Source organism: Papaver somniferum, chromosome 9 (genome assembly GCF_003573695.1).
Source record: "Papaver somniferum cultivar HN1 chromosome 9, ASM357369v1, whole genome shotgun sequence".
NCBI classification, from domain to species: Eukaryota; Viridiplantae; Streptophyta; class Magnoliopsida; order Ranunculales; family Papaveraceae; genus Papaver; species Papaver somniferum.
Window position 1 is genome coordinate 6,204,074 of NC_039366.1, and position 138,485 is coordinate 6,342,558.

General features: G+C 38.3%; 7 protein-coding genes and 1 long non-coding RNA gene across 8 annotated transcripts; 4 read left to right on the forward strand and 4 right to left on the reverse strand.

Moving 5' to 3' along the window:
- Window positions 1-5,231: 5,231 nt before the first annotated feature.
- Window positions 5,232-6,614, forward strand: LOC113311236 (F-box protein At3g07870-like). Its single transcript, XM_026560080.1, has one exon. It carries the CDS (start codon window positions 5,232-5,234, stop codon window positions 6,612-6,614), a length of 1,383 nt encoding a protein of 460 aa, XP_026415865.1.
- A 3,188-nt stretch (window positions 6,615-9,802) lies between these two features.
- On the forward strand, window positions 9,803-11,799 carry LOC113309084. Its single transcript, XM_026557512.1, has 5 exons — window positions 9,803-9,830; window positions 9,965-10,018; window positions 10,090-10,455; window positions 10,540-10,684; window positions 11,374-11,799. The coding sequence occupies exons 1-4, from the start codon at window positions 9,807-9,809 to the stop codon at window positions 10,663-10,665; spliced, it is 570 nt and encodes a 189-aa protein (XP_026413297.1). The 5' UTR covers window positions 9,803-9,806; the 3' UTR covers window positions 10,666-10,684; window positions 11,374-11,799.
- A 15,742-nt stretch (window positions 11,800-27,541) lies between these two features.
- Window positions 27,542-28,924, forward strand: LOC113311237 (F-box protein At3g07870-like). The gene has a single exon (XM_026560081.1). The coding sequence runs from the start codon at window positions 27,542-27,544 to the stop codon at window positions 28,922-28,924; it is 1,383 nt and encodes a 460-aa protein (XP_026415866.1).
- A 3,505-nt stretch (window positions 28,925-32,429) lies between these two features.
- Window positions 32,430-33,362, forward strand: LOC113309332. The gene is made up of 2 exons (XR_003340526.1): window positions 32,430-32,660; window positions 33,020-33,362. It is a non-coding gene; the product is annotated as an uncharacterized LOC113309332 (long non-coding RNA).
- A 21,869-nt stretch (window positions 33,363-55,231) lies between these two features.
- LOC113308495 (L-type lectin-domain containing receptor kinase IV.2-like) lies at window positions 55,232-57,528 on the reverse strand. The gene has a single exon (XM_026556955.1). It carries the CDS (start codon window positions 57,456-57,458, stop codon window positions 55,443-55,445), a length of 2,016 nt encoding a protein of 671 aa, XP_026412740.1. The 5' UTR covers window positions 57,459-57,528; the 3' UTR covers window positions 55,232-55,442.
- Window positions 57,529-58,470: 942 nt separating this feature from the next.
- Window positions 58,471-60,852, reverse strand: LOC113314283 (L-type lectin-domain containing receptor kinase IV.1-like). Its single transcript, XM_026563071.1, has one exon. The coding sequence runs from the start codon at window positions 60,748-60,750 to the stop codon at window positions 58,654-58,656; it is 2,097 nt and encodes a 698-aa protein (XP_026418856.1). The 5' UTR covers window positions 60,751-60,852; the 3' UTR covers window positions 58,471-58,653.
- Window positions 60,853-86,353: 25,501 nt separating this feature from the next.
- Window positions 86,354-89,234, reverse strand: LOC113311239 (high mobility group B protein 6-like). Its single transcript, XM_026560082.1, has 6 exons — window positions 89,112-89,234; window positions 88,702-88,806; window positions 88,523-88,605; window positions 87,359-87,433; window positions 87,194-87,249; window positions 86,354-86,478 (listed from the first exon to the last, which is right to left on the reverse strand). The coding sequence occupies exons 1-6, from the start codon at window positions 89,232-89,234 to the stop codon at window positions 86,354-86,356; spliced, it is 567 nt and encodes a 188-aa protein (XP_026415867.1).
- Window positions 89,235-99,992: 10,758 nt separating this feature from the next.
- On the reverse strand, window positions 99,993-102,292 carry LOC113311241 (L-type lectin-domain containing receptor kinase IV.1-like). Its single transcript, XM_026560083.1, has one exon. It carries the CDS (start codon window positions 102,290-102,292, stop codon window positions 100,151-100,153), a length of 2,142 nt encoding a protein of 713 aa, XP_026415868.1. The 3' UTR covers window positions 99,993-100,150.
- Window positions 102,293-138,485: the final 36,193 nt, after the last annotated feature.

Below are 138,485 nucleotides of genomic sequence, written 5' to 3' on the forward strand. Positions count from 1 at the left end.
TGTATACATGGATTTTGGGTAGGAATATTAGAAATAGTGATTTAGTGTAAAATGTGTTAGGGATGTATAACCAATGATCTCACACTTTCAATAATTATTTAGTTTTTATGAATTAATTCCAAATTATGGTAACTAATTCTTAATTTGCTAACCCTTTATATGAGTTACTAGATTTATAATGGATCATTTGAGTTACCAAATAAAATTTAGTTAGGAATCCTATTGTTACAAAAACCCAAATTTGGTGTAGTGTTTGCTGGTCCCACAAAACATAAAACCAAAAAAACACACATACCAAACCCTAAGAAAAAATAAAAGACATAACTCTTCGTTTCCTCAACTCTGTATTTTGATTTCGAAAAAATTCTTCGTCTCCTTAAATGAATCTTTAACCTTGGGTAAATCTTTTGATTTCAACAACCTTGCGTCAATCTCAAGTATTTGTTTCGAGGAGGATTGGGTTCTATTTCGAATCAACAAGTAAATTGAATTCAGCCCTGATCTCTTTCAATCTCAACAGGTACACAAACGATAACTCTTAACCAGGTATGAATTTGATTTTTTCCTATCCTCTTTGCTTTGATCTAGATACTGTAGCTCAAGATTTTGATGATTTTATTAGGGTTTAATCTCAGGATTTCTATTCTAATCTAGGGTTTGGTTTTGGGAAGAGCAACTGAGAATGAGTCTAAATCGGTAAGAATGAGAGTGGGTTAATCGGAGATGGGGGTTTGAGAGTTCTTGGATGATGATAAGAGTTTGGTTGAGATCGATTTCCAATAAGATGAAGAAATCAATCGAGAAAAAATATTCCAGGTTCAAATATTTCTCTATTTTTTTCCCTATCAATTTCAATTGAATTTCGATTTCAGAATTACTTATACATTCAATGGGGCAATCGGTAGTTCTAGAGCTGTTGTTGGTGTTGCTACCAGAGAAGCTACAGCAATGGGGAAATGGATTCTGGTGTGTGCCATAGGCCCCGTCTCTGTCCAGATACTATGATCCAATACTTTGAAACTCACTTTTTATTGATTCAATACGTTAAAAATCACTTGCAGGGGTTGTTGTTGGTGCTGGATGGAAAAGTGTCCTAGCTTATGTGAACCTAGCCTATTATTACTTGGTCAGAATTCCTGTTATAATGATCCTCGGTTACCTTACCAACAAAAGCTAAATCCAAAGATCGTCCAGACTTCAAACAACTAATGATATGCTTCCAATCCAGAGAACAATCCTACAATCCAGAAACCATAAACTTTCCAGAAGCTTAAGGCTTTCCATTATGTACCTCCCCCTATTCTACTTCTCTATGTTTAATTCATCGTCCTTATCCTTTATTTTTTAAATTTTTTTTGATTGTTGGTAGTGGGTTCTTTTACATATTTTGAAACAGTAATTACGTAAACCCTAATTTATGTTCTACAATCACAACAACCCTTTACGTAAACCCTAATTTATGTTCCATGTGCTGTTGAGATGAACAAAACTGGATCAAGTAGAAATTAGTTAGACTTGATCAAGGTTGAAGGATGAACTTTGTGGCGCTACTTGAAGTCTAGATGCATTCTTAGGGATTACAGGTATTCAAGGTAAGATGATGGATGAAGAAGATTTAGTCATTTGTTATTTGTTTTGTTATAGTTGTTTTTATTTCGTTTTATTTTTGGATTTTTCTGTTTGCGAACCGAACCCTAACCCTTTTGTTTGTGTCTCTTTGATTCTCTGAGTCTATAAACAGTACAAAGAAGTGAGGCGCATAGATTAAGCAACTTTTTTTTCATCAGATACGATTTTTCGTCACACCAAAATGGTGCTTGGCTTATTACAGGGAGAATTTCGCTTATGAGCACTGGGATGATATCCTCGACATCCGTAATCAATATTGAGGTGGATTTATCAATAGGTGATGGACTGAGGCCTGGATCAATTTATGATGCTAATGACACCGCTCAAGTTGTTGAGCTTTTGACACAAGAAGAGATAACACGTCGAGCGTGGGAGAAGGACGTACAAGTAATCTACATTCTGATTTTGCAAGTCAAGTGATCATATGCTTCACGGTTTCTTCCTATTTTCCTTTTTGTTTATTACTTTTTTTTTTCTGTCAAAAGCACCCTTATGTACCATAGCATGTCTATGGAAAATGTTTGGTTAAACCAAGTATTATTGTTTATGTGCTAATAGGTGATGAACGAAGGACTTGGGAATATTCCACTACACAATATCCCTGAAAACATGGACAACAAGTCTACAAGGCAGAAAATATAGGTTTTGTGCTTATATACTGTCTAAAGCATCTCTTCAATAGTTTTTCTTCTTTACTCTATCTTATTTGCTTAGGCTACATTCAATTTGTACATAATGAATTTGTTTGAATAGTCTTTCTCTTGTTTGCAACTTTTAATAGAACCCTAAACAGTGAATGTAGCATTCTTTATTGCAAGGTTCTGGAAATCCTAAAAAGGAATTCCCGCGGGGATAAAAGAAAAAACAAAAGCTTGATGCAAAAGGATAATTTCCTTAGGAGTGGTACATTCTACAAAAACTACTTGTGCCTCCCAATTTTCTCTCTGTACCAGATATTGTAGATGAACTACTATCAAATCTTTATAGTAAGTTGTTTCCAATTTTCTTCTTCATTGATTGTGTGTATGTTTACCTTCTGTCGTTCAGCTAATACACTTGGCAGTATATTAAATCAGAAAATTTATTTAAGGATATTTTTGTGTAAATGCTTAAGAAAGTTCTCAAGCTAGCTGAAATCAACAAAAGCCCAAGATCAGGCCCTCCAAATTTTAAGTCTCATGATGTGGAAGCCAAAGAATTGCGCAATACCTTCAAGTTAAGGGTAGAACTAAGGTATGCGTATTTTACATTGGTTAGGTTGATGATGTCTTGTTACTTATGCAAACTGTGAATCACTATTAACTGTTTTATAGGACAGAAAAAAGAATAGTTATTGAACTCTTTTCATGCTATAAATGGAGAAATTGCTGCTCATATATGAACTTGGTTAGCATTTGTACGTCTACGGTTCCTTGCACAAATCCTTATATCCAGTTAGACGTGTTAATTCTAACCCAATTCTAGCTGGGAAAACTAATGCCTTTCCAGTTCATATTGTTGCTCGGCTAGCTTCCAAAAGTAATTTATGTGGCAGTCATTCGTTTCATTGTCCATATATATTTGGTGAACTGGAAAGTTGTAGGTATATTCAATTTTTCAGGACGCCTATCGACAGCAGTAAAGGGAGATATAAAGGAACAATGAGGTCTATAATAAAGCTTAAGCATTATGCAACATCAAGAATGGGAACTATGAGAAACTATGTATAAATCAGCACCAACATATGGCGCTAGCCTTCTCGATGTAGTTGTTACATGGTCATGACCCAACAATCATGAATCCTAAAAAACATTATTGTTGAAAGAGGTTAACACAAGCGGAGAATCGATTTTATCTAACTCAAATATATATCTATTGGTTTTATTTTTTTGTATACACATTATGTTTTAGTTCATGCTCTAAATGTGAGCTTATTTTTCTTATTTTTCGGTTATATGACATTTAGTTATATCTATTTTTTTGTATACAGAGTTTGTGACAAATCACACCTTCTTGGTTTTGTCGTACAATTTCCTTCATATTTGTTGAGGTGCATGTTATGTATCATACATAGGTACTGAATGTATCTGTTCAACTTAGAAAGCACATTGTAGTTTCCAAGTATACTAGATTGTGGTGCCCTTTTGTTCCTAATGAGAAGCAGAGTCGGACCTTCATAATCTTATATCATGTAGTTACCACAACATATTTGCTTTTACAATTCTTTTCTATCAATTTTCAGTATACACAAGTGGGGGATTCAGGTGGAAGTACCAGTTGCCAAAGCATTAGATTTTTCAATGGCACTATCATTTAAAGAACTTTTCAGTGTAAAACCACTCAATCAAGCTACCGGATAATTTCACGTTCTCTATTGAACCACTACCTTTCTCAGTTGAAGAGACAGAGTATAAGTGCATTATGATGGTGCTTTTCATCGTCTCAATGTTTTCTTAAATGTCATTTTATATGCTTCTTCATATTATAATTGTTTATATTTTTAACGGCAGTTCAACAAAATGATGAGTAGGATATCTCAGACGTAGTTTAGCGAGGCCAGTGTTCATTTTGTTGTCAAATGGGAAAGTGCATATGAAGAATAGTTGACTCGTAACTAATCAAAACACATAATTTCTTAAGAATGATTATACTCTCATCAAGACACAACGTGAATTTCAGAGTTCTAGCAACTTTAATAATATTACAAGAAATGGGGACTTGGGTGAAGCCGAGCTTTACCAAATCATATCGGGGCTGGGGCGACGCGAAGCCGAGCTTTACCAAATCATATTGGGACTGGGGCGAGGAGAAGCCGAGCTTTACCAAATCAAATGGGGACTTGGGCGAGGCGAAGCCGAGTTTTACCAAATCATATCGGGGCTGGGGCGAGACGAAGCCGAGCTTTACCAAATCATATCGGGACTAGGGCGAGGCGAAGCCGAGCTTTACCGAATCAAATGCATCGGGATGGGGCGAGGCGAAGCCGAAGCCGAGCCACACCTAATCAAAAATATATCGTGATGGGACGGGACGAAACCCCACGACACCTAATAAAAGATATGGCTAAAAGAACAAAAATTCCCGAGTGTAGCACGGGCACAAAATCTAGTTGTTTTCTTGAACACCGTTAACTATTTTATCAATTGCCAGCTGTCAGAGATTCACGGTTTCACTTCTCCTTTTATTTCGTTTTTATTTTCTGGTGGAAGAAGTTAAATTAGTGCAACGGTTGTCGGTGTGGGACTGTTTCAGAAAAAGTGATATTATTATCTCGTTTCAGAAAAAATAATACTTTCGCACAGATTCAGAATAAATGATATTTTCGCCCGGGTCACCTCGCCTTGGTGCTTTTTAAACGCCAAAGGTGCTCGTCTTTACAACATAGGCTGCGAAGGAGGAAATTCATACAAAAAAAAAGGAATCAAGTTTCTACTCAAACTGTAATTTTTTTTGACTAAACCTTAATTAAAATTCAATACTTAGAATCCAAATTGAATTAAGGAATTCTGTTCCTAATTGAATCAAGTAATTCCATTGCTTCATCTACATGCAAGATGTGCTTATATATAAAAATAGCATAAACCTTCTACCAGAGTTGCTTGTAGTTGGAGGAAGTTGTTTCAATGGAGAACTCGAAACTTTCTCTTGGGGCCGGTCGGCAATGGAGGTACGAAACAATTTTCAATGATTATGTTCCTGGAGATATCATGTTAGATATATTTCCTCGGTTACCTTGTGAATCTGTTTTAGAATGTAGACGTGTGTGTAAAACGTGGAGAAATCTTCTCAGACCAGTAGTAGATTATAATCATAGTAATTACAATTATTTTATTGATCGGCACCTCCATTATTTTCATCGTGAACTACAACTTCTAAAACAACCGCTCGATTATGACAACCATTATGAAGATGACGCGTACGATTGTCTTGCGAATGATACAGGTGAGATTAGTTTAGTTTTCACGGGTAATAGCATTGAGAAAGATAATCGTTCGTCTCTATATTACGTAGAATATGATGACAAATCTTGCAAGAAACTTATAAGGACATTCAATATCAGCCTTCCTTCTGAAACGCCATTGATCACGGTTGGTTCGTGCAATGGTTTGGTTTGTTTAACGACAAAAATAAGTAAAAACATATGTGGACGTGTTTATATTTGTAATCCCATCACCCGAGAATGTGTAGAGCTTCCAAGATTATTTGAGAATAACAATGAGTATTGGGATGCTGGAATCCGTATACTCTTTTATGGATTTGGTTACGTTCCTTCAACTAGCGAGTACAAGGTTGTCAGAATCATCTACAAGTTGAATTCAGATAGAGCTTTGTGTGAAGGACAGGTACAAATATACACACTTGGTGACCACTTAAATAGATGGAGGGATAAAAGAGATATTCCTAGCCCTAGGCGTGTATACAAAAGTCATGGTCTCCATGTTAACGGAGCTCTTCACTGGGATGTGTTTCCAGGGGATCGGATGATGTCCTTTGATTTATTAGACGAGGATTTCCACTTCATTGAATATCCACCTAAGACGTTACCATCAGACTGGGGAAGCTTTGTGCTTGCGAACTTAGGAGGACAATTGTGCGTATTCTGTTCGAGAGAGACATCCATAAGCTGTGCATCTGAGGTGTGGGTACTGAATAAGAAGAATAAACTAACTGATATATCTGAGGCGAAAAAAGTACAAGAGGGTAACTCATCATGGACGAGAAAACTTACTGTATCAATGAATTGGGAGATTATGCATCGACCTTTTGCAATCTTCAAGAATGGACAAATATTGTTGTGGTGCAAAGAGAAAAATGTCGTTGCTCATGACCTGAAAAATTTAACTACAACAGAACTTGGGGATCTTGGAATGGCTCGGCCGGAGGAAGATTCTGCAAAACCATGGGAGTGGAGAAATTATGACAAAGCTGTGGCACACTCCAATAGCTTTGTTTCGTTGAGACGACTAGGAGAAAAAACTAGTACGATATTGGATATGATCACCTAGTGGTGAGTCTGGATAACATAAATACAGACAGTAATACTGAAAAAAAAAAGAAAGAAAAAAGAATGGACTTTGGTCTGTCTTTAGTCAGATTATTTATTTTGTTTCCGGCAACGTAGTTGGTCTCTCTTGAGGCCGACCTATTTTTTTGAAATAGAGGTAGTAATGTTATACATATTGATCTTTTGTTCAATAATTGTACGTGCATCAGCTTTCTTCTCCTTTCCCCTTTCTTCGGTGTCTCCAGCTTCAACATGGTCTACTTGATATATATATATATATAAGACACGTTGCACGGCCAAGAAGAATAAGTCCAAGTCTTGATTTCTGGCCATTTCTTAGTGTTTCAAAAGATCTTAGGACAGGAATCTCAAGCCTGCATTCTTGCACTCGGCGCCTAATTAACTCTAGAACTAACGCGTCTATTGAAATAATGGAAGCTGCGCATGGTGTTTGGAATTGGTTTGTAGGTATTGTATGAACCTGTGGGTTGTTGGTTCCCCTATACCCGAGTCACTATCTCCTCCTATACCCTCAAATAAGAATTTGACATGTGTAGTTTGAAGTTAACGTCGTTGATTCCCATAACAGGAGCCCGTTAATTAATTTAACAAATAAAACTCTCGTGTTGAATGGTATCGCTTTTTATTGGCCGAAATAGGCCTTTTTTGAGTTTTGTGAAACGAGTGTTTTGATGAGGACACTTGGCAACGTATGATTGATTTAAAAAGAATAGGAAAATATTAAAAAAAAAGAAACTAAATGCAATTTAGAATTCGCGATGACACTTGGCAACGTATAAAAAAGGAAACCAAATTAATTTGGAATTTGCGAGGGCACTTGGCAGGACATGATTGGTTTAAAAATTACAAACTCAAAAAAGAACCTAACTTACCGTGTTTGGAATTTTATGTAAGTCCAAATTCAACTTGGAAATCGAGTATCTACCATATAAGACATTTTTTTCCAAATTAATATATATAGGAGAAAAATCCACAAATTAATTTGTAATTTCTGCGAAAATAAAATGAAAAATAAATAAAACATTCACATATTTTCCACCTATTTAATGTGTTTGCCCGTTACATCAAATAAAAAATACACCATCACGGGGCGGGGAAACGCCCCGCACACACCAGGGGCGAAGCCTCGCGCACACAAAACCAAAAATGCATCACTACAGGAGGGGGCGAAGCCTCGCGCACACCAAATAAAAAATACATCCCCACGGGGAAGCGGTGGGAGGAGGCGAAGCCCCGGACACACCAAATAAAAAATGCATCTCCCTCGGGACGAAGCCCCACATACACCAAATCAAAATGCATCCCCACGGGGCGGGACGAAACCCCACACACAGCAAATTAAAAAGAAAATGCTCGTTGCGTAGCACGGGCACAAATCTAGTAAATAATGTAAAAATCAAAATAAATAAAAGGAAATGTGTCTTCATCTTCCATCTTTCCTCAGAGAAGTTTGATACTCTAATGAGCTAGCTGAACCTAAATAATTCAATTCTACCATCCTTTAAATGCTGCTGTTTAACGTACATGTGTAAACAAGCTTGTATAACCTCCCCCAAAAGAAATATTAAGGACGTTGGTTGACAATTGATTTGTGAAATTACAAAGGAAACCCATTGAGTTTAGAACACAGTAAATTGAAACCCATAATAATTTCACACAACTCTGACGATTTCAAGTGGATTCTTTAAAATATGAATAATAGTGCTCGATCTTAGAGAATCTATTTGTTGTAGTCGGAGAAAATCCTACAACCACGTCCATTCAAGATTAAGAAACATCTAGGAAATCATAATGAAAATCATTTGTCTATTCATCAAGATCTTAAGATTGAATACAAGACAATACAAAGACTTTTCTTGCTCTCCAAATAAATTTTCTCTCTCCTAATTTCTTGTCTAACACTCACTCTAGAGATCCCTACTTACACAGTTTATTTCCCTTTATATAGGGTGATACATAGTGGATGACAACTAATAGATCTCCTATTTTCGGTATCGTTGTGTGTTACAATCGCTCATATACATTTGCTCAACTTCGCATACATTACACTTTCGCACAGATCATCACACTTTATTCGTGACTATGCTGACATCATAAAATACGTCATCCTATTTTTACTATGTGTGATGATCTTCGCTTACATTGGATGACCTTTACTTCGCACAAATATGGAATATGCGATATTTCATTCCTACATTTTGCCTCTTATCATGTCGTTCTCTCCATAAAGTGAGCGATATGAGAAATCTCCATCCAATAATATCGCACATGCACAACTTTTCATATTTTGTTTTGCCGACACATTTCCAGAATTTGAGCTTCCCTAACTTACGCGTGTCTTTTTATCCACTAGTTATCTCAAACATCCTTATAACCGTCTATGTATATCCATTCATTCTTCGCTAAACGAGGGTAAATTTTTCTTATATATCTTTTTTTTTTATCTTTTTCTTTCTTCTATTTACCTTCTTTTTTTTTCCTCCGCTTCTGCACTTTAACTGTGATTTCATTGATTTGATTAAGATATATATATATTTTACATATATATCTGTAATTCCCATTCTTAAAATGGCTCCAGCTGGTAAAAAGATGGAAACAGAATTCACCAAATTGATGAAAGAATTTGACGCAAGAGGCTATTCACTTTCTCTTCCTTCCCATTCTGATTATTCATCCAAACTCAATCACGAGTTAATAAATTCCGAACAGTGGTCTAATCAAAATATCATCATTTTATTAGGAAAACTTTTGAATAACCTTCTTATCCCATTGTATAATCCAGAAATTCCTTTATTCTATGAAATTTTATCCGATGATCGATTCGCAAGAGGTGTATTTTAGTTGACCGGAGATGCTATTAGAATAGCTTTGGAATACTCTCGTCGTGCAATAGGATTAGGAACCTCTTATTCCTATGAAGTGCGAAATGTATCCCGTGATAAAGCCATCAACCTTGTAGAGTACACTCTTGATAATTTCTTCAAACACTACTATGTTGCGATCATGAAAAACGAATCGACTAAATAGGCCATTCGCTTAAGAAGGAAAGATGGTATTTCTGAAGACCGGACAATTATGCGAGATGTTGACTGGAACGACAAATCTAATAGTACTGCTCGCAGGTCTAATGATTCATGCTGGCTTAATTGTCCTGTAATTTTAGAAGGTCCTTATGTGTCAGGCAAAGCTGCTGATGGTTCTGATCTTCCCCTTCCTAAGAAACTTTCTGCTTATCAACCTTGGAAATTTGTCCTGTCCGAGAATAAATATTATTAATTTCGCATAATCTTATTTTCTTTAGTTCTTATTTTCCTACTCCTCTGATTTCAGGTTGCTAAGAAGGCCAAGACGCCACATAATGGGTCATCTTCGCAGAATAATGAAGTAAGAAACATTCTTTCTCTTAACTTAAACAATATTGTTTCCTCGGTTTCTTATCTTGATTATTCTCGTAGGTTGAATCTTCGGGTATTAAGAATACTGGGAAAATCAAGAAACATCCCAAGAAACTCGCATCTAAATATGGGTCCAAAATCTCTTCCTCGGATCTTTCTAAGAAGCGCAAAGAATTCTACCCTTCTTCAAGTTCTGAATCTAGTGATGACGATATTTTTGTTTCCGAAGATCCATCAATCTCCTCTTCAATGAAGGAATTATCCAACCTTTTCTCTGATCCAATGTCGGCTCTTAATGATGGTGATCTACAACGCGCTTTTGGAATGGTCTCGAAAGTCTTCGATGCTCCTAGTTTGGATGATCCATCTCTTCGTAGAGCTTCTTTTGTAGTAAATCCAAGTTTCCACTATTCAATTGGCTCTTTGGTAATATTTATATCTTCATGTTCTCTTTTATAATCTTTCCAGCCTTTCTTTCCAACACATAATACTTTTCTTATATTTTCGCAGGTATCTCGATTATCCTATGCAATTTCTTCGGATTATCAAAGGAAACTTCTCAGTTTGGGGAAAGAAAATACCAAACTTAAGGTTGAAAATTCTACCAATATTGAATTACTTCACATGGCTCGATAGAGGAATGATGAACTTATTGGTATGTAATCTTTAGCCTTTTCATTCTCCCTGCTTTATGTGATAATTCACATTTCTCATTTTTCTATACTCGCATATATTTATAATCTTTTTGATGAGGCATCTAACTTTCCTGACGAGGAAACTCTTTTAGAACATCTTAACTCTTCTTTAGACAATTATCCAACCAAAGTATTTGAGAACCTTAACCTGGAGGAATTAAGATTGAAGTATACTGCTCTTAGAATGGATCACAAACCCTTATTGACTACACTTAATAACTTCAGACGTCGTCTTCATGAGAATAAGAAGTTAATTTAGATTTTTCAAGTAAAGAAGAAAAAACTCATTAGTGAAAAAGATGAGATCGCTCTCAAGGGTGCGAAAGCACTAGGAAAATTCCAAGAAACTATCCTTAAAGTTCAAGATAAACGTGATTTAGCTTTGAGCGAAAAGAACGCACTTATTGAGGAAAGAAATTTAATCCGTTCTCGACTTCTCATAGAAAATGAGGCTGAATTTAGTTTGGATGCTATAGTTCTGAATGATGCTAGGGAGAATTTAGCCGTAAATGTGATCCTTCAATCTGAACATTCTGCACTGGTTAAAGACATTATTTCCACTCACGAAGGTCATTTGTTTCTCTTTCACATTGTCATTTCTTGAGGATGATATTTTTTTTAACTCTCACCAGTTTGTTACACTTCGCAGATAAAGAAAAGAACTATCTGGAGACGATTGAAGAGTTAAAGACACAACTTGCTGCTGAAGAGAAGAAACGTCTTGAAGAAGCCGAAAAGTTGTCAATGGAGTTATCTGCTCGCAACTCCAAGTATCAGCAATTAAAAACAAACTACATCCTCACTATTTCAAATAATAGCAAGGATGCCATCCGTGCTCGTGATACAACAGTTAAGAAAGTCTGTGTTGATAATGACATTCCTCTCTCTAAATGTGGCTTTTATTCAGCTGTTACAAAGAGAATACTGTAGCAGTGTTGCGAATTTGAGACGCTGTTCTTCGTTGCAACGCTTGTTCTTCAGCAGCAGCAACAGAGACAGGCTTCCTGTAATCTCCGATTCTCTCCTCCTGAGCTCTCCTTTCGACCGCAAACTCTCAACACCCCTTCTACATGACCCAAACAATCTATTTATACACCACATGACGATTAAATCTCTCCCAAATCGCTTCGAAATCTCTTCTTTCCTTCCTTGGCAGTCACGGCAATAATTCCTTCCAGAAATTGTTTTACGCGTTTCTGAGCTCTTCCACTTATATCAAACTCTTCCTTAGATAGAATATGTACCTTTGGAACGAATTTCTTGCCTTTAATATCTCTGAATATCCAAAAACAAACCCAACAGGACCGTGTTTCCTTATTCACCTTTGTTTCCCTTTTCCGGCCATTCCATCCCAAGTTGATCGGTCCAATTGCTTCTAATGAACTTGTTAAGTCATATCAAGTCCATCCCAATCAATTTCCGGTGTTGAATCTCTTTAAAATTGCCCAAAGCCTCACGTCCAAAATTTGCCAGGCGCTGCACATAGTTTCCCGCCAAAATTTCTAATTTGAAACGTGAAGAAGGTGGGTGTCCCCCTATCCTGTGTTGTTCTCCCTTTAGCAGCTGCCTGGAAATAGGTCACCCCTTAGTAATTAGGTTACCCCTTATCCAAAATCGAGGGTATGTATATCTATTTTTCTGGGACATTTTCCGTACTTTTTCGGGGTTCTTCCGGGGTATTTCTGGGGCGCTTCCGGTACTCTATCAACGGAGGTCCAAACGCCGCATTCTCAGCCAATTTCGCCGCAAAAGCTTATTTCTCCAAAATACCTATAAAGACATAAAATAACCAAAATAAGTACAACATCGAGCACTAAAAATATATACAATTGAGATATTAGACACAAAAATGCGTCTATCAAACCTTATTGTGAACATTCTAGATTGCAATTGTGCGTGTTGTGTACCTTTGATGTGAACCCTTTGGTCAGTTTATCATGTATAGCTTCTTTCCTAATACTTTTCCTTTCCACTTCTCCTGCAAAGGTTTTGTTTTAATTTTTGATTTTCTCATGTTGAATGCCATGTTTGTGTCATGTGAACCTATGATTGATTATATATGCTATCTCCTTTTGCTTTTAAAGTACCCCTTTGCGTTATAGTTTCCGAATATATATTGCGGTAATTAATTAACGGTTGATATAAGTTACGGTTGATTTTTTTAAATTAAGAGCGATTTGATTTTGAAAGTTAGGGTTGATAATGGTAATGCTTTTGTTCTTTGTATTTCAGAGATCTTTAGTTTATTTTGTCAGTTGGTTGTTCAATATTATAAATTTGGCTTAATTATAGTAATTAACTCTAAATCCATGACAATGTATGTGAAACTGGGGTTCCATTATCTGATTTCAGTCTGTCTATTTCATGTACACCAAATGGGTTCAATGTTGAGGGGATGAAGATGGCAATTAACAACCACAAATCTGGGGATGTTCTGGCTGTTCTTGGTTCGTTGTTGTGCTTAAACGTTTGTGAAGATTTGGAGCTTCTGTTGCAACGAAAAGAAGGTAAACACTAAAGCAATTAAACTTTGCAAGATCTTTTTAACTATTTTTTCTTTTAGCATTCCTTGCTGATAATCATATCTAAAAAAACTAATATAACGTGATTCTGAATTTTCAGTACGGTTGCAGGGACATCTAATCGTGGGTACAATACAGGTAATGAGTCTCATGTGCTTTAGGATGCAAAGCGGTGTCTCTTCATCACCATCCGGGTAAGTAATTTTTTTGAATTGTTGTGCTATTTTTGATCGTAAGTATTTTGAATTGTTGTGAGAGATTGAAACTAATGTCGGGTAAGCTTTTATACTTCTTAATTCGAGTTTTTATTCTACTGGAGACTTTATCTTTTGCAGGGTACGAGAATGAAACACAAATAAAAAAAAGCGTATGGGTGGTGAGAATGACCAACAAGGTGATATTTCACTACACCATATCTAGGTTTCCTTATGGAAAAAAAGCATTACTAAAAAATACAAGCTAATTTCGCATTACTAAAAAATACAAGCTAATTTCCTTAACTAAAAAAAATGGTGACCTATAGGCAGTTATATAATGTGTTAGGATTTTTTCTAACTCTTTTATTCCACTAGGGAAGTTAAATAGGCTAACACTTCATTTTCATTACAATATTTATCCTAATTATTGGCATTTTCACTTTATATTTAGTTTGTAATGTGGAGATTGTGTTATAATCTTTGCTAACTCTTTGTATAACAGTTCAAGTGGCTAATAAAGAGATGACATGTGTCTTATTTTTCAAAATAGGCTAACGTATTTTTTCTATTTGGAAATTGTTAGATTTGAATTAAAAAAAACAGTTTCAGGTGATTCCGGCCTGAAATGTCAGGTTCCGGCTGCCTGAAAATTTAAGGTTTAGGTCACCTGAAAATATCGCTGCAGTTCATATCATGCCAGAATCAAATTCTTCTCAAGTGAAAATTTATAACAAGAATGTTGGTGAAACTACAAATTCGTGTTCATATCCAGTATATTTGAGCCCAAAAATATCAATTTACATTGCAATCTTTCAGATTAAAAAGCTGAAACACTTGGGAAAATACAACAAAGAGCCTACTTTTTATAAGCGTTGACCCTGTTCATAACTATTTCCCCAGCTTCAACAGCAACCAAAGAAAACTGGACTGGTACAGGGTAACCCACTCAAAAAGGTTATTGAAATCTGACCTTGGATGTAAGCTTTCGAGAATCAACCTGCAAAGTATGACAGCAAATGTATAAATTAAGATTTGATTGACAACAAATAACCATCAAAATTTACAACATGAATTTATTTGTCTGGTCAGTTAAATGTAGAGACAATTTGTCACTCCAAATCGTTGAAAGAAAGATTTGCGACAAAAAAATATAGTGCTAATGAAATATATTGGTGCCTGCTTCCAGAAAAGGGTCTAATTGATATGATGCTGCATATCACATGGCGTGTTTTGTGAATTGTATTATTTGATCTTAAAACAGCAAGTTGAAGTTACCTTTCAAATGAACTCAAAGTCCCATCCACATGTGAAGAATTGCTGAAGGATCAATGTCATTCAGCTTCAATTCATCCAAAGTGTATAGCTTTGGGAGTATCTGCAGTGCAATTAAACACAAATAAGACAACCATTGCAAATGCTACATCTTACTCTCCAATGGTAAAAATCAAACAAGTGCCCATTGGCAATCAGAATTTAATGGTACATCTTACAGACTTACACAAATAAGACTAACATCAAAAGCATGCAACTACATAAGAACAGCAACAACAAAATTGATCCATCCTCCATCATTCATACTATAGAAGGGCTAATAAGGAACTAACTCAAGAACAATCATCTATGGTTCCAAGAATTGATAGAATGCACCAACTGATAGGAAAAAAAGAAAAAATCAAAATAGTTACCTGCCTTGTTGTGCCAAAGCAACAAAGACCACCGGGTTTCCCAGTAACTCCTTCACGAGACTTAATGCTGCTCTTACATCTCTCTTTTCATTAGATCTTCATCAACTTCCTCCAAGACTTTCCGCTGTAGAACAATAGGTTCAACAGAATTTACCATTTTACTATTAAATCGGTCAATTGTTCATGAATCAACAGACGAAATACGTTCAATGTTATCGAATGCATGGTTGATATACCGACCTATAATTGACATCTTTATCTTAGGTTTCCCATCCAAATACAAACAAAATAATGTCCATTCTTCTGTATAAAACGAGACCACACCATTAAAATAGGCAAAACATTATCAAATCTAGGAAGACAATGATGTTTCACTTTGTTAATTGTGATATTACCTGCTGCTCTTCTTAGTCTTTCTTTTTCTATTTGGCGGCATTGTAGATAGGCAATAGTTTACTAACCTGTTAGTCATTTACACAAAACTAGATCAACAGATATGACAATCATTACACAAATGTCAAGTTTCTTAAAGAAAATATTAAGAAGTATAAGAATATACACCAACATTGGAACACAAACTCGCTAATATGCTTCCATGCATACTCACACGTACCTTCATCTGCTGCCAACAAACGAACTAAAACAGACTTCAGTCATAGAAGAACATATCACTTTATACAAATCATACAGACATTGTAAGCATACTATTTGTGTAATTTTCGCATTAATTTAATGAATCTGTAATCAAAAAACGTTCCTAGTAACTAAAAATAACCACCTTGTCGAGCACCATTTCTGCCCTGCCAAACTTCACTGTTAGGGTTTTCACTTCTATTCATCTGCAACATAACAACAACAACAAATCAGAAGAACAATAAATAACAAACTTCTTCATCACACTAAACTGAACAGTCTAAACACCTTAATGACTGCAATGCTGAAAACCCATGTCAAAACCAAAAAACTTCGAACACAAATAAATCAACCCAATAACAACAAACTCTTCATGTGTTCAAAACAACCAACCATAATAAATTCTATATGTATCATCTTCACTGACAAAGTCAGAAAATCCCCAAATTGAAAAACCCTAGTTTCAGATCGAGTAAAAAAAATAAAAACAAAAATTGAAGTGATATTGCAACAAAAAAGATAGACAACATTAAGGGTTCATGAAAAGACTTCTTCTTTTTCATTAATTCTTCTTTTTCCTAAGAAAGAGTAAAGAAGAAACCATTTCAGATCAAAACCAAACAATATCATCCAAAACAAAACAAAAATAACAACAAATTAAGCTCGGGATTATACCTCAATCGTTGGCTAGTAGATCGAAGAACAATTATTATCACATAACAAGGGTTTTTTAATTTCAGGGAAAATATCAAAAATTTAGGGTTATGAATGTTTCAATTGGAGGCTTTTTTTTCGATTACTGGTTGGTTTTTGATTCCCGGATTAACAAGGATTCAAGGATTTATGTTAGAACTTGATTTGGAAATTCTGTTACGAGAGAGGGTTTTGGTTGCGACGGAGTTAGAGAGGAGAACCCACCGAGAAAGAGAAAGTGAGAGGAGAAATAAAGTTTAGGTTTTTGTATAAAAAACTTTTTACGGTGGGGATTGATTTTCATACGGATTGCGGAGATTTTTGAACGGTGGACATTGGTTATGGATTCTCATACGGATTGAGTAAAGTGTGTTTCTTTTGAACACAAGTGTGTTTCTTTTGAACACAAGTGTGTTTCTTTTGAACATTCGTAAGACCAAAATCCAAAATTTCGTATTTCGAAATACTCTCATTTTTGGTAGGAATGTAGAGATTTATATGAGGAACATGTCATTAAAATCTCATCTTCAAATTTATCTTCGTTTAGATGTTTTATAGAAAAATGTGTCACCATGTAACCATGTCAACGGATCCTACCCCTATACATAAATCAGAATAAATTTGCATATTGTTATCGACCTTCTGACTATATATAAATCCGAAAAATATATAAGAATGAATCAGAAATGAAATCAAGAACTGTTATTCTCTTTCGATTAATTTTTTTTTCAAAACTAGTGAGGATAGATTAGGGGTTTCGTTAAAAATTCAGATTTATAAGTGGAAGAGGTCAATAAAAAAATCTGGCAAACATTGGTAGGTTTCGTGCTCAGGTGTATATTACGATATAGTAGGAGACATTGAGGATAATATGAACAATTTTGGTAGGTTTATGATTCTGATGAAGATTTTGAGTTAGTGGAAGAAGAGATTATTAAGGATAATATAACATATATTAGTAGATTTAGAGCTTCAGTGAAGATTCCGACTTAGTCGAAGAGGTCATTAAGGATAATATGAACAACATCGGTAGATTTAGGATTTCGATGAATATTTTGATTTAGTAGAGGAGATCATTAAAGATAATATGAAAAACACTTGTCAGTTTATAGATCCAATGAAGATTCTATACTTAGTGGAAGAGGTCATTAAGGATAATATGAGAAACATCTGTAGGTTTAGAGCCAGGTGAAGATTTCGACTTGGTGGAAGAGGTTATTAAATGATAATATGAACAATATTCTTGACCTATGTCGAACTAATGATTGCTCTGAAAAATCTAAAGGCCGATTTTCCAAAAAAGAATTCATAATAAACTGGATTCTAAAATTAAATCTAAGATGTTTTCTTACCCACGATGAACTGAAGATTGTCCCGGAAAATCCTCTTCCTCAACTTAGTAAATGTTTGTTCCTTACAAACCAAATTTTTTGTTGCTGATATAATTATCGAAATTTTACTTTGTAGAAATTCCGAAGAACGTGTTCAGGGAGTCGACTTAAATTCTAATTAGAAGTTTAGATTTTGTACTTGTGAAATTTTACGAACAAAAATCGAGTTTCTGAAAATGAATTATAACGAACAAAGACTGAAATTAGATACCTGAATCATTTGTTCGTGAATTGGTCTTTTGTGGTACGCATACCCGGTATGCATACTAAAGTTCCTGAATTCAGAAACCGCCTTGAGGTACACGTGCCCTGTACGCATACCTTGGTGTTTTGAGTTCACGAATTGGGTTGGTACACATACCTGTTATGCACACCATTCCTGTCGAATATTTTCAGATGCACTCAAACTATTTTCTACGATATGTTTGGAATTTAATTAACTCTCTAAAACACTTGTAAGACATCTTACCGTAATGACAACTCAACAGCTTATTGAGTTGGCAAAGTTTTCTATTACGAACAATATCAGTAGGTTTAGGATTCGGATAAAGACTCTAAGTTTCTCAAAATGAATCGATAACAAACAAGACTTTGACATTATATCAAGACTAAACCCTCGTATGAATATTATAATTTTGACTTACAAGATCGATCTAATTCCAAATCGGGAATCCGTTTTTAAAACGAGAATGAAGAAATACAATTAAGTGCACAAAATCGGTACATTTCTAGTCATCAATCAATTTATGAAACACAAATCAGATTGAGCTAGGGATATACACGAAATAATCGGAGATGACACGAGACATACACCAGTTCACATTGCTAGAGATATACCCCAGTGTACATACCGAGTATGCATACCATGAAAATCCAATTCACGAACAAATGATTTTTGTATGCATACCGGGTATGCATACCCAAAATCGTCGAACCATAGAGCTATGGCGGTATGCGTACCACCTATCCAGAACCAATACAGTTGAGTCGGTACGCGTACCTTCCTATTTCCATATTTTCAGTAGTTCTATATCCGAAACCAATAATATCGATAGGTTGAGGATCCCGATGAACTAATCGGGATTATTGGGATTTAAGATGCACATATAGTAAAAGATAATTTGCATTACTGAAACACGTCACCGTTCCATATGAACCTTTACCCCCAATTTCACAATTTAAATAATTTGCGCTACAAAGAGAGAATTGATGAAAAATGCAAATTAGTGAAACTGGCGTGAATCGAACACGCATTTTCTTCCTTGAAGTCAGACGTGCTACCATTGCACCACAAATTCATTGGTATTTACACATGTATAGTTTAAAGAATTTATATGACTATCTTCAGAATTTGTCAACACCAAACACATTTAATCACTCATACATACACAAGCAAGTACAAAAAAGTCAATCGCACCCGCAGTTTCATGAAACCCTTACTAAAAAGTGATTTTCAGTTTAGTCATTCAAGTGAAATAGTGAGTCAAAAGAGGAATTGGGAAAATGGTGTTGGAGAAAAAACTGAAACATAATAGTCAGCGAAGAAAGTTTTAGAATTGTTATCCTTAGTACAGTATTTTCTAGATGAAATGCATCTTTAACTCTGTGGCTTACCAATTCTCACATATCACAAAATCTATAAACAAGGAAATGCGATCAAGATTTCCATCCACACTGAAACATAATACATGTAAGGGTCTGGCTGGCACTAAAAATATTAATCAAACAAGCACCTAAAGCATCATTTCAAATATTATAATAAGGGAAGCATTCACAACAGCAAGTGGTCAAGTGCTTCTTTAAAACAGAGTTGTAAGTATGTAATTAGTTAAGATGACAAACTGCAAGGAACCAAGTCTCATTCGATCACGTTAGGGACTGGAATTCTATTCTTATGAACCTATTAAGAAATGATCAGAAACAATTGAAAGAATCTAAAGAAAAAGGGAAAAAATGATTACCTATGACACCTGAAATTGCAGATGGATTTCCAAAGGCTTCAAAAGGACAACTCTTCTTGCTGACCAATTTCAAGAAGATCCAAGCTTGCTGGAATCCAAAGCCAGCAACACCTCAAGGATCCCATCTTTGTATATACTTTACCAAATCTATCTTTTTCAAACATCCAAGACTTTTCCACTTCTCCAAGCATTCTGAAAAATAAAATTCACCTGTTCCATTTCAAGAAAAGCTCGAATGTCTCAAATGTCACACCATGAGCTTCTTCTGAAATTTCTGCGAGGATATCGAAGGCAGAGGGAAAACACAGTTAAATATAAAAAAGTTGAATGTACATAAAAAAAAAAGTGAAAGAAGGTGCTCAAAATAACGCTGAAGTAATAATGTAAATGTTAGCAAGCCATTACTTAGAGCCACCGTCGCTGGCTGCAAAAGTACAAGTATTCTCATAAATCAAACAAAGCAATTGCATAAGCAAGATATACTTTCTATAACAATGAATCTTGCCTGATTACAACTATGAAGACAAGACTGTGTAAACAGAAAATTAAATCCTAAAAGATGTCCAAACACTCTGAGACTGGAAGGCATACTCTAAAACTGAGTGAAATACGACGTTATGCCATCTTTATCGCAGAAACTGTTACCTATAACCGATAAAGGGGGAAAGGTATCAGAAGTTTACACTTTACACAAACAAGAAAACTTTAAAAAAAAACCATAAAATATAAAAGAAGATCAACCATCATTATTAGAGTTCAACTCGGGGAAACATGACACTCTCTAAACTCCATAACCAATACTAGTTTGTGCAACATTTACAATAAATATGAAGCCCTAACTAAGTTAACAGTCCCAGTACACGACCAAGTGAACATTCTTCACTTCCCAGGAAAATACTTACAGAGACAATAGTGCAAGGCTGATAGGCTTATGGTAACTACTGGTGCTTACAAGAATGTAGAGGAGGAATTACACTGGAACAATTCTCTTTCAATATACTCCCCATAGATAAGGTTCCCCTCAAAATTCTGCAAAAGAATAAGGAGAAATTGTTGAAAGGTGAACCTGATTCAATCTCGATAGACAAATTCAAGTAACTAATATCATCAGATTAAGGCTTTTGAGGTTACCTCCGTACAACTTGGGAAACTGGTTGGAAGGAAAGATTATAAGCTCTGTGTTACCGAACAAAAATTTGAGTGCACCAAATCAATCATGTTATCCACCAGTTCCATGAGATTATTTTCCTCCCCGAACAGTGTAGATATCAACCATGATGTATAAAGAAACAAAAAAATGCTTGTTAAGAATAATAATGCAGTACATAAAGGAAGATGCAGCTTGAATTGAATATCTCAAAAGATGTCTACACTTAGAAAGCAATCAAAATATATATATACCACCCATTTTGCCACTTATGTACAGTCGATCAAGTTGTAAAGTTTGGGGAAAAGGCTAGAGTTTTCCTTTTCTGAGCTAACATTGGTTTCCATTTCAAAGTTAATGAAATCATCGTTTCCTTTTCAGCTGCTATTTTGCCTATAAATCCATATTGTGTTTGCTCCACCAACTGGGATTAGCAGCATATCAATTGGTAATATTATATTAGTCTATACAATGACGATGAGAAGGAAACCCCTAGTTGGTTCTAGTGATAAAAGTGAAACCATGTCCTTAAAGGAAACGGACAAGAGACTGGTACATTATAACTTGCAGCAAAAACACAGTCTCCATCTTAATTGATGTTTTTAAGCAACATCAAAGTACTGACATTCTGAAAATAACTCGGAAACATCATTAAGCCTCAACAAAGTCAATCTGACGGACCCCAATCATAATTGAAATCAAATTAAACAAAATTTTGAAAGTCCCTCATTGTTTAAACCCTAGGTTCATAATTGAAGAACTATAATAAGAGCAATCGAATAAGAATAAGAAGAGAATCATACCAGAAATAATAAATATGAGTTGAAGAAAACAAATTCACCAGAAATCAATCATCTTCATCGTTATAATCAAATCAATGAAATCAAATTCACCAGAAATGAATCATATTCACGGTTATAATTGAAGAAAACAAAGAGAACCATAAGAATGAACACAAGATTTTCTTTGATTGGAGTTTGGCTAGAATTCGATTGAATTTTCTCTTCTGAGGAAGAAGCCAACCATGGTGCATAAGGAGTTTTCTCTTCCGTTCAACTGGTTTTGTTAAGGTATGGATGAAATTCGATTTGATTTGGTTATGTCAAGTAAAATACAGTATGGAACTCAAATTTTGGTTCCCAAAGGCAACAGTATGGATTAGTTCCGGGTTTAGGTTATTCTAGGGTCCTAGCACTATCAGTTGGTTCAAAACAAAAAGATTTATAAAATCCTATAATTTTATTTTACATTTTCTACATTTTAAAATAAATCAATGTGTTAGCTATGTAAAAATGTGTTACTACAGAAAAAGACAAAGAGTTATAAAGATGGGGTGGATTTTTGTATACATGGATTTTGGGTAGGAATATTAGAAATAGTGATTTAGTGTAAAATGTGTTAGGGATGTATAACCAATGATCTCACACTTTCAATAATTATTTAGTTTTTATGAATTAATTCCAAATTATGGTAACTATTTCTTAATTTGCTAACCCTTTATATGAGTTACTAGATTTATAATGGATCATATGAGTTACCAAATAAAATTTAGTTAGGAATCCTATTGTTACAAAAACCCAAATTTGGTGTAGTGTTTGCTGGTCCCACAAAACATAAAACCAAAAAAACACACATACCAAACCCTAAAAAAAAATAAAAGACATAACTCTTCGTTTCCTCAACTCTGTATTTTGATTTCGAAAAAATTCTTCGTCTCCTTAACTGAATCTTTAACCTTGGGTAAATCTTTTGATTTCAACAACCTAGCCCTAATCTCTAACCTTGCGTCAATCTCAAGTATTTGTTTCGAGGAGGATTGGGTTCTATTTCGAATCAACAAGTAAATTGAATTCAGCCCTGATCTCTTTCAATCTCAACAGGTACACAAACGATAACTCTTAACCAGGTATGAATTTGATTTTTTCCTATCCTCTTTGCTTTGATCTAGATACTGTAGCTCAAGATTTTGATGATTTTATTAGGGTTTAATCTCAGGATTTCTATTCTAATCTAGGGTTTGGTTTTGGGAAGAGCAACTGAGAATGAGTCTAAATCGGTAAGAATGAGAGTGGGTTAATCGGAGATGGGGGTTTGAGAGTTCTTGGATGATGATAAGAGTTTGGTTGAGATCGATTTCCAATCATATGAAGAAATCAATCGAGAAAAATATTCCAGGTTCAAATATTTCTCTATTTTTTTCCCTATCAATTTCAATTGAATTTCGATTTCAGAATTACTTATACATTCAATGGGGCAATCGGTAGTTCTAGAGCTGTTGTTGGTGTTGCTACCAGAGAAGCTACAGCAATGGGGAAATGGATTCTGGTGTGTGCCATAGGCCCCGTCTCTGTCCAGATACTATGATCCAATACTTTGAAACTCACTTTTTATTGATTCAATACGTTAAAAATCACTTGCAGGGGTTGTTGTTGGTGCTGGATGGAAAAGTGTCATAGCTTATGTGAACCTAGCCTATTATTACTTGGTCAGAATTCCTGTTATAATGATCCTCGGTTACCTTACCAACAAAAGCTAAATCCAAAGATCGTCCAGACTTCAAACAACTAATGATATGCTTCCAATCCAGAGAACAATCCTACAATCCAGAAACCATAAACTTTCCAGAAGCTTAAGGCTTTCCATTATGTACCTCTCCCTATTCTACTTCTCTATGTTTAATTCATCGTCCTTATCCTTTATTTTTTAAATATTTTTTGATTGTTGGTAGTGGGTTCTTTTACATATTTTGAAACAGTAATTACGTAAACCCTAATTTATGTTCTACAATCACAACAACCCTTTACGTAAACCCTAATTTATGTTCCATGTGCTGTTGAGATGAACAAAACTGGATCAAGTAGAAATTAGTTAGACTTGATCAAGGTTGAAGGATGAACTTTGTGGCGCTACTTGAAGTCTAGATGCATTCTTAGGGATTACAGGTATTCAAGGTAAGATGATGGATGAAGAAGATTTAGTCATTTGTTATTTGTTTTGTTATAGTTGTTTTTATTTCGTTTTATTTTTGGATTTTTCTGTTTGCGAACCGAACCCTAACCCTTTTGTTTGTGTCTCTTTGATTCTCTGAGTCTATAAACAGTACAAAGAAGTGAGGCGCATAGATTAAGCAACTTTTTTTTTTCATCAGATACGATTTTTCGTCACACCAAAATGGTGCTTGGCTTATTACAGGGAGAATTTCGCTTATGAGCACTGGGATGATATCCTCGACATCCGTAATCAATATTGAGGTGGATTTATCAATAGGTGATGGACTGAGGCCTGGATCAATTTATGATGCTAATGACACCGCTCAAGTTGTTGAGCTTTTGACACAAGAAGAGCTAACACGTCGAGCGTGGGAGAAGGACGTACAAGTAAACTACATTATGATTTTGCAAGTCAAGTGATCATATGCTTCACGGTTTCTTCCTATTTTCCTTTTTGTTCATTACTTTTTTTCTGTCAAAAGCACCCTTATGTACCATAGCATGTCTACGGAAAATGTTTGGTTAAACCAAGTATTATTGTTTATATGCTCATAGGTGATGAACGAAGGACTTGGGCATATTCCACTACACAAGATCCATGAAAACATGGACAACAAGTCTACAAGGCAGAAAATATAGGTTTTGTTCTTATATACTGTCTAAAGCATCTCTTCAATAGTTTTTCTTCTTTACTCTATCTTATTTGCTTAGGCTACATTCAATTTGTACATAATGAATTTGTTTGAATAGTCTTTCTCTTGTTTGCAACTTTTAATAGAACCCTAAACAGTGAATGTAGCATTCTTTATTGCAAGGTTCTGGAAATCCTAAAAAGGAATTCCCGCGGGGATAAAAGAAAAAACAAAAGCTTGATGCAAAAGGATAATTTCCTTAGGAGTGGTACATTCTACAAAAACTACTTGTGCCTCCCAATTTTCTCTCTGTACCAGATATTGTAGATGAACTACTATCAAATCTTTATAGTAAGTTGTTTCCAATTTTCTTCTTCATTGATTGTGTGTATGTTTACCTTCTGTCGTTCAGCTAATACACTTGGCAGTATATTAAATCAGAAAATTTATTTAAGGATATTTTTGTGTAAATGCTTAAGAAAGTTCTCAAGCTAGCTGAAATCAACAAAAGCCCAAGATCAGGCCCTCCAAATTTTAAGTCTCATGATGTGGAAGCCAAAGAATTGCGCAATACCTTCAAGTTAAGGGTAGAACTAAGGTATGCGTATTTTACATTGGTTAGGTTGATGATGTCTTGTTACTTATGCAAACTGTGAATCACTATTAACTGTTTTATAGGACAGAAAAAAGAATAGTTATTGAACTCTTTTCATGCTATAAATGGAGAAATTGCTGCTCATATATGAACTTGGTTAGCATTTGTACGTCTACGGTTCCTTGCACAAATCCTTATATCCAGTTAGACGTGTTAATTCTAACCCAATTCTAGCTGGGAAAACTAATGCCTTTCCAGTTCATATTGTTGCTCGGCTAGCTTCCAAAAGTAATTTATGTGGCAGTCATTCGTTTCATTGTCCATATATATTTGGTGAACTGGAAAGTTGTAGGTATATTCAATTTTTCAGGACGCCTATCGACAGCAGTAAAGGGAGATATAAAGGAACAATGAGGTCTATAATAAAGCTTAAGCATTATGCAACATCAAGAATGGGAACTATGAGAAACTATGTATAAATCAGCACCAACATATGGCGCTAGCCTTCTCGATGTAGTTGTTACATGGTCATGACCCAACAATCATGAATCCTAAAAAACATTATTGTTGAAAGAGGTTAACACAAGCGGAGAATCGATTTTATCTAACTCAAATATATATCTATTGGTTTTATTTTTTTGTATACACATTATGTTTTAGTTCATGCTCTAAATGTGAGCTTATTTTTCTTATTTTTCGGTTATATGACATTTAGTTATATCTATTTTTTTGTATACAGAGTTTGTGACAAATCACACCTTCTTGGTTTTGTCGTACAATTTCCTTCATATTTGTTGAGGTGCATGTTATGTATCATACATAGGTACTGAATGTATCTGTTCAACTTAGAAAGCACATTGTAGTTTCCAAGTATACTAGATTGTGGTGCCCTTTTGTTCCTAATGAGAAGCAGAGTCGGACCTTCATAATCTTATATCATGTAGTTACCACAACATATTTGCTTTTACAATTCTTTTCTATCAATTTTCAGTATACACAAGTGGGGGATTCAGGTGGAAGTACCAGTTGCCAAAGCATTAGATTTTTCAATGGCACTATCATTTAAAGAACTTTTCAGTGTAAAACCACTCAATCAAGCTACCGGATAATTTCACGTTCTCTATTGAACCACTACCTTTCTCAGTTGAAGAGACAGAGTATAAGTGCATTATGATGGTGCTTTTCATCGTCTCAATGTTTTCTTAAATGTCATTTTATATGCTTCTTCATATTATAATTGTTTATATTTTTAACGGCAGTTCAACAAAATGATGAGTAGGATATCTCAGACGTAGTTTAGCGAGGCCAGTGTTCATTTTGTTGTCAAATGGGAAAGTGCATATGAAGAATAGTTGACTCGTAACTAATCAAAACACATAATTTCTTAAGAATGATTATACTCTCATCAAGACACAACGTGAATTTCAGAGTTCTAGCAACTTTAATAATATTACAAGAAATGGGGACTTGGGTGAAGCCGAGCTTTACCAAATCATATCGGGGCTGGGGCGACGCGAAGCCGAGCTTTACCAAATCATATTGGGACTGGGGCGAGGAGAAGCCGAGCTTTACCAAATCAAATGGGGACTTGGGCGAGGCGAAGCCGAGTTTTACCAAATCATATCGGGGCTGGGGCGAGACGAAGCCGAGCTTTACCAAATCATATCGGGACTAGGGCGAGGCGAAGCCGAGCTTTACCGAATCAAATGCATCGGGATGGGGCGAGGCGAAGCCGAAGCCGAGCCACACCTAATCAAAAATATATCGTGATGGGACGGGACGAAACCCCACGACACCTAATAAAAGATATGGCTAAAAGAACAAAAATTCCCGAGTGTAGCACGGGCACAAAATCTAGTTGTTTTCTTGAACACCGTTAACTATTTTATCAATTGCCAGCTGTCAGAGATTCACGGTTTCACTTCTCCTTTTATTTCGTTTTTATTTTCTGGTGGAAGAAGTTAAATTAGTGCAACGGTTGTCGGTGTGGGACTGTTTCAGAAAAAGTGATATTATTATCTCGTTTCAGAAAAAATAATACTTTCGCACAGATTCAGAATAAATGATATTTTCGCCCGGGTCACCTCGCCTTGGTGCTTTTTAAACGCCAAAGGTGCTCGTCTTTACAACATAGGCTGCGAAGGAGGAAATTCATACAAAAAAAAAGGAATCAAGTTTCTACTCAAACTGTAATTTTTTTGACTAAACCTTAATTAAAATTCAATACTTAGAATCCAAATTGAATTAAGGAATTCTGTTCCTAATTGAATCAAGTAATTCCATTGCTTCATCTACATGCAAGATGTGCTTATATATAAAAATAGCATAAACCTTCTACCAGAGTTGCTTGTAGTTGGAGGAAGTTGTTTCAATGGAGAACTCGAAACTTTCTCTTGGGGCCGGTCGGCAATGGAGGTACGAAACAATTTTCAATGATTATGTTCCTGGAGATATCATGTTAGATATATTTCCTCGGTTACCTTGTGAATCTGTTTTAGAATGTAGACGTGTGTGTAAAACGTGGAGAAATCTTCTCAGACCAGTAGTAGATTATAATCATAGTAATTACAATTATTTTATTGATCGGCACCTCCATTATTTTCATCGTGAACTACAACTTCTAAAACAACCGCTCGATTATGACAACCATTATGAAGATGACGCGTACGATTGTCTTGCGAATGATACAGGTGAGATTAGTTTAGTTTTCACGGGTAATAGCATTGAGAAAGATAATCGTTCGTCTCTATATTACGTAGAATATGATGACAAATCTTGCAAGAAACTTATAAGGACATTCAATATCAGCCTTCCTTCTGAAACGCCATTGATCACGGTTGGTTCGTGCAATGGTTTGGTTTGTTTAACGACAAAAATAAGTAAAAACATATGTGGACGTGTTTATATTTGTAATCCCATCACCCGAGAATGTGTAGAGCTTCCAAGATTATTTGAGAATAACAATGAGTATTGGGATGCTGGAATCCGTATACTCTTTTATGGATTTGGTTACGTTCCTTCAACTAGCGAGTACAAGGTTGTCAGAATCATCTACAAGTTGAATTCAGATAGAGCTTTGTGTGAAGGACAGGTACAAATATACACACTTGGTGACCACTTAAATAGATGGAGGGATAAAAGAGATATTCCTAGCCCTAGGCGTGTATACAAAAGTCATGGTCTCCATGTTAACGGAGCTCTTCACTGGGATGTGTTTCCAGGGGATCGGATGATGTCCTTTGATTTATTAGACGAGGATTTCCACTTCATTGAATATCCACCTAAGACGTTACCATCAGACTGGGGAAGCTTTGTGCTTGCGAACTTAGGAGGACAATTGTGCGTATTCTGTTCGAGAGAGACATCCATAAGCTGTGCATCTGAGGTGTGGGTACTGAATAAGAAGAATAAACTAACTGATATATCTGAGGCGAAAAAAGTACAAGAGGGTAACTCATCATGGACGAGAAAACTTACTGTATCAATGAATTGGGAGATTATGCATCGACCTTTTGCAATCTTCAAGAATGGACAAATATTGTTGTGGTGCAAAGAGAAAAATGTCGTTGCTCATGACCTGAAAAATTTAACTACAACAGAACTTGGGGATCTTGGAATGGCTCGGCCGGAGGAAGATTCTGCAAAACCATGGGAGTGGAGAAATTATGACAAAGCTGTGGCACACTCCAATAGCTTTGTTTCGTTGAGACGACTAGGAGAAAAAACTAGTACGATATTGGATATGATCACCTAGTGGTGAGTCTGGATAACATAAATACAGACAGTAATACTGAAAAAAAAAGAAAGAAAAAAGAATGGACTTTGGTCTGTCTTTAGTCAGATTATTTATTTTGTTTCCGGCAACGTAGTTGGTCTCTCTTGAGGCCGACCTATTTTTTTGAAATAGAGGTAGTAATGTTATACATATTGATCTTTTGTTCAATAATTGTACGTGCATCAGCTTTCTTCTCCTTTCCCCTTTCTTCGGTGTCTCCAGCTTCAACATGGTCTACTTGATATATATATATATATAAGACACGTTGCACGGCCAAGAAGAATAAGTCCAAGTCTTGATTTCTGGCCATTTCTTAGTGTTTCAAAAGATCTTAGGACAGGAATCTCAAGCCTGCATTCTTGCACTCGGCGCCTAATTAACTCTAGAACTAACGCGTCTATTGAAATAATGGAAGCTGCGCATGGTGTTTGGAATTGGTTTGTAGGTATTGTTAAAGAAAAATCGTGAAAAAATGTTCGATGATCTCGAAAAAAATCATGATGGGTTAGTTATAGAGGATGTTAATGAGTCTACTAACGAATAGTTAATAATTGTCTTCTTTTTGGTTTGTAAGTTGAGTTTTGATGTTCAGGTACCTCAAGTTGTTATTTCTCCGTGTACCTTGAATTTTTGGCTTTAGCGGTTGCTTTGTTTTTTCCTTTTTCTTTTCGGCTTTTCGCTCTATTTTTTTTGTAACCAATCGCAAACGTCTTGTATGCCTTTTAACCTATCCTCTTTGATAGATCAAAAAAAAGTATGAAAAGGTGCTCACAGCATTACACAAGCTACACGATTATTTGACTAATATATCCCCATTTTCAAAAGGGTGTTCTTGTATATACCCCATAAAATACTAACGGTACCCCTTTATCTAAATACCCCCAACATGTATCTACCTACCCCATTAGATATATGAAATGTATATACCCCGCCTCGAACCGCAAAACATACATGGAAACACAAACCTATCTTGTCTCTTCACCTTCGTAAGAATTTGATGAAAATTTCAGATCTTGTTCTTCTTCCTCCTTACGGTAAAAGTTTCCAACCATAATTTTTTATTTTGATTCACCTTATAGACAAACTCTGGCTTGTAAAAACCCCAATTCTAGGCTTAATTTCTTTTATTTTGGAATTTTTAATTTTTCATCTGATTATTTTCTTGTTGTTTTGTTAGTGGCGATGGATTACTAAGTGGAATGAAGTTAATATGAATTGTCTACAAAAATAAGAAATAATTCTGGTATTTTATTCAAATCATATAAGTTGATATTTGTTGATTTGATCGTCCACTACATGAGATATCCCTTCCTTCTTCCGTGGCTTAACTGGCACTTTCTTTGGTTTGATTGGCACTTTCTTTGATGCGATGGTGCAAGCCGTTCCCATAGATGGTCTTTCCCACCTAGATAAATCCCTCTTTGTAAATGTATATGTGGTCTTCTGTGCTTCAGTTTGTTCATTAGTCAGGCGACCCTTGGTAGCAAATTTTCCATTTGAGTTCTGGCATAATTGTTTTACTTGGATTTGCAATCTTTATCAACTTTTCAAACATGAAATTCTTTTGTAACTCTGTGCAAGCTTCATGTTTTATTGAAGATAAACATTCCCCCCTCGAATCAAAAATTTCGACCCCTTTTTCGTGTACAAAACCATAATATGCTTCAAGTGGTCATGTATAGAATCTAGAGAAATACGATTACAGTTCTTGTGGCTGTCGAGGATTTCAGAGGCACAAGGTATGATTATATAACGAATTTTTTGAAATAGGGTATAGATATCAATTTTTTTAATAATTAAACAATTTTCATGTTCATTAGATTATAACTAACATAACTCCCTAATGGACGTATCGTTAGTAATTCATGGGGTATATAAAGGAACGCCCTTTCAAAAACCCAGTCCATCGTTTAGTTTAGATGCAAGACAACAAATTTGTTTACATTTTGTTTTTAAAACAAAATACTACTTCAAGGTGATAACCAAACAACACCGCGCTTCCGAACACCAAAAGAAGTTTATTATAACCAGATCTGGATCTTCAATTTAAGATATTATAACAAAAAGAACAATACTGGCAGCATTTAAATTTTTGTTGATAGTTACCTCCAATATCTCAATCTATTTAGGAGACAGCTGAATGTTCCATGTTCCTAGGCAAATCCAAAGCTTGATCCAAACTTTATTGTAATAAACCATTATATATTATGACTTGGATGTATCCAGCGATAAACAGATCATCAAAGAAGTGAGACCTAGAGCTGATTCGGTTTTTACCTTCATGTTGATTGCACCATTTTTCAACATGGAATAGGCGGCAGCTACACGCGGAACACATTCATGCGGAGTGTCTGTAAAATTGCACATTTCTGTTGACATGTTCGTCCTATGTCAACAAGTTGATTTTGGATCACCTGAAAAATTGTAAACCACTGACCATATCACTCAATCAATGGTGTCGACTGATGATTCGATTAACAGCGAACAACAGCTCCAATCTTATTAATTTCGTCATGTTACCCATTTCGTTTTTTTTTTTTCATTTTGGTTGACTTGATTGGTCACGCACTATTGGCCAGTTTCATTTTATCCACCAACTTCGTTTATTTTTTGTTTTTTTTTGGTGTGCTCATGCCAAACCATTTTGATTATTGTCATTCCTTTTGGCCAATTTCATTTTTCTCAATATTTTTTTTTTTTGACTCGATATAAAATTTGATGCTGACGAGTTTCGAACTCAGGTTACTAATATCATCACCCATTAACTTTACCACTGTACTACAATGGTATCGGTATTTTCCTCAATAATAATCACACCCTTTCATTAGTTTGATACTTATAAAAACTAGGGATAAAATTTTGTAGCGAGGCCAGACTAACTACTTGTCACTAAAGCTTACATATATATCGTGGGATAGTGAGACTAATCTACAACTACCTGTAACTAAAACTAATCAATCCAATCAAAATGCCAGATTGAGAGTCTTTAAAAATAATAGTGTACGCAAAATTCACATAATCGATTAATCGAGGCATGTGTTTAAGTTTCAGGTTCCAGAGGTAGATACTCCACTAGTAACCAAGAATTCAAATTGTATGGTCTTAAATAAATTAATATTCCCTACGTTTTAGAAAACTAGATATAATTTTTATTTTTTTATTTTTTTATGAAAACTGATATATTTAAGGAAACTTTTTTTTTTTTTTTTTTTTGGAAGAAAAGGTTATTTAAAAGTGGGAATTAAGTGTTTGAGCCTCTCCTCACTCTATCTTATTCTCTTGACCTTGAGATTGGGAAGAGTTTCTAATTTTCGAGCCCACTTAAAAGAGAGGGTCAAAACAGAAAATGTCAAGATCCTCAAAATAAATTCATTTGTTGACGTCATTTAAACAAAATAAAATATTCCCAAAGTAGCCTTTTTCTGTTTTTCATTTGTGAGAAGATGCTAAAACAGAGATAAGAGATGGAGATGGATCGAGAGAGAGAGAGAGAGAGATTGAGAAGTACAGATCGAGAGAGAGAAAATGAGAGAACGGTTACAAATTTGATTTTAAGTTTTCTGCTTCCGATGTAAATTGATTAAAAGGATATAAACAATAGATTTGTAAGATTAGATCCAGGTTGGAGATTCAGTTTAATGATCTTATCAATTTTGGACTGCTAAAGTTGCTCCTGATGGTGATGTTTTTGATTCGTATTATACTCGTGTTTAAGGTAATTTTTAAAATATTTGCTTAATTTATTATGAAATTTAAGTGATTTTTCAATTATAAGCGCATTTGTCATCACATTTTGGTATATGAAACTTGTTTATGTGTGTATTTAGGGTTCGATTAAACTATTGGATCTTTATCATCACCTTCGAATATGATATCAATAACGTATTCTCTAATTCGTGATTTTGGATTTGGTACTTATGAATATAAGATTTCAATCTAACAATTGTTGAAATTCACTTTACTAATTGTCATGTTTTGAATTTGGGTGACTCATCCTCCAATTGTTGTTTCAATTATTTTAGAAAAGTATTTGATGAATGTATACTAATTTTGAGTTTGATGGTTGTTCACAAGGTGTTTTTAGGTGTAGAGACTATCCAAGAAACTGAGGAGATAATTAACGAAATGAAAGAAAATGACCCGATGCGGCTACTGAATCTAGAAGTTCTAAGGATAGTGTGTCGTATCCAAGTATTGCTCATGATTTTCTTTTATCTTTCGTGGTCGTCGTTTGCATATCTAGAGATGTTGGCCAGTTCGAATTGTTTTTGTGGTGGATTTGTGATAATGAGGTGATGAAGATGTAAAATGTGGTGATTGTTGTTGCTCACATTAATTAGATTATTGATGCAATTGTGGTGATTTTTGAAACTTTCTGAAGGTATATATGATTTTCATTTTATGAAGATATTAATCACACCTTTTTTTTGCGTATATATTATTCACACAACTGATTTTCTGTAGAAAATATATACATATCAACATAAACATGCATACAAAAATAGGAGCTGAAACATGCATATCAACTATTTTCCATACCTCATGATTTAACACATCCATGTCTTTCAGTAATTAAAGACATATAGCAGATATTTTTTTTTCACAATCTTGTAGTCATTGGAATGTCCAAGATTAAGTGCTATGCTAGTGATCCATACTTAGTTGCAGAATCACTTTGGTCTCTGTTAGAAAAAAAACATAGAAGGTGATTCCATGTTTTTTGTTTGCCATGTACTTTTTTTCTTGCACCTCCTCTACTAAAGTCTTGGCTCCGCCCCTGACTATACCATATGTTGGGTTCCAAAGAATGGTAGTAATTAACCAGAATAACTGTGAAGGGTGTATAAAAAAATAAAAAAATAACTAGTGTGAGTATTGAGAGAACATACGGTAACCACAAAACAAAATCTTATAATATTTCATAACTTCACAAAAAAGAGTGTATAATAAAATTTTAAATGGGATAAATGCAGAGCTTAAAAGTTAAGACGGGATGCACAAACAAAAACCAAATACCAGAAGTGTTAAAGCGCAGACTTCGTTATATAAGCACTATAAAAACACCACAGTTTTTGTGCTTTGTCTTTGGTTGGTTCCTATATTCATTCTTTGCTCACGTAAGAATTCAATGAAACTAAGCTTGCTGAATAATTAACTTCTGATGTAAAATATGCTAACCTGCCCAACTTTTTTACAATAGCACTTTTATGCTTTGGATCATATAACACTACATTGTGAAAATCCACGAATAGAATTTTCCCATTCTTAGAAGATCGCGTAATCTTCAAACCAAAGTCTTTAGTCATAACTGCCTTCGTAATTTTCTCATTGGCGATTGTGTGGACATATTTCATCATCAAACACGTGTACATAGGAAGATACATGGAGGGCATGCAGACAAGGTCATCAAAGTATGATGACACACGCTCATAACCAAGAATCCCATCCCGTCAACAAGGGATCTTTGCCCGAACCATCCAAGGGTAGAAGTTAAAGGATGTTCCGATAATACGCTGTACCGCGGAGCATCGAATAACTCCCAAAGAGTTACTTTATCTCATCCCCAAAAGAAGCTAAGATCAACGATGGAGAGAAGATGTACTGACATCGACGCGACAGAGGCAGAAAACACTTGCCTGACACGAGCAGGCGCCTCAACTACCCGCATTAAACACTCTGAACATCATACGTGTCGATCAACCCGTGGAACGAACAAGGATGACTCTGCGTGATGAAGTTACGAACGAAGACCCCTGCGTGATGGACACAAAACACAAGAAGATAAGGTTCCAACGGCCTTCAGAGATGGGTCCCACACTAACCCTATAAATACCCCCTCTCCACCAAGAGGAAGGGGATCGAAAAAATCACTAAGGGAAGGAGAGAGAAGGATCTTGAGTGTAAGTTAACCCTTTAGAATAAAAAAAGAAGTAATCCCAAAAGTCATTCAACTAATCTTGTAACTATGAAGAATATAGTGAAACAACAACCCCGTGGACGTAGGCCTTAGTGCTGAACCACGTAAACCTCGGTCTCGTTTATATTTCAGTACTTTATATTTTCTTAACCCCGTGAATCTGTACTTGTATGCTTTGTTTTCTTTGTTTTTACCTTTATTCCGTGCGCAAACGCCGCCCCCCCCCCCCTCGGAGTTGTTAGATGAGGCTATGATAAACCCAAAGGTTTTGAGCCAATGAATCAACACTAAGATATCATCACAAATCACTCTAGATTATGATGATTGGTTGTGAGCATTCAGATGTCTTCGTGATTTGAGTGTTTACAATTTGGCGCTAGAAACAGGGACCTCGTCCCGGTAAAAGATTTATCTTGTCCTGTGATTTCATTTAGAACTGGCATATGATTGCTCTGATTTATTAGCTAGGACAGTATAGATTATTTGCTAACTTTATTATGTTCAAAAACGCACCTATTATCTTCGGTGGCCTGGGCAATACTTTCATTTACTGATAAGATTTATTGTTTTGATCCATGGATTTACGTTTTTCCTTAGATCTTGTGCGAACCTGTCTCTCAGGTGGATTTTCATAGTTTTTTAAAGGATCTACTTGCATTTTTAAAGGGATTTCTTTTAATAAAAATTTAACCCATTTTTAAAGGGATCCATGTATTGTAACTCATATATGTTAACCCTCTCTTGGAAAAAGATATTACGCCAACTAACCCAATTTGCACGGATATTCCCGTTTCTTTCTGTTTGAAATTCCCTTGTGCAGAAAGAACGGATTGTGAGTAAAGAAGGCGAGCTTCCGCGAGATTACATTGTCGACAAAAGAACCCGTGATGGAAAAGACGCAGGAAGCAGGAAAATCCAAAGGTTTATCAAAGGAAACACCCAGGACAACCCCGGTCGTCACCCGAAGCAAGCAGAAAGGTGACAAAGCTAAAATGACCAGTCAAAGGCAAGATACTGCGGAAATCACTTCACCTATGAACGCTAGTTCAATTGCAGCCGCGGTCCTCAGAGCAGCGGCGACAAAGCACGGTGCGGTTGCGGTAGTCCCGAAAGCTGCAGAGGCTAGCAAAACTTGTGCTATGAATCAATTTCATCAACCAAGAGAAAGGATGGATGAATCCAGAACATACCAACCCGTGCACCCGCCAACTTTCGGAATGCCATCAACAAATGATCAAAATCAAACCATGCTGGCGACTCTAGCACCGCAGAGAGGCACTCACCCCGATTTGGAAATACCGACAACCGAAGCTGAACCCCTGCCACCCTTAGTGCAGACCGTAGAGGAAGGTGGCACCATGGACGTAGTGGCACAAGCCGGGACTCCCAATCAAGGGTCAAACCAATCACATCGACTGATGGCCGAGCTTGAAGAATTGAAAAAGAGTCAGCAGGTTTACACAGATGCTGTAGCTCTGCTGGCCAGAGAAAATCAAGATTTAAAGGATCGGATTGCCCAAAGTACGAAGACCAGCCAACAACTTGATGAAGCAAATTCCAAGGCACTAGAGCCAAACCGAGACCGGGAACGAAGAGTAGTAATAACGTCCAATAAAGACGCAACTAGGGGAAATAGTGTATCCGACCCAGATTATGACGACGGAGAATCAGACTATAACGAGCAGAAAAACATAGGGCACCACCGCGCGATGGAAGAGCTACGAGATGAAATGATGGCCGAGATCAGGAAATTAAAAAGTAGACAAGGCGGGGGGAGGTTAGAAGAGGTCATGAGAGAAGCTAACTCTACGCCCTTAACTCATCGCCTGGCCAACACCCCCATTCCGCTGAAATGTCCTGTCCCAACGTTCGAATGCTATGATGGGTCCAGCGATCCTGTTGCACATATTCGGTATTATAACTGTGTGTTAGCTAGATGGGGTCAGAACGACGCCGTACTCTGCAGATACTTGTCGTCAAGCCTGAAGGGATCGGCGCTGTCCTGGTTTGATAATCTGCCACCAGACTCCATCCACTCGTACGACCAACTCGCAGAAAAATTCTTAAGAACATATATGTACAACAAGACTGTAAACACCGGAATGGATAAACTCTTTTCACTAGCCATTGGCTACAAGGAAACCACGAGGGAATACACTAACAGATGGCACAAGATCTGCCAAGCAATAGGAAGCGCAGATCCAGTGGTAAGCATCAACTGCTACAAGTGGGGATTAGACCGAATGAGTCCACTTTTTGTTGAGATTCATGGAAGCGTGCCTAAGACCGAGGGAGATCTGCGAATAATCATCGAAAAGCACGCTCGACTTGAAGAAATTCAACGGGAAAACCCGAGGGCATATCCGCGGAGATCTCACCGCACCAATTCAGCAGAACAAACCAATGGGGCCAAAAGGAGTTGCTCAGTGGAGAGACCTCACGAATATAGGAAGGAACGAAGGGATGAACGAAGAACAGGTGACCGAAAATTCGAAGATCAAGTTTACACGAAACTTAACGCTAGATATGCTCGTATCCTACGAGAGATCAAAGGAAGGGAAAACCTGGAGTGGCCATGGTCTAAGGGAAAGCAGCCCCCGAGGTCCGAAAAGTCCAAAGATTACTGTGAATATCATTGTTTCAACGGACACCAGACCGAAAAATGTAAGAACCTCAAAATAATGATCCAAAAATTAATTGATGCGGGAGAGCTCAAACATTACGTACGAAAGGACGTCACCGAGGATAGATCCAAACGAACTAAACCAGTCCAACTCCCGGAAGGGAACCGCACAATCAACACCATCTCGTGTTCTGAAGCCGCAAGGCCCTCACTTACAGCACAGATAGGAAAGAGGTTACGAAAGCAATTCGAAGACCGCTGCGAATTGTATAAGGTCGATGGGATAGAGGTAAACGAGAACGAAGAGTGGATGGACTCTCCTATTATCTTCGATGCCGAAGATATCGAAGAAGATATGGAAGACCATAACGATCCCTTGGTCCTAACACTACCAATAGCTGGATGTAACCTCAAAAAGATCCTCATAGACGGGGGAAGCTCAGTAAACGTCCTATTCTACGATACATTCAAACGGATGAAACTCCATGATGAACAGTTAATGACCTCTTATTACACCATCTACGGATTCAATGGAGCACCCACGAAGCCCTTGGGAGACATCGTGTTGCAGGTTAACGCAGGACCCATGAAATTAGAAACCCGATTCAGTGTGGTGGACACCCCTTCCCCCTACAACTCCATTATTGGAAGAAAATGGTTACATAAACTCAAAGGAGTTGCGGAAACATACTACCAATATCTCAGATTCCCAACACCTGAGGGAGTGATGGAAATCAAGGGAGATCGGGTCTCTACAAGAGAGTGCCAGGCCACTCAGGATCGTATCAACAACGAGCAAGAAGAGCAGCGAAAAATTCGGAGAGTAAAAAATAAAGAAACCACGAAAGAGAAAGCCATAGACCTGTTCCTCAAGGAAACTACAGGGAAGGGCTTGACGAAAGATGATAATGTCCTAAGCACAGAGACGAGTACCTCAACAACCAGCGAAGGACAGAAACACGCCAAATAGCAATTAAAGAACGTCCCAGCCCTCGGAAACCCGAAGCCTGTGTTCACACCAGTGGAGCCCGTAAAAGAAGTCAACATAGGAACGGAAGAAAGCCCGAAGATGATCAAAATAGGGACCATAATGGACGAAAGAAGAGAAGATTCTTTAACCAAATTACTTAAGGAATACGCAGATGTGTTCGCCTGGAAGCTAGGAGATATGCCGGGGATTGACCCGAAAATAATCCAACACGAGCTACGCATCAAACCGGGCACGCCCCCGTTCAGGCAGAAAATACGAAAAGTATCTCCAGAATATCACGAGGCAGTGGAAACAAAACTTCGGAAATTGCTAGACGCAGGATTTATCAAGGAAGTCAAGTACCCTACCTGGATCTCCAACATGGTCATTGTTCCTAAGAAAAATGGAGGGGTCAGAATACTTTCGGTGTCACCTCGGGTATCTGGTAACAAAAAGGGGCATTGAGGTAGACCCAGCAAAGATTCAGGCCATAGTAGAAATGCCGTCCCCGAAGAATTTAAAAGAAGTACAGAAACTCAATGGATCCATAGCAGCTTTGGGCAGATTTATTGCCCGATCCTCGGACAAATGCAAACATTTCTTCAATATTCTCAAAAAAGGGAGCAGGTTCGAATGGACCGTTGAATGCGAGGAAGCATTCCAAAAAATCAAAGAACACCTAGCCTCAATCCCGATCCTGCAGAAGCCAGATCCTGATGAGGTTTTGGCATTGTACATAGCAGCAACAGAAGACGCAGTCAGCGCAGTGTTGGTCAAAACCAATACAAGATAGAACAACCTATCTATTACGTCAGCAAGACCCTCAATTCTGCGGAAAGGAACTATACCAAGATCGAACAGCTCATCCTCGCATTGGTATGGGCTACTCAAAAGCTGAGAACCTACTTCCTAACTCACCTCGTCAGGGTCCCATGCAAAGCACCATTGGAAGCAGTCCTCAAAAGCACGGGAAAAGTGGGAGAATAGCCAAATGGAACACCCATCTGGACCAATTCAACATCATTCATGAAATTCAACATTCTCGGAAGTCCCAAGTTCTGGCGGATTTCTTAGCAGACCTCCCCCTTGACAACGACGAAGAGATTAAGGGAATACCAGAAGCCGAGGAAGAAAACAAGGATCCAATGGATATCCTCGAACCCGAGTCAAAGACAATGGGAAGTCTTCGTCGACGGATCCAAAAATAAGGAAGGAGCAGGAATAGGCATTGTCATCACACCCCAACCGGAGAAAGGATTATACAGGCACTTAGGTTAGAATTCAAAGAGCATACCAACAACATCGTTGAATACGAAGCTGTCGTACATGCCCTCCGTATAATAATAGAGATGGGGGTAACCGATGTAAGGCTGACAAGTGATTCGCAGCTTGTCATACGGCAAATAGGGCTCGAGTATAATGTGTACGATGACACCCTCTCAGCTTACATGGCCTTGGTCCAAACATTGGCATCGCAAATCCCGAACATCAAGTTCCGGCACTTATGCAGAAGGGACCTCAGGCACGCGGATGCCCTAGCATATATATCATCCATGCTGAGGGATAAAAACGTCGAAGCTATTAAAATAGCAAGGGTATACGAGCCTTCGATTGCATCTCAATTCTCCTTTGCTACCAATCAAGATACAGTGGAAGAAAATATCGAAGACCAGGTAGGAGAAGACATCCATAACGATTTTGACGAAGAAGATATCCTGTCAAGAGCAAATCAAGACGAAGACTTCAGCAACGAAGATGATTGGAGAATGACGATCCATGCCTTTCTCGAAAAGGGAAGCTTACCTGCGGATCATAAACAAGCTAGGAAGATACTCTCCAAAGTAGGAAGATACTCTCCAAAGTAGGAAGATATGATCTTCGGGATGGGGTTCTGTACAAGAAATCCTTCCTCGGACCATTACTACGTTGCTTGTCCCGGAAAGAGGAGCATCGAATTCTAAACGATATCCATTACGGTGACGCAGGAAATCATAGCGGCATGAGATCACTAGCTGACAAAGCAAAAACTCAAGGATATTACTGGCCGACAATGATACAGGATGTCGCGACGATGTGAAGAATGTCAGCGCTTCGCAAAAAAGATCCACGCGCCCGCAACAATGTTAAACTCCGTCGATAGCCCGTGGCCATTTGCAAAATGGGGAGTAGACATCGTCGGGCCTTTCATCGAAGGATCAGGGAAAAGACGATTTTTGATAGTAGCCACAGACTACTTCAGCAAATGGGTGGAGGCTAAGGCCTTGGCCAGGATCAGAGACGTGGATGTATTCACTTTCATATTCCAGAACATCATTTGCAGATTCGGTATACCCGCTGAGATTGTGTCTGATAATGGTAAGCAATTACAGGGGAAAAATATAGACATGCTATTCGACACTTTCAAGATAAGGAAGAACAAGTACACCCCCATATACCCGCAAAGTAATGGACAAGCGGAAGCTACCAACAAGACCCTCGCCCTCATACTCAAAAAACAATTAGACGAGCATAAGAGGAGATGGTGTGAACAGCTGCACAATGTGTTATGGGCATACAGGACAACACGAAGATCCGCCACCGGGGAATCCCCGTTTCTTCTAACCTATGGAGCTGAAGCAGTCATCCCTACGGAAATCCTCATGCCAACCACGAAGACCGAAGCTTGGGAGAAAAACCTAACAACAGATATGATGTTAGAAAGGTTGGACGACTTGGAAGGAAGAAGGGAAGCAGCATTACAAAAGATGGAAAATTATCAACGAAGACTAGCAAGGGAGTACAACAAAAAAGTAAAGCTTCGGAATTTTGTAGAGGGGAAATATGTGTTGAGAACAATCCCACGGTATCATCAAGAAAAGAGATGGGGAAAATTAGCACCTACGTGGGGAGGACCTTTTATAATACACGACGTCGCGGGTAGCGGTTCCTACTACCTTCGTAATCTGAAAGGCGAGGTCCTCCGGCATCCTTGGAACGCTAAGTGGCTCAAACCATACTTCCCATAGGAGCAACACAGACTTGCATCTGCTTGGAGTGTACCAGAAGAAGAAGGGAGCCTGATCGCTCCACATGTTTCTGTCTCTGGAAGAGGAATTACAGGCCTCAACCTATCAATCAAACAATCTTTCAAATTATCAAGTCAACAATATTGGGGAAAGTAGTTAATCTACAATCTCTCAGGGCTCCCCCATCAGTGTCCATAAGTGTAAGACCAGGGGGAAGGCACCCAGCAGAAAGAGATACCCAACCAATCTTAAGGCAACGGGTCGACGGAATGGGTGTGTAAATATTTTAACCCCATATCCTAGAACGTTGCCTCGGCCCCCACCGTCTGGGAATCCTCCGGCCTAGGATTCGCCAGCGGGGAGACAGGTCTAAAGTCGATCACGAAGGTACCTCCCTTCGGGATCGCACCCAAACACTTAAAATGCTTTCTTATTTTTAAAGTTTTTCATCACAATGCTTAAAATAAAAACAAACCAACATTGCAGGTATATCAAGAAAAGGATCCATTTCGTAAAAGACGATTACAATAAGTGGAAGGCCAATTCGAGAAAGAGTACACATCAAAAAATATTCCCTTTACATAGCAAAAAATATTCTTTTTACATATCAGAAAATATTCGTAAAGGATAATGCCGCTGCGGTCTATACAAAATGCAGCGGTCTCTACCTAGATGACGCCGCCCCATCAGCGGGGTCGTTCCGAAGACTTGTAGGGACGCTACCACCAGATGAAGGTCCCGAGGAGCCAGGCAACGCAGCAGGAACAGGACGACGCGGATAATTCTTCACAAGACCATGCTCGTTCTTTAAGCCAAGTTCTATCTTCTCAAGCATCTTGTTCGTCTCCTCAGCCAATTGACACCGAGCCTTGTGTTTAATAACTGCCATCCGCTGTTGGGCCTGGGATAACGATGAAGACAAACGACTCACTTCTTTAGAAGCAGCACCGACGGCCTCGTCGCGGGATGCCGCCAAACTCTTAAAATACTTAGTCTGTTCTTCCTGCTGCGCTAAGGAAGATTGAGACTTCTCAAGTTTTTCATTTGCAACGCGAAGTTGTCCCTCGAGTTCTGAAAAAGACAACACCAGGGAGTTAGCACAAAAAAAACACAATCACACTCGATGGAATAGGGTTATACCTTCGACACAAGCCGAAGCTTCTTCATACTCATTAACAACCGCATCTCGCGCTTCATCAAGATGATCATATTCCACGGATAATTTCTTATAATCTAATTGAAGGTTGGTGAGAGTAAATTGACTGGCATCTAATTCTACCTGCTTCATCGAATCCATATGACGAAGGTGGTCGACTTCTTTGTTTATCTCTGATACCTCCTTGCTCAATCTGTACATACACACTTCAAGATTACTCTCAGACTCAGCCTGACGAGCTACTTCAACACGGGACGCGGCAAGGGCCTTGCTTAGAGCGTGGGCTTCGGCACGGGCATCGTCCCTTTCTCTGATCAGATACCGCGCACTATCCTCCACTCCGGGAAAAGGGAGGGATCGAGCCTTTTGTAATTCCTCTTCCAACAGTTGTATCCTAGACTCCAACAAAGAAGTACGCTCACGGGATTCCCGCAGACTATCACGTGTCCACAGTAGCATACCATTAAATAAAGCACGGTCATGGTTGTACAGATTTTGCATGTCGACCATCTGCACATGCCTTGGGCGCCATACTTCAGCCCGAGCATCCCATTTCTTGGCTTCACTTATAATTTTTTGATTAAGTTCTTTAACACGAGATTTCTGTCGTGCCCTTTCGTTTCGAAGCCATATCAACTCGGGGACACCACCCACTGGAGATAGGGTGGGGAGACTCAGACAGAACTAAGAAATAGAGGAATGACGACACACTGCGGGGGAAAAAGAAAAAAGAACCAAACCTGTGCAAGCTGAAACTTGGCCGCGAGTTTGCTCTAACTCAGCGCGAACAACGACAAGCTCTGAACGAAGACTGGCCTCCGCTTCACCCAGCTTTTCTTTCTCCTTGAGGCTTTTCTTCATCTCTTCTATTTCCACCTCAGCCGCAGATAATTACCTTTCTCTGTGACGAAGCTTAGCCTCGAGCTTCAGAGATTTCGCTTTGAAGAACTGATACAGCACGTGGTTACAATGCTCACTCCTCATCATCTACACATCAAGACAAAAAACATTATTTCACCGAAGAATTGGACCGTCACATAGAAGTATGTACGAAAATTTACCTCCAAGACACGCTGCTGAGGAAAGCCATATTGATACCCGTCGGCTATGGCCATCATATCTGCAACGGAAGTAGGAGGCTCCGACACAAGGGTAGCTTCGGGAACGCTCAAATTTCTTCCCCAGGCTTCAGATACCCGCGCCTTGGAAGACATTTCCATCATACGACGGGTATGCGCATCAGAATCCTTTTCGCCAGCAACAACAGGGGCGGGATGAGGGACAAATAGCAGATTCTTCTCTTTGAGCCAATCCATTATGGCGTCCTCACCCTCAGATGTCGGCGAATGAGGGAGATCCGCAGCAGGCGTATAAATCACCGACTTCCCCTTTTCGGACGCGGCCCCATCAGCACAAATGTCGGCATCCACATGCGCACCATACTCTTCCGCGCCACCATATTGAACAGCAGCGTCTCCGTCACTAGCACCCCCGAGGACATCCCAATCATCATTAGGGGACAGTAGAGAGAAGTTCTCAGGAAAATCGAGGGCATCATCCATAAACTCCCCTGTAGAATACAGCCGATCAAAAGAAAACTCTTGAGAAAGGGTGGGGAGAGCCTCCGTGGCATCCTCAACAGGGGCAGAAACATCACCAATAACACCGGCGTTATTTCTCCCTTCATCACCATCTTCACCCGCACGGACTTCTTCTTCAACATTGATAGGGGAAGTACCAGTACGTTCCTCCCCATCTGTAATCTCTTCATCCTCAGCAAACTCTTCGTTCACCGGACTTGTAACTTCCTCATGGGCCTCAGCCTCACCCATCACAATGGTAGAAGACTGCTTCGGCTTAATCCTTTTATTCTTCGACACCTGAAAACCAAAAGAATTATTCTTCCTGAACAGTCGAATTTCTAAAAGAAAGAGAAGCGCAGCTAGAATCCGCGTACCTGAGCAGTCGAGGCACTCCTCGGTGGAAGTACATCACCAGAACCTTCCTCCTCGTCTCCCTCCACAACGTCAAGGGCATAAGGAAAATTCATACCGGCGAAATTTAAACGTCAGGGACAAAAATCTCCATAACGTGCAGGAGGAGATTCACGCGGCTTGCTACTCTCAGTAGGACGCCAACCGGGGGGACCAGGAATCCAACCGTACGCCCATGGAACGACCACTTCGATAACGGTAGCGTGCCACTCGTAGTCATGGTCGCGCTTGATCCTCTCGCGTGCCGGGAAAATCTTTCGCTGACTAGACCCTTCCGTGCCGGGAACATATTTCAGCTTGGCATCGCTGACCTCATTTAACAAACGAATTTCGCCCCGAGGAGCAGCGAGATTCCGTAGGCTGACACTCCACGGCTTACGGTTCCTACTGTTGACGTAATCACCGAAGGAGTTATTGAAATTCTCAGGAGTATACCATTCCTTCTCCGCGGGATTGGGAACATAACAAGTCATTGTCGTTTCCCCCTTATTACGCAGATAGCATTCTTTCAGGGCGCGGAGATAATTCCCCGATAGTTGCGATACAGAACGGCTGTGAGTATTGGTGGAAGAGCCTTCACGACTAGCAAGCACATCATAGTAGAAGGAATCACCTGACTTGTACAACGGCAGCATAAGACCAGCTTCGAACGCACCAACCGTGGTCAACAAATGAAATTCATCGAACTCATACTTTGAGATAAGCTCATAAGTAATATCATCCTCAGGGGCATAGAAACGAACTTCAAAGGCTTGAAGCTCATGCTTTTCCTTGAAAATCTCTAGATCAATGTGCTTGAACGTTACTTTTTTCTTACTGACCGAAACGCTGCGTATCAAGGGGGCAGCCTCATCCTCCTCGGCGGGGCCGGATGAACCAATGAAAGCCTCGGAAGCCTTTCTCTTCAAAGAAGGGTTCTTTGAAGACTCAACCCTCGGAACACTACCTTTGGTATTCTTCCCTCTAAATGAACTAATAGGAGGGGGCGGCAGACGCTCGGGCTCTACAGAACGTAAGGGAGGAACATTAAAAAAGACAGCACGGGTCGGTGACTGCGTACTCCTAATACCATCCCGCGGACGAGACACCGCGCGATCAACAACTCTTCGAGACCCAGAAGGATTGGTCGAAAGAACCTCTTCCCTAGAAGATGAGGCCTTCGCCCCAGAGGAAACTCGACTTCTACGAACATCATCTTGAGACTCTCTACGCGGAGGAGATCTCGATAGACCAGAACCAAGAGTCTGATAAGGAAGTCGCGGACGGTCAGACATGGCTGCGAAAAGATTAAACATAAACAAGTCAAAAACAAACTCAAAGACATTACCAACGATCAAAAAACCACATAAATAGAAATCCACACACGATAACACAGAAACCCTAAAATTAGCATACATGATCAAAATTCCATAAAATCCCTACCCTAACAATGGCCTCCTTGATTTAAGACAAAGAACAGGGGCAAACTAGCATGCAAGCATCGAAAGAAGTTCTTCATCACAAACAAGGAACAACAGTAGCAGAAAATTTACAAATCAACATAGCGTAAAACAGTGGAAAGAAAAGAAAAACTTACCAGCAAAATCAGCAGCAGAAAGAACAAATCAGAAATAAAGAGGAGACAAATGTGATTAATGCTAAGGCGGAGAGAATTTAAGGACAGAAGAATGAAGACTGACAGAGAATTTAAGGGCTAAAGAACAAGGAATGAAGAGCAAGAGAATGAAATAAATTTGAGAGAATGAAATTAATTTCTCTTTTCCTTATTATACTCGAAAGAAAGAGGAGGAAGTTAAGAGAAGAATGGGAAACGTTCCCATTAAATGAGCAGTTAATGCACGAATAAGAAACGTGCCCAAGTATCTAGGAGAAGTTATTAGGAGAGAGGAAGAATATGTAACGACTATTTTCTTCAATGCTCCCGCTAAACACTCAAGCCCGAAGAAAAGGGGAAAATTGTGTGCACATATTTCATCATCAAACACGTGTACATAGGAAGATACATGGAGGGCATGCAGACAAGGTCATCAAAGTATGATGACACACGCTCATAACCAAGAATCCCATCCCGTCAACAAGGGATCTTTGCCCGAACCATCCAAGGGTAGAAGTTAAAGGATGTTCCGATAATACGCTGTACCGCGGAGCACCGAATAACTCCCAAAGAGTTAGTTTATCTCATCCCTAAAATAAGCTAAGATCAACGATGGAGAGAAGATGTACTGACATCGACGCGACAGAGGCAGAAAACACTTGCCTGACACGAGCAGGCGCCTCAACTACCCGCATTAAACACTCTGAACATCATACGTGTCGATCAACCCGTGGAACGAACGAGGATGACTCTGCGTGATGAAGTTACGAACGAAGACCCCTGCGTGATGGACACAAAACACAAGAAGATAAGGTTCCAACGGCCTTCAGAGATGGTTCCCACACTAACCCCATAAATACCCCCTCTCCACCAAGAGGAAGGGGATCGGAAAAATCACTAAGGGAAGGAGAGAGAAGGATCTTGAGGGTAAGTTAACCCTTTAGAATAAAAAAAGATGTAATCCCAAAAGTCATTCGACTAATCTTGTAACCATGAAGAATATAGTGAAACAACAACCCCGTGGACGTAGGCCTTAGTGCTGAACCACGTAAACCTCGGTCTCGTTTATATTTCAGTACTTTATATTTGCTTAACCCCGTGAATCTGTACTTGTATGCTTTGTTTTCTTTGTTTTTACCTTTATCCCGTGCGCAAACGCCCCCCCCCCCCTCGGAGTTGTTAGATGAGGCTATGATAAACCCAAAGGTTTTAAGCCAATGAATCAACACTAAGATATCATCACAAATCACTCTACATTATGATGATTGGTTGTGAGCATTCGGATGTCTTCGTGATTTGAGTGTTTACAGCGATAACATAACGTCTAGTCCAGGATTCTTGAACACCATAAACTTTCATTTCCCATACTTCAAACCAAGACCAGCAGGATCACCATTATCAGAAACTACAGAAAGGCACCCCTCTTCCAACACTCCCACAGTAATCAACTCCAAATTAGGCACTGATGGTAGTTGAATTTCTTTGAATGATGGTGTTTCATTGCTGATATCTAAAGATTTCCACTGAAGTACTCAATCCAGTTTTCTTGGAAGACATCCCAATTACAAACTTGTAATCGTCATCCTTACCATCATATGCAAGACCATGGATGCAGACATCTGTGCGAAAATATGTATTGGGGGATTTAGGTATCTTCTTGTATTCCCCGGTGACTGGGTTCCAGACACACAATAAGCCCTTAACACCACCACCAGTATATGAATCAGAATCATCATTATCAGTATAGGAATTAGGTTTAGGACGATCATAAAGCCAAAGAAAAATCAGACCATTACAAGAGCCTAATAAACTAACACACTCCATATCTAACCTGAATGGGTACCGCATTCTAAGAGTAGAATCTTCAATCTTCTTAAGTGATAATGATGAATCTAATGAATCATAACTTATAGAGTGCATTAAATCTATTTTTTTTCTCTATTCTTTATTTTTTTTATTAATTTCTCTCTCTTCTTAATTTTAATAAATAAAAACTTAAAAATAAAATATCTCTCAAGATATAAGTTGAAAATTAATAAATTTTATATATTCGGAAAGCATTCGACGATAGCTTTCCAACGACTACCATTGTCGCTATGTTTCGGTGCTTTTATTTTTTTTCGATATAATAGTACCATGGAGTAGTTCATTTCCGAGAATGAACACTATTTTTGAACATGTTGTTCATTCTAGTTCTAGCAGTTCATTTCGTAAAATAAACTCGTATATACTAGCAATTTATTTTGTACAATAAACTCATAATAGTAGCAGTTCATTTCGTAAAATGAACTCTTATATACTGGCTATTTTTTTTTGTAGAATAAACTCATAATAGTAGTTCAATTTAAAGAATGAAGTCGTAATGATAGTTCATTATTATAGTTCATATTGAAGAATGAACTCGTGATAGTTGTTCTTAATTTCGAATGAACTCATAATAGTTGTTCATACTGTAGGATTGATAATTCATGTTGTAAAATAAACTCGTAATAGTAATTAAGAATGGTAGTTCATATTGTAGAATGCTAGTGTAAACTTTGTTTTGAGCTAGCGGATGATACAGGCACGCGGATGAAAGTCAAATTCTCTAATGCTATTATGATCTCTCACCTTTAAAAGACATTTCTCATCATCAAAATCTAGGTAACCTCCTCTGCAACATTGTACATCGAATGATGCTCTTCCTGTTTTGAAAGTAAATAGATTCATCAATCAGTCCTTTGCTTTACTTTGTCTTAAGGTTGAAGTTATAACATAAATAGATAGAACTAGCTAGTAACATAAGAACAATTACCAGAATCTACAGATGTTCCAGTTGGCTTCCATTATAGTACCAGACTTGAAAAATGTAGGGGGGTTATGGCTTCTGCCGTTGTCCCTTTACTTTGCCTCCTACCCTTCCACTTTTGTGACATTTACACAAGTGTAGGGGGGTACTTACATATCTTGATAGTTTGAAAAATGATGACACACGAACGTATATGTACTCGACACCTCGTGGATTATTCTCAGACTTGAAATATATAATGGACCAAAATTATTCTGCTTATCCGATCTTGATAACGCGATTTAGCTTGGTGTTAGAAATTCCGGACCGAGAGAGTTGTGGTGACACTTCAGCCTTCGCAACTTTCTCCCGATAAAATATCCCGCCTGAGATAGAAAACGGGCCCTATTTTAACCCTTTCTAATCCCAGTGTAGAGAAGTGCAGCCATGACCGCACGATGCCCTCGAGGGGTTTATTCTCGGTGGCTTTGTCGTTGAGTCTATCACTCCTGTTATCTTAGCGACAGAATCGGGCCTTTTTGAAAAAATTTAGGGAGTGTTCTAAGGATTTTCTAAAAATACGGGACCGACAGAGTCATGGGGACACTTCAGCCTTTGCTTATCTTAGCGACCGAATCGGGCTTTTTTGAAATTTCGTTGAATGTAGAATTTCTCGAATTTGGTTGAAAATCTTGAAACCGATACCTAATTCAAACTCAAAGAAAACAGATCAAATTCCATGGGAGGTTATTTTAAACAATATTTACCATGACCATCCGTTGGACCAAAAATCTTCTTTCTTTTTTTCTCCTGAAGGGAAATCAATTTTTTTTATGCGAATAGGAAATATTAAGACGAAAAAAGCAGTTACATGATATTTGCCGTATAAAAATTTTAGTCCGTACTTGTGTGAGGATCCGTCTCTTGTTGTGTTGGGCGTATGGGAATGGTGCGATGCGGTACTAACTGGCACATCGATTCGTTTCGGCTGTTACACTCAGAAATGCGAAACGGGCCCTTAATCACCTCTTACATCTTTGATTCTCAAGATCATCGTCAACGCTATTACGTACTCGATGACGCCCCATCTGATAGTTAGTTAAGTCTACGATCCAATTTTCTAATATTTATCTACTCAATACCACGTAGATACACATATTCTAGAAGATAAGATTGCAATCGCTCTCGTTTGGGATGGTAAATAATGCAATTGGTAGGTCAAATTCGTGGAAAAACCAAACCCCAGCAATATCACTGCAACTTCGCATGTCACTATTCTCACCGTGTTCCTATATATACATGTTCATATCATATAGATAGATAGACTTTACCAAGACACCAAAAAAAAAAGAGTTTCATTTCTTATTATCCTTGCACTGACAGCATGTCTTCAAGGAGAACTCCCATTGCAGATCTTAATAATACTCATGAAAGGCGTCATGGATCAAGGAGAAATACTGAACAACGTCCTCCAGTAACAAGAAGAGAAGGTGATCATGTACCCCGAACGTCAAGGCAGACGTCTGGGAGTAACCACCGTGTATCACACCCCGTGCAACCTAACAATCATCAGATTGTTCATACACGAGGACAAGAACTGCAGCAAACAAGCAGAAGGGTCTCTTCTAAATATAGTAGTGCACAATCTCTGAATCTGTCAGTTGAGACTCTTGCGATGAACCTACGACTATCACAATCTTCACGCTCCGTACAACCTGAAAATCGTCAGATTGTTCCTACACAACGACAACAAATGCAGCAACCAAGCAGAAGGGTCTCTTCTAGTTGTAGTTATGGATCTAGGAGTACTACACGACCTCTGAATCAGGCTGTTGAGGTGAACTTACAAGTATCAAGATACCATTCACACCCTCGACCGCAAACTTCAAGGATATTTCATTCAGCCACCGCCACAACTACCACTACCACTAGCAGTAGATCGAGAACTACTACTACCACCACCACGAAAGAGATGATGTCATACAAATATGAAAGTCGCTGAATTGGTTGGTGGTACGGAGTCATGCATATGTATGTTTTTGATCGGATCCTAGTCTATCTGTATTAGTATATGCAATATCATTTTCTGATTAGAAGAGAGATGTATTTATTAGATAAAGGAAGTTACAGGGATTAGTATTTGCAATATCAATAAATTTTCTCTGGTTAAAAGTATTGATAAGATTTGAAAAAGTTTTCATATTTTGTATCAGAAGTATTTTCTCATTTTTGACGTCACTCAATCAGTTTAACCTTTTTGATTTGCTGTTAGTATTAACAGAGTTGTTACCGGTATGATATTATCAGAGCTGTTAGGTACCATTAGGATAAAATTATCAAAAGTATCGGGCAAGGAAGGTTACTCTTTCTTCCTCGCCAACATCAACAGTATGTTACACCACATGCACCAGCTTTATTGTGACATCCAGGGTCTGCTTTGCCTCCTATCACGCACAAAGTTACTCAAGGTGTATAAACGGTGCGAAAGTTTATATGCCTCCATGGAATAAAAAACAAGAATTTGACGGCTTAAAAAAAAAAAAAAATTTGACAGCTATGGGATTTCAACCCACGCCCTTTCGGACGAGAGCCTAAATTTGGCGCCTTAGACCACTCGGCCAAACTGTCTTGATATACAATTAATCAATAAATATATAATATCCAATTTTGTTTATGTCCTTACACCTCAAGTCAAGTAGTACCGGTAGAGCCCGTGGCAATCTTAGGTGGGCTTCCCGGCTTCATCTGTTTATTCAAAAAAAGAAGAAGGTATTTTGTTGCCCGACCTGGTAGTTTGCTCGTAGTTGTGACTTACAATTTCTAGTGGACAACTTGGATATCACCGTTAATTCTTGTTTTAGTAAAGGGTTACTAAGAATTTGTTTATTTAACTGCAGATTGTTCAAGTCCGATAAAGTTTTAGATGGTCAAATTGTCAGTCCAGGTAACAACGTCTAAATACTGTACTACTCCTTCTGTTTCTAAAAAATAGGTAGGTTTCATTTTTTGGGTATGTCAAAAAAATAGTTTTGTTTCCATATATGAAAAGTCAAATGTTATGATTTTACTATTATATTCATAGAGAGACCATTTTTCTCTCTCTCTATTTTGTCTCTTAATATAAAAACGGGACCACTTCTTTCTCCTCTTTCTCTAATAAGAAATAAGTGGGGACCAAAGAATAGATTAGAAAAAAACATAGAAAAGTGGTTCGAATAATTAGTTTTTTTAATTTTTGTGAAAACCAAACAAGCCTATATTTTAGAAACCGAGGGAGTATTAAATATCAAAGCTGGCTGTGGTGCATTGTCTGGATACCAAATAAAAAATAGCCTTTCGTTTGGTATTTGATAAGCTCGGTCAAGGAAGGCTCCATTTGACTCAAGTGTCTTCTTTTCTTCGAAGTTGGAATACATGAGTGTGAATAGATAGTGACATAGACATTTAATAAATCAAGCTAGGGCTGAAGTTTAATAAACCCTGAGATATTAGTCAAACTTTACATGCACTTGGCACCAGCCACCAGGTGTCCGTTGAATCTAAAGTTTAACGTATTTGTATAAAACCGTAGACATTTTAGTAGCTGCTGTTCTTTGAAGTTTAAGTCGGTAGCTGCATACCTACATGGCCCAATGGATAAGATCAGCAAGTGGGGGATTGTCGAGTTGTATCCTATTCTTTAAAGTGTGTTTAAATATGAATTGAGAGGCGTTGTTGAAGATCAAACAATGAATAACCAAAATAGGAAAAACAATCATATGCAACCTCCTCCTGGGGGAGTTTATTATAGGAATCCACCACCTCCACAGATCCGCCCAAGAGCAAGAGCACCACCACCACAACAAAAACGAAGACCCAATTATGCAGCACAACCAATGAATGTCATGAATATACAAAATAATTATTATGTTGCACCACCACCACCACAAGAAGGAACAACTCGTAAGATTCTTAAAGCGGTGGCGAAATTCTTGTTTCTTGGGTCTTAATGCAACCTATACACTCTGATCTGATTATCGTCCGTATATGTATGCTGGTATTTGATAATTTCCGTAATCCTTTCCTTTCCTAATTTGCGTTTCAGTCCCCAGTTACCGATTGGCGCTGCATTTTCTTTTGCGTGTCTGCATGTGTATGTGCCTTGAAAAGTATGATTGTTCTATCAGGTTATTCAAGGCCTTATTATTCTTAAATCAGTTAAATGAAATATGTTTTAGAGTGTAATTGCTTCCTGTCTCCCTTTCAGCACTGCAGTCTTCATATCGATCCGTTTAAATGTTTAATTTCAGTGACGAAACTAGTGACAGTATCACGCTTCACCGTTGTATTCGTGAACCGAACCATAATATTGTTGCCGTTCTGTTCCGCTGTATTATACATTATGAAAATTTACTTATGGATGTGCTACCCCTAAGTCAAGTTAGTGTCAACTTTAAAAAGTATTATAAAATAAGTCATAAAAGCTGACGATTCTAAAATGATTCTGGATAATCCGAACAATTGCCGTACGCCGATTTGCTTATAACTATGACCATATATACGACTACTAGAATTTTTAAGGTGGAGATTGCAGGACGTGTAAGGTTAAAGATTCCTCGCCTAACACATTAATTTTAAAGCAAGTATATTCCTTTTCTTTTTTACTTTTAGTACTTTCTCTGTATAATCTCTATATATCGTAGTAGAGGAGTAAACCAATGCAAGGGTTTCATTATCTTCACCGAGCAAAAAAAAGAAAAAGAGTTTCATTTCTTATTATCCTTTTTAACTGACAGCATGGCTTCAAGGAGAATGAGGGATATCAGTACTCCTCCAATCGAATATCTTAATATTCATGAAAGGCGTCCTGTTTCATGGAGAGATACTGAACAACCTCCTCTTACTCCTTTGATTACAAGGAGGGAAAGTCATACGCGAACAACATCACAGACGTCTGTGAGTAACCATCATGCATCATACCCCGTACAGCCTAATGATCGTCAGATTGTTCCTTCACAAGGAAAACAGCTGCAGGCAACAAGCACAGGGGTGTCTTCCGTATCTAGGATTACACAACCTCTGAATCCAGCAGTTGAGAATCTTTCGACAAACTTACGGTTATCATACCTCACACAACCTAATAATCATCAGGATTCTGCTCCTACCCAAAGTCAGGCGTTTGATCAGATGCGAGCACCAAGTCAGTCTTCGGGTTTCCATCATGTATCACACTCCCCACACCAAGCTAATAACCGTTCGACTTCTCCCACACAAAGACAGGCATGTGAGACTCCGCGAGCGCGACCAAGGCAGGCTATTAGTTTCTATCATGTATGAAGCCGCCCACAACCACAACCTAGTAGTAATCGTCAGATTTCTCTTCTCCTACACACAGGTCTATTAAATTCTAGATCTGTAGTCTACATGTAATACCGTATTAATGAATAATTTGCTCTTGCAAAAAAATTCCTTTTGTATTTAAAATCCATGTTAATTTAGATCACAAACAAAAACCTCGAAAGAAGACAAATGGAAAAAATATGACAGCTGTGGGAGGATTTGAACCCACGCCCTTTCGGAGCAGAGCCTAAATCTGGCGCCTTAGACCACTCGGCCAAACTGTCCTGTCGCTATTCAAAAGTAACGTTCATGCAGTGTCATAGTTAAATTTTTTAACCCCATTTAGCATGCCTTAGAAGTACTGCAACCCAAGTATATATATAACCAGTTTCCTCTACCACTTATTTCTTATCCCTAGTCTACCCAAACCATTGACAACAACAACAAAACTCCAGATAACTCACCAGAAGTTCGTCATCTCAAGAGTAATAATTACAGCCAAGAAGGGAAAAAGTAGTAATGAGAGTGTTCCACAAGTTCATACATAAAAATTAAAGAATTCGATGTTGCACTTCAAACAAGCTTGTAGTAGTAATATAATATTAGCTGCAAGAAAACATAATCGTAAAAGATATCCTTTCATGGTAGATTCAAGTAGAAGATATAATGATGTTGGGTTTGTCTTAGTAACGGGTGATGAGTCTGACATTACAAATGCCCTCCATGAAAGAGAGAAGACCCACTTTAAAGCAATACATGAAATACATTGTTGTGTGCACGTAGTTATGCCTCAAGTCTTTCGAGATCGGTAAAGGGTAGAATGAATCCTCCTCATACATATACAATTCAACACGACCCAATCATCTCCATTACATGTTAACGACTATTGCAAAATTTATCCTGTTCTTATTATTTTTTTGATCAACTCTTGTGTGATTTGAATTAGTAATAAGTACAAAAGTAAAATTGTGTTTGAACTTGTATGAATTGCATAATTGAACACTCAAGAACAACATTTTAAAACCAAATAGAAAGATCAACCTTAGGAAATTGTCATCAACCCAAACTTAACGCGTAAATGCATTTCAATTCACAGACGGACCATCCTGGTTGACAGATGACGGTGATCCAGATTGCCTAGAGAGAGTTAGGTCATTCCAAGAATATATCATGTGTACCAGAACGAGGAGGTGTATTTCCTCCCCCTACATAGCGGACAGGTGCTTCATCCACCGTGTTAAGGGCGCGTAAATCGGCTTCAGCAGCATCTCCATTCAAATGTTGGACGATTTTTTGGATGGTTGGCCTAGCAGTGGGTTGAAAACGGCAACATAGTAACCCAAGCTTTAACACCAAAAGCATTTCGTCTTCTGCATATTCACCTCTTAACCTCTTATCAGCAGTATTAAGAATTGCATCATCCTTCATAGAAGACGACACCCAATCAACAAGATGCAGACCCCGTTCAGCCACTAAATGAGGTCTTCTTCCGCTAGCAATTTCAAGCATGAAAGCCCCAAATGCGTACACATCTGTCTGAGTCGATGGCATTCCATATTGCATTTCTGGTGCAACATATCCAACTACTCTCGAAGTTGGAGCACTATCCGCTCCATGATCAGACAGTTTTGCATGACCAAAATCGCCCAACCTTGCATTCATCTTATCATCCAAAAAGACATTGCTGGATTTAATGTCTCTGTGGATCACAACTTGTTTCAACCCTTTATGCAGATAATACAATCCATTTGCAACATCTTTTATGATTTGAAATCTCTGACTCCAAATAAACGTGCAATATAGCGGATTCCGTTTCGGATAGAGAAACATGTCTACACTTCCATTGGGCATGTAATCATAAACCAAAAGCAGCTGTCCTTCGTGTTCACAGTAGCCATGTAGGAATACCAAGTTTTGGTGGCGAAGCTTACCCAGACTCCCGATCTCCGCTGTGAACTCCCTCGATCCATATTTTGCATCACCAGGGACTTTCTTGACAGCAACTTGCGATTCAGAATTCGGTAATATACCTCTGTAAACGGTACCAGAGGCACCTTCCCCAATTTGTTCGCTGAACACACTTGTAGCCTCTTCCAGCTCACTATACGAAAACTTTTGAACCTCTGATGCTGGTTGAGGTGATGGTGAAACTACTGGGACGTTTTTTGTTTTCTGTTTTCGCATATAATAGAGGCCGAAAATCACCAATAATGCCAGAACTACAATTGAGCCAATTATTGCGGAGACAATTATTGCGATGTTGTTGTTCTTAGAAGGTTTGGGAGGAGGAGAAGGAGAAGGCGAAGGAGAAAGTGAAGGGGAAGGAGGAGATCCAGGAGATGTAGGAGGCCGAGGAAGCTTAGGAAGGCTTGAAAGGTTTAGGTCTTGAGCTGTACCATTAATCTCAAAACTCCACCCTAATACGTAATGAGATGTTAACACAGATTGGGTTGAGGCTGAGAATCCAATGTACATGGGCTCTAAGAAAATATCTGAGAGATTTCTTTTCAACGAAAAGAGTGGAACATCTGGTTTTGATACATTAAATGGAGCTAAGGTGACATTAATTTTGTTGTTTATCGCATCATACTCTACCCAAACTTGTATCTGTTCCTTGTCAAGACTTAGAGGCTGTTTCTTTTTTTCCCCATTGGTGAAGTAAATAGAAGAAGTGGATTTAACAGACGTACCGTTGATTTCAATTCTCAGACGGGGATCTTTGATCGTGTCAAGCTCCACTGCGAGGACATCGTTTGCGGAATTTCCATTGTTGGTGTCATGGGCACCTTTGCCTGGAAATTGGCTTGATAAAGTTCCCGGTAGACTTCTTTGAGGCGCAATAATAAAAGCCATTCTCTGACCGCTTAATTTATCCAATCCAGATACTACTATTCCAATGACAAAAGTTGTAGAGAAAGAAACATTACCCTTGAGCTGTAGCGGTTTCGAATAGAAGGCATGACCTTGCTTATCAATATCATTTTGATCGGTTAACTGCAAGAGGCCGTTCTCTGTGACATGAGCCTCACCATCCATCATCAGTATATCACCTCCAAATCCATCATTGTACACAAATTGCGAGTTCGCAAAACTCTTGATTAGTAGGAGAAACAAGAAAAGAACAATCTCAGAGAAGATGATCCTCATATTTTTTGGCGAACGTTCCATGACTTGTTTGCAAGGATAAATTTCTTGCAAGAACGAACGCCCATTAACAACATAAGAACATGAAAGTGGATTTTTACATTTTCATTCAGACGTATAGATAGCTGATGTAAGATTACTTAAAAACAGTTTGAAGAATTCAGTGTAGACATTACACAGATATATGAAAGCGACATTTTTATTCAACTGTTGCTGACTGTTTGAGGATCTGAAGGTAATAACTTGATCCAAATATACTCCATTTCCTTGAAAATGTACACTAGACCAGTTCAGGTGCCAGAATTCTGGAGGTAAGAAACTAATCACATCTTGCCACGTGGTTTCTTCAACCCTTAAGTGAATTAACTCGTCGCCTCAACTACTATAGACACCGCCCATCAGCCTTCACTCGTGCTCTCCATAGTTGATGCCATGTTCTCTAGTAGTTGCTGTGGTAATAATATTAAAAACTGTTACTTGCTAATAGTTTATTTGGCATATGAACTTGAAAAGGCCTTTCTGAACATAATGTACTTGGCTGAGGTCTGAATTATTCCCATTATAATCAATTCAGCATTATCTAGTCATTATATGCAAAGTTTTTGCCAATATAATTTCATTTCATTGCCTACTTGGATTTATTAATGCAGATGAGGTCAACTAATCACACGTCTTTCCTGCAATCCTCGAATGGATGCTACTATGGCATATTTTTTTTTTTAATGGAAAAGCCAAAAATGATTCCCCGATTGACAATCACTTGGCTTCAAAATAGTTGCCAACAATCGAAATTTGATTGGAAAAAAATAACTCCCACCATTATAAAAAGCCAAAATGAATGAAATTTTCCATCTCATGTTCTCAATCCATTAGAGGAAACAAGATTTTATATTTACTATGGTAGTAAATAACTTAAGACACCCCAGCCAGTATTTACGCCCCGATATACTAAGTTATATCAATCTCAAGCAGATTTTTGTTATAGGGAAAGCCACAATAACTTACAGGTAAACTGGCTTTCAGACGTCAAGAAGAGTTCAAATGGAACCTAGAGGAAATTTGAATTGATAATAATATGTACAAATTAATTAATTCAAAAATGAAAGTCGAACTTGTATGAAATGCATAATTGACACTCAACAACAACACCATCACCAACAACAACTTATTAAAATCGAAATGGAAAGGTCAACATGAAGAAATTGTCACCCACTCTAACTTAACGCGTAAATGCATTCCGCATCACAGACGGACTTGCCTGGTTGACGGAAGTTGGTGACCCAGAGTGCCTAGAGGGAGTTGGTTCATTGCCAGATGATGTTGATCCAACGTGTGTACCAGAAAGAGGAGATGTAATTCCTCCCCCTACATAGCGGACAGGTGCCTCATCCTTGGTGTGAAGGGAACGTACATCGACTTCGGAAGCATCTCCACTTAAAAATTGGAGGATTTTTTGGACGGTTGGCCTAGCAGTGGGATCAAAACGGCAACATAGTAACCCAAGCTTTAACACCAAAAGCATCTCTTCTTCTGAATATTCACCTCCTAACTTCTTGTCAACCGTACTGAGAAGTACATTTTCTTTCATAGAAGATAATACCCAATCAACCAGATGCAGACCCCGCTCAGCCACCAAATTGGGTCTTCTCCCGCACGCAACTTCAAGCAAGAAAGCACCAAATGCGTACACATCGGTCTGTGTTGATGGCATTCCGTAATGCATTTCTGGAGCAATGTATCCCATTGTACCAACTACTCTCGAAGTTGGAGCACTATCTGCACCATGATCATACAGTTTCGCGAGGCCAAAATCACCCAATCTTGCATTCATCTGACCATCCAATAAGACATTACTGGATTTAATGTCTCTGTGAATAACTACTTGATCCCACCCTTTATGCAAATAATACAATCCATTAGCAACATCTTTTATTATTTGAAATCTCTGACTCCAATTAAGCGTGCAATATAATGGATTCCGTTTTGGATACAGGAACTTGTCTAGACCTCCATTGGGCATGAAATCATAGACCAATAGTAGCTGTCCCTCGTGTTCACAATAGCCATGGAGATGTACCAAGTTCCGGTGGCGAAGCTTACCCAGACTCTCGATCTCCGCCATAAACTGCTTGGATCCATATTTTGCATCACGAGACATTTTCTTGACAGCAACTTGTATTTCGGAATTAGGTAATACACCTCGGAAGACGGTACCAAAGGCCCCTTCTCCAATTTGTTCCTTAAACGCATTTGTAGCCTCTTCCAACTCATTATATCTAAACTTTCGAAGCCCCGCGACTGGTGGAGGTGATGGTGGACGTGCTGGGATGTTGTTTCTTTTCGGTTTTCGCAAATAACAGAAGCCTAAGATCGCTAGGATTGCCAGAATAAGAAGTGAGCTACCTACTGCCGCACCAATTATCACCATATTCGGCTTGGTCTTAGAAGAAGGAGGAGGAGGAGGAGGAGATGCAGGAGGCGGAGGAGGCTGAGGAAGCTTAGGAAGGATTGAAAGGTTTAGCGCCTGAGCTGTACCATCAAGCTGAAAACTCCACCCTAATATGTAATGATATGTTGGTACAGTTTGGGTAGAGGCTGCAAACCCAACGTACATGGAATCTAAGAATATAGTTGAGAGATCTTTGAAATATATCAGGAGTGGAACATCTGGTTTAGATACGTCGATTGGAGCCAATGTGACACGAACTTCCTTGTCTACCCCATCATACTCTACCCACACCTGTATTGGTTCCCCACTAGTAATATCTAGCTTCTTGTATTTCCCGTCAATGAAATACGCAGGGGCAGTAGAATTCACAGACCTTAGACCATTGATATCAATTCCAACATGGGGACCCGGAACGTCGTCAAACTCAACATTGTAGATGATATCTAGCTCCACCGCAAAGACATGGTTTGAGGAATTTCCATTGCTGGTGGCGTTGAATAGGCCTAGGAATTGGTTTTCTAGAGCTCCTGGTAGCTCTCTTTGAGGTGCGATAACAAAAGCCAATCCCTGACCTCTCGGGCTACTTTCAGATGCTATTGCAAAGACAAAACTAGTGGAGAAGGATAAGTTACTCTTAAATTGAAAAGGACGTTTGAAGAAGGCATGGCCTTGCTCATTCGGTCCTTTGTTGTTGGTTAACCGCAAGAGGCCGGTATCTGAATCCGCTTGAGCTTCACCATCAAACTTCAGAAAATTGCTTTTAAATCCATTGTAGTAGATATCTTTTTCAGTATGTTCCGAATTTACAAAACGCTGGATCAGTAAGAGAAACAAGAAGATAACTAGCTTGTAAAAGATTGTCCTCATCTTCGTTAACTTGAACTCTGCTATGTCTTCTTTGCAAGGCTAAATTTCTTGCTATAACGAACATTAACAACATATGTATATAGAAGTGGAGTTTTACATTTTCATTCTGCAGACTATGAATATGTAATCGTTTGCCTAATTCGAACATATAGCTAGTGTCAGACAAGATTACTTAAAAATAGTTTGACGATTTCAGAGAAGACATTTCACTGATATGAAAACGACATTTGAGTTTAATTGTTGCTGACCTATTATGACCGAGACCAATTCAAGAGGGAGGAAACTAATCACATCTCACCACGTGGTTTCTTTGACCATTAGACAATTGTCTTGTTGCCTCAACAACTACGGCCACCACCCTTCAGGCTTCACCCATAGTTTCCATAGTTCATGCCATGTTCTTTAGTAGCTGCTGAGCTAAAGATATTAAAGAAAATGCAAAATTCAACTGTCACTTGTTAGTTCTAACATTCTTATTTGAACTCGAAAAGGCGTTTTCTGAATATAGTATGTCTTTGCGTGAGTCTTTTGTGCCTAATCAGCAAACGCAAAGTTTTTTCCAATATAAATTTTATGATTGCCTAATAGGAGTTAATGCAGAAGAAGTCAACTAACACGTCTTTGCTGCAATCCTCAAACGGATGCCAATGGCATATCAAATTTTTTATGGAAATGCCAAAAAGATAATTCCTCGGCCCAGAAATAATTTCAACACTGCTACACGGGATACTGAATTGTCTGGTGTTACCAAACCATTATAAAACAAAATACGGAAAATGGGTCATTTGTCCAAATATTTTTAAATCACGGTTTAAATGGACGAGTAAAAAATAGTTTGGGTGAAATGGTCAAAAAAAAAATAGTAATGATGAAACTGGTTTCATCCTAGCTTAAATTTAAAAAATAGTAAGGATGAAACTTGATACATCCTGTGTAAATTAAAAATAAGAAAAAATATTTGAAAATGGGCACGACGAAACTGGTTACATCCTGCCTATTTTTACATTTTTGTCCATTTAAACAGTATCAAAATCTAACTGTCCATTTCACCCAGGAATTATTGATTTTGGTCTTTTTAACCAATTTGTGAACAAAATACTATTCATGTTTCTAAAAAATAGGCTTGTTTGGTTTGCACAAAAATTAAGAAAAGTAATCATTATATCCATATTTTCATGTTTTTTCATTATATCCATATTTTCATGTTTCTAAAAAATAGGCTTGTTTGGTTTGCACAAAATACTATCCTTGACCTCACTAATTTGATATTAGAGAAAAGATAAAGACAGAAGTGGTCCCCATTCCATGTTAAGAGAGAAAAAGTAGAGAGAGAAGTGGTTCCTCCATTGGTAGACTAGTAAAATCATAACATTCGACTTCCCATGTATGGAAACAAACCTATTTTTTTGACATACCCAAATAAGAAAACAAACATATTTTTTAGAAACGGAGGGAGTAATTTTTAACCCTAGTTTAATTGGGGCCCCAAAAAACAATTAGAGGCCTCACACTAGAGGACAAAAAAGGTCATTAAAACCTAATTTGAGTCACCCCTTAACCGAAATATTTTTAATGGAGAAACTGCCCCTGAATGATTAGTATTAAAATTTGATTAAGTTAAGTCAATTAGTGTGGGTACATTATGTTAGATTAAAATCAGATTTTTACAATCAAAGTTTGATTTTTATTTATTTTTTTGTGTTTTTGTGAGTTGAGAAGAAGAAGAGGAGGTTTTAAAGGAAAATTCAGGGTTTTTAGAATTGAGTAATTCAAGTAGAGGAAATGATGTTGGGGAAGGTTCAAGCAACAAAGATGATTGCGTTGATGGTAAGATCATCTTAAATTCTCCCATGGATTGGATGTATGTCGCAACACAGAGAAAGAGTCGTCAATGTCGAGGGATGTATACCCCAACGACTCTATAAAGTCATCAATGTATTCACACCAAAAATGACGACTCAGAAAGAGTCGCAGAGCCTAAGAATTTCAAAGAGGCTATGTCATCTCCTAAAAGGGAAAAATGGATTATTGCACAGAAAGAAGAGATAGAATCAATGAGGATAAATGGTGTGTGGCAATACGTTGACCTCCCAGAAGGGCGCAAGGCTATTAGAAACAAATGGGTTTTCAAAGTTAAACGAAATGTGGATGGTTTAGATGAAAGATATAGGTCTCCCCTTGTGGCGAAAGGATACACACAACAAGAGGGTGTTGACTATGAGGAAACCTTCTCCCCTGTGGTGAGAATTTCCTTGATACGCCTTATGCTAGCTATTGTCGCACATATGGATTTGGAACTTCATCAAATGGATGTTAAAACTGCATTTCTCAATGTAGAACTAGATGAGGAAATTTACATGCATGGAGCAACCAGAGGGCTTCGTGATTAAAGGTCAAGAGCGCAAAGTTTGCAAGCTCCAAAAATCTATTTATGTCCTAAAATAATCATCTAGACAATGGTATTTAAAATTTGATCGAGCCATTGTTTCCAATGGGTTTACGATGATAGAGAAAGACCATTGTGTGTACGTTAAATGGTCCGATAAAGGTTTACTTATCCTGTCCTTATATGTTGATGATATCCTTATAGATGGAAGTAACATGGAAATTGTTGTCGCCACAAAAGAGTGGTTGTCCTTAGAGATCGCCACAAAAGAGTGACATGAAAGAAGCAAGCTATGTGCTCGGGATTAAGGCCCTTAGAGATCGTTCAAAGACACTTTTGGGTATGTCACAAGAGACATATATTAAAAGGGTTCTTGAGCGATTTCACATGCAATATTGCAAGCCCATAGACACACCAGTTGCTAAAGGTCAGAACTTAAGCCTTGAGATGTGCCCTAATACCCCTGAAGAGAAAGACAGGATGTCAAGGGTACCCTATTCCAACGCAATTGGGAGCCCGATGTATGCTATGATGTGTACTCGGCCTGACATATGCTATGTTATTGGATTAGTTAGTCGGTACCAGTCGAATCCTGGTTTTGAGCACTGGCAAGCGGTTAAGAGAATACTAAGTTATATCAAAGGGAGGAGAGACCTCATGTTATGCTACAAGGGTTTAGATATACATCTCAGTGGTTATTGTGATGCTAACTGGAATGGAGAAATGTAGGCACTGGGGACGATGCCTCTCCTCCGTCTGGGTGAGCAAAAATGCACATCAGGGTATGCTTTCTTGCTAAATTGCGGGGCCATAACATGGAGTAGTAACAAACAGTCAATTGTAGTTATGTCTTCAATGGAATCTGAGTTTGTAGCTCTTCAAGCCGCAGTACAAGAATCCAATTGGTTAAGGAGGTTCTTTGAGAGTTTTGAATTTGTCACTCACGCTACTGATGCGGTGAAAATTCATACTGATAGCACATCAATGATTGCTTATGCAAAAAAAGACCCAAAGTACCATGGAAAGACTAAGCACATTGATAGGAGGTGTTGCTCTATTAGAGCTGCTCTTGCGAAGAAAGAAATAGTTTTGGAGTACATGCCTACAGAATTGATGATAGTCGATCCCCTTACTAAACCTATACCAAGAGATGTTTTCTTGTCTCATGTTAGGGCATTAGGTTTACGTAGGTGGTAATGGACGTCTCTTTATTTTAATTTTTTGTAAGACATGATGATCGTAGATGCATATGTTTTATGGATATTTATTAATAATCAATACAATTTGATGATGGATCATTGTTGTGATTAATTATTTTAATTATGCCCATGGATATACACGCTGACATTGGTGCATAAAGAATTCATTGTGTCAAAATTTGATTGATATGTCACCAGGCATGGACTGGCTTACTCACATAAGCAGTCACCTTTTGGCGCTAAGGAGCGCGAGAAAACATGAGATGATTCATCGCCTTGCCAATACCAAGATGAGGTCTCTATAGTGAAGATCGATGATGAATGTACCTATTGTTCATCATACCTTAAAGGATAGCCAAATGAGAAATCTCTTTCACGGCGCTTGTTGAAAGCGACCAGTTAGAAATTTCGGATTAGGCGCAAGAGTTGCGACTAAGTCAAGATTTGTAGAGTGTAAGACTTTGTGACATAAACTTGTGTAGTCAAGTAAAACTACACTCTAGCGCATTTTCATATTATGCATGCTTGCGACCACTACGGAGGTGCGAAAATCGTTCCCTGCTTTTCTCACCATGTGAGTCCGTATGATAATTATATTATACACAGATAACCTTATGACTTTTGACTTTGTTATTAAGCAAATATTCGATGATTGCTACTTTAGTATGTGTCCAGTGGCTATGGATGATCCGTCTTAAAGGGTACATATCTGGGAAAGCAGATGATTCTGAAACTTCATGGCAATAGGGCGAGAGGAAGGTCATCAAACTCATGAATGTTTTATATTCACAGTCGACAACTTGGGTTGCCTTGCTGGAGTTGCAACACAAGTGTGAATGTATTTACAATAAGCTAGCATGAAGGTTAGACTAGCTCTACGAGGGATCAGAGTAGTCTAGACCAGTGAGATTTTGATGCACCTAAGATACTACGAGATACAAACATTTTTTTAAAAAAAGGTTGATGTCTCTATGCTGACTCATATTAAGCTGCTAGTATGGAGATCCCAAAATACAGGTACCTCGACGGTCGCACGGGCTATTTACTAATATTAACTTTTCTTTCTTCTGGTACAATCCACACATACTATGTGCGAGTGGGGGATATTAGATATTCGGGTTTGATCCGAATACGATCGCCTATATTGTATGTGGCAAGCCCGGTAGGGTTCCATATTCCTTAGGGTTTGGAACCTATATAAACATCTCTAGCATATGTGTAAAAGGTTAAGTGATTCCACCGATATCACACATAAGGTTTTACCATTAGAAAACTGGTAAATCAAACCCTAAAAAAGAGAGTTACCATAAGGAGAAAAGGTTTTAAGTTCTTAGCCTGTGAATCAAGTTTGTGCTCATCTTTGCAGATTGTAGTACCTGCTCATTATCGTGTTGAAACGTTGTTGTTTCTGCTGCTGGTGCTTATTCTTGCTAATCGGAGATCAATTTCAAGGTATGAACCGATACCCTCTTCCGCTTAATCGTATGAATCTATTATATTGGTATCGTGAGCTATGGTTTGATGCGTTTTCGTGCTTGAAATCACATGCTTTGTGTGCTTGAAAATTGCTGATAACATGATAGTATCATGATCAGGGTTCTTGTTTTTTTGGTTAAAAACCATTAATGAATGTATAAATATTTCAGATCTTGATATGGGTGTTTTCTTTTGAAATATTTAATTGGGTATGTCCATTATTGATTAAAATGATTTACTGGAAAGTTTAGTATCGTTTGAACGTGTGGTTTGAAAGATATAGGTAAAATCCTAGTTTTATATCATGTTTATGAGCAGTGGTTTGACGATTGTTTTGATGTATATATGTTGATCCATGTTAATTAAAATTAATATATATAGAGAGTGCTCTCGGAGAGCTTTCGTTGACATTATTTGAATCGAATCGGAGCTTGCATGAGTGAGATATCGTCTCCCAAAGTTGGTCATGCGCGTCTGTACGCTGCTGAAATTTCGAGAAGACGATGAATAGTAACCGAGTCAAATCGGCGAGTCAACCGAGTCAAATCGATGAGTCAACCCGATCCAGGATCGACGGTTCAGACCAACGATTCAGGTCTTGTTTGGGTAAAATACCAGACGGCCACGTGTCAACATCCCAAGGGATGAATATATGATGAGATGATGAGGTTGGAGCACTGAATCGTTCGTTGAGAGAAGGATTTGTCTCAGTCGAGGCAACTGCACAAACGCCACATGAATGACGCGTGTGTATAAAGGTCTAATCTGCTCAGACGGTCAAGTCTGAAAAGCAAGACCGCATTTAATGAAGGATAAGAACAAGACTTGGGTAGTTGGGCATCGGGACGGAATACTCGGACGATCTATACTACGACCCAGAGATGATGGAGCACGAGGTCCTCCACATAAGGGCAGCACGATCCAAGGGATATCGAGACAACTCAGAGGGAGGACCAAGTATTCCATCGCAAAGGACGGTATAGAACGAGTCTGAGGAAGCCAAGACGATGGAAGACAGCTCACCCAAATCGGACGATCAAGCGACCACGAGTTTATTCTGTCTATAAATACCAGTCCATGTACCAGGAAATGGAAAACTTATGTAATCTTAGATGGTCTTTCTACAGAGAATTCCTGAGAGAGACTTAAATAGAGAGAAAGTGAGAAATCTAGAATCACGTTATAATCAATAAGAAAACATCTCCTTCTCCGTGGACGTAGGTCTTCATGGACGAACCACGTTACATACTTGTGTCAATCTTTACATTTTATGCTATTTACATCTTGTTCATGTTGAATCTTGTATGTTTAAGTAGTTTTTATCCTTTACTCTTACTTGGGTGTAGTAGTCAGAAAATATGCAACTACATTTTGGCGCTAGAAACAGGGAGGTATGAAGATCTAATCTACTTCCCTAACAACAGCTCTATATTGTTTTCATAATCTCTGTAAGAGAAGTGTTTTCACACTACAAAGTAGATTTCTGTTGAGATGAATGAGTAGAGCTCGGACTCAAAAATGATCTTCACGATCTGAGAAATCTAAGAGAACCTCAAGATCAACAGATCTACGTTTTTTCACTAATTTTCTTTAAATATTTTTTGATATTTTAAAGATTTTTAAAGTCTTCCTCAAGTAGCTAAGGAGAGTTGTATATCGGAGTAAACATGAAGTTTTAAACGCTTTGGTGCTCAAACGATCTCCTCCATGAAAGAGCTGGGAAGAGATGCTAGTCAATAGGCTACATAAGGAAGCAATCACCTTATGAGAGTTGAAAAAGACGAACTTTTCATGATGATCATCATCAAACTCACCATAATCTTGGAATCTCCTTCTTAAAAATTTAAATTTAAGTCAAGGGTAGGAATTAATGAGTATATAATCAGTCATCAAACTCAAAGTTTGTTTGAAATCATAAGTTAAAAGGTGATGAGATATATTTCCTAGAATGGGAAAATGTACTCGATCGTCATAATTAGATTCTTTCCCTATAGGGGTATGGCGTGTTGAAGGAGATATTTCCTCGAAAAAAGAGGACTGGAAAAACACCTTTTCTCCATCATCAACACCTCATGCAAAGAAGGGTATTTTGACATTTTCGCATGTCTGCAAAATCTACTGCAAAGTCTTCCTGTATTAAACTATCCAGTCTGAACTATGACTTTGTAATTGCATGTGACCTGCAAATTTAGGGTCCCACTTTTCTGAAAGAAAAGACAAATTAAGTATTATTGCATATGTTGCAGGGAAGGTAATGGTGACGCGACGATCTACTCGTGCAAGCCAGGGAGAAAATGGTGGAGCCCAAACAGAAGGACTCGACGATATGCAGCCAGGCGAGGCTCTGATCCCAGGCAAGGGACAACCCGATGACCAATATCGGGAAGGATTAACTGATAATTCTAGCTCTGAAGGCGAGGGAAACCCCTTCGAGAAGCGTGGTGGTATTCACATTACTCAGCCAGGAGGGTTGAGCCGCTTGCCGAGACAAGCAGCAAACAATGAGGCCAAGAAGGACATCCCTTCAGACCTCGCCGATGCTAATGCTACCATCGCAGCCATCCTGAAAACCCAAGAGGCCCAGGATAAGAGAATGATGAAATTAGAAGGGCGAAATAGAAAGCTGAAACGGAGAAACCGCAGGCTAATACACAAAGTAACAAAGAAGGTGCCACTCACCACCATTGAAGAAATCCCATAGGAAGAAAACCCTTTCGAGCATCTGCAAGACGACGAACAAATTAATATCCCTGACACCTCAAACGAGGAAACAGCGGATCGATTTCCTAAGGGAAGTAGAGGTGTGCCCGACCACGAGGGTAGCCTATCCGAGGGGTCATCAGATGTTGATCCCAAACATAGAAGAAACAAGAACCTAATCGGCGAAGTAAGTATTGACTGCGAGACCGAGAATCTCGCGGCCACAAACCCAGAACGAGGGGAGAGCTCGAGGTCAACTCTCTCTAAGATTTTGTCATACGTTGAACAATTGGACGATGACTCAGGGCGATCAACGCATCGCCCCCCATGAACCATCTTTCTCGCCCGAGAGAACTCTGGGAAGAAGAAAGAAGGACGAAACCAGGCGAAATGAGGATGAACTCCAATCCCGAGTCAACCGACTCGAAGCAATGTATAGAGAAGCTACAGAGAAGCAGGAGAATAAGAAATTGGAAGTAGTCACGCAAGAAGCAAGACAATCTCCCTTATCCGAAAATCTACTAAGATTACCATTCCCAAAGAAATGCTCCCTACCGGTGTTCACACCCCCGTTCATAGGAAAAGGAGATGCAATTGAGCACCTTAGGACTTATCGTATGACACTTATCCAATGGGACCACTACGATGTGGTGTTGTGTAAATTTTTCCCGGCTAGTCTAAGAGATGAAGCCATATTATGGTATAACAATATACCCAAAGGATCAGTCAAATCATTTGCTCACCTATCCGAGCTGTTTTTAGAAACATATATTCATAACAGTCGAATCCGACCAGAAGTTGATGCGTTGTTTCAAATATCTAGAGGACCGAACGAGTGGCTTCGTACCCTGGTGACACGATGGAGAAAACTATGTACTGAGATCGGAAGGGTCCCTGAAGACTATGCGATCTTAGGTTTCAAGAATAGTCTTAGAAAGACAGACCCTCTTTTTGTCCGCATGTATGAGGCCATGCCAAAAATATTGGGAAAATTAAGAGAAATCTAAGAGGACTACATAGCCTTGGAGGAACTCCAGGATGGAACTTATGATGGGATGGAAAAAGGAACTAGTAGAGGAGCAATGTGGTAGAGCCACATAACCCTCCAGTGCCAGCCCAAGGAGCAGGGCGATCCAACAATGGTTCAACCAAGTTCGACAAACATCGGACTGGAGGATGGAAAGGAAGAGACCAGGCCCAAAAGAAGAAGAGCATCATTGACCCAGTCTATACAAAACTGAATACCCCCATATCCGAGATCCTCAATAAGACCGACGGACAACATAAAATCACTTACCCATGGAATAGAGGTCAGCAACCAGAACGAACTAAAAACATGACTAACTTTTGTGAATTCCACCAATTTCACATCCACTCGATAGACTCGTGTAGGTACTTAAAGAAGGTGCTACAAGACTTGATTAATGAGGGAAAGCTCCAAGAATACATTGCACAACCAACATCCCCACCCACCACCGGGGACCCCATACATCGTGTGGAGATCCTCCACGAGGCACAGTACTTTGGCTGCAATACCATCTCACACTCGGCGATAACCACCCCCGTACGAGAAGGAAACATTACTGGAAGAATTCAAAAATGAAACTTCAAAGGCGATGAAGTTTTCAGTGTAACCAGAGAACCCCCAATCGAAGAATGGATGAAACTTCCCATCAGCTTTTCATCTTCGGAGGCACCAGAAGGAGGACAAAGCCATAATGACCCACTAGTGGTCACGATGGCCATCGCACTCCCCGAGCACGAGGGCGAGGAGACAAAAAACCAGGAACTGCCATGGGCAATACCTAGAATCTTGATCGATGGCAGCAATTTTGTGGAGATCTTATTCTATGAGACATTTAAACAAATGGGTCTCAAAGACGAATGTCTTGTACCCTCCACTTACAACATATTTGTCTTCAACGGGTCATCAACCCACCCAAAGGGTGAGGTAACGTTAGAAATTCGGGTGGGAAAGATCCTCACCCTAACCACCTTCTGCGTGATAGATGTACTATCACCTTACACAGCCATTATGGGACGATCCTGGGTCCACGGAATCAAAGGAGTGGCCTCGACTTACCATCAAAGGCTAATATTTCCTACGCCTGATGAAGTGGCAGAAATCACTGGAGATCTTGCCAAAGCAAAATACTACTATGAGACAGAAGTTCAATACGGAGAGAGCAAAATAGACTCTGCCAGAGCAAAAAAGAAACGTGCAAAGAATGCCAAAAATCAAGTCGAAATCGATGCTTACATAGCTAGAACGAATGAGGCAAGACGATCAGGCGACGAACTCGCAATGGACAATAACCCCCCATCGGACTCACCCATGGGACCAGTACAAAACCTCTCCGACATAGGGGAATTAAAATCAAATTTCTCGGCCTCGGTGCCAGCCAAGGAGGTCAACATCAGAACACCCGAAAACCCGGGTATGTTGAAAATAGGGACACTCCTCAGCAAGGAAAAAGAAGATAAGCTAACACAGCTCCTAAGGGAATATTCCGATGTCTTCGCATGGCGAATGGAAGATATGCCAGGAATAGACCCCGAAGTGTGCTGTCATCACCTAAAAATTGACCCAAAGCACAAGCCCATGCGGAAAAAAAAATATGTGAAAAGTGGCACCAGAATACCATGAAGCCATCCAGAAAGAGCTAAAGAAAATGGAAGCTTCAGGGGTGATACGAGAAGTCCAATATCCAACCTGGATATCTAACATGGTGATCGTGTCTAAGAAAAACGGGGGAGTAAGGATCTGTATCGACTTTAGCGACCTTAACAAAGCTTGTCCTAAGGACAGGTTCCCACTACCTAACATAGACCAACTTGTAAAAGCAATCTCAGGATACGGATTGCTGTCTTTGATGGACGGATACTCTGGTTATAACCAGATTCCCCTCGCCGAGGAAGATCAAGAACATAACGCTTTCTTCACCGCTCGTGGCCTATACTGCTACACCAAAATGCCATTTGGGTTAAAAAATGCAGGGGCCACCTACCAAAGAATGGTGGAAAAAAATTTTGACGGTTGGATACACAAAACCCTAGAGGTATACGTAGACGATATGCTTGTTAAGAGCAAACTCCCACAAGATCATGCACATGATCTCAAGGAAATCTTCGCACAAATGAGAAAATTTAACATGAAGATCAATCCTGAAAAATGTACCTTCGGAGTAACCTCAGGCAAGTTCTTGGGCTACTTGGTCACCAAACGAGGAATTGTGGTTGACCCCGAGAAGGTACGGGCCATATTAGAAATGCCTTCCCCAGCCATGGTCAAGTATGTATAGAGACTGAATGGCCGGCTGGCGGCCTTGGGTAGATTCATCGCCCGATCCTCTGATAAATGCATAGACTTCTTTAACACCATAAAGAAGGGTGGAACGTTTTCTTGGACTAATTCTTGTGAGGAAGCCTTTCAAAAAATCAAGGAACATATGGTAACCTTGCCAATTCTCCAAAAGACCAGCCCAGGAGAAAACCTCTACGTCTACCTATCGGCAATGAATACTTCGATTAGTGCAGTACTCACTCGCATAGATGTAGATGCGGAGCAACCAATTTATTTCATCAGCAAAACTCAAACGTCGACTGAGAAAAACTATTCAAAGATCGAGAAGATAGTGTTATCTCTGGTTTACGCAACACAGAAGTTGCGCACTTATTTTCATACGCACACTATAATAGTCATTACTAAATCCCCCATAGAGTCCGTGCTAGACCATGCCGACAGAGCAGGTAGAATCTCCAAGTGGGGGGCCCAAATCAAACAGTTCGGTGTCAAATACCAAGCTTATACGGCAATTAAGACCCAGGTGGTCGCATATTTCTTAGCGGATTTCCCGATGGACGACACTGATGAGATTGAGGAAATCCCGGGGATGGAAGACGAGACAGGGGATCCTCCCGAACTATTTTGCTCCGAGGACCCCAACCGATGAGAAGTCTTCGTCGATGGGTCGTATAACTCGGAAGGATCAGGAATCAGAATGGTTTTCACAACCCCAACCGGTCGAAGGATCGTCTATAACTTAAGGATCGAATTCTCTGCTACTAACAATATAATCGAATACGAGGCAGTAATACATGCCCTCCGAGTAATCATCGCGCTGGGCATCCATAATGTGCGTCTCACAAGCGATTCACAACTCATTATCCGGCAGATAGACAGAACGTACCAAGCCTCGGATCCATGTTTACAGCGATACCTTCAACTCTCTAAGCACTATATCGAGAAGATACCAAACATCACGTTTCGCCACTTAAATTGAATCAACAACAGATATGTTGATGCCTTAGCATTCATAGCTTCTATGACAGTTAACCTTGAAGCTACCAATGTCAGAATTGAAAGGGTCCTACTCCACTCCATCCCCTTGGAAGGAAACATGGACATCCTCGCCGTCGACTCAGTAGCCCAGGAGGAAAGTCTGCCAGAGGATGACTGGAGGACACCAATAATCAAGTATCTAGCTAACGGGTACTTCCCCAGCGATCAATTAATCGCACACAATATAAAATCAAGGTCTGGGAACTACCAACTCCGGGATAGCGTGTTATACAAACAATCCTACCTTGGGCCTCTCCTCAGATGTCTCTCATTTGTGGAAGGACAAACCATACTAAAAGGAATACACTATGGTTACGCAGGAAACCATAGTGGAGGACGATCCCTCGCTCACAAAGCGAGACTATAGGGGTATTTTTGGCCTCGCATAAACGAGGACTCGAAGCAAATGGAAAAATCTTGCATAGAGTGCCAAAAATTTGGCAAAATAAGACATGCAGCTTCAATGGACTTAAAGTCCATCCTAAGTCCTTGGCCATTCGCCAAATGGAGGGTGGATATTGTCGGATCCCTAATAGCCGGTACTGGACAAAGGAAGTATTTAATCGTGGCCAAAGACTACTTCACTAAATGGGTGGAGGCCTCGGCTTTAAGACACATAAGAGACCATGATGTCTTCAAATTTATCTTCGAGCATATTATATACCGCTTCGGTATCCCAGCCGCCATTGTATCTGATAATGGGGCGCAACTCCGAGGGAAAAACATCGACCTTCTCTTCAATTGCTTCAAGATCAGAAAAACAAATTTACTCCAATCTATCCTGAGAGCAATGGCCAGGCAGAGGCCATAAACAAAACCATCGCCGACATCCTCAAGAAGAAACTTGACGGATATGGAGCTAGTTGGTGTGAACAATTACACAACGTCCTATGGGCCTATCGAACCACTAAAAGAGAAGCCACAGGAATGTCTCACTTCACCCTCACATATGGCACAGAGGTAATCATACCAACATAAGTCATGATCCCCACAACGAAGACCGACGCATGTGGGAGAAACCTGACCTCGGACATGATACTCTCCAAACTGGACGATTTGGAAGAAAACATAGAAATTTCCCTCTAAACAATAGAAAACTATCACAGAAAGTTGGCTCGGGAATACAAAAAACGTGTTCACCAGAGACAATTTAGCCTAGGCGATAAAGTCTGGTGCGAGATTCCACCCTACCAACGCGAGTCAGGCAAATTTGAACCCTTATGGGAAGGCCCACTAACAATCCTAGCTAAGGCAGGGGATGAAGCATAAAGATTTCTCAAATCCAATGGCGAAGAACTTGAACGCCCATGGAACATCAAATACCTAAAATCTTACAATGCTTAGGAAGACCGTCCAACGGTCCTAAAATGGGGCACGATACCTACTTGTACACAGGTCATAGTACCTTCCTAGAATGTACTCAGAGCTTACCAAGCTCTCTTTTTACAAATATAAAACTGCTCCTTTTGTGTTAATTTTGCTTTTTTGCTTTGTTTGTTTGATTTACTTTTATTCTTTTTTGTTTTGTTTTCCCTCTTTGTTTTTCGTTGTTAATTACTTCATCCCATACTTGCATACCACAAAATCCCATACACCACTATGGCACAGTACTAGCCACACCTTCCATTCTGCACAGAATGATGCAGGTACTTTACCTAAGCTAGCCGACATGGACACAAACCTAAGGTAATGCCATCACGATCACAGAATCGGGTGATGTCCTCCACAGTAGGAGATATCCAGAATCGAGACACCTTCCCTTGGCCGGGGAAAGTATCACTCGACCGAGGTATCACCCTCCAAGCCATATGAGGGAAATATAGTCCCCAAACAGGGAACAAAAAAAAAGTGAAAGCGCAAACGAAAAGATCCTATGTATAAAATTCGAATACTATAAGTGGTGCCTTATCCAAATACATGAATTGATCACTCCTTGGCTTTGACATCCATGATCGGACCAACATTACATATGGCCACTCCCCCTAGCCACACAACTCGCACAAAGCAATCAAATAAACAAACTCTGACCAGTACATAGCTACAAGTTACACGATGCCTTCGGACAAGAGCATCGCGCTCGCGCCTTTCTTGGAGCAACGGGTTCCTCACCTACTAGTTCCTCATCCAAGGAGGCATCCACGAGTAGGATCACAACCAACCCTTATCTTCACACATACCCTGGACTGAAGCAAGTCGCCAATCGCTTTCCCACCGCTTTAAACATATGACAATCCCCCGGTGCTACGGCATAAAACAGGGGCAAGGTATATATATATATACGTTTGAAAACAGAAATAGTATTTTATACCCTAGCACCTCCACACAACATACAGTGTTCCCAAGGCCAATCGTAAGAAGAAACACAACACACGAAGTGTTTTGAAGCTTGCCCGTAAAAGGAAAATCAGTGATAAATATGAGATCCCATAACAGGAGGTGCATACACTTGACGAACAGACGAGACTAAAGATGTCATGCGAAAAGATAGGTCTCTCCGAGAAGAAATTAGTGATGATCGAGAACATGATCAAGAAAAAACGAAGCAATACATGAATGAGAGGACATACCATCATGGTAAAAAATACATGAATAACTACCTTGATCCCCTGGAGGACGAGGAGGAAAATATTTAGCATACATCTGAGAAAAGAATGAAGAAAAAATGAGACCATACCCTCATCACAAAAGGACCCTTCTTAAATAGAAGAGGAAATCTTTGGAAAACTAGCTAGATCTCCCAAACCCAAGAAGGTCAAAGGCGCGGAAAGCTAGACGATAAGAATTCCGGAGGAAAAGTACAAAAGAAAAGACATCCTATTCCCAGAATATCTGAGAGAACCAATGGATATTTTAAAACGAGCTGACAGGTACACACGTGCCGAAAAAGGTGGGGCAGTTACACAGTTTTTTTCCCATTATGCCTTCGGCAAGTTGCAAAGAAAATGAGCAAAATGTGTGGGTAAAATACCCGACGGCAACGTGTCAACATACCAAGGGATGCATACACGGTAAGATGAGGAGGTTGGAGCACCGAATCATTCGTTGAGAGAAGGATTTGTCTCAGTCGAGGCAACTGCACAAGCGCCACATGAATGACGCGTGTGTATAAAGGTCTAATCTGCTCAGACGGTCAAGTCTAAAAAGAAAGACCGCATTTAATGAAGGATAATAACAAGACTTTGGTAGTTGGGCATCGTGACAGAAGACTCGGACGATCTATACTACGACCCAGAGGCGATGGAACACGAGGTTCTCCCCAGAAGGGCAGCACAACCCAAGGGAGAGCGAGACAACTTGGAGGGAGAACCAAGAATGCCATCACGAGGGACGGTGTAGAACGAGTCCGAGAGAGATCCAGGACGATGGAAGACAGCTCACCCATCTCGGACGATCAAGCGACCACGAGTTTATTCTTTCTATAAATACCAGTCCATGTACCAGGAGATGGACAACTTATGTAATCTTAGATGGTCTTTATACAGAGAATCCCTGGCCGGGGCAAGTATCACTCGACCGAGGTATCACCTTCCAAGCCATATGGGGGAAATCTAGTCCCAAACAGGGAACCAAAAAAAAAAAAAAAAGAGAACGCGAAGGAAAAGATCCTATGTATAAAATTCCAATACTATAAGTGGTGCCTTATCCAATTACAGGAACTGATCACTCCTTGGCTTTGACATCCATGATTTGACCAACATTACATATGACCACTCCTCCAAGCCATACAACTCACACAAAGCAATCAAATAAACATACTCTGAACAGTATAGAGCTACAAATTACACGATGCCTTCGGACAAGAGCATCGCGCTCGCGCCGGAGCAATGGGTTCCTCACCTACTAGTTCCTCGTCCAAGGAGGCATCCACGATAAGGAGCACAACCAACCCACTCTTCACATATACCCTGGACTGGAGCAAGCCGCCAATCGATTTCCCACCGCTTTAAACATATGACAAGCCTCTGGTGCTACGGCATAAAACAGAGGCAAGGTATATATACATATACGTTTGAAAACATAAATAGTATTTGATACCCTAGCACCTCCACACATCATACAGTGTTCCCAAGGCCAATCGTAAGAATAAACACAACACACGAAGTGTTTCGAAGCTTGCCCGTAAAAAGAAAATCGGTGATAAATACGAGATCCCATAACAGGAGGTGCAGACACTTGACGAGCAGACGAGACTAAATATGTCATGCGAAAAGATAGGTCTCTCCGAGAAGACATTAGTGATGATATAGAACAGGATCAAGAAAAACCGAAGCAATACATGAATGAGAGGACATACCATCATGACAAAAAATATATGAATAACTACCTTGTTCCCATGGAGGACGAGGAGGAAAAAATTTAGCATACATCTGAGAAAAGAACGAAGGAAAAAGGAGACCATACCCTCATCACAAAAGGACCCTTCTTAAATAGAAAAGGAAATCTTTGGAAAACTAACTAGAACTCCCAAACTCAAGAAGGCCAAAGGCGCAGCAAGCTAAACAATAAGAATTCCGGAGGAAAAGTACAAAAGGAAAGACATTCCGTTCCTATAAAATCTGAGAGAACCAATAAATATCTTAAAACGAGCTGACAGATATACACGTGTCGAAAAAGGTGGAACGGTTACACAGTTTTCTTCCCATCATGCCGTCGGAAAGTTGCAAAGAAAAGGAGCAAAATGGGTAAAATACCCGACGACCACGTGTCAATATCCCAAGGTATGAATATATGATGAGATGATGAGGTTGGAGCGCCGAATCATTCGTTGAGAGAAGAATTTATCTCAGTCGAGGCAACTGCACAAACGCCACATGAATGACGCATGTGTATAAAGGTCTAATCTTCTCAGACGGTCAAGTCTGAAAAGCAAGACCGCATTTAATGAAGGATAAGAACAAGACTTGGGTAGTTGGGCATCGGGACGGAAGACTCGGACGATATATACTACGACCCAGAGGTGATGGTGCACGAGGTCCTCCACAGAAGGGCGGCAGGATCCAAGGGAGAGCGAGACAACTCGGAGGGAGGACCAAGTATGACATCGCAAAGGACGGTATAGAACGAGTCCGAGGAAGCCAAGACGATGGAAGACAGCTCACCCAAATCATACGATCAAGCGAACACGAGTTTATTCTGTCTATAAATACCAGTCCATGTAGCAGGAGATGGACAACTTATGAAATCTTAGATGGTCTTTCTACAGATAATTCCTGAGAGAGACTTAGATAGAAAGAAAGTGAGAAATCTAGAAGAGATCTGTAACACTTTCAAGGATAAGACCTTATAATCAATAAGAAAACAACTTCCTCTCCGTGGACGTAGGTCTTCATGGCCGAACCACGTTACATACTTGTGTCAATCTTTACATTTTATGCTATTTACATCTTGTTCATGTTGAATCTTGTATGTTTAAGTAGTTTTTAGCCTTTAATCTTACTTGGGTGTAGTAGTCAGAAAATTTGCAGCTACAGGTATGGTTCAGACCGGAGGTTCAGGTTCGGTTCAGACCAGCGGTTCAGGTACGGTTCAGACTAAAGGTTCAGGTTCGTCTCAAACCATCCTTTCCAATCCGGTTCAGTCCGGCGGTTCAGGTTCGGCTCAGTCCGACAGTTCATCCCGCGGTCCGGATCTGGTTATTTGTTCTTATTTTTTCTCTATTTGTGGTTGTCGGATCAACTCTAATTTTGGTACGATAAGGTTTTTCAACGCTCCGAATTCAATAAAATTATTTTCAGAACCTAATTAGAATCACATGATAGAGTTTCTTTGAAATATATGGTTATTCGCTTTATCCATGATAACATGTGAATAGTTTTATGTTGTGATTGTCTAATTTCTTTAATTTACAACATGTTTGGTGCTGGGTTGAATTCATATCTTACTGAACTGGTTGTCTAGATAACATGATGATTGATTAGATAATCATCTTAGTTTGATAACATGTTTGATTGAATTAAGATCTTGATTGAATAACATGTTAAAAAAATTGAGTGGGAGGTTCTTTGGTTGAGTTTCTTTAATTCCCAAAAACCATTAACTTGCGCATATATTAAATAGATGTAGAAAATATTACTTGTGGCGCGACAGATGATTAGGAGTTTGACGATTTTTCGATCTTGCGACTTGTAATGTTGTTTTCCTATTTATTTAGATTAATGTTGCAAAGTTATTTTTTTTGAATATGTGTATAGTCCCATAAGTTTAATATCTTTTGTATTTTTCGCTTGCTATGTAAGACTAAATGGCTTCCAAGAACATCATTGCTGATTTGAAGAAGGTAGAAAAACTTGATGGAGACAACTATAACATCTGGCGCCGAAAGATCGTTTTTCTCTTGCATGATGATGGGATGCAGGAAATAACTGAGCATGTGATGCCTCGGCCTGAGGAGGGTACGACGGCTCAACACCGTCGCAACCTCGAGGCTTACCAGGAATGGATTAAGAACGATTGCAGTGCTCGTCATATGATCCCGAGCTCAATGCACAATGATCTCATGGGAGAGTTTGAGAACCACCAGTTTTCTCATGACATGCTAGAGGCAGTCAGGCAGATATTTGGAGTTACCTCTGTGGCTAAGTTGCGCGCTTTGACTATGAAGTTTGACACTTGTCAAAAGAAGTCGAATGTTATAATGAAGCAACATTTGAGGACAATGTCGTCAATGATACGCGAACTTGAGGCTGCAGGTCATCACTTGACAGATGAACAGCAGGTACAAGATGTTATTCGTTCGTTACCTAACTCTTGGGATCATATGAAGAAAAAAATGACACATAATGACAATGTTCTCACTTTTGAGGATATTTCTCGTCGTATGGAACTAGAAGTCGAGCGCTTGGAAGCTGCTAAGACTGACAGTTCTGTTTTCGATGTTGAATCTGTTTCGCATAAGACCAATGGGTCTAAGCGCAAGAGGGGTAAGGGTTCTTCTGCTAAGAATTCTCGTGATGGATCTGGGCCATCCCCTACCAACGCTCCTAAGCGTAAAAGAGGCAAGCGTGCTGGTAAGAAAGACAAAGCAGAGATGAAATGCTTTAACTGTGATAAGAAATGACACTTTTCTTGTGAATCCACTGATCCAAAGAACGTAATTTCTAAACCTATTCCTCGCTATGAATGTTTTTTTTTAGTCAAGCATTAGTTTCTCATTCTCCTCATTTGTGGGTTGTAGATTCGGGAGAAACCGACCATGTAGCGAGGGACCAAGATGGGTTCCTAGATTATCGTCTAGTTCCTGCTAGGAGCATCAGAGTTTATATGGGGAACACAACTAGCATAGAAGTACTTGGCATTGGTACTTATATGCTAAAACTGCGACAAGGGCGTATTAATCCTCCATGATGTACTTTATGCTCCAGATATTCGACGAAATTTAGTTTCAGTTAATAGTGTGTTGCGTCTATGCTTCAGTTTTCTTTTTGGGGGTAATTTTGTTAAGATTTGCTTGGCAACTGAGTTTTATGTTTTGGTTTTATGTCAGATGGTTTTATGGTTTTGGATATTGACAATTCTAGTTCTTATGATGCTAATAAATATATTTCATTAGTTGTGTCTTCCTCATATGCCATTAATGATTCTGTGATTTGGAATGCTAGATTAGGTCATATAGGGAAAGAAAGGATGACTAGGTTAGCTAGACAAGGTATTTTAGGCCCCATCGCTAAAGTATCCTTGCCTACCTGTAACATTGTCTTGCAGGTAAAGTCATTAGAAAACCGTTTGGGATAGCCAAAAGGGCCTCTGAGCCTTTGCAATTAATCCATTCTCATATATGTGGCCCAATGAACGTTAAGGCAAGACATGGAGCCTCTTATTTCATCACTTTCATAGATGACTTTACCCGATATGGTCATATTTACTTAGTATCCCACAAGTCAGAAGCATTGGACTTCTTTAGACGTTATGTATGCGAAGTGGAAAATCACTAAATAAGAGCATTAAGGCTCTCAGAACTGACCGTGTCCATGAGTATCTATCTGACCTATTCAAAGGGTATTGTGAGGAAAAAGTGATCCTGAGACAATTGACTATTCCTGGTACTCCGCAAAAAAATGGTGTAGCAGAGAGAAGGAATCGTACTTTGTTAGACATGGTTAGGTCAATGATGGCGCAATCTCATCTTCCTATTTCTTTTTGGGGAGATGCGTTACTGACTGCTTCCTATGTCCTTAATCGTGTGCCTTCAAAGTCAGTGCCTTCCACCCCATATGAATTATGGACCGGCAGAAAACCCGAATTGGGTAATTAGCGACCATGGGGTTCAGCTGCTTATGTACACAACAATTCTCATCGGTATGGGAAGCTGGGCCCTCGAGCGAAAAAGTGTATCTTTATCAGATATTCTGATCACTCAAAAGGACATGTGTTCATTGGTGAGTAGCCTGATGGAAGTGTAACTGAGATTGAGTCACGTGATGCAGATTTCTTACAGCAGGATTTTCCTAAAAGGAACGAGGTAGGGGAAGATATTAGCCTCTTTTAGTTGGAAGAGTCAATGGAAGACACACCAATTTGTCTAGTTGAGGATAATGAAGAAATTCCTCGTTCTCCTAGGGAAAGTGGGAGTGTTCCACCTGATAATGGATTGGATCCATCAAATCAGGATCCCCAATATGGGAGAAGTGAACGTGGAAAAGTCCCTCGTCGTCGTTTTAAGATTGAGGGGGAAAGTTTCATGGTTTGTTAACATGATGACGTAGAGCCTAAGAATTTCAAAGAGGCTATGTCATCTCCTAAAAGGGAAAAATGGATTATTGCACAGAAAGAAGAGATAAAATCAATGAGGATAAATGGTGTGTGGCAATACGTTGACCTACCAGAAGGGCGCAAGGCTATTGGAAACAAATGGGTTTTCAAAATTAAACGCAATGCGGATGGTTTAGATGAAAGATATAGGGCTCGTCTTGTGGCGAAAGGATATACCCAACAAGAGGGTGTTGACTACGAGGAAACTTTCTCTCATGTGGTTAGAATTGCCTCGATATGCCTTATGCTAGTTATTGTCGCACATATGGATTTGGAACTTCATCAAATGGATGTTAAAACTGCATTTCTCAATGGATAACTAGATGAGGAAATTTACATGGAGCAACCAGAGGGCTTCGTAATTAAAGGTCAAGAGCGCAAAGTTTGCAAGCTCCAAAAATCTATTTATGGCCTAAAACAATCATCTAGACAATGATATTTAAAATTTGATCGATCCATTGTTTCCAATGGGTTTACGATGATAGAGGAAGACCATTGTGTGTACGTTAAACGGTCCGATAAAGGTTTCCTTATCCTGTCCTTATATGTTGATGATATCCTTATAGATGGAAGGAACATAGAAATTGTTGTCGCCACAAAAGAGTGGTTGTCCTCAACTTTTGAGATGAAGTACATGGAAGAAACAAGCTATGTGCTCGGGATTAAGATCCTTAGAGGTAGTTCAAAGAGACTTTTGGGTATGTCACAAGATACATACATTAAAAGTGTTCTTGAGCGATTTCACATGAAAGATTGAAAGCCCATAGACAAAACAGTTGCTAAAGGTCAGAACTTAAGCCTTGAGATGTGCCGTAATACCCCTGAAGATAAAGACACGATGTCACAGGTACCCTATTCCAACGCAATTGGGAGCCTTATGTATGTTATGATGTGTACTCGGCCTGACATATGCTATGATATTGGATTAGTTAGTCGGCACCAGTCGAATCCTGGTTTTGAGCATTGGCAAGCGGTCAAGAGGATACTAAGGAATCTCAAAGTGTTAGAGCATAGATCGGTCGACCTCTCATGCGTTGCTATCTCAAGCATGTTTGGCAATGTTAGTGATCAAAACTATGAGTCTTGATTTCTAGCCTACATAGCTAAGTCTCGGACTAGGATAGATAAGTGTAGTTGAGCTCAAGGACTTCATGGCGATTCATCATACAACGACGAAGATCTATACAAGGAACCGTGGAACTTCATCAAAAAAAAGGTATGTAAAGACTTGAACTTATCTATCACTCAAAAGTATATCTCTTCTATCTCCTACTTCTTATGAGACAAAAAGTCGTATGTTATATAGACTAGATCATACACATTTGACATTTCGAGCTGAGCATTCATTGCTAATATTTTTCTCAAAATCATGTGTTGGTAAAGAGTTTCGCTTTGATCAAGTTTATCTTCACCTAGTGACGAAAGTCATGAAAAGTTTCAATCGCTTTCAGAATTGCTCTGACGTGAATCGGTTTGTGAATAACGGCTACATGGCATCCTCTAAGAATGTCTTAATGATTGAAATGAGAGTTTAGATTACATAACCATGTATGCCTTGAACCGAAGTTTTCGAACTTTGTTGATTAAGAGAAATCGAAAGGATTGTGGAATTGGCTTGCCCAGTCCGCAGACTCAGTCCGCGAACTGTCGGAAGTTCTTGACCGAGAATTTCTGTTGGATTTTCCAAAACTCGTTTGTGTGCTAAGTCCGCGATCTCAGTCTGCGAACCCAGTCCTCGAACTGGCGGAAGTTCTCTTTCCGAGAATTTCTGCTGAGTTTGGAAAACTCAACCGATTTACTTAAGTCCGCGAACTTGTTTGTGAACTTAAGAGGTTATGATTTAAAGATGTGCTATGAACATGAAACATTAAATTACTAAGGAATGTTTTATGCAAACCGTGGTATAATGTTCATGAGCCGATTCAATCGAATCGAATCATCTTTGTTTCAGTTGTGTCTTATGTAGTTACATAAGATCTCATAGCAATTGAACAACTCTTTAACTAGTTCATTTGAGTCAATTGAACTAGTTATGGTGAAGAAGAACTAGGTTAATATGAAATGCTTATATGGTTAACCTTTTGGGTTACTGTGTTGAAACGACATACACGTTTGGGCATGGTTTTTGTAAACCCAGTAAACGTCTACCCAAGTGTGTGTGACAAGCTAAGTTTTCGATCTAACGGTTGAGAAATATTAGCTTGAATCTGAATCAGGTTTTCATCTAACGGTGAATATGGATTGCTTTATAACTAAGGAAAAACCCTAATTTGAAGGATATATAAACGAGACATCTAGATTTGAGCAAAACTAATCCCCACACGTCTGTGTGATACTAGTGCACTCGCTAGAATCGATTCTCCTCTAACCTTTGGTTTTCTTTTCTAAAACCAGGTTAACGACTTAAAGACTTCATTGGTATTGTGAAGCCAGACCGATACTACTTTTATCGTAGTTGTGTGATCTAATCTTGCTTCTTCTATCGTACGAGTACAATCGATTGATTGGCTTGAGATCGTGAGAGTTCTCCGTTAGGAAAGATAAAGAAGTCACAAACATCTTCGTCTCACTGTTTGTGATTCCTCGACAAACCACTTGTGTAGTCAAGAAGGATTGTAGAGAGGTGATTGATTAATCTAGGATGTTCTTCGGGAATATAAGACCGGATTATCAATTGGTTCATGTTCACCTTGATTTCATATCTTAAGACGGAACAAAACCTAGGGTTTATCTGTGGGAGATAGATTTATCCCTTGATAGACTTTTCTACGTGAGACGGAATTGTTTATTATCAAGTCTGCGATTTTGGGTTGCATCAACTCTTGGTTGTTAGTGAGATCAGCTAAGCGAATCAAGTGCGCAGTATCCTGCTGGGATCAGAGGCGTAGGAGTACAACTGTACCTTTTATCGGTGGGAGACTGATTGGGGTTTAACTATAGTCCAGTCCGAAGTTAGCTTGGAGTAGGCTAGTGTCTGTAGCGGATTAATACAGTGTGTATTCAATCTGAACTAGGTCCCAGGGTTTTTCTGCATTTGTGGTTTCCTCGTTAACAAAATTTCTGGTGTCTGTGTTATTTCTTTTCCGCATTATATTTTATATAATTGAAATCAATTGTAAATCCAACCTTTGGTTGTTGATTGATATTGATTGATCCTTGGATATTGGTCTTTGGTACAGTCCAAGTTATTCCTTGTATTTGATAAAGAATCCTCGTTGTTTTTAGCTTGAGTAAAAATCAAATCAAGAGAGAGATATTAACTCCTTGAGATACTTTGATCTAGATTGAGTCTGACTGTCTAGTTGATTCTCTAGCAAAGTATTTCGGAGTTAGTCCATACAGATTGCTAAGCGAAATATTGGGTGGTGTTAGACCCCCGCTTTTTCAATTGGTATCATAGCATGCAAACACGTTTAATACCTAACAAGTCCGTGTTTGTAGCGATCTAATTCTATGGACAGAGGTTCTATCTCTATTAACGTACCACCAGTCTTCGATGGATCCAATTACTTATGGTGGAAAATTGCTATGCGAGCTTTTCTTCAATGGCGTGATTTTCAATCATGGGTATATGTGGTTAATATATATGATGCTTCCGTTGTGGCAGTCGGTGATGTAAACATTCCTAAGCCTATTGGTGAATATACCGATGTTGAGATAACTGTTGGAAAGCAAAATTCCGACGGTTTGAATGCTATCATACATGCCATTACCCCAAATCTTCAACATCATGTGATAAACTGCACTAGATCTAAAGATGCTTGGGATATCTTAGAAACCATATTTGAAGGCAACTGCAGTGAAAAGGATGTTAGACTTCAAAACCTTAATTCCGATTGGGAGAACCTTCGTATGGCAGATGAAGAAACATTTGATGAGTTTAATCACAAAGTGTCTGAAATTGTTAATGCATCTTTTGCATTGGGTAAGACTATTCCTGAAAAGGACATTGTGATGAAAATTCTCAGATCGCTGCCATCTAGATACGAGTCTAAGAAGCATGCCATCGTTAAGGGGAATAACCTCGATAATCTTTCCAGAAACACCTTGGTTGGAAAGCTTAAGATCTTTGACCATGAGCATACATCCAAAGTCGGTAAGGATGTTGCCTTTAAAGCACAAAAGAACACTAAATTACTTGTCAAAGGTAAGAGTGTTCATGTCTCTGAGGATGATTTTTCGGATGAAGATCTTGAAAAATCGGTCTCCTTGATCACAAGACAGTTTAGGGATCTTCTGTTGAAGAGAAGTAAACGGTTTTTAAGAGACAAACCTAAGTCATCAGACAAACCTCACGGTCGCGTACCTCCTAAAAACAGGGATGCTGACGAGGACATGCCTCAGTGCTTTAAGTATAAGGGTTTTGGCCATTTTGCTAACGAATGCCCAAATCATAGAAAATACACTGGGAACAAAGGTCTAGTTGTAACACTTGATGAAATGTATGAAACCTATGATTCCGATGAAGATAGGAAATCAAGTGTAGGGCTTCTTTGTGAAAACATTGATTTTGATACTTGTAGCAATACACACTAGTGGAAATCATACATTCCGCGACCGTCAGGACACGTCATATAAACGAGTTAAACGACTTGTTCTAGGGTTCTCTAAATGGGTCGTTTATAAAGCGTTTTTTAATTGCACGACCCTTATTGCGTGGGTCTCTGAACAGAGACTGCTTCTTCCAATAATTATATGTTGACCCACATACATTGGTCGTAGAATTGAATTATAATATAAAAAAATACAGATTCAGATCAGCTGAAGTGTCTGAATGGCTGAATCTGAATTAATCTTACTGGTATTTAAGTCAAACAGTAAGTCTGGATAAGTCAAACTACAGTCAAACTGAAATCCAAATGCAACCTCAAATTTAACTGAAATTCAAATGCAACTCAAATTTAACTGAAATTCAAGTGCGACTTCAAATTTAACTGAAATTTATAATCAAACTAAGAATTTTAACATTCATTCATTTTATCCATTGGGTGTAAAACTACACAAAAAAGATGAAATACTGAGTTCATAGATTACATGTCCAAGATAGCCAAGTTCTGAATACAACATGCTAAACTAATAGACAACTGATAGAAAAAAACAAAATCATAATTCAGCTCCTCCTATGACAATGATCTTAATTAGCCAATAGTTCACAAATGATATCAAGCAGAGCATCCATGTGTTATGTCCTTGGTTTACATGCGACTTCCTGCAAATCAAAGCAAATCAACAACAGTACAATGACTTCGTTCAGTTCATAATACACGGTAGAACAAAATAAGTTACTAGATATAGGTCATGTCCAATAGTGTGAGGTAATTTGACAGACATTTTAGCAATGTGTAGTAGTTGAAAGCACATGTGTGAGGTAATTTGACATATAGGTCATGTATATAACAGTTGGCTAATTTATTGCAGGGCACATCACATATGTAACTTAAAAACTAATAATATTAGCTGGGGGAAATATGTATGTAAATACATGCAGTATTGGCCACAAACTCGCACAACCATAACTACGATAGGAGAATATTGCAACAAAATAGAAGCTTCAGGGAAATCGAAGGTAGATATAGGGGAAGAAGAAGATACTTGCACAAGCTAAACTAGTAATCATATGTGTACAAGCTTGTTGTGTCGAATCAAAGCTGAAAGACATATGTAGCAAACACATAAGAGGTCGGAACTATTTCAAGTGATGCCAGTTAACATCAACAGATGAACAACCTACTCTCAAAGAAGCACATGATATCTTACTCTGCAGTTGAGAAAACAACCTCGCAACCCTTGTCACCACTTTCCATGACGAATCTCAGTACATCATTGCAGGCCCTAAGCACAAAAACTTCATTAGTGATGCATAAAAGCTTTATGGATTCACAAATAATACCTCTTCGATAAAAATGTAAAAAAGTATTACCATACATTTCATATTCTTTGACATATTATAAATTATCACTCACATAACTGTTTTAGTAATCTTATCTGCCTATAACATAGTAAAAGAAACAAAAACTGAAATAAGTGGAGTATTACAGTAAACTAACCTTATGTATCAGAGAAAAATAATTATAATGAGTAATCTTCTTGGAAAATAAATTTCATTCTAAGAACCCTAACAATGGACAGTGGAGTAACCTGAGAAATACGTCAAACAAAAGAAGAACTATATATACATTGTTTCCTTTACACAAAAGTCTGTGTTATAATCTAAATAACCAGCACACTACTCAAATATACAACACAAAAGAGCTAAAACTTTCATTAACATTTTAAAGATACTTTTAGGATTAACATGAAACAAAAACATCAAAATAAAACATGTACATTGTAAGTAAGTCAAGGTTTTAGAACTAAACTTCCATAGTAATCACCATGGAAGATCTGGATCAATGGCTGGTCCTATGTATTAGAAAGCAACATTACCAGATGAGCTACAAGACAAGTTGTGTCCAAATGAGCTACATGACAGTTACAGGAATTGAAAATAATTCTCAAAATACCTCGAAAATGTTATGCAGTGAGCTTATGAACTGGTTAAGTTAAGTTATAAGGTAAAAGATTATAAGTGAGCTCATTTATTACTATCTACCTTCATATTCCAAGATCAAAAATAACTTGTATGCTTTCACTCACAAGCATCATTCCAGCATAAGGACTTAGTAATTCAAACCAGATGGGGTATAAGTAAAGTAAAGGAATGATTATCTTTCAAATAAGCCACATGTTATAGTTTAATCATCTCAGATCTATAGTTGTGGATCATACCCAAGCGAGCAGCACAAGCATTTGCATTATTCCCACCTCCTTGTATTCTCCTTGATGTTAACTGCACAATTCAGGTGCAAGGTTCTGATAAGGAGACAAACATGAAACTAACTAAATAAACGAAACTCGCAAGTTTGACAAATTAAATTTTACCTGAATAGAATGAATGAGGAAGCAGGCCTCTTTGGCTTGTTAGGGTCTACTGCACCCGTTTCACCCTTAAGCTTCTTTTTATTCTGTTGGTTCACTTTCGTCTTATGCAATTACAGACTGCATTAGACTCCAAGTCCACAACAATTCACAAATTTCGTCGAATGGATGAACAAATAAACCTTGATTATTTTTTCAGATTTCTCCTTCTTCTTAAGCATCAGTAAAGCTTCATGCTTATGAATGTTGTCAATGGCCTTTTCGTCTTTAATGGATCCTGCTCCTTCCTACAAATCTTACAAACAACAAGAGTTAAAACCAATTCAAATCAATATCGAAAATTCTCGCAAAATGCGTAATCAAGTGTGCACATTTCTTACTTTTTTTTCTTGCCATCCTTGGCTTTTGATGCACCTTTTTGCTTGAACTGCAAGTATTGTTCAAGAAATTCCATTGCAGTTTTCTGATTATGATCCTCTTCGAGTAGATTCATCGCCTCGCTCTCGCGCTTCTCTTTGTCAACAATCTTCAAGTAAGCTTCTCTATCATCTTGGTATTTCTATTCATATAGTTTTTTCTCTTCTTCAGTTACATTCTTCCATTTGGATCCTAAAATGTTTGAAACTTCTTTGAATTCGGCATCCGGGTTCTCTTTTTTAACCTCAGCCCATCGATCTTTGCACCATAAAACATAAGCTGATGATGGTTTTTTCATCTTTGGTTTCTTCTGCTTCTTTCGCTCTCAGATATTGAACTAGTGGAAGACTCTGCACCTACAAAAAAAAAATCCCCAAATCAAAATTAAACCCAGATTCAGAAATCTAAGATCAATAAATTGAAACCCTTAATTCAGAATTTATCAATTAGCCAAAACCTAAATCTAAAAGAAATCAAATATCAAGATCAAAACTCAAAACTCAAAACCCTAAATCAAAACTTCTATTTCAACAATTCATGATAAATAAACGAAAATCCTTTATTTAAAAATCAAAACCTCTAATCAGAAACTCTAATCAGAAACTCTGATTCAGCAAATCAAGATCAAGATATGGGAACCCGTTATCAAAAATTTATGAACCTTAAATTTAGAAACCAGAGATGAAGAAAGCTATACAACAGTAGGTTTAAATTTCTTCAACTTCTGCAATTTCTTCAACTCAATTTAAGTTTCAGTTGTTCTTTCCCTTTAATCTCCAACTCCTCTTCTTTCAATTTCAACATCCCATCATGATCTTTCCAGATCTCTTCAGTTTTCTCCTTAACCGCAAAGATGAAAAGAAGAAGATGGTTCAAGAATAATAGATGTATTTCTTCCTGAAGGGGAACGGGGCTATATTTAAGAGCAACAATTTAATTGATTTCTTTTGAGGTTTTTTTCAATTTCGCTTTGGTGGTGAGGTGAAGAAGATGGATAAGATCGCATGAGGAGGAGACCGAGAGAGCAGGAAAAGAAAGAGAAACTGAGATGAAAAATGGGACAGAGAAAAATGTATTTATATGCTCTATCAAATAATAAAAAATTATCACATCTAAATCCGTTTTCATTAGTCGCGGGACCGGTAGCAGTGTTAGGGCAAAAATGTAATTATTCAGAGACAACTATTAATCATCTCACAATTTTCCGTGTTTTTATCATATCAGAGACGGCTATTTTTGGTCAATGGTCCAACTACTATTACTGAGGGTCTCGGATGTGGGTTATAAAAACCTCATTTTCCACTAGTGACATATATCAACCTCAATGGGTTCTAAGAATAGGGAAACCCAATCAAGATGGAAGATTCACTGAATCCGATAACTGGAAACCCTATCAGTGATGCTTCAGGATCTACTGTATGTCTATTTGCTTGCACATCTCAGATGCCTGAATACTATCCAAGTTTGACGTGCTCGTTTTGTTCGATGAAGGGACACGAACTATCAAGGTGTTACAAATACAAGCACCATAAGGCACGCCAGCGAACCTCAACGAAGAGCAGATCGATTAGCAAAGAAGATGAAACTTTCTCAGAAGACCGCCGAGGTTTGTAGGATCTTATCTTCGTCTAAGAAGTTGGTTTCCAAGGATAGAATATGACCATTTGAAAAGAAAATATGGTCAAATCATTTTGATAGACAAAGATCAGAGGATTCCTCTCATGAGGAAAAAGATGGATAAATTGTTGTTCATTGCAACACAACTTGATTGTGTTGTTGAGAAAATCTTGTCACATGTGCCTGTTCGAAAAGAGACAAGATTGAGTGCTGCTCCAGGCTTCAGAAGATTTTTCCTTCTTTTATTAGATTTGTTATTTTTTTGTCTATCAAATAAAAGAAAGGGTTATTATCGACAATTGTACTCTTTATAGGGTTTTAGAGTTGGGCGTATACGAACCTGTCAATAGGTTTCGAACCCTACATTCCTTTTTCCTTTTGAAATCCTATATAAGACTGCTTGTTGAGTTAAGTGATTCAATCACACAAATCCAGTTGTTTATAACTGTTCTCAAAGTACTATGTCGTCAGATGTAAAGGATGTCAACATGATTGTTATGTCTTCAATCAATGAAAAAAAAATCTCCTGGTTCTAAGTCCCTGAAAAGAAAAAGAAGGAATACAAGAAAACCCAGGGTTGTTCCTTCTAACTCTCAGAAGTTTTCCGATGTTCTTGATGAGTTGAAGGAAATAAGAAGGAAGATTTATGAAATAAAGACGTTAGTGTCTAAATTTTTGGAAATTCAGAGGACCCTAATTCGACCTCTTCAGCCAAGACAGTTCGTGGTTATTGACACTTATCTCCGTGAACCTTATGTCCCGATGGTTGTCGATAACAAGGAGTTCGGGAATGATAAATAATTTCTCAAAGGAATTGTTTCCTAGTATGTCTTCTTTTTGGATTAGTTAGAAGAATAACTAGTGCTTTGAATAGCGATGATTGTGACTACACATATCTACCTTTGTTTTCATCTTCTTATGTTTATTTTTAGGTTTATTGGTATTAAATTATAAAAATATTTGGAGGATGATGTTATTGCAGTATTGATCTTTTGATTTTGTGATATTGCAATATGTTTATGGGATATGTATTGTTTGCGTCCGTGAACTTGAAGGTCCCATATGCGGTCAAAATTAAAGTCGTTCATGAATTGGTATTCGTATTGATGAAAGGACGAATGGACTTTTGATATTTACAAAAGATATGCCTATGCAGTCATGTACTTGATGGAAAATAGGATAAAAAATTTTGTTTGACAAGGATAAGGTCTATCATATCGTTATGTATTACCGTGAAGGCTCCATTGTGTGTCTTATGTTAAGCACGATACAACTAAGTCAATTTTTCTTATTGTCTTTGTTGGTTATTCCATAAGATGCTATATGTTGAGCATTATGAACTAAATTAATCATCTTGGTTGGTTATTTAGTTATTTTCTCCGAAAGTCTTCTTTTGTCGAGCAAAACCTTTTGACAATTAAATTGATTAGTTTTGTGATAAGTTTGGTTGTTTTATTCCAATTAGATTAACTATAAGTTCTCTTGTAATTAGTCTAGTTGAGTTTTCATATATTCCACAAATTCTTGTATTGAGTATATAAATGGCTATATTAATCATGTTCTATTGGTTAATGTAGTTGTATATTCCGTAAGGCTTTCCTTAGGTTGAGTATGTGAACGATTAAGTTAGTCATCTCCGTATGATTATCTTAGTCCTAGCTCCATAAGTTTACTTATGTTGAGCACCTTCAATTAAATCGATCACTTTTGTGGTTTGATTTAGTTGCGTATTCCAATTGAATTAATCATGGGTTTACTTGTGATTAATTTGGTTGAGTTCTGGATATAGAAAATCATTTCCATAGTTTTTGGTGTCCAATTTAAAAATCCTTCTTTTCTTTCGAAATTAAGGTCGCTCTTGTTGTTCTTTCGGGAATGATATCAAATGGGGGAGAGTTCTTTTGAACTTGTGCTTAATGGTAATATCTTGCGGGGTGTGCGGTGATTAATAATTTTTCGTGGGTTGTAGTAATGAGGTTCAAACTCTCGGACTTGTGAAGATTAAATTTAAAGATTTAATAAAATTATATACAAAATTATTAACAATGGGTGCGAGAGGTAACCAAGACACTAGATTCCACTATTATGCAAAATTGAATGATAAATATTTCAAAACTCTATTAAATTCTTAAGTCCTCTCTTATCTTTAATTCACTATCAATCATCCAGATTCTCAAACATTATTTGTAAACCTTAATCATAGATTATCAAGAGATTAAACCAAGCATAACCTATCAAACTGAATAACAAATAATTAAGACAATCATTCAAACAATTTAAAACTCTGCAAAAGCAGCGATTAGGTGAATTATATAATTACATGAAATAGTTACCCATTTATGTTGCGTGAATAGCTTCCTCCATTGCCTTGGTTACGAGGGAATTAACTCATCATAGTAAAAATGCTCTCAAAATAATTTATTATGGCTCAAAAATGTCACAATGATGAAACGGAGAGAAAATGGTGAAAATCAGGTGTTTGCAACGTTTATAATCGTTGCATAACCCGTTACAAAGAACGATATCTCTTAAGTGCTGTAGTCGTTGGAAAAATACGACCCACGTTCCGCTGTCGCTGTTATAATTGAAGAACGACTGCTCTGGAAGGTCCGTTCTTCGTGTTCTTCACGTTCTTCATCATCATCAGCAGCAGCAGAGTTCTGAAAACTCTTGATTTCTGCTTCTCTGGCCCTCCTATCGACTACCAAAACTCTCAACCCCCTCTCTAGTAGACCCAAAGAGCCTATTTATACCCAACAACATCTCCAAATCTCGCCAATAACTCCAATATAATTCTTCATTATGCGGGCAGTGAATAACAATATTTTCCGAATATTTTCTTACCAAACTTGGAATTTCTTGCGTAAACTTCCTCCCTCCACGCTCCAAATCGATTCTTCACGACCCAAAGTGATGCTCGAGCCATTCCACATCATCAGAACACGTCCATAACTCTCCATGACGCGTGATTATCATCCTCCAGTGCATGCTTGCCCTGTTTTGAACTCGAGAATCAAAACACATATTCCAGCCAAATTTGATCGAAACCACCACCCAAACTTTGTTCCTTATGCCAAAAAATCACATCTTTCTGCCAATTTTCAGCGACTGAATCGCACTCTAACCCATTCATTTTTACAATCAAAATTCTGCCAGTTGAAAACTTCATTTCCCGCCAAAAACACAAATTCAAATTGTTGAAGAAGGTGCCCCTTATCCAGAGTGCTGGGGTGCGAATATCAATTGGGGTGGAAATAGTAATTTTTCTGGGTTCCTCCGAGACATTTCTGGGACGATTCTGGTGCATTTCTGGGGTGCCTACGATACATTTCTCTGGGGTGTAAAACACTGCTTTTTGAGCCCATTTCGCCGCAAGGGCTTATTTCTCTAAAATTTCCTACAAGAACACAAAATAACACAATAAGTACTTAATCGAGTCTAACAATACAGAATATTGAGAACAAAATAGACACATAAATGCGTCTATCATGCAGCTGTGGAATTTTATAGGGGTTATCTTGTATCTTAAAACTCCTTGATGAATGCATTTAGCTTCGGATTTATGATTGCATCTAAATTAAGTTGGTATGTATTTTTCTTTTAGTTTATGAAATGTCTCTTGTGGAAAGTTCATTATGATCCCGTTCTTGTACCTTTGCCAATTTTATTGACAAAAAGGGGGAGAAATAATGTAGTTCACACTACAAATACATATGGTTTTCAGATCATTGTGTAAGGGGGAGTGGTTTCCATAATCGAGATGGAGTATTGACTTAGGGGGAGTGATACATATCACCGTAGTATTATTGATATAGTCGTGATACAATTGGACTTTGATGTTATATAATAATACTATGACACTGTATAATAATGATCGAGAATCTCGATTTCTCTCATTGTTATAGCTATGGATCTTCAACAACGATGGTGCTACTTACAACCTTTTGGATCATTGGAGTACTTGGAAGGACGAAGATTTCAGGGAACGTTGAAGATTAGACTATGGAATAGGATCCACTAAAGTTTATCTTTTTTGTATTTCATATGTATTAATAGTTTTGTCATTAAAATTGACAAAGGGGGAGATTGTTAGAACATTGCTCGGTCGAACTCGCATGCGTTGCTATCTCAAGCATGTTTGTCAATGTTAGTGATCAAAACTATGAGTCTTGATTTCTAGCATACATAGCTAAGTCTCGGACTAGGATAGAAAAGTTTAGTTGAGCTCAAGGACTTCACGGCGATTCATCATACAACGACGAAGATCTATACAAGGAACCGTGGAACTTCATCAACAAAAAGGTATGTGGAGACTTGAACTTATCTATCACTCAAAAGTCTATCTCTTCTATCTCTTACTTATTATGAGACAAAAAGTTGTATGCTATATAGACTAGATCATACACATTTGACATTTCGATCTGAGCATTCATTGCTTATCTTTTTCTCGAAATCGTGTGTTGGTAAAGCGTTTCGCTTTGATCAAGTTTATCTTCACCTAGTAACGAAAGTCATGAAAAGTTTTAATCACTTTGAGAATTGCTCTGACGTGAATCAGTCTGTGAATAACGGATACATAGCGTCCTCTGAGACTGTCTCAATGATTGAAATGAGAGTTTAGATTACATAACCATGTATTCCTTCAAACGAAGTTTTCGAACTTTGTTGATCAAGATAAATCAGAAGGATTGTGGAATTGGTTTGCCAAATCCGCGAACCCAGTCCGTAGACTTAGTCCGCGAACTGTCGGAAGTTCTCGACCGAGAATTTCTGCTGGATTTTCCAAAATTCGTTTGTGTGCTAAGTCCGCGAACCCAGTCCGCGAACCCAGGAATTTCTGCTGAGTTTGGAAAACTCAACCGGTTTACTTAAGTCCGCGAACTTGTTTGTGATCTTAAGAGGTTATGATCTAAAGATGTGCTCTGAACATGAAACATTAAATTACTAAGGAATGCTTTATGCAAACCGTGGATATAATGTTCATGAGATGATTCAATCGAATCGAATCATCTTTGTTTCAATTGTGTCTTCTGTAGTTACATAAGATCTCATAGCAATTGAACAACTCTTTAGCTAGTTCATTTGAGTCAATTGAACTAGTTATGGTGAAGAAGAACAAGGTTAATATGAAATTCTCATATGGTTAACCTTTTGGGTTACTGTGTTGAACCAACATACACGTACACGTTTGGGCATGGTTTTCGAAAACCCAGTAAACGTCTACCCAAGTGTGTGTGACAAGCTAAGTTTTCGATCTAACATTTGAGAAATATTAGCTTGAATCTAAATCAGGTTTTCATCTAACGATGAATATGGATTGCTTTGTAACTAAGGCAAAACCATGATTTGAAGGCTATATAAAGGAGACATCTATCTTTGAGCAAAACTAATCCCCACACATCTGTGTGATACTAGTGCGCTCTCTAGAGTAGATTCTCCTTTAACCTTTGGTTTTCTTCTCTAAAACCAGGTTAAAGACTTAAAGACTTCATTGGGATTGTGAAGCCAGCCCGATACTACTTTTATCGTAGTTGTGTGATATGATCTTGAATCTTCTATCGTACGAGTACAATCGATTGATTGGCTTGAGATCGTGAGAGTTCTCCGATAGGAAAGATAAAGAAGTCACAAACATCTTCGTCTCACTGTTTGTGATTCCTCGACAAACCTCCTGTGCAGTCAGGAAGGATTGTAAAGAGGTGATTGATTAATCTAGGCTGTTCTTCGGGAATATAAGACCAGATTATCAATTGGTTCATGTTCACCTTGATTTCATATCTTAAGACGGAACAAAACCTAGGGTTTATCTGTGGTAGACAGATTTATCCTTTGATAGACTTTTCTGTGTGAGACAGATTTGTTTATTATCAAGTCTGCGATTTTGGGTTGCAGCAACTGTTGTGGTTGAGATCAGCTAAGAGAATCAAGTGTGCAGTATCCTGCTGGGATCAGAGGCGTAGGAGTACAAGTGTACCTTGGATCGGTGGGAGATTGATTGGGGTTCAACTATAGTCCAATCCGAAGTTATCTTGGAGTAGGCTAGTGTCTATAACCGCTTAATACAGTGTATATTCAAGCTGGACTAGGTCCCGGGGTTTTTCTGCATTTGCGGTTTCCTCATTAACAAAATTTCTGGTGTTTGTGTTATTTCTTTTCCACATTATATTTTATATAATTGAAATAATACAGGTTGTGCGTTCGTGATCATCAATTGTAAGTCCAACCTTTGGTTGTTGATTGATATTGATTGATCCTTGGACATTGGTCTTTGGTACCGTCCAAGTTATTCCATGTATTTGATAAAGACTCGCTATTGTTTTTAGCTTGAGTAAAAATTAAATCAAGAGAGAGATATTAACTCCTTGAGATGCTTTTATCTAGATTGAGTCTGATTGTCTAGTTGATTCTCTAGCAAAGTATTTCGGAGTTAGTCCATACAGATTTCTAAGCAAAATATTGGGTGGTGTTGTTAAACCCCCTCTTTTTCACAAAGGGACGTGCGACCTCATGTTATGCTACAAGGGTTAAGATCTACGTCTCAGTGGTTATTATGATGCTAACTGGAATGGCGAAATGGGAGAGAAAAAATGCACATGAGGGTATGCTTTCTTGCTAAATGGCGGGGCCATAACATGGAGTAGTAACAAAAATTCAATTGTAGCTATGTCTTCAATAGATCTGAGTTTGTAGCTTGTCAAGCCGCAGTACAAGAATCCAATTGGTTAAGGAGGTTCTTTGAGAGTTTTGAATTTGTGACTCATGCTACTGATGCGGTGAAAATTCATACTGATAGCACATCAATGATTGCTTATGCAAAAGACCCAAAGTACCATGGAAAGACTAAGCACATTGATAGGAGGTGTAGCTCTATTAGAGCTGCTCTTGCGAAGAAAGAAATAGTTTTGGAGTACATGCCTACAAAATTGATGATAGTTGATCCCCTTACTAAACCTATACCAAGAGATGTTTTCTTGTCTCATGTTAGGGCATTAGGTTTACGTAGGTGGTAATGGATGTCTCTTTATTTTAATTTTTTCTAAGACATGATGCTCGTAGATGCATATGTTTTATGGATATTTATTAATAATCAATACAATTTGATGATGGATCATTTTTGTGATTAATTGTTTTACTTATGAGCATGGATATACACGCTGACATTGGTGCATAGAGAATTCATTGTGTCAAAATTTGATTGATATGTCACCAGTCATGGACTGGCTTACTCACATAAGCAGTCACCTTTTGGCGCTAAGGAAAGCGAGAAAACATGAGATGATGCATCACCTTGGCTATACCAAGATGAGGTCTCTATAGTGAAGATCGATGATGAATATACCTACTGTTCATCATACCTTAAAGGATAACCAAATGAGAAATCTCTTTCACGGCGCTTGTTGAAAGCGAGCAGTTAGAAATTTTGGATTAGGCGCAAGAGTTGCGACTAAGTCAAGATTTGTAGAGTGTAAGAGTTTGTGACATATACTTGTGTAGTCAAGTAAAACTCCACTCTAGCGCATTTTCATATTATGCGTGCTTGCGACCATTACGGAGGTGCGAAAATCGTTCCCTGCTTTTCTCACCATGTGAGTCTGTATGATAATTAATTATACACATGTAACCCTACGACTTTTGACTTTGTTATTAAGTAAATATTCGATGATTTCTACTTTAGTATGTGTCCAGTGGTTATGGATGATCCGGCTTAAATGGTACATATCTGGGAAAGCAGTTGATTCTGAAACTTCATAGAAATAGGGCGAGAGAAAGGTCATCAAACTCATGAATGTTTTATATTCACAGTCGACAACTTGAGTTGCCTTGCTGGAGTTGCAAAACAAGTGTGAATGTCTTTACAATAAGCTAGCATGAGGGTTAGACTAGCTCTATGAGGGATCAGAGTAGTCTAGACCAATGAGATTTTGATGGACCTAGGATACTACGAGATACAAACATTTTTTTAAAAAGGTTGATGTCTCTATGCTGACTCATATTGAGCTGCTAGTATGGAGCTCCCAAAACGCAAGTACCTCGACGGTCGCACGGGATATTTATTAATATGAACTTTTCTTTCTTCTGGTACAATCCACACACACTATGTGCGAGTGGGTGATGTTAGATATTCGGGTTGGATCCGAATATGGTCGCCCATATTGTATGTGGCAGGCCCGGTAGGGTTCTGGAACCTATATAAACATCTCTAACATATGTGTAAAGGGTTAAGTGATTCCACCGGTATCACACATAAGGTTTTACCATTAGAAAAGTGGTAACTCAAACCCTAAAAAAGAGAGTTACGATAAGGAGAAAAGGTTTTAAGTTCTTAGCCTGTGAATCAAGTTTGTGCTCATCTTTGGAGATTATAATACCTGCTGATCGTCGTGTTGAAACGTTGTTGTTGTTGCTGCTGCTGCTTATTCTTGCTAATCGGATCTCAAATAAATCTCTCTAGTTGTTGATAAACTTAATACATCTCCAGAGATAGAAGGTATGAAAATAGCTTTTAAACAACTCATAACAGACGAATCTACTTTCTTCCAATAAACCCATTTGGGATTTAGAACATAAACATCATTAACAGTAACATGTTTCATTGGTTCTTTTTCATCACCATTAGCATACCCATTCAAATCAGTTGAAACTAGTATATATAGATTCAAACTAGTCACGCCATAGTAAAAAGTTCTTCGAATCTAATTTGGATGAAACAAAATTCACTATATTTGAGAAAGGTAATCAAAAATTCAAATATTACCATCTTGAGCAGCGCGGAAGTAGATGTTGAAGCCATATTTCGTCTTCTTTGGTATACTATCACTAACATGTAGACACCGAATGAAAATCGTTGAAGATGACCAAGAAAACTGATCTGAAGTCTTGATCTGATAATATTTGACCTAAATTAAATTGACAATAAAATTGTCAAGAATCAAAAGATTATTACGGAAAGTTGTTGTCGATTTTATGCTTTACGTACAAGATTATTGATAAAAGACTTGTTGCACAAAATTTTCAGAATTGAATCGAACGTATATATTGATACCATGAGAAATAGATAATGTTACTGATAAAAGCGTTGAGTACTTACAAGAGATTGATATGAAAGACTCTAAACACAAGTCAAGTCAACATCAGTTGACTTGGCTTGTCCTGTCTAATACATGCATCCCCCGCTCGTCTTCAATATCAAAAAAATTCTGCTCGGATTTGATGCAAATTTGAAATGACTGTAAGATTTGCAAATTTAGTGACATAAATATGTGATGCAAATTTTCGAAATCCTCTTACTGAAACAAGTGGAAACTAAACAGTAAACAACCTGAAAGAAATCCTACATAAAGCGGAAGTATATGAAAAAAAATTGTTGTGTGCACGTAGTTATGCTTCGGATTTCAGTAAGGGTATGAATGAGTATACCTAATACATAGTTTGGTTAAAACAGTCCCTCGATTACATCTTAATCAACTCTTATGTTTTGAATTGGCAATATGTACAAAAAGAATACTGAACTTGCAGAAGTCGCATATTTATGCACTCAATACCAACAACAAGCCCAAATAAAAATGTCAGCTGGAAGAAAGTACCATCAACTCTAACTCAAAGTGTAAACACGTTCCGACTCGCAGAAGAATCTACTTCATTTGCAGATGATCTTGATCCCATTTGCCTAGAGGGAGCTGGGTCATTGCCAGGTGATGTAGAACCACTATATGCACCAGAGAGAGGTGATGTATTTCCTCCCCCTACATAGCGGAAAGGTGCTTCATCCCTCATGTGAAGGTTGCGTAAATCGGCTTCAGCAGCATCTCCACTCAAAAATTGGAGGATTTTTTGGATGCTTGGCCTAGCAGTGGGATCCAAACGGCAACACATTAACCCGAGTTTTAACACCAAAAGCATCTCTTCTTCTGCATATTCACCTCCTAACTTCTTATCAACAGTACTGAGAATTTTATTTTCCTTCATAGTAGATAAAACCCAGTCAACCAGATGCAGACCCCGCTCCGCCACCAAATTTGGTCTTCTCCCGCAAGCAATTTCGAGCAAGAAAGCCCCAAATGCGTACACATCGGTCTGGGTTGATGGCATTCCATAATGCATTTCTGGAGCAATGTATCCAAGAGTACCAACTACTCTCGTAGTTGGAGAATTATCCGCTCCATGATCATACAGTTTTGCAAGACCAAAATCGCCCAATCTTGCGTTCATCTTACTATCCAATAAGACATTACTGGATTTTATGTCTCTGTGAATCACAACTTGTTCCCACCCTTTGTGTAGATAATATAATCCAGAAGCAATATCTTTTATAATTTGAAATCTTTGACTCCAAGGAAGCGTGCAATGTAGGGGATTCCGTTTCGGATAGAGAAACTTTTCTACACTTCCATTGGGCATGAAATCATAGACCAGAAGTAGCTGTCCTTCGTGTTCACAATAGCCATGGAGATGTACCACGTTTCGGTGTCGAAGGTTACCCAGACACTCGATCTCCGCCATAAACTGCTTCGATCCATATTTTGCATCACGAGAGACTTTCTTGACAGCAACTTGGATTTCAGAATAAGGTAATACACCACGGTAGACGGTACCAAATGCACCTACCCCAATATCTTCCCTAAACACATTTGTCGCCTCTTCCAGCTCACTATATGAAAACTTCCGAAGCCCCGCTACTGGTGGAGGTGATGGTGCCCGTACTGGGACCTTGTTTCTATAATGTTTTCGAAAATAACAGAAGGCAAAGATTGCCAATATTGCCAAAATTAAAACTGAGCCAGCTATTGCCGTTGCAATTTTCACCCATATCTGTCTGTTGTTTGAAGGCTTAAGAGGAGGAGAAGGATGAGGAGGAGGAGGAAGAGGTGTGGGAGGAGGAGGTGACGGTGGGGGTGAAGGATTTGGTGGAGCCTGAGGAAGCTTAGGTAGGCTTGAAAGGTTTAGCGGCCGAGCTATACCATCAATCTGAAAACTCCATCCCAATATGTAATGATTTGTTAGTACAGTTTGGGTAGACGCTGAAAACCCAACGTACATGGAATCTAAGAATATAGTTGAGAGATTTTGGTGCCATAACAAGAGAGGAACGTGTGGTTTCGATATGTTAACTGGTGCCATTGTTACACTAACTTGCTTGTCTACCCCATCATACTCTACCCACACCTGCATCGGTTCCCCGCTACTAAGATTTAATTTCTTGTATTCCCCGTCAATGATATACCCAGGGGAAGTGGAGTTGACAGACCTTAGACTATTGATATCAATTCCAACGTGTGCACCTTGAACGGTGTCAAACTCTACATTGTTGATACCATCTAACTCCACCGCAAAGACATGGTTTGTGGATTTCCCATCGTTGGTGTTGTTGAATAGGCCTAGGAATTGGTGTGTTAAAGATCCTGGTAGTCCTCTTTGAGGTGCAATAACAAAAGTCATTCCCTGACCACTCGGGCCAGTTTCAGATGTTATTGCGAAGACGAAAGTGGTAGAGAAGGAGAAGTTACTTTTGAAATGAAAAGATTTAGAGTAGAAGGCATGACCTTGTTCATACTGTTTTTTGTAGTTGGTTAACTTCAAGAGACCGGTATCTAGATCCGCTTGAGCTTCACCGTCAAACTTCAGAGAATGGTGTTTAAATCCGTTGTAGTATATTTCATCATCACTATGATCCAAATCTGCAAAACTTTGGATCAGTAAGAGAAAGAACAAGATAACAAGCTTGATAAAGCTGGTCCTCATCTCCGCTAACGAGCACTCTGCTATGAATTCTTTGCAAGGCTGAATTTCTTGCTATAACGAACATTAACAACATATGGATATGGAAGTGGAGTCTATGAATATGTAAATTAATTGCCGAATTCGAACATATTGCTGGTGTCAGATTACTTATACTTCTTCGAAGAATTCAGAACAGAAATTATATAAAAACGAAAAGCGACATTTTCATCCAAGTGGTGCCGACTGTTTGAGCATCTAAAGGTAACAGAAAAATATACTACTTCATTTCCTTGCGAATGCACACCAAGACCGATTCATGTGCAAGAATTCTGGAGGTGAGAAACCAATTACATCTTGCCATGTGGTTTCTTTGACCATTAGACGATTGACTTATCGAGGACCACCCTCCAGCCTTTATCTCAATAATTCATGCCATGTTCTCAAGTAGGGCTGTCAATGGATGTTAACGTAATGGATATTGTCTTTTCCGCTGTCGCTGCCATTAAAAATTAGCGGATATCCATTATCCGTTAAGTTCCGGCGGAAATAGGAAAATCAAAAACGTTGCCGTTACGTTGGATTTACCGGATAACGGATATTCATCCGTTACCATCCGGTACAAACAGAAAATAGGCTAAAAACACATATCAGCTATTAAATCCAACAAAACAGGTTCTAAATCCATGCCACACACACACAAAAACAGACATACAAATATTCAGATGTTCTAGGCTTCTAGCAAAAGAAAAAATCATGTTTTTTGAAAAGAAAAAGACATCTCCATGACTCCATCTCCATTTTCGACGATACACAAACACAACACAAGTGAAAAAATTTACACGTGCAATACGCACGTTAGCGGATAACGGAACTAAACCTAACGGAAATGCACGGTTCCACTACCGTTACGTTAAGAAGGGATTATCCGTTAACTTATCGGTATCGGATATCCGTTTACCGCTATGTCGGACGGTAGCGGTAACGGCTAACGGATTATCGGTATCGGCTAACGAAAAATCGGTATCCATTGAAAGGCCTATTCTCAAGTAGCTCCTGTACCTGTGATATTAAAACGAAAAAAATACAAAATTCAACAACTACTTGCTTATAGAAGAATTCTAACACTATATATTATTTGAACTTGAAAAGGCGTTTCCTGAATGTAAATGTCTTAACCAGCTGAGTCTCTAGTGGATAGTGGTCAAGAGGTGGTCTGAATTATTCCCATTATCACCAGCAGTATTTAATCAAGAGGTGGTCTGAATTATATGCAAAGTTTTTGCTAATATAAATTTTCATTTCCTAATCGGGTCTAATGCAGATTAAGTCAAGTCGCACGTCTTTCCTTCAATCAGATGACATATCAACATTTTATGGAAAAACCATAAATGATTTCATGATTCACTAATCATTTGTCTTCCAAAATAGGCAATTGGTTTCTGGAAACTATTTTCCTTAAAATGAAACTTCCAACCATTTGTGGTCGATTTGTTTTGATTGATGCCACAAGATTTGCCAGTTCCATAAAAAAAAAAAAAAAAAATTGCAGGCAGTATTTTAAGTGAATTAGTAACCCAAGAAACAGTCTAATAGTCTTATATATATCGGCAAACTAAGATTACAAATAATAACACCGACAGAGAGAAACCCTTAGGACCCACTAGAAAAAAGGTGTTGGTTTTTAGTTTTTTATTTTCGGTGGGCCCCCCCTTTTTTTTCTATGTGTCTTGCGGTGATTTATAGAAAATCACGGTGGATCTAGCATTTTTGTAAAGTATCGAAAAATGCATGAAAGAAGTTGTCAAACTAAAGATGTTTAAACTATTGAAAATACATGAAAGAAGATGTTAATTTGCATCGAAAAATGTAAAATTTGACAGGTACATAATTATTTGATGGAAATTATTGAAGTACTCCCTTAGTTACTTTTTAATAGGCTGGTTTCTATAAATAAATGTTTCAAAAATATAGTCTGGTTTCCTAATTGGGAAAATCAAATGTTATTTTTGTTTTGTGGGACCACTTTTTATGACAAGTGTCATTTGGACCATTCCACTATACTTCTTTCTCTGACAAGTGTCATGGGGACCATTTCACTTCACTTCTTTTATTGACAAGTGTCATGAGGGTCATTCCAAACCAGTTTATTAAAAAGTAACCGAGGAAGTACATACTTAACCCAAAAAAGTTATTTGAATATTATTCTCTTAGCCAAATAAAGTAAATCTTCCAATAAAAATTAAAAAAAAAAAAATCAAAAGAAAGCATTAGCTTATAACTCACTCGCTACTCAGAGCTTTCTGTGCCGGCAGGGATAGGGTTGATGTGAAGAACTCATATATGCCACTCAACTAAATATAATCTCCACACTTGCTAGAAAAAATCTCCCATTTAGTTTTCTCCAATATCTCATTTCATGCGGATGGATTCCTGGAATGTTTCCATATTGGTTCTACAAGACAACTCAGTTTTCTCACCCAAAAAAATATCATCTTACATTTCCACCTACACCTACACCTACATATTCGTAAGACAACACAGTCTACTCACTTTCCACTAAAAATGCACTTATACATTATTCTGAATCGAACGGATTCTAGAGATTAAACTGAAGATCATCATCGATTAAGTGAGACACAGTGCTGCTCATAAATTTAGCAACTTCATGATTATTTGTGCCACTTCATGATTATTGCACCGTTGTGGATATATCCATTTCGGTTAAAACAGATCTTTCATTTGGAAGGAATTTTTTTTTTTTTGCCTCCTAGCAGCGTAGCCACCGGCTAAGGAAGGTATCTTTCATACTCTTTTTCTTTTGCCATGACTAACAATTGAACCTTACCACCACCACCGTTATTTTCGAACACATGTATACTGTTTTATCATGATCCTTCTACAAAAGCTATTTTGTCATCTCAATTTTTTTAACCTAGATTTGGAGAATAAGGATGATAAAGGCATGGAGCAATTTATTAATACGAAAAAAAAAAAAAAAAAAAACACGAAACAGAGATGACATACACCAGCAGACCACAAAATGATTATCTTATTGCCAACACAAGAAACACATAAAACATCAATAACTCCATAACACCAGTACGCAATTTAGATAACCCACCACATCAACGGTAGATCTCCACAAACTTCCCTGAGATTTGTTTATTTACAAACAGCTTCAAAAAGGCTACCACGGCACCTCAATCCTCGACAACAATTAGTGTTTCGAGTACAGGGTTCTCCTCTGGTGAAACATTGGGCGTTAACAGAATAAAATATAACGGAGAAAATCATTACTACCACAAATAAAATAATTGAAACACTCTTCCTCTCCATCTTGTCTATAATAGTTATTAGTTGATGATACGAATACTACAATGGTTGTCTATATATTGTTTGGGTACTCCAAAACGTTTCAATTCGATTTTGAACTCAAATTTGAGCTCTTACTGACTTTATTAATATATTTATATAATACCCATCAAAAATTAAAAAAAAAAAAAAATCCGAAAGTGGCAGATTTCAGTTTACTGGGCCCTGGGCGGCGTTTAAAAAGATAAGATTTTCTTTGAAGATAAGATTCTTTTGCGGCTTTGCCAATCAAAATAGGGTTATAGGCGGCTTCTTTGGCCAATCTATCCATAAAGTTGGTTTGTTGAGAAGTTATTGGATATTCCATTAGGAAATATCTTGGCGGCTTGTTAGCGGTTTACCTTTTTTGTTTTTTAGAACCGAACCAACGCATAAACTACTATTCTCTTTTACTGCACAAGACTTATACTTCTTTGAGTTCTTTCTACATCTGCATGCGATCTGGCGACCTGATCAGACGAAATGTTGTTGTTGTAAATCTGCCGTTATAACGTTCATTTTGTTTGTACAAACAAAACTAACTAGAAGAAACATCTACTTCCAAATTAAGACGGGACGAGAGATTAAATACAAAATTACTGTTAGATTACGGGCATCCAACTCAAAACCAATTGGTAATGAGTGGAGAAGCCCTAAAAGATTATAAACCGCACGATTTTAGATTGTCCAACAATGTGGGACTAATAATCTCCGCACGCTCCTCACGTGTAGTCTTGTTGGGTCTAACATGTGGACAAATAGCCTGCTCTGATACCATGTTAGAATACGGGCATCCAACTCAAAACTAATTGGCAATAAGTGGAGAGGCCATAAGAGATTTTAAACCGCAAAATCTTAGATTGACCAACAATGTGGGACTAATAATCTCAAAAATACCGTTGGGGAACATATGTAAACATCACCTGACCAAGTTGGTAAACTATCTTCTTGATATGCCGTTCATTTGACAGTGTAAAATAAATAATGATATAATTATTTTAGTGTAAAATCACACATATACTTTGTAGCTGGGATGCACGGACGCTTCTGTTTTGGTGCAGAGCCTGCGTCGCACGCACGATGGACGCGGGACGCACCAAAGAAGCGGATGCGCGTCCCACGTGTTTCTAATCTGGACTCGCACTGGACTCATTCAGGATGCGAGTGGGCTCTAACTTGGACGCGTATGAGCCTTTAAATTGAGGCTTAATAAGAACGGTTTTTTGGGGACCAGCCTTTTTCTTAGGGGATCATTGTTTTATTTTGGGCAAGACATTAGGAGTAAATCTAGGTCACCCTTTATCTAAATATTTATATTAATACCAAAATTATTCTCCTGATTATTTTTGTATAATGATTAGCTAATGTGATTAATCATTAATTAAGTTTAAATTAATAGGTGATTGTATTTAAAAGAAATAGAATTTTTGAGTGATCAAAGAAGAAGAAGAAGGAGGAGGAGGAGGAGGAGGAGGAGGAGAAGAAGAAGAAGAAGAAGAAGAAGAAGAAGATGGAGAAAAAAATTATTTTGAGATGGGTAAATATGAAGAAAAAACACTCTCGGTACCGAAATATGCTTGTAACTTAGTGAATGTTATAAATGACCTAAAATATCGTCAAAATCAAAATTGTAATAAAAAATTTCAACCAAGTCAATAATGTTCGGTTATATTATATGAAGAACATGTAACCAAACTTTCTGCAAATGTAGTTCGGTTAATAAATCCAAAATCACAGGCAACCGAACCAAAGCTTTAATGGAGTTTTTTTTTCTGCAAATGTAGTTCGGTTGGGACATTTTTTGCGGCGAAACTGAACTTTTTTGCGACGTAACCGAACTCAAAGTTAGGTTGGGACATTTTTTACGACGAAACCGAACTTCTTTCTTTGCGACGTAATTGAAATTTTTGCGACGTAACCGAACTCGAAGTTCGGTTGGGACATTTTTGCGATGTAACCGAACTCGAAGTTCGGTTGGGACATTTTTGCGACGAAACCGAACTTTTTGCGACATAACTGACTTTTTGCGACGAAACCAAACTTTTCTCTGGAAAAAGAAAAACCTCCATTAAAGTTGAGTTCGGTTAGTTCGACAAAGTTTTTCACATAATTCCTAACCGAACTTCTCTCTACAACTTCCATTTTCAACTCATTTTGGTGATTACTTCTCATTTTTTTCAACCAAAAACGATATATATACATATTTTGATCATATATATGTATATATATAGAGAGACAGGTGGTGGTGGTTGTTGGTGGTGGTGGTCGGAGATGGTAGGTGATGATCGGTAGTGGTAGCGGCAGCGGTGGGAGGAGGTGGTGGTTATTTATATATATGTATATATATATATATGTGATTGTTAGGTTAGTTTTAAATTAAGTTAATTTAAGGATAGGTTAGTTATGTTCACATTTTAGGACACCCCTTATAATTATAGGGAAAGTGGCCTAATAAGACCACGGTCCCCCAAAAAAACCATGGTCTCAAAAAACCGTTCCTTAATAATGTTCAAAAAGGGCTCTAACTTGGACGCATATGGGCCTTTAAATTCAGGCTTAATAATGTTCAAAAAGTTCGGTAACATGTGTGTTTGAAAAACGTAACCGAACTACACTTTCAGGTGTGTTCGGTTACATGTTCTTGACATATGGTAACCGAACTAACCCAAATCTACATAAAAATTTTCATTTTTTTTGAAAGTTTGGAGCAATTCAACCAACATTATCTAAGTTTGAAGCACACCTGGGTACCCTTCCTCCGGTTGTGGTTGGTAAAATCCATCGTTTTTCATGTTTTCTTTCTTCATCTTCCGTAACTTTACTCTCTCAATAATTCTACTTCTTTAAAAAACAAACCATCTGATTTTTTAATCTCACTAATTATCTTTAACTTAATCATCTCACTAATTATTATACTAACTATTATTAACACTAACTAATCATCACCCAAAATCAATCAGGAGGATAATTTAAGTATCAATATAAATATCCAGATAAGAAGTGACCTAGATTTACTTCTAATGTCTTTACCCAAAATAAAATCATGATTCCCAAAAAAATTATGGTCCCCAAAAAATCGTTCTTCAAAAAGGGTTCTAACTTGGACGCGTATGGGCCTTTAAATTCAGGCTTAATAATGTTCAAAGGGTTCTACGCGTGTCACGCGCGACCACGTGCGCGTCCCACGTGTTTCTAATCTGGACTCGCCCTGGACTCGTTTAGGACGCGAGTGGGATCTAACTTGGACGCGTATCGCGTTCCACATGTTTCTAATCTGGACTCGCCCTGGACTCATTTAGGACGCGAGTGGGCTCTAACTTGGACGCCTTTAAATTCAGGCTTAATAATGTTCAAAAAGTTCTGACAGGGCTGAGATTCAAAATCGTGCCGTTGATGCGTCCAACTAATGGTCTGACAACCATTCCACTGCTTAATGGTCGATACATATTTTCGTCTATTACTCATATATTCGAAATTAATTATCATAATAAGCTCTAAAAAATCAAAAATCAAGGTGACCAAATTGGTGGTACAAAATATCTAGCCATATTATTTTTAATAAATAAAAAAAATTTGATTAAAACGTGGCACAAAAATCCCAAATCAAATAATAATGAGTAAATTTATTTTTTATTATTTTTAAAAAATCCAGACATACCCTTTTTTATCTTTATTTCTTCTTCTCTCCTTTCTTCTTTCTTCTTTTTTCCGCCTCCTAATCTCCACCACCATCATCACCGGCATCAACAAAGATAGATCTTCACGAACACCAGCATCAACACCTCCGTCACCACCAGTAGCAACGCCTCCGTCTCCTCCACGAAACCTCTGTCTCTTTTTCTGCTACTTTTATGTTCAAATCTATCACCAACAGTAGCTCCGCCACCACCAAACCAGTTGTTATGTCCAGATCCGCCACCAGCAACACCTCCATCTCTTCCACGAGCACCTCTTTCTTCTTTTTTTCTACTTTTATGTTCAAATCTATCACCAACAGTAGCTTCGCCACCATCAAAACAGTCGTTGTGTCCAGATCCGCCAGCAACAACACCTCCGTCTCCTCCATTAACACCATCATCACCTTCTTCACTTTCTACATCCTGATTTTTCAGCAACAACACCGCTCCCTCTTACTTTTGTTTTTTCCCACCACCACATGTCAGATCCGCTACCAACACTATTTCTGCCTCCTCCTTCTATCATCTAAAACCACCACCAATACCTTCAAATAGGACACCAATAACACCTCCTCCTCATTTTATCATCTTAAATCAACACCAGTACTTGCATATCCGCTACCAACAACATCTCTGCCTCATCATTCAATCCTCTAGAGTCACCACCACCACTACTACCTGGTGATGTTTCATCACCAACAAATAATGCTACATCTTCATCATCGAAATCAATATTGTGTTGGGGAAACGACAGATTTATGATGAAACCAAAATTGGTTTCATCATATTCTGATAGTTTTGGTTGGTGAAAACAGTAAACTAATGATGAAACCAAATTTGGGGTTTCATCATAAACTTGCATATTTTCTGTCATGAAACCAAAGATTTTAATGATGAAAATTAAGTTTATGATGAAACCAAATTTTGGTTTCACCTGATTTTTGCCTAGTTTATTTTGGCCTAACTTGGAAGTCGTCGTGTTTGGTTTCATCAATGAAGTTGTGTTGGTAAATGGCAATATGTGGAAAAATGATGAAACCTAATTAGGTTTCATCGTATCTTTTTCATTTTGTTGAATATTGATCTCTATGAAACCAATTTTTGATGGAGAGGCACAGGTGGATTGTTCTTTGTTGAAACTAGTTTTAGTTGAGGAGGTAATGGTAGTGGTGTAGTTGCAGGAAATCCTACACTACACCCCTCATATGATTTCATTATTATTCAACTCATTTTAGGTTTACACTCTTAATTTTATTGATTAATCTTTGAATGTTCTTACAAGAAAAGATAAAGGAATCAAGAATGACCTCTGCTCTAGACTTTCTCTCTCTTATTTACTTGTTTCTTACTCAAAAAGATCTCTCTCTTTCTTTACAACTTGAACGACTATTTATAGGGAAATACATAGTGGATGACAGTTAATTTGTTCTTTATTTTCGGGTATGGTTTGCGACATTCTCAAAACCTTACAAATGTTAATTTCGCAATCTTTCTAATTTTCGCAGAACTATCACATCTTTCTCGTGATTCTAGCTGACGTCGTTTATCGTATCATTGCTGAAATTGTTCTGCGACGCTGTTGTGTTGTGTAATTGACAATTTCGCTGAGACATTATCGTTGCGAGATTCTGATCCTACATCTTGCCTCTTCTCATATCTTCTCTGTAAAGTAGAGAATGATGTGAGAAATGACGCAGCTGTTCATCTCTTCATATTCTATATTTATCACACGTATTCTTTCTTCCATCTGTTTCTTGACACGTCTTCTATAACCGCTGCTTTTCAACCGCTCACGTCTTTTCGTCTTAATGATGTTTATTTCTTGGAGTAAAAAAATCTTCTTTATATACTCTTCTTTCCACTTTATTTTTACTTTCTCTTCTCTTTTTATTCTCTCATCTCTGCAACTCTGTTATGCTTCTGCAAGTTCTGCTATTGTAATTTTTCCCCCTCCAATGTTCTTACTTTTTATTCATTCCCATACTATATATTCAAATATGGCTCCAAGTGGTCATAGACATGAGAAGAATTTGAAAGATGTCCAAAAAGATCTTGCTGATAAAGGTTTCACACTCTCTACCATTCCTGGTGAAAATGCCAAATCAATTCTTTCTGTCAAAATTTTCTCTGATCAGTATTGTGATGATCAATCAATCATAATTTCGCTAGGTCAGATTCTCGCAGGTTTCCCTATTCCTATTTATGACCCAGATCTTCCTTTATTCTATGAAATTCTCGCTCACCCAGGATTTTCGCGAGCTATCATCCAACTGAGTGGGGACTACATCCGTTTGATGCTATAGTTCGCTAACCGTGGTGTTGGTAAAGGATCTCTGTACTCCAAAGAACTTAGGGATCCTAAATTCGCAGACCTAGAGATAATTGCTGAGAAATACATGATGAGTGCTAAATAGTGCATTTATATATATATTTTTGTTGCCATTTAACTCATCTTTTGTGCATTAATTCTACATTTTATCCCATATTCTGTATTTTCATTGTTTTCAAGAATAAATATTTTTCTTACTTAATTTTATATTTTTAGGTAATGAATAAAGTCTGGATGAATTGCGGAGCAAAAAGAGCAGAAAAGTAGTGAAAAGCCGGGAGGAATTACGCAAGGAAGCCGCGAAGAATGGTGCGCACAAGACCAAAAAGCTAGGAATGGGCTCAAGAAGGAAGAATTGTTCTTAAAGAAGATATGGGCTTGGCATACCCAAGGCCCAAAACCCTTACCCAAACCCATTTTCTATATCCATACCCGCATCCATTCTCAGCCGTTAGATTGGATCCATCTCATCATCCAATGGTCGCTTCTTCATCGTGCATCAAAATCTGAAGTCCCTGCAAAACACCATAGTGCCTAAATTCCAAGCCTTCAGATTAGATCACATCTAGATCCTACGGTCGCTTCTTTGCCTGTGCATCAAATCTCGATACTTCCGCTTAACACTACAACACCTAACTCCATCTGGTGTCGTTAATTTTGTTGTATTGTATAATCCAACGGTCTCTGCAGGATCCACTTCATCTCACCGTCAGATTGATCTTTCATCTCCACATCCCACGGTCGAGATTCGCCAAACATCAAAAATCCTTATCCTCGCTCAACACCCTAGCACCTAAGTTTATATCCCACAAAACAAACACGCCCTAGCCATCGAACCCACCTTCTTCTTCTCCCTTCTTCCCTCTGCAGAGAACAGCTCTGCCACCACCATCACCTTCTGCCATCGCCATCATCCCTACCAGCCATTACAACCACCCTACATCAAATACAACCAAAACCCATCCTTCCCCCATCATCCTATGCTACCTATTTCACTGATTTCACACTCCCTCTCTCTGTTAGGGTTTTGAAATCAATGAACTAGGTTGATAGGCAGAGGAAGGTCGAGCTGGAGCGTAGCGGCATGGAAGACATGAAGAGGAGCAGGAAGAAGAGCAGCAGGAGTATGGGTGAGAATTGTCATGTCAATTTCTTTAATTTCAGAAAACCTAATTTTCTGTTTTTGGGGATTCACCATTAGGTTGAGTATCTGATATAAAATGGTGCACTGTAACATTGTAAAAAAAGGAGAGAGGAGACCCAAGTTTCAATTCAGTGGAAATTTCTCTTTCAATTTGATTTGTTCTGTGTTCTGTATCTGTTGCATTTTCTCCATGTATACTAACTCTCTTAGTATCATGTTAGGTTCTCTAACTATGAACTAAGCATCTTAACTGGGGTTAAGATGAAACCCTTAGCCTGAATGCTAATATGTGTGCTGATATGCTACTGATGTATGATCATTGTCACTGTGTAGGATACAATTTTTGTGTTGAATAACATGTTGCTTTCACCTAGAATGTCAAGCATCCTAGGTAGTTAGAACCCCTCTATGTATGTTCACTGACTCTACATTGCTTGTTATTGTGTTTGATTAGTTGTGCTTTAAACAGACAACTAATGCTTGCCTTGATTGAGTGATTGGAGGTAGTTTATCCATTTAAAGAAGTTGAAGTAGTGCATTGGTACACATGCTAGTATGGGCTGAGAGGTGAATTCTCAACCCTGGTTTCCCATTCATCTGATTCTCCACCTCTTTCTTACTGTTCAGAAATTTTTACCCTGCTCATTTGCTTGTTCATCTTCAGTTCTCTGTATAACTTTGCTTCAGTCTCAATGATTGAATTAGTGTAATGATTGCCTCAATTCTGTTGCTCAGTTAATGTTAATGACTAGTATTAATGATTGATGATTAATTCTCCAGAAATTAGTGTTTAGTTAATGAGAATGATTAGTAGTAGTAATTAAGCTTCAGGAATAAATACTGTGTTGAATCTGATGCTAACCTGAATTCAATGCTTTGAATGATAATAATTGCTAGTGGAAATTTAATGCTTGGGTTGTTACTTCTGGTTGAAATAAATGTGAGTTATGATCAATGATAGCAACTGTTAATGATTGAGAAGTTAAGACTAATCATGTTTGAAGTTAGTGGAGAAGTTAATGCTAGCTCAGTTAATAAATGCTTATGGTTGTGAAGTTAATGCCTGTTCTGTTAATGGTTGTTAGTGAAAAATAAATGCTGATTCTGTGTAATGATTGGGAAGTAATAACTGCTAATGATTAGTCTGTTAATGCTAATGATTGGTTCTGTTTAATGTCACAATAAGAAAGATCACACTTGCTCCCCCTTGTCCCTGTGGAACTGACCTGTGCTTGCCTGTGTTGCTTGCCGACACTGTGCACTTGCAGTAGAATTTTTAGGACATTCTAGTCCCAACAAGTTTTTGGCGCCGCTGCCGGGGACTCGGTTGCGGCGCACTTGCTCTTTCTCTTGTGTTGTGTGCTGAACTGCTGCTGCTGCACTGAACTGTGCTGTGGTGCTGCTCCTCTCTGCTGTTGTGCTAAGCCTGTTGCTGAACTGGGCTGCCAAGCTGCTGTGCTGCTGCAGTTTTCTTTCCCTCAACCTACTCTTCCTGCTGCTGTTGCTTTGTCCTGCTGCTGCTTTGTGCTGCTGCTGCTAGCCTCTCCCAAGCTGCTGCTTGCTGCTGTTGTGTTGCTGTTGCTGCTGCACTTGCAGCCTTGCTGAACCAAAAGCCCACTCTGGGCTGAAAGCTGAAGAAGCTGCAGAACTGAACAAGCCCATCTGGGCTGTAAGCTGCGAAAGCCGCAGAAGTGGACCAAAGCCCAACTGGGCCTCAGAAAACCAAAGCCGCGTAGGACGATCCAAGCCCAACTGGGCTTTTGCAACTAAAACCGAACAGCTGGGCTGTGCTATTCAGGTAGGCCTAACCCATGAGATAACCCAACTGGGCCTCATTAAATTCATTTGGGCTTGTATTTAAGTATCAATCTGGGCTTGTAATAATTTTCAATTTTCTCTTTCTTTCTATTTGGGCCTGTAATAATTTTTAATTTTTTTCTTTTCTTTTTTCTTTTCTTTCTTATGGGCTTGTATTTATTGTTTGTGATTATTCTTTTTCTTATCTTTTGTGGGCTTGTCTTTTAATTTGGACTTTAGGTGTATATCCCATCCATTAGGCTCCCAACTAAAACAAAAAAAAAAATTTTGGGCTCTACATTTTATAAACCAAAACCCATTGTGAAACCAAAACCCACTCAAAACCAAATCACAAACCCATTTTAAACCAAAATATTGGGCCTTTTGTGGTTCAAAAATTGTTTCCGACTGCTCTGACCAACATGTTAGTGAGGTACCTGCTAGGACATGATTGTGACCTACAGAGACCAAACCAACAGACTCGTTAGAATTAACCCGGACGATCCAATCGAAATCCTTAGTTCTGAGGTAGACAGTCCAGATCAATCAGAAACAATGGGAGAACCCCGTACACTCAAGGATTATATGTACCCAACTAGAACTAGTCAACCATCTTGTATTGTGCTACCGAAGCCAATGGCCATTATGAGCTGAAATCGAGCACAATACAAATGCTTCCAGTTTTTAGAGGTGTAGAAAATGAAAACCCGTACCATCACGTGAGAGAGTTTGAGGAGATTTGTGGAACTCTGCGTTTCACTCAAATGTCTGACGAAATCCTAAAGTTGAGGCTTTTTCCTTTCTCCCTTAAAGATAAGGCTAAGGCCTGGCTGTATGCTTTACAGCCTCAATCCATCATGTCTTGGGATGATCTCATCAAGGAGTTTTTCAAAAAGTTTTTCCCAAATCACAAGACTGCGACAATTCGTCAAAGTCTGAATAGCTTTGTGCAATTAGAGGGTGAGACCCTAGCTAGATACTTGGAGAGATTCAATGAATTATTGCTCCAATGTCCCCATCATGGTTTGAAAAATGGAGACTTGTGCAAATTTTGTATGAGGGTCTAGATGTGTCCACCCGAACAACGGTTGAGTCAATGTGCAATGGTCTTTTTGTAAATAAGACTGCTGATGCGTCTTGGGACTTCCTGATTGAAGTAGCTGAGAAGACGCAACAGTGGGAATCCATTCGTGAACCTAGAAAGACTACACCTGTAGCTAGAGTCCATAGGATTGAGTCTGATTTTGAAGGAAGTGCAAAGATGGCTGCGCTAGCAAGAAGAATAGAAGCGTTAGAACTACAGAAAAACGCAAACCCTTCTCCCACTACCTTTTGTGAACATGTCGAAATGGCTATCTGTGCTCTATGTATGGATCTGATCACCAAGTCAATGATTGTCCGGAAATGCATGCATTCCAGGAATCTAAGCTTGAGCAAGCAATGCTATGTTTCAAAAACAAGAGCACAACCCATATTCACAGACCTATAATCCAGGATGGAGAAACCACCCCAACTTTTCATGGTCCAAAGGCCCTGCCCAAGGAGGACCATCTCAACCAAATCAAGGCTATCAAAACAACCAAGGCTATCAATACCCAAGAAATCCTCAACAGCAGTCGTACCCTCAATACACTGCTGACAAGAAATTGTCCAACATTGAAGAAAGTATCAATCAATTGACCCAACATCTGATGAAAAACGAGAAAGCAACTGATCAGCGAGTCACCGCTCTAGAACTACAGATGGGTCAAATTTGCGATGCATTGAATACAAGAGAAAAGGGTAAACTTCCTAGCCAACCCCAACAAGAACCAAAGAGGATATTTCAAGCAGGCACAACATCATCTTGCGAAAGAACCTCACCCGATCAAGTCCATTCCATCACCACTCTCCGAAGTGGTAAAGTTGTTGAGAACAATGTAGGCATACCACAAACAAGTGAATCTGAGCCAAACTTAGCATTGCCTACACCACCTAAGGAAACCTCCAGTCCAGAAAAAGAATCCGAGCACATTAGTGAAGCCGACAAACCTACTGCTAGGAATGTCCCTCTACCTCCTAATGTTCCTATTGCTCCTTTTCCTCAGAGGTTAGTTCGCCAACAGATAAGCACCCACTACAATGAGATGTTAGAACTGTTCAAAAGAGTCAACATCAACATTCCTTTTCTTGAGGCAATTAAGCAAATCCCTGCATATGCCAAATTCCTCAAAGATTTGTGCACTCAAAAGCGCAAGATTAATGTGCACAACGTGCTTTCTTAGCTGAACAAGTGAGTTCCATTATTCTCAACAAAACTCCACCCAAGTTTAAGGACCCAGGTTGTCCAACAATCTCTTGCACTATCGGAGAACACATGGTCAATAGAGCTTTATTAGATCTAGGTGCAAGTGTGAACCTCCTGCCATATTCTGTTTATGTGCAGTTAGGTCTTGGAGAGTTGAAGCCTACACCTATAACTCTCCAATTAGCAGATCGATCTGTCAAAGTTCCTCGTGGAGTGGTAGAAGACGTTTTGATTAAGGTTGAAAAATTCTATTTTCCTGTAGACTTCATTGTCTTAGACACCCAACCTGTCCAAAACCCAAATTGTCACATTCCTGTCATTCTAGGACGTCCATTCCTGGCGACGTCCAATGCGATCATCAACTGTCGGAATGGAGTGTTGAAACTCTCTTTTGGAAACATGACTGTAGAATTGAATGCGTTTAATGTTAGTCAACAACCTGTGAATCTGATGATGAGGAGGTACATGAAGTCAATATGATTGAGAGTTTGATACAAGATTCATTGACTAGCATTATGTCAAAAGATCCCCTGCAAGCATGTTTGGAAGGTGTTAACTTGGAGTTGTATGATGATGAATACACTAGTGAAGTCCAATCTTTGCTCGATCTGTACCTCAAATGGACATCACTAAGTGGCAGAATACAGTGGAACAACCCCCACTTTCTGAGGAGTTTGTTATATCTTCGGATGAGTCGCCTAAGGCCAACCAGGAATTGAAACCATTACCTGAGACTTTGAAGTATGCATTTCTAGGTCCTTCTGATACTTTACCTGTTATCATTTCTTCACAACTAAACATAGAACAGGAAAACAAGCTTTTAGGAGTCCTTGAGGAGCAGAAAGAAGCCTTAGGATGGACCATCTCAGATCTCAAAGGGATAAGCCCCACCATTTGCATGCACCACATTAATCTTGAAGAGAATGCCAAACCATCTAGGGAAATGCAAAGGAGACTTAACCCTAACATGAGAGAAGTCGTTAAGAGTGAGATCTTGAAGCTACTTGATGCGGGTATCATATATCCGATTTCAGATAGTAAATGGGTTAGTCCCATTCAAGTTGTGCCTAAAAAGTCAGGCATTACTGTAGTTCGGAACGAAAAGAATGAGTTAGTCCCTCACGTACAACCACAGGATGGCGAGTATGTGTCGACTACAGGAAGTTGAACACAGTAACAAGGAAGGATCACTTCCCGCTCCCTTTCATAGACCAAATGCTAGAACGTGTGTCTGGACACAGTCACTACTGTTTTCTAGATGGCTTTTCCGGTTATAACCAAATCCATTGCACCAGAAGATCAGGAAAAAACTACATTCACGTGTCCATTTGGGACATTTGCTTTTAGACGTATGCCCTTCGGGCTGTGTAATGCACCCGCTACTTTTCAGCGGTGCATGATGAGCATTTTTTCAGACATGATAGATAGTTTTCTCGAGATCTTTATGGATGATTTCTCTGTGTTTGGTTCCTCTTTTGACGAATGTTTGGACCATCTAGTCCTTGTGCTATCAAGATGTAAGCAAAAGAATCTGATTTTAAACTGGGAAAAATGCCACTTCATGGTGAACTCCGGCATAGTTCTAGGACACATCGTATCGGAAAAAGGAATTGAAGTAGATAAAGCTAAAGTCGACCTCATTCAGCAATTACCTCAACCCCACTCTGTGAAGGGGATTCGATCATTTTTAGGTCACGCTGGGTTCTACCGGCGATTCATCAAAAACTTTAGCCAAATCTCAAGACCTTTGTGTAACCTACTTGCCAAAGATGTTGTCTTTAACTTCGATGCTGCTTGTGTGAAGGCATGGGAAGAACTCAAGACTCTCCTCACCACCGCTCCTATAGTCCGACCACCAGATTGGAAACTGCCGTTCGACTCATGTGTGATGCCTCTGATTATGCCGTTGGCGCTGTTCTAGGGCAACGTGTTGATAGACTACCATATGTGATATACTATGCTAGTAAAACTCTTAATGATGCTCAACTCAACTATTCGACTACCGAGAAGGAGTTACTTGCCGTGGTTTTGCATTAGACAAGTTTAGATCTTATTGATAGGTCTAAGATCATCATATACACAGACCATGCGGCTTTGAAGTATCTTCTTTCCAAGAAGGATGCTAAAGCTCGCCTTATTCGATGGATACTCTTATTACAGGAATTCGACTCGAAATCCGTGATAAGAAGGGGTGTGAGAATGTGGTTGCTGATCACTTGTCTAGATTAACTTTAGAGTCTATTGATGAATCTGAGCTGATTAGAGAATCATTCCCAGATGAACAGCTGATGTCTATCTCAGACCTTCCTTGGTTTGCTGATATCGTTAACTACCTTGCTGCAGGTAGGATGCCCTCACATTGGTCGAGACAAGACCGCTATAAGTTTTTGGCTGAAGTTAAACATTTCTTTGGGATGACCCATATTGTTAAGTATGCCAGACCAAATCATTAGGAGATGTGTCCCCAACACTGAACAGAAAGATGTGATATCTTTTGTCATGACCAGCATGTGGAGGCCATTTCAGTGCCAAGAAAACCGCTGCAAAGATCTTGCAGTGTGGATTCTATTGGCCATCATTGTTCAAGGATTGCCATGATTATTGCGTTGCTTGTGAACGCTGTCAAAAGCTAGGAAGCATTTCGAGGAGAAACATGATGCCATTGAACCCCATTCTGATTGTGGAGATTTTTGATGTTTGGGGGATCGACTTCATGGGTCCATTCCCTATTTCTGACGGTAGATTGTACATCCTAGTCGCAGTTGATTACGTTTCTAAGTGGGTAGAAGCCATAGCAACCAGAACAAATGACCACAAGGTGGTACTTTCATTTCTAAAGGAAAACATATTCGCACGTTTTGGTACCCCTAGAGCTATCATCAGTGACGGCGGTTCACATTTTCGTAACAAGTACTTTGAGTCTTTAGTACGCAAGTATGGCATAACTCACAAGGTTGCTACTCCGTACCACCCTCAGACTAGTGGACAAGTAGAAGTTCTAATAGGGAAATTAAGCACATTCTGGAGAAGACGGTCAACCCGTCTAGGAAAGATTGGTCATTAAGTTGAATGATGCTTTGTGGGCCTATAGAACAGCTTATAAGACACCAATTGGCATGTCCCCCTATCGTCTAGTGTATGGAAAGCCGTGCCATCTACCTGTGGAATTAGAACATCGTGCCTACTGGGCAATCAAGGAGCTGAACTTTTCTCTGGACGAAGCTGGAATTCAAGGAAACTTCAACTCAACGAGTTGGAAGAATTGAGAAATGAGGCTTATGACAGTGCCAAGCTGTACAAGCAGAAGATGAAGATGTTTCATGACAAGCGTATTCTGCGCAAATCCTTCACTCCTGGTCAGAAAGTCTTGCTGTATGACTCCCGATTACATCTTTTTCCAGGAAAACTGCGTTCCAGATGGAAGGGTCCGTACCTAGTACGCACAGTTTTTCCTCATGGAGCTGTAGAGTTGGAGGATGTCTCCAACAAGAACGTTTTCAAAGTCAACGGGCAGAGATTAAAGCCATTCCTTGAGCCATTCCCACCCGACATTGAAACAACCAACCTGGAGGACCCGGTCTATGTGGACTAAACTGGTCCACTCTTTCCCTAAATAACCAAAAGTTTTCAAATGTTTTTCTCCCCTAAAAACCAAAATTTTTCTTTTTCCCATCCAAACCAAATGTCTCCCGACAAAACCAAAATTTTCCAAAAAGTCCAATCCCATTAAAAACCAAATTTTCTTGTAGATAATGTGTTAGTTAAATTTCCTTTGTGTATATTTTGTGCTCATCCATTGTGACTCCTATATGATGGATTTTTGCCTTGAATAACGGAGTTTTAATCGAGCTTTCGCCGTACAATCGGGTATTCTCTCTCCTTTTACTCTACTCAGCATGTTCCTCTTCATATATTGTTTTATAATTCTTTCCATATTTTGAAACATTGAGGACAATGTTTAGTTTAGGTTTGGGGGTATAGAGTAGATACCATGATAAATTGCCATAATAGGAAACAAACTCCATCTTTTTGAAAAAATTGAAAAATTCCAAAAAAATTAAAAAATCAAAATTCAATAAAAAATTAAAAAATGAAAAAATCATAAAAATGGAGCTCATTTACCTTGAAATGTTGACTCTTGTGCAAATATGTATTATTATTAGGAGTCTTAGTCTAGATATTTAGGCACCCTGATTCTAGCACAATTCACATAGTGATAAGAAATTTGCACGCGCACGATCTACCAATACATGTATGGCCTCGATCTTCAAGGTGTTGGATAGGAAGTCACGATTGCCAATCACTTTAGAATACTGAACGAAACTGGACTAGCTTGTTCTTTGGTTGGTTGGGATAGAAGATGGAGGTTACATTAAGAAAAACAACCATCGAATTTAACTGGGTGCATCAAAAAGGGCTACCTCTTGCAAAGTGTCATGTAATTTTTTATTTCCTTTTGTATATTTATCAAAAGTGTTTCCTTATTCTTTCAAAAAAAAAAAAAAAAAAAAAAAAAAATATCAGAAAAATACCAAAAAAATCAAGTATTTATCAATTCCATCATCTCTTGTTCCAAAAATAAAAAGAGATTTGTCAATGTAAATAAGAGTCATGTAAATAGTCATCTTTTGTTGTTTCGTTGTAATAAGCAAGGAGGGTGTATGCCATTGATGTACAACGCGAGTAATTGTGAAATACCTCCAACTCATTCACAATTCTCGTAAAGTCCGGACAGCTAGCTAGATTTCGACCTCAGTTCTTAGCCTGAGAAACTATCTCTTGGTGATTAGTAGTCATGACTTCAGATCTTTCTTTACACATGTGTAGATACACTTTACACTCTTATCACATGTCCTTATTTGTTATAAGTGCTAGGATTGTGCCTTGATAGCTAGATTGACATCTCCATTTTGCTGTGAGCTTCTACTGTCTTGCACATGTCACATTTGATGGAATCTGAGCTTATATTTTGACCTAGAACTTTGTAGGTACGTTCTAAGCAAACCTTCACGAGACTTCAACTCGTCCACTAGGGACACTTAGTGGTTTTAAAAGGCTTAGTGCATACGCTAAATGCATTCGAGAGACCAGCGACAGTGGTATAGGTAGGATTTCCTTAGTCTTGTTTTACTTGAGGACAAGTAAAATTCAGGTTTGGGGGTATTTGATGAGTGCTAAATAGTGCATTTTTATATATATTTTTGTTGGCATTTAACTCATCTTTTGTGCATTAATTCTACATTTTATCCCATATTCTGTATTTTCATTGTTTTCAAGAATAAATATTTTTCTTACTTAATTTTATATTTTTAGGTAATGAATAAAGTCTGGATGATTTGCGGAGCAAAAAGAGCAGAAAAGTAGTGAAAAGCCGGGAGGAATTACGCAAGGAAGCCGCGAAGAATGGTGCGCACAAGACCAAAAAGCTAGGAATGGGCTCAAGAAGGAAGAATTGTTCTTAAAGAAGATATGGGCTTGGCATACCCAAGGCCCAAAACCCTTACCCAAACCCATTTTCTATATCCATACCCGCATCCATTCTCAGCCGTTAGATTGGATCCATCTCATCATCCAATGGTCGCTTCTTCATCGTGCATCAAAATATGAAGTCCCTGCAAAACACCATAGTGCCTAAATTCCAAGCCTTCAGATTAGATCACATCTAGATCCTACGGTCGCTTCTTTGCCTGTGCATCAAATCTCGATACTTCCGCTTAACACTACAACACCTAACTCCATCTGGTGTCGTTAATTTTGTTGTATTGTATAATCCAACGGTCTCTGCAGGATCCACTTCATCTCACCGTCAGATTGATCTTTCATCTCCACATCCCACGGTCGAGATTCGCCAAACATCAAAAATCCTTATCCTCGCTCAACACCCTAGCACCTAAGTTTATATCCCACAAAACAAACACGCCCTAGCCATCGAACCCACCTTCTTCTTCTCCCTTCTTCCCTCTGCAGAGAACAGCTCTGCCACCACCATCACCTTCTGCCATCGCCATCATCCCTACCAGCCATTACAACCACCCTACATCAAATACAACCAAAACCCATCCTTCCCCCATCATCCTATGCTACCTATTTCACTGATTTCACACTCCCTCTCTCTGTTAGGGTTTTGAAATCAATGAACTAGGTTGATAGGCAGAGGAAGGTCGAGCTGGAGCGTAGCGGCATGGAAGACATGAAGAGGAGCAGGAAGAAGAGCAGCAGGAGTATGGGTGAGAATTGTCATGTCAATTTCTTTAATTTCAGAAAACCTAATTTTCTGTTTTGGGGATTCACCATTAGGTTGAGTATCTGATAAAAATGGTGCACTGTAACATTGTAAAAAAAGGAGAGAGGAGACCCAAGTTTCAATTCAGTGGAAATTTCTCTTTCAATTTGATTTGTTCTGTGTTCTGTATCTGTTGCATTTTCTCCATGTATACTAACTCTCTTAGTATCATGTTAGGTTCTCTAACTATGAACTAAGCATCTTAACTGGGGTTAAGATGAAACCCTTAGCCTGAATGCTAATATGTGTGCTGATATGCTACTGATGTATGATCATTGTCACTGTGTAGGATACAATTTTTGTGTTGAATAACATGTTGCTTTCACCTAGAATGTCAAGCATCCTAGGTAGTTAGAACCCCTCTATGTATGTTCACTGACTCTACATTGCTTGTTATTGTGTTTGATTAGTTGTGCTTTAAACAGACAACTAATGCTTGCCTTGATTGAGTGATTGGAGGTAGTTTATCCATTTAAAGAAGTTGAAGTAGTGCATTGGTACACATGCTAGTATGGGCTGAGAGGTGAATTCTCAACCCTGGTTTCCCATTCATCTGATTCTCCACCTCTTTCTTACTGTTCAGAAATTTTTACCCTGCTCATTTGCTTGTTCATCTTCAGTTCTCTGTATAACCTTGCTTCAGTCTCAATGATTGAATTAGTGTAATGATTGCCTCAAATTCTGTTGCTCAGTTAATGTTAATGACTAGTATTAATGATTGATGATTAATTCTCCAGAAATTAGTGTTTAGTTAATGAGAATGATTAGTAGTAGTAATTAAAGCTTCAGGAATAAATACTGTGTTGAATCTGATGCTAACCTGAATTCAATGCTTTGAATGATAATAATTGCTAGTGGAAATTTAATGCTTGGGTTGTTACTTCTGGTTGAAATAAATGTGAGTTATGATCAATGATGAGCAACTGTTAATGATTGAGAAGTTAAGACTAATCATGTTTGAAGTTAGTGGAGAAGTTAATGCTAGCTCAGTTAATAAATGCTTATGGTTGTGAAGTTAATGCCTGTTCTGTTAATAGTTGTTAGTGAAAAATAAATGCTGATTCTGTGTAATGATTGGGAAGTAATAACTGCTAATGATTAGTGTTGTTTAATGCTAATGATTGGTTCTGTTTAAATCTCACAATAAGAAAGATCAAATTTGCTCCCCCTTGTCCCTGTGGAACTGACCTGTGCTTGCCTTGTGTTGCTTGCCGACACTGTACACTTGCAGTAGAATTTTTAGGACCATTCCTAGTCCCAACAATACACAGTAGCGAGTTTCTTTGAGAACTATGAACTTATCTCCATGAAGAAAGAGAATACTCGCTGGGGTATTCTCTTAAAAAGGAAAGATAACATTGATGAAGCTAAAATTCTCATGCAAGATATTGACTGGCACTCTGGTAAAAACACAACTCCTCTCCAATCCAAAGATGATAAATGGTGTGTTTTTCCTTTAATGCTAAAAGGACCTTACATTACTGGGTCAAATGTTTTTCCTGCGAATCTCGCTGCTTATCAACCTTGGGTTTTCTCTTGGCCCGAGAAGGAGAAGGAGGTATGTTTCTTCCCGTTTAGCTCACTTTATATTTCTTTATTTGTCTTTATTATTTTGTTCGCTAACTCTTGCGACATTCTGCAAATCCAAAAACTGAAAGATAGTTATAACAAGACTGGGAAAGCTAGTACTCTGTTAGCTCTTCGTTCATACACAGATGAGGTAAGAAATTTTCTCTTATGATTTTAAACATATTGTTGCCATTTCTTATTTCTATGTGTGTGAAGATTATTGCTGAAATAGAAGACCTGCTGATGTTGCGAAGACTGGTGATAAAGGTAAAGGTGCTCTTCGCAGAGAAAAATCAACTGTCCTCCTTCAAAGAAAAGGAAAGTCCGTTCTTCTTCTCCTTCAAATATTCCTCCTCATGAAAATTCCGAAAGTGACAAGGATGATGAGGACAATGATGATCTTGCCGCAAGTGAAGATTTTCCACCTGAATCTTCTATGGCTAAGCTCTCTGGCCTCTTTTCTGATTCTCTGCAAGGAATGGGAGATAGCCAATTCGCTAACACCTGCAAGCTCTCGCTACATTTGCGATGTCCCTTTGCTGGATGGTGATAGTTCTCTTCGTGGAGTTTCTAGATCAGTGACTCCCGACTTCTTGCATTCCCTCAATAGTCTGGTATATTTTTATCCTTTTATTTCTTCATTGTCATAACTCAAAATTTCTTTTATTAATATTTTTTATATTTTCTCGCAGGCTGGAAAAGCTTCTTTCTTGTGTTGCCTCGGATCTAGAGAGGAGACGCGAAAATCTTGAAAAGAAGAATCTTCAATTTCGCACAAAGAATGAAGAATTGGAAGCTGAAGTTAAGGTCTTCGCGAGAAAAATAGACAATTAGAAATTGATTCTTCTTCGTATAAGAACAAAATCTCTAGTCTTCAGCAAGCTAATAATCAGCTTTACGGTATGTTACTTTTCTCTTTTCCCTTCATTCATTCATCCTGTTGTTTTATCTTATTTAAATGATCCTTTTTGCAGACATTTATGGTCTTTCTGATGAAGCTACCCTTCTTCGTTCATTTCCTAATGCCTTGGATAATGATACCCTTCTTGAGCGTCTTAACAATTCCTTAAATAGTTTCTCAAATGATAGAATTTCATCTCTTTCTCTAAATGAGCTTAGATCTAAATTTCGCCTCTTAGAAATTGACCATAGATCTAGTTTAGGCTTAGCCAACCGATTTAAGCGTCTCCTTCTTGATTCTAAAGAGAAAACCAATGAGTTAAGAACCAAAATTAGCGGTCTCATAGATGATAAGGATCGCATCTCTGATCAAGGTGCTAAGGCTTTGGGAAAATTCAAGAGATCTCTTTGAATTCACTTGAACGCGATGAAGCTAACCGCAAGAACATCGAACTCTGCGAAAGGAAAATCAAATTCGTTCTCGTCTTCTTATAAGTAATGAGGATGAATTTGTTTGGGCTGCGAAAATCTTAGATGATGCCAGAAAAGATTTAGGTGTAAATGTTAGTCTCCAAGTTGAGCATACAGCCTTGATTAGAGATATGATTTCTGACAGAGAAGGTTACTAACTGCTCTTCTTTACTAATCTTTTGCTTCTTATGAATTTTCATCAAGTTAATAATTGATTGTCTTTTGCTCGCAGATTCTGAAAGTAGATATCGTGAAAAGATTGAGGAACTCGAAGCTCGAAAAAGGAGGAACTCGCAAATTTTCTTCTCGCAACGACAAGTATTCTAGATTAAAGAATCAAATCAAGATCACTGTTGCGAATTTTAAGAATGATGCTATGCATTTTCGCAATCAAACTATCCAAATGGTTTGTGACGATCATAATATCCTCATTCTGATTATCCTTGTCTCTTGGAAGAGATCCCACAGAATACTCCCAGTCTGATTATTTCTGATAGCGAAGCTGATGATGAAGAATCTGATGGTGATGAAGGTTCTGATGGTGATGAAGATTCTGACGCAGACGAAGAAGGGAACAAGTCTGATGAAGATAATGAAGGATCAACTAAGAAGTAGTCTTTGTTTCTTTCTTTGATTCTCTGTAATACTTGTACATTTATTCCTTCTTTCTGTATATTTGTGTTTCTTTCATTTTGACCTGCATTCATTAAAACAATTCTTCCTTGCAATACAGTTAATCAATATAATCATTAATTTTTGAATCTTTGAGTAAATCTATCATATGGAGACAAATAACATTTTCTAATTTCATTCATTCCCATACTTGCCTCTGTTATTTGTATCCAAATGAGAGATTTTATAAATTTTTCTTATTTTATGCCTCAATTTCGCAGTTAATTATGTATAATTTCGCATCTTATCTTATGCGAAGTGAATTTTGATTCTTTTCAAAATCTCATTCCTGTGTGGTCTTATTTTGCCTTCCTAAGGTCTTATTATGCCACCTCTTGTCATTGCGACAAAATCGCAGGACGTCCTTGCACTTTCATGCAAAAACCCATTGATCTTGCCTTAACTTTTTCTTTTGTATTATGGCCTCTTCAGGAATGTTGCGACAATATGACAGGCCTAAATATTCTTGCGAAAATAAAGCCCCATGACATTGCCGTCTTGCGACGAAATCGCAGGACGTCTTCGCACTTTCATGCGAAAACCCATTGATCTCGTCTTATCTTTTTTTTGTATTATTGCCTCTTCAGGATTGTTGCACAAATATGACAAGCCTTAATACCCTTGCGAATAAAAAGCCTCATGACATTTGCGTCTTAAGACACTTATCAGCTCCCTAATGGAGGGTGCCGCCCTTATCTCCCCCCTGGTTGCCCCTTCAAGGAGGCGTACTTCTACCATACAAGGTTAGCTCCTCCCATCCAGTCTTAACAACAACCAGTTGTTTTCGCAGCCTCTTATCCCTTTTACCTATAGGGCTTATGGTTACGAGACTGCACCCTAAGTGGGGTTTTCTTCAGGCCGAGTGCAGTATAAGCCAAGACTTGTCAAGAATGGCAAAGTACGCTTCAAACGTCCCTGGCACTCTTGACTCAACCGTGTACCTCGGCGCCTTGATCAGATCTGCACTCCTTGGGAGAGTCCTTATTACCTTAGTCGCCCAACCTAAGTCATATGCTTAAGCTGAGAATCCAAGGTGCCTCTCCCGGATGGGCTTTATTGACCCCAAATCTCCATGACTCAGGTTCCGGTGGCGGTGTAGCCTTTCCCTGAGCCATGCAACAGGTACCCCCTTATATGACGTACTTTAGGTCTTACATTTGCCTCTTGCGAAATTGTATTCGCGAACTAGGGTGTACGCCATAAAGGTTTGCCCTTTTCTTTTGTCATTTTTCTCTGATTGTCTTCTGTAAAATTCATTATCTCTGCGAGAGTCTCGCACATCATCATATTGTATTTGCATTTCGCAATCTCAATTTTGTCATTCAATAAATGTATTTTGAGAATTTTACTTATTGCGAGAGTGTCGCAACAACTTAATCATTCATACATTTCTTGTTTTTATTACCTTTGCCATCCTCTGCTTCTTTATTATTTTCTGCTACTGCTTCCCTGGTAGTGGTATGTTCATCATTTTTATTCTGAGCTAGCATTAGTTTCGCAACATCTTTTCTTCTTTTCTTTCGATTGCATCCACCATCAACCTCTCACTTCTCTGTGTATCTTTGATTTTGTGTAGCCAGTTTTCCTTCTTGTTGCTATTCCTTTGCAAGATTTTATCTCAGTTTCATAACACTTTTTTCCTTCAATCCAATCTCCCTTTATGATTCCTACACCACTGGGTGAGGGAATTTGATGCATTGGTGGAAAGTTGAAGCTACACCTAGAATCCCATGTATCCAAGGTCGACCAATCAACGCATTGTAGGGTGATTCTACATCAACGACACAGAATAAGATTTTGGAAGATATTCCCTTCAATGGAATTCCCATAGTAACCTACCCTTTAGGCTTGTTAGCAGTACCATTAAAACCATATATCTTATATGTTGAAGGTACAAGATCATCATCTCTTCCTCCCATAGTTTTATAAGTATGATAAAATAAGATGTTCACAGAGCTTCCAGTATCGATTAGAATTCTATTAATTTCCCATGAATCTTCAGCTTCATCATCCTCAACTTCTTTCGGTTTTGTTTTAATTTATAATTTTACTACCAATGGATTATCATGCACCTCTTCACCTTCGGGAATCTCTTCTGCGGTAAAAGAAATGATCTGTTTCTGTCATTCCTCCAGTGGCAAGATTTTCGCAATATTCATAATTTCTCTTCCATCGTTATCTCTTGCGAACACTCTACTCAAAACATTGTCATGAAAATCTCTGATTGTCTTATATGAATGTACGATAGAGTGACAGAATAGATTCTTTGCTTTTGCACCAACTTCTATGAAGAATGTTTCCTTCTTTTTCATCGTGTTTACTTTGTGATGCTCTGGTGGTGGTGGTGGTGGTAATGGTTGAGATTGTGGGTGCTCTACCAACAAGTGGTTTAGTTTTCCTTGATCTATCATTCTCAGAATAATTCTTTTTACATTTCTGCAATCATTTGTAGTATGTCCATGAAAATGACGATAAGAACAAAACTCATGACTTCTGTGGTTTGGAGGTGGTTCCGTTCCCATGTTTCATGGTGTTAGTATATTCTCCATCAAAATTATAGCTTCCCATATTTTCTCCACACTTGCATTTAGAGGTGGCATCTTGATTTCTTCCCATACTACTTTGTGACTTCCTTGTCCTCTATTATAGTTTTGTCTTTGACCTCCATAATTTCTTGTGGTTGATCGAGTCTTTGAATCTTGTTATTTCCACCACGATTGTAGAAATTTCTTTCTCTTTCATACTCTTCTTGATATCGGCTTCCCGTAGCCACCAGTTTCTGTTGATTTTTACTCGTCACCTTCTCTTGTTGTACTTGCGAAGTATTCGCTACTGTGTTTATTAGCTTGGGTAATAAGCTTGCATTCGTTGTTTGTGAGCTGGTGTTCGCAACTGGATATGATTCCATTTCATTTTGCCTTTCCTCTAGAGAAATGTCTTCTTCTTGAAGTTCTCGCAATTCATTCATTGTGATCGTATTCTTGACTCTGAAAATTTGGACATACAATAGGTTTGTTGCAAACATAACATTGATAAATGATAATATAAGATATCTCTCATCTACACGGCCAGCCATTTCGCTACACATAGTTCTCCACCTTTTAGTCAGGTGCTTCAAACTTTCGCCAATCCTCTGTTTTAATCCAAACACATCTTCTATACCAGTTCACGAAGAATTATTATTTATATATGCCCCTAGGAATGTAGTCTGTAGATGATTGAAGGATGTTACTGTATTATTTGGTAGACCTTCAAACCACTTTAACGCCTCTCCTGTTAAGCTTGATGCGAAATATTTGCACAATACGGCATCATGATTTTCCCATTGCAACATGCACCTCACGTAGGCTTTAATGTGTTGAATTGCACAAGTTGTTCCATCAAAAATGCTGGTTAATGCGGGAAAATTGCATTTCGGCGGTATTCCTCCTAATTGTACTTCCCTTGTAAATGGAGTTTTTGCAGCTTCTTCTATTACTTCATCCAATTGTCTTCTGCCTACTTCTCCTCTATTATTTAGCATTCCTCTCATTTCTTCTAATTCTTTCAAGATTTGTTTATCTACACCTCAATTTTGATCTGTTGGTCTTTTTAATTTCGCCTCTCTTCTTCTGCGTTCATGTCTTTCTTCTCTCGTGAAATTTTGCGTTTCTTCTTCATTATCTTCATCTCGTCTTCTTCTGCGAGTTTCTTATTCACCCCTATCTTGAATTCGCAAATGATTATGTCTCTCATTTTCCCCTTCATGATTTTGTTCATTTCTTATCAATTCCATTCGTTGTCTTTCAACCATCCTCTGTACTCTATCATACTCTTCATTGAGATTACCGTTATTCCGATTTTGTGTACGCCTTCTTTCTCGATTGTCGTGATTGTTCTGGCGAATTGTCTCCTGAAGCTCTTGTTCTTCCATTTCCTCTCTCAATCTTTCACGTTCGCAGATTAAACGTGCTTGTTCAGCATAATGTCTTTCAGTTTCTTCTTCAATCGTCTGTTGATTTCTTTGAATTTCTCTTTCATGTAAAATTCTTCTTCCTTCCTCTCGATTTCCTTCGCCATCTTGGTCATTTCGTCCCTGACGTTGTCCATTCTCTTGATTTCTACCATTTTGCCCAAATCTCCATGACTCAGGTTCTGGTGGCGGTGTAGCCTTTCCCTGAGCCAGGCAACAGGTACCCCCTAATATGACGTACTTTAGGTCTTACATTTGCCTCTTGCGAAATTTTATTCGCGAACTAAGGTGTACGCCATAAAGGTTCACCCCTTTCTTTTATGTCATTGTTCTGTAATTATCTCTGCGAAAATTTCGCACATCATGATCTTGTTTTGATATGAGTAATCTTGCAATTATTCTTTCAAAATTCATAACTTCTCAAAGCTTCTTACGGATAATATTTTTTAAGTACAACTTGTTCCATGGTCTGTCTAATCTATGACCAACATCTCTTCCTTCTGGATCCATTAATCTATAAGCTCTTGTTCCAACTATCTCCTTAATGATGTAAGGTCCATCCCATTTTTTCGCTAATTTTCCACCATTTTCTCGCTGATATATATGTGTTTCTCGCAGAACTAAATCTCCTGGTTGGAATTCGCGTATTTTGACACGTTTATTATATTCTCAGGCTAGTCTTCGCTGATAATTCTCCATATGTTGTAAAGATTTTTCTCTTGTTTCTTCTAATTTATCCAGTTTATTTAAAATCATGCCCGCACTGAGATTTTTCTCCCAAGCTTCTCTTTTTGTTGTCGAAATAACAACTTCTGTTGGTAATACCGCTTCAACTCCGTATGTTAAACAAAAAGGTGACATTCCGGTAGCTTCTTTTCTAGTTGTATTATAAGCCCATACTGCATTGTGTACTTGTTCGCACCATGCTCTGTGATGTCCTTCCAATTTCTTCTTTAATATATCTGCAATTGTTTTGTTTGTTGCTTCTACTTGCCCATTAGCTAGTGGATACAAAGGAGTAGATTTTCCACATTTTATCTTGAATGCATTAAGTAGCATATCTATATTCTGTCTTTCAAATTGTTTCCCATTATCAGATACCAACTGTACAGGAATTCCGAATCTGCAAATGATATTTTCGAATATGAATGTAAAGATATCTTTGTCACGAATATGCTGTACTGCATTCACTTCTGTCCATTTTGTAAAATAATCTGTTGCGACTATTAAGTATCTTCTTTGTCCAGATCCTGGTAAAAATGTCCCCACAATATCTAAGCCCCACTTTCCAAAAGGCCATACACTAGTTGAAGATGACAATGTGCTCCAGGTGCATGTATTTTCTTTCCATGCCGTTGGTAATCTTCGCAACGTCTTGATATTTGTTTTGCATCTTCATGCGTGTATGGCCAGTAATAACCTTGCTTTTTTGCTCTATGTGCCAAAGATCTTCCTCCACTATGATTGACAGCATCCCCACTATGTAACATTTTTAGCACCTTTTCTCCTTCCTCTCGTGTCAAACATCTGAGTGATGGTCAATTAAAGGACTTTCGGTATAACAACTCATCTCTTAATTCATAATTCGTTGCATGACTTTTTAACTTGTGTGTTTCCAATCTATTTCTTGGTGTTTCTCCTTTCTCCAGATATGCATGAAGTTCCATTTTCCAGTCTGCGATATTTTTCATGTGTTCTTCTTTTTCATTGTTTATTATCATCACGTCCACGTCTTCTTCTTCTTTATTGATTGATGGTGACAAAAGTGTTTGTATTTTTATGCATCTCGTAGTTGGATCTTTCATCATGCTTGAGATGAAAGCAAAAGCGTCTGCGAGTCTATTATCCTTTCTTGAAATGTGCCTCCATCTTATTTTTGGGATTTTCGCTGACAATTCTTCAACCAGCGTTTTGTATTTCTTCAAGGATGGTTGATTTGTAGTATAATCTCCCTTTATTTGGCGAATAACTAGCTGCGAATCACTAGTGATCCTGGCATTTTCTAGTTTCATTTCTATTAAGAATCTTAAAGCATGTACCACATCTTCATATTCTGTTTCATTATTAGTGGATGCAAATTCCAATCTGAATGAAAAAGCCATCTTTATTCCTTCTGGCGAAATTAAAACAATTCCTACTCCATTTCCTTCTCAATTTCATGATCCATCTACCAATATCTCCCATCTATTTGGTTCTGTTAACAAATATTTTGGATTTCCATGTTATTCTTCTACCTCCATCATTTCTTTTACTGCTTCATCTTCTTCTAAAGGAAATTCTTCCAAAAAATCTGCGACAACTTGTGATTTTGGTGAAGTTTAATGTCAAAGTGGCCTACTTGTGCGTTCCATCTCTCCACTCTTCCTGATCTTTTAGAATTCTTCATCACTGATTCAATTGGTACCTTTGTTGATACCTTTATCGTGTGTGCATGAAAGTATATGCGGAGTTTAAATGATGCATAAACTAATGCCAAAATTAACTTTTCAATCTTTGAATAATTCTTCTCGGCACTATTAAAAGTTTTGCTAATGTAATAAATGGATTTCTCCACTCCTGCGTCTACTTGCAATAACACAACACTTAATGCATGCGACGTCGTCGCAAGATAGATCAATAATTCTTCTCCTGATTCTCCTTTTTGTAAAATAGTTATATTCACAAGATGTTATTTGATTCCTTGAAAAGTTTTTTCACATTCATCAGTCCATTTAAATTTCGCACCCTTCTTGAGTATATCGAAAAAATATTTGCATTTGACTGATGATCGCGAAATAAATCTCCCAGTGAAGCTAGAAGCCCATTCAACTTATGTACATCTTTTATTTTTGCTGGTGTTGGCATGTCACGAACTGCTTGTTCTTTTTCCGGATCAACTTGTATTCCTTCCTTTGATACAATGTAGCCTAAAAATTTTCCCGAAGAAACTCCAATAGTACACTTCTCAGGATTCAATTTAATGTTATATTGTCGCATTTGTTCAAAAATCTCCCTCAGGTCGCCAAGTGTACTCTATAGGTTTATTCTACAAACTCTTTTCTAAGCGATTGTAAATACTCTCTTCTAAGCGATTCTCTTCTCTAAGCGAACAGTGACGCTCACCATTCAACGTGGGGGCTCATATGAGATATGTGGGATTAAGTCTTCCACAACTTGGATGATAACGTTTCTCAAGAACATTTGGGATCCCTAAGATTAATCTACAATTTGGAAGTTAGTAGAGTCACTAAAATGATTGAAGAAATGAGAAGGTAGTTCATGAAGCCATAAAAAAAATAATAAAGTACTGGATCCTCTTAATTCATATGATAGAAATACAATCTTAAGGGGATGACTGACGACATGACTCGTGAAACATACAGAATATAAATGCTTGTTATACATCACTTACACATGGTTTTTCAACCGCTGGTAATCCAGAACGCACCTTTAACATAAGTTGCATTACAGGAGATCATTACACATCTCCCTTACATGAATTATGGGCAACTGAAACATTTAAAACTTATCCATCATGTCACTGAAAACTATAAAAAATGTTTGTTTTTTTATATAGAGATGAAACCAGGATCACCAACCTGAAAGTGCATGAATACTGAATTCAAGGTAGTCAATTTCGGCCATCTTGACCAGAATTCCGGCGATTTTTCCCTTTCCAGCTTATAGTACAACGAAACAACCAATTTCGGAGATACGGAAAGTGACCGGAAAAATCGGTTATATCGGCCGAAGTTCCACCGATTTTAGTCAGCCGAGATAAGGTATTTTAGTACATTTACCCTAAAAAAGCCTATAATCCCTATCGCATTCACTCTTCTTGAGTCTTCACTTTGTTTGTTGCTTCAGTTCGTTTCTTCACTGGCTCTCTATCACATAATCGAAGCAAGTATGTAAATGGAAGAAAGATTAGATCTTTAGGTTAATATGAGAACTTTTATATGCTTTTGTATCATATTGTGATTTGTGAGTTCTATTGAAATTTTATTTTGTGGTGTTAATCTGAGATTAGGGTTTGAATTTCAATTGAAGTCTTCTTTGTTTAATTACTGAATTTGTTTTTAATGGGTTCTTGTTGATTTCTCATGGGTTCTTATTGATTTGTTGGTGAGGTCATTAAAGATTGAGTTCACTTCTTTGTTGTGACAGTGTTTGATGCAAGTTAGGGTTATAGTAATTGAAGGTTTAGCTATTATTGAAGAATTGGGTGTTCAATTTCCTCAGGTGGCAGTATTGAACGCTGGTTAAGATCAAGAGGTGTTTAATTTTGGTTTGGGTGGCTCAAGTAATAGTCTTCTTTCATCTGGATGCAAATCTGAAGTAGGCATTCATTCTATGATGCTCTCAGGTAGGAATGTTGTTAAGGTGATAATTAAGATATCAATTTATAGACTATGCATCAATGTTCATAAGTAGAGTTTTATAGCCAGTGATAATAAATTTGTGCTAATAATTGGCTGATTAGCCAGTAGTGTATAAATAAGAAGGCTCCCAATTATAACCAAGTTCATTTGGGTAATACAGTTTTATTTTAACCAAGTGCAGTTGCTCTTAAGTTCAGTTTTTTTTTTTAAGCAAGTTCGGTTGCTTTTAAGTTCAATAGAGTTTTCTTATTGTTGTCTTTGAGTTTTCTCTAATATTTCATTGATGGAAGAACTATTCTCATAATTTCAATTTGACATTAATTTCAGGTTGTGATTATGGATTCTTCTAATGCATCCAATTCAAACACTACATGTGGAACCGAAATTACACCGAGATTTGAAAACGGAATCTCCCCGAGACAATGTTGTACCAGTGTCTCCCTCGCGACCGAGATAAACCTAAATCCGAGATTAACTACCTTGACTGAATCTATTTTGAGCAATTGGATTGCGCAGTGTACGTATTTGGACTTGATAGGTCATTCAAGAAGCCCCAGTGATCCATTTGAGCATGAATAAAATCATATACAAATAGATGATTAAAGGAAATATACTTACCATGGGATAGATAATTAAATGGCACAATTTTAAAAATTTGAATCATCAGTAAAAACCCAAAGTTCCAAATCGGTACTTACGTATAGTATCTGCCGAAGGTCTAGTGAGCCTGCATGGAATGTCCTTGCTGCATGTAGTTTCAGATAAACTTCTTCTGGGAAAGCCTCTTCAGTTTCATAGTGCTTCATAAGGCTGAACAAAGTATTCCTATGGTAACACCAAATCTCCATGAACTGAGGAAAAAAAACAAACAATCTAAACAACAAATATAAAAATCAAAATTATTAACGACATGAAATCACAATACGAAAAACCATAAAGATAAATCAGAGAGAAAAAAGATTATCACACAAAAAAAAGAATATAATTAGATCACAAATAAAACACATTCTTCTTATCAGTACCACCCCGGTACAAATTTTATTCAAAACTAAGTCACCAAAAATTACATTAAAAACGGCAAACAATCAAATACAAATGAATATAAGAAAAATAACCGCACAAAAAAGAATAGACAGTGAGTGAAGAAGATTAGGGTTATCGGAGGCGAGGGAAGAAAAATAGTAAGTCAAACGGGATTAGAATTAGGTTTAGTTAAACGGAATTAAATTTAGTTTTTAACCCCTCCGACCAATAGAGTCTCGCCAAGTGTCCTCTCCAGTTTTATTCTACAAACTCTTCTCTAAGCGATTGTAAATACTCTCTTCTAAGATTTAGTTAAAAAAGAATTAGATTTAGGTTTTAACCCCTCCGACCAATAGAGTCTCGCCAAGTGTCCTCTCCAGTTTTATTCTACAAACTCTTCTCTAAGCGATTGTAAATACTCTCTTATAATATTTAGTCAAACGGGATTAGATTTAGGTTTTAACCCCTCCGACCAATAGAGTCTTGCCAAGTGTCCTCTCCAGTTTTATTCTACAAACTGTTCTCTAAGCGATTGTAAATACTCTCTTCTAAGCGATTCTCTTCTCTAAGCGAACATTGACGCTCACCATTCAACGTGGGGGCTCATATGAAATAGAATTTTAAAGGAGTTAGATACTCCTTTAAAGCTATCCTTTGAAATATTACCGTTATTCAACTTAAAAAATACTCTTTATTGGAAGCAATTAGAACAATTTGGTTTCAAAAGTGAAAACAACTTTATCAAGTTGTCTCTAAATTTGAAACGACTTTATCAAGTTGACTTGAAAAAAAAATATTTTGGACCCCTCGAGGGTATTTGTGTAAGGTCGACAAAAGTGAAGGGTAATTATAACATTTCCATTTTTTTTATCTCTCGAAGGTATTTGTATAAGGTCGACTAAAATGTTGGATATTTATAACATTCCTAATATTGATTTACAAAACCAATTAACCAACTACTCGCTGCCACACCCACAAAACACCATATACCTATGTTTCGGTTGCTATAATCAAGTTCTCAACTTTTTTATAAAGGATAGTACGTATAACTTGAGACTTTAATTGGTAAGCGTTCTCGATAAGTTTTTATTCCTTTTTGGGTGTTGAGGGATGCATACCTTTTCCTCGTAAACATGTATAAAACCTAAAAATTTTTGGTGGGTGGTTTTTATCCCATAACGGTGCGCCATTAATACATCATCAAAATATACAAGAAAAACAACAAATTAACAAGGTTTCCTTTTCTTTTGAAAAAGAAAAAAAAAAAAAAAAAAAACTACGATTCTCTAAAAGTATGGATAATCAAAGAGTTCAGTGTTTTTTTAATTTTTGCCAAGTGTAAAAAGCTTGCTCAATATCTGGCCTAACCTCTAACAATCGAGTGAGATAGCAAAAATAGAATTTTACAAATGAAAATGAATTTCCAAGCGGGAGGCACAACAAAATTGCCTATCAAATTGTTTTCTAGATGGTACATGCCATAATTAGAGATGAAAACTAATGTGGGTGGAAAATAAAATTATTACTTTTGATTCATTTAAGAAATGAATTATTGATTTACTTTTGAATTTGACACTGACAAAATAGTTTGAATAAAATTATTAATTAAAGTACATGCTTAATCCAAAAACATTACTTGTAAGAATAACTCTTTAAAACAAATAAAATAAATATTCTAATAAACACTCAAGAACGTTAAAAGAAAAAACATCAATTTGTAACCCACCACGGTGCCTTGAGTTTCGTGTGCCGGTAGTGATCAGGGTTGCCGTGAAGAACACATAGATGCTCAAGTAAATTTAAACTTGCTTACTAGAAAAATCTCCCATTAGGTTTACTCGAATTTCTCATAACATGCAGATTCTCGGAATGGCTCTTTAATGATTTTACAAAGTTAATCAGACAACTCGTCTTCTCACCTAACAAAACAACATCTTGCATCCATTCACATTTCTACTTACATATTCGCAAGGCTTTATCCACTTTGCTACAATTATGTACTATTTTGAGTCGGATGGATCTAGATTCTAGAGATGAAACGGAAGATCATCAATTAAGTGAGATACAGTGCTGCTCATTAATTTAGCAACTTCATGATTATTTGTGTCTCATGATTATTGCACCGGTACGGTTACATATCCATTTCCGGTTAAATCAATTCCTTCATTTCATTTATACATTAGGTCCTTTTTTCGAAGGAAATTCTTGTCTTTGTTTGTCCGGGATTGGAACAAGCGGTCAACCAAAACTTATATTATAAAAGGATTATTATGTGGACAATGACCGAAAAAGATAGATAGCGATAGAAAAAGGACCGAACGGATAAGCAAGATATCTCTGATGCTCTTTTTCTTTTGCCATGACTAACAAATGAACCTTACCACCACCACCGTTATTT

What these genes read in the sequence shown, in the direction of transcription:
- LOC113311237 (XM_026560081.1), top strand. Translation starts at nt 27,542, where the DNA reads ATGGAGAACTCGAAACTTTCTCTTGGGGCCGGTCGGCAATGGAGGTAC.
- LOC113314283 (XM_026563071.1), bottom strand. Translation starts at nt 60,750, where the DNA reads ATGAGGACAATCTTTTACAAGCTAGTTATCTTCTTGTTTCTCTTACTG.
- LOC113309084 (XM_026557512.1), top strand. Translation starts at nt 9,807, where the DNA reads ATGTGTCAGGCAAAGCTGCTGATG. An exon ending in GTCAGGCAAAGCTGCTGATG is followed by an intron (nt 9,831 to 9,964) that starts GTTCTGATCTTC and finishes CTCTGATTTCAG; the next exon opens with GTTGCTAAGAAGGCCAAGAC. An exon ending in ACTATTCAATTGGCTCTTTG is followed by an intron (nt 10,456 to 10,539) that starts GTAATATTTATA and finishes ATATTTTCGCAG; the next exon opens with GTATCTCGATTATCCTATGC.
- LOC113311239 (XM_026560082.1), bottom strand. Translation starts at nt 89,234, where the DNA reads ATGAAAAAACCATCATCAGCTTATGTTTTATGGTGCAAAGATCGATGG. An exon ending in TAGGATCCAAATGGAAGAAT is followed by an intron (nt 88,807 to 89,111) that starts GTAACTGAAGAA and finishes TAAGATTTGTAG; the next exon opens with GAAGGAGCAGGATCCATTAA. An exon ending in AATCTGAAAAAATAATCAAG is followed by an intron (nt 88,606 to 88,701) that starts GTTTATTTGTTC and finishes GTGAACCAACAG; the next exon opens with AATAAAAAGAAGCTTAAGGG.
- LOC113311236 (XM_026560080.1), top strand. Translation starts at nt 5,232, where the DNA reads ATGGAGAACTCGAAACTTTCTCTTGGGGCCGGTCGGCAATGGAGGTAC.
- LOC113308495 (XM_026556955.1), bottom strand. Translation starts at nt 57,458, where the DNA reads ATGGAACGTTCGCCAAAAAATATGAGGATCATCTTCTCTGAGATTGTT.
- LOC113311241 (XM_026560083.1), bottom strand. Translation starts at nt 102,292, where the DNA reads ATGAGGACCAGCTTTATCAAGCTTGTTATCTTGTTCTTTCTCTTACTG.